Source organism: Varanus komodoensis, unplaced genomic scaffold (assembly GCF_004798865.1).
Source record: "Varanus komodoensis strain SLA01 unplaced genomic scaffold, ASM479886v1 scaffold2, whole genome shotgun sequence".
In the NCBI taxonomy this organism is placed as follows: Eukaryota; Metazoa; Chordata; class Lepidosauria; order Squamata; family Varanidae; genus Varanus; species Varanus komodoensis.
Window position 1 is genome coordinate 32,776,909 of NW_025335568.1, and position 144,179 is coordinate 32,921,087.

Genomic DNA, 144,179 nt, shown 5'->3' on the forward strand with positions numbered 1-144,179 from the left:
ATAGCGTCCAGACTGTCCTGTCCCTCCAACATGTCCCCAAGTCAGCCCTGCAACTTTGCCTGCACTGCAACTGCTGGAGGTAAACCTGCCCCCACCCCCATTTATGTTGTGGGAATAAAGGTAAAGGTTTCCCCTTGAGGTTAAGTCCAGTCATGCCTGACTCTAGGGGGCGGTGCTCATCTCCGTTTCCTAGCCAAGGGAGCCAGTGTTTGTCCGCAGACAGTCTCCGGGGTCATGTGGCCAGCATGACTAAACACCGAGGTGCACAGGACGCTGTTACCTGCCCACCGAAGTGGTACCTTTTTATCTGCTTGCATTTGCGTGCTTTCGAACTGCAAGGCTGGGATGGAGCAGCGGGAACTCACCCCGTTGTGCAGACTCGAACCGGCAACCTTTCGATCAGCCAGCCCAGCAGCACAGCAGTTTAAACCACTGTACCACCTGCATCTATTATGGGAATAGATTCTTTTAAATGTCTAAATCAAGAAGCAATGTCAAAAATCCAAGTTCCCACAACTCCTGCCCTGGTCCCAGCAAGTCGGTGTGACATAGGAAATGGCAGAAGCTCTGCTGTGAATTCTGCCTACCAAAGTCTTTTGTATTCCTGATTTTGTTTAGAATTAAACTGGGTCTGCTTTGAAGAATTCTGAAGTCAAGAAAGATCACAGTGCAAGTTTGTGCTGCTATTCTGTTGCACCTTTTAATAATCAAAAGTAAAACAGAAAGCAGACAATAAGTTTGGCTATCTTGTTCCAAACTGTGTTCAAAATAAGTAGGATTGTTTCCCTTGAGTTCTATTGGCCAATGGATCCAAATTGACTCCACATTTTCAGTAAGAGTGTGGGTTGTTCCCCCTTCTATTAAGTTAGACAGAGTTAGTCATATGTCCTGAAATTCATCTCCACAAAGCCTCAGTGTTAATTGATTGGATACTGTCCACTGTAGGCTTTGATAGGGAAAAGGCAACCCTTATGACAAAAGGAAACCCAAGTGATGCTTGATTAACTCATTTGAACTTTAATTTCCTTTGGTTAAAACATTCATTTCCTCTTGCAAACAAAAGCTAAAACCAAAACATGCATTTTCTCTGCTTGATCTTGGGTTGGTGGAAGATTTGCATAACTCCAAGATACTTTTTTCTGTAGATTCCACATTCTCCTGCTGTTTATTCTCCTCCTGAAATGTTAATAGTTTGGATACTGCATACATTGTTTCTATGAACAACAACTAACCCTACAGGCATGAGCTACACCAGTAAAAGAAGACGGAAGGCACGTTTTGTGTTGGAATTCTTCATGGCATATAAAATGGTTGGGAAAAGAAATGATGATAGTGATAGGGAATATTCTCTATTTTGGGCTTTTGCAAATACAGAAATATGATCAATTATATGGTCTGGTCTTAAAACAGAATAATTTTTGAAGGAACCTACAAAATACTTTCAGACTAAAGAGAAAACAATTGCAACCCATACAAATTCACATGCAATTTGGGATGAATGAGTTTGAAAACCTAAATCATGCATCTAGCATCATGGTGCAGTAGGTCCCCTTGAGGATGTTTCTAAGTCTAGTTAGAAGGTTAATTTCACATTTTGGTAAAATGGAAACCTAAAGTTTGGCTTAAAATGCATTAGGAGTTGGATTTGTTCAGAAAGATATTGAAATAAGATAATTCATGTCTCCAGGATTGAATTGATAAATAGCTTCTGTAGGACCATTAAAACATTAGAAAAAAACAAACTGGACATACAGAAATTCCAAATGTACTTGCTCTATCACATCTTCCATTAAACGTCTTCCATTATCCCTCTATAGGTACCTCAAAGGCTGTCACAAAGAGGAAAGTCAAGATCTCTTCTTGCTGATGCCAGAGTGTAGGACACGGAATAATCAATTCAAGTTGCAACAACCCAAATTTGGGCTGGACATCAGGAAAAGCTTCCTCACTATCAGAGCAATTGTTGTTGTTAGTCGCAAAGTCGTGTCCGACCCATCGCGACCCCATGGACAACCTTCCTCCAGGCCTTCCTGTCTTCCACCATCCCCCAGAGTCTGCTTAAGCTCATACCTGTTCAGTGACTCCATCTAGCCACCTCATCCTCTGCCGTCCCCTTCTTCTTTGCCATCTACTGTTCCCAGCATTAGGCTCTTCTCCAGGGAGTCCTTCCTTCTCATTAGGTGGCCATAGTAATTGAGTTTCAGCCTCAGTATCTGGCCTTCTAAAGAGCAGTCAGGGTTGATCTCCTCTAGAACTGACCAGTTTGATCGCCTTGCAGTCCAAGGGACTTGCAGGAGTCTCCTCCAGCACCACAATTCAAAGGCCTCAATCCTTTGGCGCTCAGCCTTCCTTATGGTCCAGCTTTCACAGCCATACATTGCAACTGGGAAAACCATAGCCTTGACTATACGCACTTTTGTTGGCAGGGTGATGTCTCTGCTTTTTACTATGCTGTCTAGATTTGCCATAGCTTTCTTCCCCAGGAGCAAGTGTCTCTTAATTTCTTGGCTGCAGTCCCCGTCTGCGGTGATCTTGGAGCCCAGGAAAATAAAATCTGTCACTATCTCCATTTCTTCCCCATCTATTTGCCAGGAAGAGAGAGGACCAGATGCCATGATCTTCGTTTTCTTAATGTCGAGTTTCAAGCCAACTTTTGCACTCTCCTCCTTCACCCGCATCAAGAGGCTCTTTAATGGCAGAAAGTGAAGAGGAATTAGAGTGGTATCATCTGCATATCTGAGGTTGTTGATATTTCTCCCGGCAATCTTAATTCCAACTGGTGATTCATCTAGCCCTGCCTTTCTCATGATGTGCTCTGCATATAAGTTAAATAGGCAGGGCAACAGTATACAGCCTTGCCGACCTCCTTCCCCAATTTTGAACCAATCAGTGGTTCCATGTCCAGTTCTCACTGTTGCTTCTTGATCCGCATACAGGTTTCTCAAGAGACAAATAAGATGGTCTGGTACTCCCATCTCTTTAAGAACTTGCCACAATTTGTTGTGATCCACACAATCAAAGGCTTTAGCATAGTCAATGAAGCAGAAGTAGATGTTTTTCTGGAACTCCCTAGCTTTCTCCATGATCCAGCATATGTTGGCAATTTGATCTCTAGTTCCTCTCCCTCTTCGAAATCCTGCCTATACTTCTGGTAGTTCTCGGTCCACATACTGCTGGAGCCTAGCTTGTAGGATTTTAGCATCACTTTGCTAGCATGTGAAATGAGTGCAATGGTACGGTAGTTTGAACATTCTTTGGCATTGCCCTTTTTTGGGATCGGAGTGTAAACTGACCTTTTCCAATCCTGTGGCCACTGCTGAGTCTTCCAAATTTGCTGGCATATTGAGTGTTGCACTTTTACTGCATTGTCTTTAAGATTTTAAATAGCTCAGCTGGAATACGGTCACCTCCACTAGCTTTGTTGTTGCTCAGACTTCCTAATGCCCATTTGACTTCACATTCTCCAGTGGATCATGTTTTGTCAGAGCTGTCTGCTATGACCTGTCCGTCTTGGGTGGCCCTGCACAGAATAGCTCATAGCTTCATTGAGCTACGCAAGCCCCTTCGCCACGACAAGTCAGTGATCCATGAAGGAGATCAGAGCAATACAACTGTGGAACCAGCTGCTTAGAAAGCTGGTGGGCTCTTCCACACTAGAGACATTCACAAAGAAACTGGACAGCCATCTGAGTGGATGGTATCACTTGGCGTTCTGCAATAGCAGGGGGTTGGACTCAATGGCCTTCATGCCTCCTTCCAACTCTACTAGTCTATGATTCTATAAAACACTAAGAAAGTACAAAGTGATTTGTAACTGGGGTTTCTGAAAGCTGTTATGTGACATGCTGGAAGGTTTCATTGTAACTGTTGAGACAGGAGAACAGCAATAATACACACATCTTTCACTGCTGGCACTGCCACCACATTTCTATCCCAGCTTTTTGCCACCATGGCACTCAAGATGGGCAAAAGGGGCAAAATGGCTAAGAGCCTATGTGCGCACATCATTAAAGAGGTCAGGCCCCACTGATCCAGTGCAATTTAACATCTAACCTTGGAAGATACCTTCCCATATTTCATCTTTAAGATTTTCATAGGATGAATGAAGAACCAGTTCAGAAATCCAACTGAAATAAAGTGAAAGGTGAGGCTTTCCATTCCCCATTTTCTCTCTGAGTGTCCAGTTTTAATAGTGAATATTAAAACTAAACTAAAACTGTTAAGAAGGTTTTGGTATCCAAGGTTTAACAAGCAGAAGTAAAAAGCTGCAACCTGTGCCTGAAATAGCATGCTCTCACGGATGGAGAACTGGCAAGATGACATGGCTAACAAATGTTTACAGTGCATGGAAATGGTTGCTGGCAGTGTGACAAGAGCTGTAAAATATGGAACAGATGAAGATAAATGGGAGAGCCAGGCAGTAACACACACTCCAGCAGATGTGTGGAGGAATTAATGATGTGGTGGCAATAACAGATTCAGAAGTGTCACAGTTAATTCATATCCAAACCAGATCACAGTGCAGCAAATGCTTAGGCAGCAAGGAAGGAACGGTAAAAGCCCTCCTGTTCAGCATCATGAGCTACGCTGGGAAACATAGCAACAGAACAAGTCAGAACGGGTTTCCCGGGCCATCTAGTCTGACCCCCGGCTCTAGCCGGCTCCACTCATGACATGCCGAGCCATATCGCCATGAGGGATCTTTGTGAAGCTGCTAGGTTCAATTTATGGTGGCATGAGCTTCCGTGGGAAGACAACATAGATTACCAAACTGTTGCCATTATTTATTTGCAGAAATCTAAGGCTACTGGATGACAGTGTTATAGCCTGCAAGAATCCTGAGAAGCAGTGGAGAGTTGTGGCTCCAGTGTCAGCAGGAGTGGATCCACTCTGAACTTTAGTCTGAACTTTAACCACACAGCTGAACCCTATCAGTACCATGGGTGGCTCTTCAAAAAACCAAATTGCCACCCAGCATGGCTAAGGTGCCTGCTGGCACTGGAGCCATTGGTTCTGCTGCTTTGATCTGCTGATCGAAACACAAAAAAGGGGAAAAGGCTGAATTTGTTGTGATACCCTTATTCATGAGTCTTAACATTCCCTAAAAATATAACCTTATACATGTCCATTCAGAGCTAAGCCTTAAGGCTCCCCATGGAAGTGGTCTGGATACTTCAATTGGTGCAGAACAGATCTTCAAGATTGCTTACTTGGACCACGCAATGCTAGTCCTATTTCATCTTCACTGGTTTCCAATGGAAGCCTGTACCCATTAACATTGACATATAAAGCCCTAAACAGTTTATGGTCTGGATATCTGAAGGGGTGTCTCCGTCCATATACACCTGGCCAAACTTTGAGATCTTCTGTTGAGGTCCTTCTCTGGGAGCCCTCACTGGAAGGAGGCCGCTGCAGAAGGATCTTTCTGTGGCAGAACCCCAGCTATGGAATCTGCTCTTCAGAGGGACAGTCCTGGCCAAAACCTATTTATTTACCCAGTATTTTAATGGTTGATTGATTTCATTATATAATACAGAACTGTTTTGACTGTACATTTTTATATATCAAAATTTTCTCATCTAATGTACTTGGATATACATGGAAGAGAAATGAAGAGAGAGAGAGAGAGAGAGAAAGAGAGACCTGCTTAATTCCCCGGAAAAATGTGTATAGGACTACAGTTATTCATTCTAGGTTTTACAGGTGGATTGGCATCATATTTGTGATCCTCTGTGATTATGAGCTGCAAAGTTTCAACTGCCATAGAAATACGTTCATTCTTATTTAGGCCATCACTACACCTTCTCCTACGCACGTGCACAAACACACTCATACACATAAGCTACAGGGGACTGTTTGTTGCCTATGGCTATTCCAGAGGATTCAAGAGCAAAGCCACATTGTCTCTCCCAGCTGCCATTGGAAACTTTTTTCTACTTTCAACTGCTTTTCCTTTCTTCCAGAGATCACATCTCATGATTGCCAAGATGACAGTCAGTGACAGCTCCTCTAAAGTGCCCAATCAGCACACTGGCCGAGCTGTCACTGGCGCACCATCTTTTAAAAAAGTCTTTTGTGCCCAAAATGTGCACAAATATTTTTCTACATTTTTAATTTTAGTTTTGTTGTCAGACTGCACTGAGTACACTATTACCTGCTTCCGGGAGCCCAAAATGGATCGATTCACCAAGGCAAGTGCTGCCAAGAATCCATTGCAATGTAACAGGCACCATCATGAACACTGACACAGAATAGCTGCAGATAGATTTCTGACTTAACTTTTTTGACAGCTGTCAGAAAGCAAACTGTCAGAGAAAGCAAAGCTGTGAATGATCTTTGTTTATGAAAGGAGGTAGCTAGTAGATTGCATTAAAATCCTCTACATATGTTGGCTGTATCTCACTGTTCCTGCATCTTTTCCACCATCTCCTAAGAATCTAGAATGTAGAAAAGTGTGAGCGACCCCTTTTATGGGCGCACTAATTTTGACTGTTAGCTGTCAAAACTCGGCTTTCTTTTAAAATGGAGTTTTTGACAAGGCTGTCAGGTTATCACTTTTTAACCTGATTCTGAATCTCAACTCAGGATTGCTGGAATTTATTGTCAAAAATATCTGGAGGATACCAGGGATTTCATCATTCCCATTTGTAGAGTGGAACCATTCTTTTCCTTTCCCCACCACGTTCGAGGGCTAAAATTTGATAATGCCTCAGGTTAGGGAAAGTTACCTTAACAGGGTAATGACATTCTGCACAGCATATCATCTTTTCATTTTCTGAAAAACAACAGTCTGATTCCTCTGCGGATGTTTTCTTCACCCACAAACCACACAAAGTGGACATTCATCACTTCAGTCTGCTTGTATAAGCAAGGGAGCAACATGAATATCTACTAGCTTTGGTATAGGAGTTGTGTAGTACTCTTGTATAAGCTGGAACACAGGGAAACAAGGAGAGCAGCCAATGAGGACAGAAAGTCCCAGAAAGCAGGAAAAAGATTCCCTCCCCCCTGAGCTGGATCAGACACTGCAGAGCATAATGAATATAGATTTATATTTGTGAATAATATGAAAGCTTAGATGTAAAAGGGTATTTCAGCATGAAAAATAGAATTTATTTCTGAGGCTGGGTAAAGCTTTGAATAAATAGGTTCCTATAATATCAAACAAAAGAACTTAATGTATGGGATTTGGCAGCTTCTTCGCCATTAGCAGCTGCATTCTGATATTTCCATCTGGTGGCACAATTCTTTCTCTATCTTTAAAGGAAAGGTGTACTTTTAGAAAGCATAACTGAATTGAAAGGAAAGACAAAAGTTATAAATAGGGCATTTCTACCTTGAGGTAATGTCAAAGGAAACATTCTTCTCCCTGCCTCCAAAAGGCCCCATAAAGGGAGGAAGGGAAAAGGCCTTTATCTGGTCCAAATTTAGGTTTAAATGTTTAAACATTTTAAGAGTGGAAAATCTCTCTTTTTCTCCACCAGCCTTGCCTTTTAGATGCATTGCAACAATTCTGATGCATCATCTCCTATAGGCCCACACAGGTCCATATATGCCTACTCAGTGGGTCTTGCTCCAAGAAAATATCTACTGTTTGTTAGATACTAACGAACAGTAGGGGTGTTATGTGCCATCCAGTCATCTCTGACTTATGGTGACCCTTTGAATGAGTGTGCTTGTAATATCCTGTCCTTGACAGCCCTGAATTGTGTGGTCTTAAAGAGACATGGCGCTTTTGAATAGCACCCCATTCCAAATCATTTTTAATACAAATATACCTGTTTATGGGATGCAGGTGGCGCAGTGGTTTAAACCGCTGTGTTGCTGTGCTGGTAGATCGAAAGGTCGCTGGTTCAAATCTGCACAACGGGGTGAGTTCCCGTTGCTCCGTCCCAGCTCCTGCCAACCTTGCAGTTTGAAAGCATGCAAATGCAAGTAGGTAAAAAGGTACCACTTTGGTAGGCAGGTAACAGCGTTCCGTGCACTTCGGTGTTTAGTCATGCCAGCCACATGACCACGGAGACTGTCTGCGGACAAACACTGGCTCCCTCGGCTAGGAAACGGAGATGAGCACCGCCCCCTAGAGTCAGGCATGACTGGACTTGATGTCAAGGGGAAACCTTTACCTTTAAAAAGACATGGTGCTTTCGAATAGCACCCCATTCCAAATCAATTTTAATACAAATATACCTGTTTATGGATGAATGCGTATTATATGGTCTCCATGCAAAAGAGATGGCAGCCCTCTCTCCAGCCCTGCTATGCACAGCTCACCCCAGGACCCCTTCTGATAGACCACCTGTGTCCCCCTTCTATAACAGCACCATCATCCATTTCATTTCTACATGGCCTGACAGCCGAAGCTGTCTGAGAGGTTTACAACAAGATTATTTTCCATATTTTGAACAAAGCTGTAGTGAAGCTGACAGTATTTATGGAGACCTGTGGAGTGAAGCAGGGCGGGCTTGTGAAACTGACGGGTTTTGTTAGTTGCCCTACACTTCTTGGCACCTGTTGGCAGTAGGGGGTAAAGTCCGCTGTGCTTTGATGCTCTTCAAAAGAGTCGCATGCCCCAGTGCTAATGCCTGTGCACTCTCAGGAAATTGTTAAGGTATCCCCAGCTTTGCAGCAAGTCCCGTAAGAAAACTGCCAGGTTGGTGGTAAGCAGAGGATGATGCCGCTTTCTGCACTAACAGAAGCAGCAGTGAGGCATGGTGGACAGGCACGTGCCACTGAGGATTAAGCGGGGCAGTGTGCTATGGCGGTGGAAGTCTCCCCAAAATCATGCTCAGTAACCAGTTGGGCAGTGGGAGCACAAGTGGGAAATAATGAGGGAGCGCAATGCTTTGGACATTCCGTGGGCCGGCAGCATTTCTCCAGAGAGAAACAAGCCAATTGTGACAATGACAGACACAAATTGCTAGTGTGGAAACACTCAACGCTTCAGAGCATCTGGGAGAGATTAAACCACAGTTAATATAAGCCCAATTATATAGACAATTAGAGTGACTCAGGTGATTATTAGACTTGAATTACAGGTAAAATGCTGAGATGAAGATGACTGTTCGAAAATGCTGTTGTGTTTAATTTAAACAATTGGTTAAACTTGCAACATGAACCTGTATTTATGGAGGGAAATTACAATGTATATTTAAAAAATCAGGGCATTTTCTGTGGCAAAGATATGTGTTAACAGTGCTCCTGCCTCCAAGCTGACTTTTGCTACTTCCAGGGAATATTTTTCAGTAGTCTGAGGAAAACAAGTATACAGAAACTTCATTGATTAGAGGACTTGTGAGAAGCAGGTGGGTTTTTTCCTTTGGCCCTTCCCACCACATGTTCCACATCAGAATGCTTTAAATGAGGTTATCATAGGATATTCTTCTTTGTACTGCTTTATACTGAGCCAACTGGCTAATTAATTAATCCAAATCAAGCCCTAAGGGGCTATAGGAGGTTAGCTACCTGTACATTCAAACTGTGCCAGGTAGGAACATGATCCAGACTGAAAAGTGATAAGGGTTAGGGTCAGAGTCATAGCTGTTCTGCTGAAATGGATCCACTCCATGACTTCCCAGTTTCCACACTGCTGTTCTACCACCTGCCAGCAAATGCCAGTAAGGGTTTACTGAAAGGACTATTTTAAAATAATAGTAATGATCAAAAGTTGGCAACTTGATCTGGATGGTGGTACAGGCTTAAAGCTGAACACCTGCTTTCCATGGAAAAGAACCCCGGTTCAATCCCCACCCTCTCTAAAGGCTGGGAAAACGCTCCTATCAGAACTCCGGAAGTTTTGTTGACAGGTCTGATGACTGGATTCCTACAATGAGGGATGTTGAACAATGTTGTCCAACAATGTTATTATTGAAAAGTGGGTTCTTATGAGGTCTGAATCTCACTGTGATAACAAGTTATGGCTTGGTACTCATGAACAACCCATGAAGGTAATCCATGGTTTGCTCTTCAGTTATTCACTATGGTTTGTTATCTTAACTGGGTTCAGATAACACAATAAGCCACATTTCAACAACCTACTTTGCACAAGGCAGCTTCCTGTGTTATATCCCACTTCTCTGGTGCTCTTTATTAACATATGGGAAGAGCAAAGTTCTTCTTTCTAACAAGACCAGACATTCAGACATACAGAAATATAGTCTATATAGTAATACACTTTGGACTGCCAAAACATGCTTGTGCTGATCATCTGCAAAAAATTAAGAAACATTAAAACACATTCTGAAATCTGTTGGTCATCATTTCAGCCTCACACATTCATGCACATGCGTGCATTCGCACACTGAATTCCTTTATGATGAGAGCAGGAATGTACATCTGCTTGCAATCATCTATCTCCCTTTTGAAATACTGTCCGAAAGATTGAGCAGAAATGTGATTCTTCTCAGCGCAGCTGTAAAATGCTTTGCAGAACCATTTTCAGCAAAGGGTTGGATTTCTGCAAAATGGAATAAATGTGTCCTTTATACCTTAGCTCTAGCAGTTTTTTTAAAAAAAATTGCAGTACATTCTTTCTTCTGTTGCCCAGTTACTGCTTGCTTCATTTTCAGAAGTCAAGGTGCACTTAAATAAAGAGCAACTTGTTTCTGTAACAGAAAAGAGAATTTCTTCTGGCCAAGAACAAAGACGATCACTTGAAAGGTAACATTATTAAACAAAGTATGTGCTTGCTATAGAAATAGGAGAATTTTTAACTTTTAAAAATGCATATCGAGTTTGAATTTAGGGGGAGAAGAAAGGAGAAACTCTGAGAGTTCCATACTATTTTACTGAAAAGCTAAATACAGGCTGATCAAAGAGATTGTAGTTCAAACCTCTTGGACTTCTACAAAGGGATAATCATAAGTTTTTATGGGAATATAACTTGTGAGGTGTTTCTTTCAGCTTGGTCTCTGTGTTTGTGTATGCATATGTCTGTGTGTTTGTATGCCCCATTCAGCGCAATTTAAGCTGCAATGGGGTTCATAGTCAACCCCATTGAATCCAGTGGGAATTATCTCTAAGTACACATGCATAAAATCCCTCAGTTAGCTTCCAAACTACTTCAAATATTACATGGATATCAGCCTCTGATTCTTTAGCAGCATATTTCACCATGCTTAATAGATAAAAAGTCGAAAAACTGCAAAGATCTTTCACTACCATGAAACTTAAATCTGAAACATATGGCAGTTTGAAGTAAGGTTGATTATGCTGGTATTCGAAGCTTTTCAATGCTGCTGTTCTCAGACACAATCCATCAGGATGTTCTCCTTCACATACCTAATTAACTCCAATCCTATGCACACTTACCACAGCTTCATAATGCAGCGGTGCATACTTCCAATTATACATGCTTAGTATTGCACTATAAACAGGTGTTCTGCAAGATCACAAATATGCAGCTCTCACTAACTTCAGTGGGGCTTTTGCATATGTTCTGATTATATTGTACTTCATATGTATCATATGAAGGCAGATAGTGCTTTGGTTTGGTTTTTCCCCATCAGTTTCCAAAAAGATAGCCAAATTACTTGGTTTCTTTAGAAGCCCCCAGTAGTTTGTTCATTGTATGCAGGTTTCTGAACCATAAAAGTTTGCTTCCTTTGTGCAGTGGTTGTTTTGATTGTTATGATTAGGTTATTTTGATGGTGGCTTGTATTTTTAACCTCCCTTCTCTGTAGTTTTAGTGTTTCATAGCTGCTTCACTGTATTCCTTACTGTTTCCTCTTTTTGACATGGCCATTGGCTTAACTTGCATTAAAACAAAGAGTAAATGCAAGTTATAAATGTTTTAAATAAAGAAGAGAAATAAATAAATGGTACCTTAAAGATTAATAAATATATTGTGGTACAACAAAAGCTTTCATTTTGCACAAAAGCCAGTTTACATTGAACAACAATGCCTACATGATTAAGCTCTTGAGAAAGGAGTGAAACGATGGATGCACCATATCACAGTAGGTTTTATAAAAGATTGGTATTTTGTTGAATTTGACTGAGTGACAGTGAAGTTTTGGTTTCCATGAAAAAAGCAGTCAATCCTGAGAGCCTGAGACTTGAATATGAAAAACTTTAATGATTTCATTAAAAGGCACATCTGTAGTCAGGTGATGTAACTTTCAAGGCACAAACCTGTGCCTGTTAAAATGTCCTACAACTTTTATTATTCTCTAGCACATATGGATAGCTGGGGAATGCTGGAGTTATAGGAGCGCTAGAGTAAGGCTAGTCTTCATAATGGCATATGTATACTAACTTCTATGTTTTCTATTGTAACAAGCACAGCAAAAGTAACAATAGCAAAGAAACTACTTTTTTATCATTGGCGAAAGGAGGTTAAGAAATGGATGATGATTACATAGTATGGGGGAAATGTAGTGGAAAAGCATATTCTTTGGAAATTTTACAGTGAAAGTATTCACATGTAAATACATCCGAGAATGCAAATTATTCCTTTTTTTATATACAGAAAACAAGTTCATTGATTCACATAAATTCATATGTATTATGCATAGTCTTTCCAACAAAGAGTTGCCCCCAGAATTCTGTTTGAATTTTTAGTTTTTTTCCTTAGAGAAATGGAAAGTCTTTGTACATTCTGTAATTACTAATTAATGAAGAGACATGATTAGCTCATTAAATCTAGTTTTCTAGGTCAATCTGATTTCCACTCATGCTGCACAGCTGGGGAGATTTTGCATGTCATTCAATCATTCTCACTTCTGTTTATTTTTAAGCCAAATGGTCAGCCAACTTTAAGGTTGACACTGCTTCACTATACTCATGGTTGGACTTCTTCACCTGTGTATGTAGAGAGGAGCTGTTTTTTAGGGGGGGAAATGAGCTCATCTCAAAAAGGATATTGTGCCCCATCCTTGAAGAGGGGTGGGGGAAGAGGGGAGGTAAGTGTGAATTAGAGCACAATCCTATTTAGAGAATCATAGAGTAGCACAGTTGGAAGCAGCCTAGAGGGCCACGGGATTCCCAGTTAAATCGTCCCTCTCATATGACTATTCAGCTCCATCTTGAATGCTCCCACTATGGGAATGCCTACAACATCCCTGGCTAATTGGTTCCATTGTCATACTGCTCTGATACCAGGAAGTTCTTCCTCATGTTCAGCTGGAACCTGGCTTCCTGTAACTTCAGCCCCTTATTCCACCTCCTGTGTTCTGGGATGATTGAGATGCGATCCTGGCCTTCCTCTTTGTGACAGCCTCTCAGGTACTCATAGAGTGTGATCATATCTCCCCTCAGTCTTGTCTTCTCAAGGCTAAACATGCCCAGTTCTAGCAATCTGGCCTCACGGGGCTTAGTTTTCATTCCTGGGATCATCCCTGTTGCCTTCCTCTGAACCCTTTCCAGCTTTCTGCATTTTTCTTAAACTGCGGTGCCCAGAGCTGCACACGGTATTCCAGATGAGGGCTAACCAGTGCTGAGTAAAGGCGAACTAGTGCTTCACAAGGCGCAGAAGTGATAATTCTATTAATGCAGCCTAAAAGTGCATTTGCCCTTCCTGCAGCCACATCACATTGTTGACTTAGATTCAGCGAGTGATCTATGACAATTCCTAGAACAATTCCTTTGCAGTATCATCGAGCCAAGTGTTCCCCATCTTGTGATGATGCGGTTGGTTTCTTTTTCTTAGTTGCAGAATTTGGCATTTTCCCCTACTGAATTTCATTCTGTTGTTTTCAGCCCAGTGCTCCAATTTCTCAAGATCACGTTGGATCTTCTTTCTGTCTGCCAGGGCATTAGTCATCCCATTCAGTTTTGTGTCATCTGTAAATTTAATCATCATTCCCTGCAGTTCCTCATCCAGGTCATTAATGGAAATGTTGACGAGCACTGGGCTCAGGACTGAAATCCACAGCACTCCATTTGTCGTCTTTTCTCAGTTTGAGAAGGCACCATTGAGAAGCACATTTTTTAGTCCAATTCTGTAGCCAACTGTGGATTCACTTGATGGTTGTTCCATCTAGCCCACTTCTGGTTCGCTTGCTAATTTGGCAATCATGCGGCCCTTTGTCAAAAGCTTTGCTTAAGTAAAGATATATTATATCCACAGCTTTCCCACAGTCCATCAGGGAAGTCACACATTAAAAAACAACATCCGATTAGTCTGGCAGGATTTGTTCTTGAGAAGTTCATGTTGGCTTCTGGTAATCACTGCATAGCTTTCAAGGTGTTTGTGGACTGACTGTTCCACAATCTGCCCCAGATTTTCCCCAGGGATTGAGGGCAGATGGACTGGTCTGTGGTTCCCAGGTTCTGCTTGTTTTCTTGCAAATAGGAACAGCATTCAGTATCTAGTCATATTTAAACCAGAAAAACTCCCACACCTCTGCAATATTTTTTCCATCTAAACTTGCATGGGATTGCATCCTTGACCCTTAGTAGCCTGAGGTGCTAGAATAAACTTTATTTCTTGAGAAATATTTCTTGCATGGAGTACATTTTAAGCAATGTACATACAATGAAGTACATATTCACCTTAATTTAAATGTGATTCACCACAGGGTGGAAATTGACTGACATACAGGTTAGCAAACACAAGAAAAATAATGACTGTAGAGTGTACTGGTTTAATTTTTGATTGTTTCATCACAGGGTTTTCAAGGTAAGAAGACTTTGAAGTGGTTTACTATGGCCTTCTTCTGTGCAGCACTAACTGGCGTTATCTTGAAAATACTGTTATCTGCAAAAGATCGTTTGTTAGTGTTGCCTTCAATCACCACTGCTGCCCAGTAGCTGCCCTTCGGGAGCTTCCCTGGCCCTGTCACCATATCCATTCTCTTCTGCTGATGTGACCATTTCTCCCAAAGAGAGTAGAGACATCTTGATCTGGTGTCCCTGCTTTGACCATTCCACCGCATGGTCAGTCACCCTGCCAGCAGACCAGTCATGTGGGACAGTGCAGCCTCCTGGCAGCATCACTCTCCGCCTCTTTGACACTCCCAACCCTCCTCAGCATGCTAAGGTGTGCATCAGGGCTGTCATGAGCAGGATACTTTGGAAGGCTTTCATTCATAGGTTGGCATAAGCCAGACATAACCGATGGCTCATAGCAACAGAGTGTACTTACTTTCATGCACTCTTCTCTGACTGCTCCAGGTCCATGCAGGGCTTCCATTACCTGGAAATTTGCGTGACTACATTATATGAGGATAGGTTTCTTTAGGATGCTTTCAGGCTGAAGGCTCGTAGTGTTACCAATCAAAAGACATTGGGTCAGGCTTAAGTCACAGTGAGTTGCAATGCATGCAGGTGGCTCTTTTGACTACTTTAGCCACAGCATGTGGCATCAACTAAGTTAAACAACCCTCATGCTGCCCATGAACAAACCATTGGTTCTGTGAAAGTTCTTTCACCCCCACACAACCCATGGGCTCCATGTTCGACCAGTGACAGCTTCATAGTGAAAGTGGTACCCACTGGCTCCGCAATCTATGATGGCTTAAATAAACCCCTGTGTACTGTAGCGATTGAGTGAACCCAATCATCACGTAGCCATTATGTCCTCTTTCTTAGTGGCATTTTTGCTGAATAAGAAACAGTGTCAGGAATGGTATGTAAGATTATGGAATATGCTCCCTAGTGAGGCTTACCTGGCGCTGAGCCTATACTCTTTTCGGCACCAGGTTAAAACCTTATTTAATTGCTATTTTAAAAAATTAGCATTTTACCATTTTCAGTTGCTTTTATTTATTTATTTGGTAATGAGGTAATGATTGGATTTATTGTTTCGGGTTTGATCATTTTATTGTATTGTTGGATCAATTGTTTTATGATTTTTGCCTTTCATTACGTGAGCTGTTCTGAGACACGATAGTGAAGGATGACATACAAATGCTTTGAATAAATAAGGGACAAGAAGATGACACTGGAATACTCTATACAATCCCACGGATAAGGCAGGTAAGGTTATGGAAATCATCAACACTTGAATTCATTGATTTTCTTCTTTTTCCACCCCAAAGCTCATCTGAATCATGTGCATATCAAATTGTGAGCCTTTTTCTTTCTGTGTAAGCATTTGTAGTATTTTTGTTCATTTTTCCAAATGTGCACAACCAGATGCCAACGGGAAACTCACATGAAGGGTTTGAGCACAACAGTATGATTCTGCTCATTTTCCCTGACAACTAATATTTGGGGCCATACTGCCCCTTTAGTACTGGAAGAAACATTTAGCAATCAAGACCAATAGCCCTTGCCTCTAGGAAACCAAGCTGCTTTTTCATACTTTGGCTTAAGAGTAGTTTCTTGTCCACAGGGTAGTTCTTCCATATTTGTTGACATTAGTGCTTTACTGAAACTGTGCAAATGCTCCCTCAGGCATTCGTGTACTTCATCCGGTGCTCTACCCTGTCTTAAAAAGTAAGCTGAACCTAGATGAAGTCAACAGATGCTCACAGAATAGGGATTGCATAATCAGTGTTCCTTTCCACATCTGTTATAACGCAAAGGTTGCCACATGAGATGTGGATTATGGATGCTGCTTGGACAGCATTCAAGTAGGACTTGATTGCTGATTGTATTTCATAAAAATAAGAACACCTAAAATATATTTTGAAACTGAGGTGTTTGATAAACAGAGCAGCATTCACGATTAAAAGCTTGACTGAACCATCTTGTCTTCACTGGCTATCTAAAACTTATATTTCTTTCTCTCTGAAATCATTGCAGCACAGAACTGCTTAACTTTGGGTAGATAATTTTAATTTTGTATTTGTAAATCAATGTATTTTTTTGTATTTTTATATTTAATGGTAATTTATTATGTACTATTGTATTTCAATGTATTTTATCATGTTGTAAGCCGCCCCGAGGTTTCGGCAAGGGGCGGCATAGAAATGTTATAATAATAATAATAATAATAATAATAATAATAATACCCAAAGAAGGTCAAGTTATTTACTTGCCATACAGTTTTCCTCTCTGTTGGCACTCTGTTGCTTTGCAAATTTCAAAAATATTTGCATAGGTTGAAAATGAACTAAAACCGGGTAAGAGATCAAATTGAGAAGTTCTCCCAATGCCATTTAAAGAGATAATGAATATAGATTTGTATATATGTAAAAGGTTTTAAAAGGATAATATGTCTTCCTACTGAAAAAGGCAGTATCCAATATGTAAAGTCTGCCCAGATTGTTCATATAGTAGCCCCTTGGGAACCGCAGCTTCACTCCACATTAATGTGATGTTCACTGTAGAGAATGAGTGCTTTGTACTTGCCTGATTGTCTCTTTAGTCAAAGAAAGGCTTTTGAGCATTCCATTCTATTGCCCCCAATTTAGAAGCGATTACCCACAGCAAATTACACTGCATGTCACACAGGCTGTCACACACTTGACATGAAAATATGTGCTAATCAGCAGCAGCAGAAACTTCTTCAAAAGCATTCATTTTCAGAAAAAGACCCTGGCCTAATCCAAAAAGAGAAATAAACTTTCCTTGAAGCCTATCTTCACATCCTCCTCCCACAGTTACTGGTGCTGATTCTTTGTATCTTGAAATAAATTATGCTGCTGCCATGCCTGGTGTTCATCTGTGCATCTATATTAGGACAGTAGCCAGGCTAGGAAGGAATTCAAAGAGACTTAGAGTAAGAAAGAGATCCTTATCCAAACAATTACACTGCTCCGGTACTCAATTGCTTTGTGAATGAAACTTAAACAGTTTAATTCAGGTTTAGAGTTGTTACATGCCATTAAAGATATGTAATTCTTCTGTAGCTATGATGTTTGTTTTCTTAATGTTCAGCTGCAGTCCCACTTTCATACTTTCCTTTTTTTCTCTTAATTAGGACAGCCAGAGTGGTGTGGTGGTTGAGTGGTGAAGGTCTGGGTTCTCACTGATTGACTTTGGGTCATGAACTCTCAGGCTAGTTGTTTGGAAGAGAAAATGGAGAGGAAGAGAGCTACCTAAACTGCCTTAGGTTCCTCACAAGAGGAAAAAGTGGGATATAATTGCAATGCAATACTACTACTACTACTACTACTACTACTACTACTACTAATAATAATAATAATAATAGCAGCTGCTTTCTGCCAAAAATATGGTATTATATACATATCTTAAATTAGCTTCCAGAAATTTTCACTGCTTCCTCTGATCCTAATCCAGCTTTCCTAATGATATGTTTTGGATACAGACTGAACAGTTAGGGGGCTAAAATACACCCTTATCTGAGGCTTTGCCTACAGGACACCATTCTGTTTCTCTGTATTCTGTGCTAACCACAGCTTCTCATCCATGGTACAGGTTACACATCAGGACAGTGAAGTGCTGAGCCAGACCCACTTCTTTCAGCCCTCTTTACAGTTTCTCATGATCCATGCCATCCATGGCTTTGCTGCAGTCCACTTACTGGAGTGTGTTAAATGGTGAACTAATTTCTTCTCTGAGTGGTTACAGAGTCTTTGAAAGTCTTGGAACAAATTTTGACAACTGAACTTGCATAATTTTTAAAAGCACATTTTTGCAGGTTACTCCTTGGCATGTCAGGCACAAACATCTCTGAATGAGAAGGATTCATGTTTGTTTTAATTTGGAAGTGAGCCTAAGGTAAATAAAACTTACTAGTGCTTTCTTCTCCTTCATGGATCACTGCCTTGTCATGGCGAAGGGCTTGCGCAGCGCAATGAAGCTATGAGCTATGCCGTGCAGGGCCACCCAAGATGGACAGGTCATAGCAGAGAGCTCTGACAAAACATGATCCACTGGAGAAGGAAATGGCAACCCACTCCAGTATCTTTGCCATGAAAACCCCATGGACAGTATCAAAAGGCAAAAAGATAAGACGCCGGAAGATGAGCCCCTCAGGTCGGAATATGCTACTGGGGAAGAGCAGAGGGCTAGTACTAGTAGCGCCAGAAAGAATGAAGCGACTGCGTCAAAGCCGAAGGACACTCAGTTGCAGATGTATCTGGTGGTGAAAGGAGAGTCCGATGCTGCAAAGATCTATACTCCATAGGAACCTGGAATGTAAGATCCATGAATCAAGGCAAGCTGGATGTGGTCAAACAAGAGATGACAAGACTGAACATCAACATCTTAGGAATCAGTGAACTAAAATGGACAGAAAAGGGTGAATTTAATTCAGATGACCATCAGGTTTTCTACTGCGGGCGAAAATCCCTCAGAAGAAATGGAGTAGCCTTCATAGTCAACAAAAGAGTAGAAAAAGCAGTACTGGGATACAATCTCCAAAATGACAGAATGATCTCAGTTTGAATCCAGGGCAAACCATTCAATATCACAATAGTCCAAGTCTATGCCCCAGCCACTGGTGCTGAAAAGGCTGAAGTTGACCGGTTCTATGAAGGCCTACAACACCTTCTAGAATTAACATCAAAAATGATATCCTTATCATCATGGAGGATTGGAATGCTAAAGTTGGAAGTCAAAAGATAACCGGAATAACAGGCAAGTTTGGCCTTGGAGTACAAAATGAAGCAAAGCACAGGCTGGAAGAATTTTGTCAAGAGAATACAGTGGTCATAGCAAACACTCTTTTCCAACAACCCAAGAGACAACTCTACACATGGACATCACCAGACAGTCAACACAGAAATCAGATTGACTATGTGCTCTGCAGCCAAAGATGGAGAAGCTCTATACAGTCAGTAAAAACTAGAGCAGGAGCTGACTGTGGCTCAGGTCATGAGCTTCTTGCTGCAAAATTTAGGCTTAAAATGAAGAAAATAGGGAAAAGCACTAGGCCACTCAGGTATGACCTAAATCATATCCCTGATGAATATACAGTAGAGGTGACAATAGATTTAAGGAATTAGATCAGATGGACAGAGTGCCTGAAGAACTATGGATGGTGGTTCGCAACATTGTACAAGAGGTAGCAACTAAAACCATCCCAAAGCAAAAGAAATGCAAGAAAGCAAAATGGTTGTCTGAGGAAGCTTTACAAATAGCTGAGGAGAGAAGGGAAGCGAAAGGCAAGGGACAAAGAGAAAGATACACCCAGTTGAATGCAGAATTCCAGAGAATAGCTGGAAGAGATAAGAATGCCTTCTTCAATGAACAATGCAAAGAAATAGAAGAAAACAATAGAATAGGGAGCACCAGAGATCTCTTCAAGAAAATTGGAGATATAAAGGGAATGTTTCATGCAAAGATGGGCATCATAAAGGACCAAAATGGTAGGGACCTAACAGAGGCAGAAGAGATTAAGAAGAGGTGGCAAGATTGCACAGAGGAACTATACAAGAAAGACCTTGATGTCCCTGATCACCATGATGGGGTGGTCACTGACCTTGAGCCAGACATCCTGGAATGTGAAGTCAAATGGGCATTAGGAAGTCTGAGCAACAACAAAGCTAGTGGAGGTGACAGTATTCCAGCTGAGCTATTCAAAATTTTAAAAGATGATGCAGTAAAAGTGCTACACTCAATATGCCAGCAAATTTGGAAGACTCAGCAGTGGCCACAGGATTGGAAAAGGTCAGTTTACATTCCCATCCCAAAGAAGGGCAATGCCAAAGAATGTTCAGACTAGCGCACCATTGCACTCATTTCACATGCTAGCAAAGTTATGCTCAAGCTAGGCTCCAGCAGTATGTGGACCGAGAACTACCAGAAGTACAGGCAGGATTTCAAAGAGGGAGAGGAACTAGAGATCAAATTGCCAACATACGCTGGATCATGGAGAAAGCTAGGGAGTTCCAGAAAAACATCTACTTCTGCTTCATTGACTATGCCAAAGCCTTTGATTGTGTGGATCACAGCAAATTGTGGCAAGTTCTTAAAGAGATGGGAGTACCTGACCATCTTATTTGTCTCTTGAGAAAACTATATGCGGGTCAAGAAGCAACAGTGAGAACTGGACACGGAACCACTGATTGGTTCAACATTGAGAAAGGAGTTCGGCAAGGCTGTATACTGTGTCCCTGCCTATTTAACTTGTATGCAGAGCACGTCATGAGAAAGGCAGTGCTAGATGAATCACCAGCTGGAATTAAGATTGCTGGGAGAAATATCAACAACCTCAGATATGCAGATGATACCACTCTAATGGCAGAAAGTGAAGAGGAATTAAAGAGCCTCTTGATGCGGGTGAAGGAGGAGAGTGCAAAAGTTGGCTTGAAACTCAACATTAAGAAAACTAAGATCATGGCATCCGGTCCTCTCACTTCCTGGCAAATAGATGGGGAAGAAATGGCAGTAGTGACAGATTTTATTTTCCTGGGCTCCAAGATCACTGCAGACGGGGAGTGCAGCCAAGAAATTAAAAGACGCTTGTTCCTGGGGAAGAAAGCTATGGCAAATCTAGACAGCATAGTAAAAAGCAGAGACATCACCCTGCCAACAAAAGTGCGTATAGTCAAGGCTATGGTTTTCCCAGTTGCAATGTATGGCTGTGAAAGTTGGACCATGAGGAAGACTGAGCGCAAAAGGATTGAGGCCTTTGAATTGTGGTGCTGGAGGAGACTCCTGCGAGTTCCTTGGACTGATCAAACCAGTCAGTCCTAGAGGAGATCAACCCTGACTGCTCTTTAGAAGGCCAGATACTGAAGATGAAACTCAAATACATTGGCCACCTAATGAGAAGGAAGGACTCCCTAGAGAAGAGCCTAATGCTGGGAACAATAGATGGCAAAAGAAGAAGGGGACGGCAGAGAATGAGGTGGCTGGATGGAGTCACTGAAGCAGTTGGTGTGAGCTTAAGTGGACTCTGGAGAATGGTGGAGAACAGGAAGGCCTGGAGGAAGGTTGTCCATGGGGTCGCGATGGGTCGGACACGACTTCGCGACTAACAGCAACAACAGTACTTTTTTATACACCTTCAACTTGCATGAGGTGTTGTATAAATGACCCATGTTAACTTTCTAGCCACAAAAGCCTACATCTATTTTGCTGCGTGGATTAAGCATTTGTCATCTTGATGTCAAAGTCTACGGTGTTAGGTTAGATTAGTATATGTTCTGGCAAAGATGTGTTTAGGTCAGAGTTTTAAGAGGATGTGTAAATTATCTAACCAAGTATTAATGAATCTGAGGTTTAAAATTATAAACCTTGATGAATTAATTAACAGGGATTTCCAATTATGCAAAGTTGTTGGTAAATATAGTGTACCCCAGCACCAGACCTGTGTAACCTAAATCCTCTTAAGTTGAATGTGGCTACGGAAAGGGCTTGTTAAGAATCCAGATGCAGACATGTGGCTTTGGGGTAGCAGCTTGGCATTGAGTGAGCCCACAACTGAATGTGATCAGAACAATGCACATTGGGTGAAGCAGCCAATGTTTTATCATGGACAGATTTTTACTGGTGGTCCAGATGATGTTACTGCCTTCAGTTTGTAACTCTCACATTTCCCGTTTGTTATATGCTTTTTCCATCACTTTTCTTTACACACACACACACACCAGTTAAGCAGGATAATGCGAAAGAGCTCCACAAAGCATTTTGACTGGTAGCACCACTATCTGCAAACACACAAAAGCCACCAAACAGGACGCAAAATAACTATTGCAACCCCACTGCAGGCCTGTAGTAGCTAAGCACACCTGCTCAACATTTTGGTGCTTCTTAGTCTAAGGTGAGCAACACTAAGCAAGATATACATGACTGTGGCGGGGGCAGGGGCAGGGAGAAGCTGGGGAATGAAAAGTGTAAACTCCCTGGTGCCTTGCAGCTGTGTCAGACTACACCTCCCATCATCTGCAGACAGCATGGCCACTGCCTGTTGGAAGTGAGACAGATGGCTGCTGTGGATGCTCGTTCTCAAGGACCGTTGGCTGGGCTGCAGAAGGATCAGAATTAGAATGTAAAGCAGAAGTGGGGGAAGCCGGGCCAAACCAAGACAATGAGATGGGAAAAGCAGAGGCACTTATCTCTAGGCCAGGAGGCAGGTAGAAAATAACCCAGATGTACAGCTGACAGGAGGGGACTTGGAGCAGAAGAGCTTCTCGAGGTCATGATGTGTTGCCAACATCGGAGGGTAGCACAATTAGAAGCTTGGTGCATGGAGAGGAAGTGTGCTCACTTTCAGAAGCCCCTCCCAAAGGGTGGGGTCCAGACATGCTCATAAGGAGAGTTCCTGGAGGTGATTACTAGATTGGAGTCAACAGATTGCTCTGTGCCTGCTTAGAGATTCATTTTGGGTGTTTAGTGCTTTTTGGTGCATAAAGGATGCTTTGCAAGGGAAAAGGTCGGTGGCTTTTGAACGCATGAAAGAAGAACCCCGGCATGCAACAACGCCTATGTCAGTCCAAGACATTTGGAGTGAATTAGGTTGGACGATAAAGTAACAAAATGACTGGATTGTGATAAAACAATCGATAACTCACATTCAAGGGCTCAGTATGGATTGCTGAACTGTGGATTGTTGTTGTTGAACTGTGGGTTATGATGTTGTCTGAACCCAGATGCACTAAGAAGCTGTGGGTTTTTGACTGCAAAGAAGAAGATGCTGCTGCGGCTGCTGCTGAGAACCCATGGTTTGTTACTGAGCTGTGCGCTGCGGGTTGTTCTCCACGACTGGTTATCTCAGCTGGGGTCGGACAACACAGTAACCCACGGTTCAACAACAGCGCACCCTCAGCCACACTGAACCCACAGGCAGCTCCCGAGTGCGGGTTATGCAGCGCTGTCTTGGCACCGCTTCTCTTTCCTAGCCATCGCCTCTCCTCCCGCAGGCAGGCCGGCGCCTTCGCCCTCCTCCTGGCGGAACAGCCTCGCGGGGCAGCCGGCCGTGGCACCCCCGGGCAGCCGCCTCGCCTCGGCCGCGGGCTCGCCGTGCGGCGCCCGCTTCCCCGCCCGGCGCCGCCCTCCTTCCCTCTCTCGCCTTCCCTTGCAGGCGCCTCCCGCCTTCCTGCTCGAGCGGGCGAAGGAAGCAGCGCGCCAGTCGCCTCGCTGGAAAGGCTGCCCCCGGTTTCCGCCGCGATGCCGTCGCTCTCCGCGGGCGCCGGCCGCAGCGCGCTCTCCGTGGCCGCGCTGGCGCTGCTCGTGCTCGTGTGCCTGGGTCCCGGTGAGTGATTCGCTTGGCCTTGCATGAAGGGAGAGCGCGCGAGCAGGGCCCGGCCTGGGGGTGCCGCGCCTGTGCCGGGCAGGGTCGCCAGAATTGGCGCGGGTGCACCAGGCGTTTGCCTTGGCAGCTTGGAAGCCCGGGACAGGCAGCGCCAGCTTTCTCCCGCCGAAACTCCGCCGCGTCCAGCCAGCTTTCTCAGAGTGGGGAGGGCTCTGTAGCTGCACGCACACCCCTCTTGCTCGAAAGAAAATTTGCGTGGAGGTCTGCCTGTTTCCAGGAGGGATGCCAATTTCTTCCACCCCGCTCCTCCTCTGCAAGGTCTTTAACAGCTGCACAAGAAGCAGAAATGCTGGGAACAGCATCTGCTCTAAGAGGGGAAGTGCAGTGATGGGAAAGTTTCTCCTGTTGAATTTCCTTCCCTTCCCAAAGCCTTCAAAAGTTATAGGCACGTGCTACAGAGGACCAATTCGATCACCCAGACTTCGAAGATCTCTTATTCAAATACTGCCTTTTGAACAATGGTTTGCAAGGATAGAACCTAAGTAGAAATACTAAAATCCTCAAATATCTTAGGTTTTAGATTGTATTTTGGCCTTTAAGGTTTCAATGGAAGAAGGAAAAGCTGAAGTGAATGAAATTTTAAAGTCCATCTCTACTTTCTCCTATCAGTGCCACTATCAGTTGGTGATGCTTGTTGGTTTTCCTTGGTCTGTCTCAAGCACAAGCACAAAAGGGAGCCAGAGTGGTGTCGTCCTTAGACTGGGACTTGGGAGATCCAAGATCCGGTCCTCACTGGGCCAGGTTGCTCGCTGGGTAACCGAGCAGGTCACTGAGGCTCAGTCTAGCCTGATTTTATAGGGTTGCTGTGCAAGGGCAAAATGCAGAGGAGCACAATGGCTTCGTTCCTTGCAGGAAAATAGCTGAGTTATAAATACAATTAATAACTAAAAATAAATAACAAAATGGGTTTTGACTAGGCACAGATGCTGTGACAAAGAATGCTGCATTTATTCCGTATCTGGCCAACTGAACCTTGCTGGTTTTTGCTCCTTGAGTACTGCTAGCTTTCTGCTTTTTAAAAGTTGTCTAGCCATTTTTGGACACAGTGGTCTGCAGCACCAAGCATCCCATGGTGCGAATCTATATGAGATGTATATATGTGTACTATAGCTTCCAAGCAAGGGTGGTCAACATGTGGCCCTCCATACATTTTTGCTTGCATCTTTCATCATCTCTCATTATTGGCTCAGCTGGATCAGGGCTAAGGAGTGACTTGTAGGCCAAAACTCTGAAAGGGCAGCAGGTTAGCCATCCCCGCTTTAGAAGTGAGTGGGAAGAAGCCAATACCTTTCTATGTTGGAGTGCTGCCCTCCCCATCCCTCACTAAGGGCAGTTCAAGAATGAAGAAATGCAGAAATTCTCCAGCTCAACATTTTTCCTGCACAAAAACGAACAGTTAAGAAAAGCTTAACACATCCTTGGCAATTTAGGTGCCCCCTAACTTTCCTAGGCTGAAACTGCCATCTTTCCTGGTCGTTAGCCATGCTTGCTGGGACTGATGGGAGTTGTCATCCAAACCATGTTGGACAAGCCTGGCTTAACCTGTTGCAAGTTGTGCTTGTGATCCTTAGGCAGCTGTGCAAGACTTAGGAACGCTGTCTGCAACCAAGGCAAATCAAAGCAAACCATCCCTTGCCAATTGTAAAGTATGTCCATTTTCAACAGTGCGGAGAGCTGATAGCGTAGAATCTGCTACAAATAGTGCTTAGTTGATTAATACTGCAGAGATCAAAAGGTAAGATGTGTATTTATTAATTTTGAGATCCTGGCAGTTTCTAGTGTCCTGATTAGTACATAGCCACACTTCTTAAGGTGGCCACATGCTGACTAAGAGTCAGCTTTTAAAAGCTCTCGAGGTAGCAAAGGAATACGCAGCCCTTATGCCTCCAGCCCCCAAGCGCTGCCTGTCCCTTTGCTTGCCATATTTTAGCTTGTAACAAGTGGACCTTTACCTTTGCGCCCCCCCCCGCCATGTGTTCGTGAAGAGAGCCAGCTAAGGGGCTGGTGGAGGTAACCACCCCCAAAGCCAAAGCCAATTCCATTTCTGTTAATAACTTTTTCAAATGACAAAAGTTTGGCATTAATTCACTCAAATAAACTCTGGAAACGTATGTCCTTAAAACAAAAAACTTGCAGCATGAACAGACATTCTGCACGTGTGCCGTGTCATATGGGAACTCCAGCCACAAGTGTGCTTGTGCCAGAACGCCAGCTGTAGAAACAATGATGTGGTTGCTTTCCCACCCTGCCCCACCCCGGAGCGAGTCTCTCTGTCCTCGGGAAGGCACCAGCCTCTTAGCCATGGTGATAGCTTTTTTTCTTTTCTTTGTCTGAGATATGTTGTATAGGAAAGTCTTGGCGATCCTTCCCCTCCTAATTAAGGAACTTAGGTTTGGTTTGCCACTTCTGTTTTAAAAACATAGGCATAATCTCCATGTTGACATACAGCAGAGCTTGGAAAATCGGAAATACCGAGCTTTAAAGATATGCTTATTTAGAATGGCACCTTTAATTCTGAGTGTATTCACAGATACATTGACATGTGGAAATGTCCAGAGGTTGCCATTGTTTCACAGAGCACCAGGGAAAGAGTGGCACCCTTTACTGAGCTAAGCACAAGAAAAAGGACCCCTCTGCTTCCACTGCAGATCCATTTCTTCAAATGGATATAGGCATATTTCCTATTAATAGCATTTGTAGGCAACACTTTAAATTCAGCACACACATATTGACTTGTGTCATTTGATTTTGGATTCATCTAGGTGTCTCAAGGGGAAATAAGCTTAAGCTGATGCTTCAACAAAGAGAAGGTGAGTCTGCCCTGCCTCAGGTGCTATGTTTCCTTGTAGCCATCCCTTGGCACAAAATAAAACAGGTGAGAAAGTTCAGAACTCATATTCTGTGAATCTCTCGTGTCCTGTTACATCATCTGCTGCTTCTCCTCTGCAAAAGGATGTCAAGGACAAATTATATTCAAGAAAGTAAGTGTCTTGTGAAAGATGGGGGCAGTTAATCTTTCTTCCGCCTCCACAGCTCCTTGTGTTAGAGGTCCAGATACACATTTGAAGCATAAGCAACTGCTGTACTCCAGTCAGGGAGTGAAACTGGAATTGTAGGGGAAGAGGAATGTAAAGGGTGTCAGTGAAGCCTTCCTGTCAGAGAAGGGCTAAGCATGCACCGCATTCTGTCTCTCTCTCTCACACACACAAATCATTGCTTCTGTCTTGCAAATCCTGCTCTTCAACTTTTGACAGAAGTAGCTGTGACCACCAGGAACCTGGAATTAGGATGAAGGTATCTATTTCTTAGGAATGCAGGTGGCGCAGTGGTTTAAACTGCTGTGCTGCTGGGCTGGTTGATCGAAAGGTCGCTGGTTCGAATCTGCACAACGGGGTGAGTTCCTGTTGCTCCGTCCCAGCTCCTGCCAACCTTGCAGTTCGAAAGCACGCAAATGCAAGTAGATAAAAAGGTACCCCTTCGGTGGGCAGGTAACAGCGTTCCGTGCACTTTGGTGTTTAGTCATGCCGGCCACATGACCACGGAGACTGTCTGCGGACAAACGCTGGCTCCCTCGGTTAGGAAATGGAGATGAGCACCGCCCCCTAGAGTCAGGCATGACTGGACTTAATGTCAAGGGGAAACCTTTACCTTTATCTATTTCTTGTGTGTTTCACCTTGTATGTGTTTATTCATAGATCGGTTCTGTCTCTGTTTTGTAATAATCTGCAATTTTAAGAACTCCTCAATTGTTTTAATATGCATTCTTGAATGTATTTTCTCACAAACCACACATTTCTAAACTAATTTTATTTTAACATGTACATTTCTTTGCACCTTTTCGTATCTTTGTGAACTGATAACTACACCTGACAATTTGGAGGAATCCAAACTCCAAAGGCATCCGTGCTCTGATCTGTAAAGCAGGCCAAGAAATACAGAAGGGTTACATTGTTCAAAATGTAGACCAAACAAAATCTCCCAGAATTCCTAACTGGAATCTCTTATGCCGCCACAATATTCAAGGATAATTTGTAGTGATGGTGCAAGAGGAGGAATGGCCTGCTATATTCAGTTGTCACATATATTTCTTACCTCTTTTTGACACAAAAGGGGGAGTTAAGAACTACATTTGCATACACCTATGTGCACTCATGGACACTTTCCACTAATTCATGGTGGGATCCTAATCACGTTTAGGCAGAAAAAAGGATGAGAATTTTCCAAGCTGCCATACAGTCTCATGGTGTCAAATTACATAAAAGATCAACATACAAGGAGCCATGTTCAGTGCTGTCATAGTACTAGTATAAACCAGGGTTGGTACTCTGTCATTTGCATCTGCTAGATAAAGGGAAAAGTCCACAATTTTGGTGGCAAACCATTGCGTTTTTCTCTTTCCTAGCATTGTGAGGGCACTGGGTAATAGCCACTGGTGTTACCTTTTGACTTCCACATGTGTTATTTTTGTCAGTACTATTGTTATTATTGATATTTACCATTGCAAAATACTCTAGAGTGTTCAAAGTGCTTTTTACATCATTCCTATCAAGACCGGTCAATATTATTATTCAACAAAAGCGTACTATAGATTGCTTTGCAGAAAAGATTGGCACCTGCTGTGTTATTCAGTAAACCAGAGCACCTCCCTGCACAAGCACCTTAACAGGGCAATTACTGTTACGTAAATTCCTTTATGCAATCTTGCATGTGAGAAACACACGAAATAAGAAAAGATGGGAAATTGCCAGAATTAGGTCCAGGAACTGCTTTCTGTTGTCAGAATGGTTGCACAAAAGGTGCTTCTGCCTGATTTCTGGAGAGCATTCTGCATCACAGCTCAATCTATTCAGCAAAGTCTGTTGTGCAGCTATTTTTTTTGGGGGGGGAGGGGGAGATGACATATCCTGGAGAGTAGCTGGTGAGAAAGTGCTCTTTCATCAGCCCAAATGCACACATCTAAACTGACTTTAACCCCATAATAGGATAGTCAATTTTCCCTTTCACTTCTAATAAGGTGTTGGTAGGGAGCACATAGTCCTACAACGAACTTGGGATAAATCAATGGCCTAGTTAAAACATAATATTAAACCATAGTTAACCATTATATACACAAGTCTCTCCCCCAGCATGGTTGTGCTAAGACTGGAAACAGTGGCTTCTCTTTTGAACTAACCACAGTTTGTCATTATGCTCAACTGGAAACTGAGCTTGATTTAAACTATGATTTATCCAAATAAACCAGGATCATAATCCAGGATTGGAATTCTGCTTATTTGGACACCATATTGAAAACTAACCAGTTTTCCCCAGTTCAGAAATAGCAATCAAGTGTGGATGGTTGAAAAGAGAAGCAATTATTTCTTTTGCCACCTTGTGGCTTTTCCAGAGTAGGGGCAACTCTTGGGCAAGCAAGTCCAAAAATAATCGCATTAAACAGAACTATGGCTGAATACAGTCTGAATAGAGTCAATATGTACTCATTAAAGCAATTACCACCATGCACTCTATCTAGTGCTCCGATTTAATCTATTGTATTAATGCAGATTCTTCTATGAGGTTGCTTACAGTTGCATGATCGACTGGGATCCTTTCCCATATTCTCTGAGCTCTGGGAATATCACCTCATCTTTTATATTTGCACAAACTAGTTAATGCAGACTAAATATATTAGGTAAAGTTACTTTGAGACTTAGAAGTGGCATTAATATGTCCACTCTCAAAATACATTTTCTTAAGGGGGAAGCTCAACAGCACGTAAGAAGTAGCATACTCTTTCCGTATCTGTGCAGACTCTACAAAGAATGTGCTAGGAAACTAGTCCCTCTATATAATGAGTAAACTTGTTGCTTTTTCTTTCACAAAATCTGGAAGTGGAGTAGTAATCAAGCATGAAATAAGGTGTGATTTATGTACAGAATGTGCATTATAATTAGGGACCATGCCAAGCTGGTAGTAACAGTATTACCTTTTAATTGCAGTACTTTGTTCACATCTAACATTGACTCTATACTGTAGATAAGGAACGTCAAAAATTGTTCATTTAAGATTTCCCACCTTAAAATGCATCACTGTGAACTTGTAAAATGAGGCCCTCCGGATGTTGTTGGACTGTAACTCTCATCAGCCCTGGCCAGCCTTGTAAATAGTAACAGATGATGGAAGGTGCAGTTGAGCAACATCTGGAGAGCCACATATGCCCATGCTTGATCCAGAGTGAGCGTCTGGCGTTCACAGATCTTGTTTCCTTTCCTCTCCTTTCAGCCCCTGTTCCAGCTAAACCAGAGGTGTCTGTCAAAGAAGAGCGGGCCAAGCAATTTTTAAATACTCTGAAGCGCCAGAAACGCCAACTTTGGGATCGGAGTCAACCAGATGTACAGCAATGGTATCAACAGTTCCTTTACCTGGGCTTTGATGAAGCTGTGAGTGGCAACGTTTTCTGCTTAAAATTTTAAAGGGAGATTCAGCAATGCACTGGTGTATTCTCTCTAAAATAGTGATGAGACCACGAAGTGGGGTGTGTGTGGCATAGGGCTGGATCCATTCTTACTGTACTCCTGTTTAGGTTCTGTGAAACCAATGGGATTTAAGTTAGTCAATACCAACTAGTCCCTCAGATCACGTCTACTCTAAGCATACTAAGTCTGGATCCAATCTATGCTGGAAGGAAATTCTCTAGTGCTTAATTTAGGTTTAACAATATTGATTTCATTACCACAGGAATGGGGAATATGTACTAGCTATCAGAGGAATTGGTATTGAACGTGAACAACAAGGTGAACCGTGAAGTATTTTTTGAATAGTTGATAGGGCAGACCTATTGTGGTTATAACTAATATAGGAATCTGGTTTCACTCAAAGCTGTTTTGATCTTGGATATGTGATGGCTTCTGTTGAAAGATGGGAGGTCACACGTTACAGAAGGTCATATGGTTGGCAGCCTAACCTAGAAATATATTTCAGCTTTACAATTTTTAGAGGCATAGAGGGATCTGTGCTAACAAAGGTACCTTGCAGCCATGTCATACATGCCATGATATCTTATTGTAAGCAGTTCAATGGCACCATGTTATAGTTATGGCTCCAAAAAGAAACCTTGGATATGATGACAGCTCTGGTCAATTCCTCCTTTAGAATTCGAATTCCAATTGTGGGAGAAGTCATGGCATTAAGCCACTTTCAATCTATTATGTGCAAACCCCTCCTTTTGTTCAGGGTACACATGGTTTCTATGAACATAAGCAGAGTGACAATAGATTTCAGAAGATACTTAGACTCAGCAAAGCATTGCAAGGATAATTGAATGAGAACATAACAAGTGGCATTTAAGGTCAGTTCTATAGAAAGTTCAAGGCTAAACTGGCAGAACATGAAAATTAAAAATGAGTATAATGAGGCATGAAACATTATTATAAATTGGACTCAGTAAACAGAACAAGCCACACTAGCTCAAATGGGTTGAAGACAGATATGAATTGTGTGAGTTTAATATGTACAGGAAGTACATTAAAAGACCAGCAACCTGGAGTTTGAGTTGCCAGGTTCCTACTGACCATGAATTTTAATTATAAAATACCTAGTTTTGAACAAAAGACACTAAATGGCATCTGGTCAAGACATTTCAAAGAGAGAAAGCAACTTTCTTGGAATATATCTAGGGGAGAGAGAGAGATATCCAGATATAAATGAAATCTTAGATTTAGACTAGCCATCTAGTTAGCAATTTTCTTAAGAAAAGCAACAATTTAACTATTTCATGTACAGGCAGTAGGAAGTGAGAGACAACTCCCTTTTTTACCACATGGGCATTTCATCTCTCAGTCTCCCTTTGCAGAAGCAACGTGGCCATTATATAGACATTAGGTGCAATTTCATCTTGGGACCAAACTGAGAAATTACCGCAATGACTTTAAAACAAGCCAGGATTAAGCCATTATAGTTTCCTGCTTTGAATATAACAGGAAGCTGCAGTTAACAGCTGCAACCTGGTTTGGTTTCCCTACTCACACAAAAGGGAGAAATGAAGCAGTTCCATGCAGCTACATGGGGTGTTTGCATATCACTTATCAAGCAGAGATTGGATCATTTAGACATGCCAACTGAGTAACATCCCATGGCTGTTACATGATTTGGTCACAAGGCCAGCTAGATCAGAAATCTCACAAAAATTAAGTGATAATTTACACTTAACTTCAGTCTCACATATAAAACCATACATTAAAAGTATACATAAAATTAGGTAGGTTACAGAAGAAAACCCAAGAAAACCACTGAAGAATATGTCATAAATAATAAAACTTATTAAAATTCTAATCAGTTAAAATTTACAAAAGCACTAAGCAAACTTCAAGGGAATATTGTGCATGCTTTCCTGACAGTAGAATGCAGTGAGATTGAACTTTTGTAAAGTGAAAAAGCCCCATGGAAGAAACGAAGTAGTGCAATCAGATTCCTTTACCTAGAAAGTACATACAAATAAGTATGGAGAAAACACACAGAAGGTTTGTCAGAACTGGAAATGAAGTCTGAATTTTATAAAGCTACAAAGTCCAAGGTATGATATGAAGCAAAGTTCCGCAACTTCTTTTCCTCCATCCTTTTCCTCCAAGTTGAAACGGAGCTGAGTAACTTGTTGAAACAAAGCCTCCTTGCTTTTTATGTATAGGAATGTTCAAATATCCATTCAGCACAAAGTGATGAAAACCAGAAAATTCTTCTTTAACATGAATATTGCACAAGTGCAAAATGTGCATTCCATAGCCATGTGGAATGTCTGTGTGCAGATGTGTCTTCACAGTGGGCACTGCCTGATAGGCCATGGGCTGTATTTTCAAACAAATGGCAATAAGCTATTGTAGGGGCTTTAAAAAATCTTTAAGTTCTAATTGGCTGTCTCCTGTCAAGTAACTAGAAGACCAATATCCTGTGTTATACATAAAAGAGTTGTGTAGATAAGCATGATTTCTCCTCACATTCCTCTTCTACTGGAGGTTGGACCACTGTCATGGCTGGACTAAATTAAGGCGTAGCTCGAGCCACGATGAGTATACTTGGGAAATTTAATGTGGGGGATTTGCATTGTCTTCCATGTTGCAGTGCCAGGGCCAATAATGATAACCACCATCTCACCTGGACTTTCCTGAGTCCCACTGCCATCCCCTGCCTTGGTCTCCTATGGATAATGATACAACTGCTGGCCAGGGTCCGGTGGAAGGTAGAGGCGATTTAGTAGCTTAAGTCTTCACAAGTTTTCTGGTCAGGTTGCTCTACCCGACACCATTGGCTTTCACAGGGATTAGATTATATATCCCCACCTGAACACAGTATAGATGAGATACATGATGCTTACTGTCCATTGAAGTCAGCCCTTTGGCTGAAGAAAAACATGAATTAGTGAACAATATACATGGAAAGGGGGAAAAAAGGCTCCAAGGATAAATGTTATTGTTCTTACAGCTGTTGTCATGGAAAGGATGTCGCTTTCAGCTCATGTCTGCCACTTCTTTTTTTCCCTATATGCAGAAATTTGAAGATGATGTCTCCTATTGGTCAAATCTAGGCCGTAGTGGCCATGAATATTATGGTGGGTATTACCATCACCATTATGATGAAGATGCACCCATTGGGCCAAGGAATCCTCACACCTTCAGGCACGGAGCGAGCGTCAACTATGATGATTATTAAGCTTTTGTCCTGTCTAGTAGCAGCAGGTAGATTGATAACCCCTAATATACCTATATTCTTTTCAGTTTTAACTAGTTTGTTAAAAAAATAAGGAAATGGTTGTTAAAAATGTTTTTATAGCCACTCAGTAGCACACAGTGTATAAGTGTTAGAATTAAAGCTTCTTGATAAACATTTTCATCAAAGTAGTGGAAAAAATAATTCAAAACTATTACCTCATGGAAGACTAACTCGAGCCTTCGTATTGGTTACAGCAGACATTCCTGTATGAAATAAGTTTTCTACTAAAGTCTTCTACATACCAAAAAACCCCAAACTAACAAAACAATCCTAACCCAAACCACAAACAATCTAGAAGGAGAACCTGTGATATGATGTCGGGCTGTAAACTCTGGGTTTTTTTTTAAACCATGGTTTGCTAGACCCCAGAACAATGATCATGCCACCAGGCTATAAAGACAGCAAGAAAGAGCAATGCGTCATTACTATATTACTATTACTATATTACCATTCCTTAAAAAGGTACCTGTTGTCATACAGTATTGCAAAGACATTTCGGATATAGGGAGGGGCTGGGTGAAGGAACAAACAGACATCCTCAGGACTGCAAAAACAAACTAGCTTGTTTGATTGCCTGCTAGACTCTAAACAGGGTAACAAACCATGGGGTTGCATTACGTGCAAGCCAGGTCAGTGGCTCATTAACTGCAGAGACTTTGCGAGCGTATAGCATTAGTCCCCCACTGCATCATTCCCCTTTATCAGGAGAGGGGACAAGGCCACCAGCAAAACATGGTTCCAGTGCAGACGGCCTTCAAGCACAGTCCTTCAACCAGGCAGTTTGTTGTTCCTGAGCATTCCAGTGGCAACTGCCATTCTCCTCCTGTTGCAGAAACAGTGCTGCAAGGACAGGCTCTATAAATCCGTTCTCTCGGCATGGAAAACTACCTCCAGAGATGCCACAGTTTTGCCGTGTTTCATGTTTATGGTAGTTGTGAGCATAAATCCCCTGCTACTTTAGTTCTGCATCAGGACAGGCAAGAAGCCCAAAGCTGGACAAGCAGCTCCGTGACTACAATAATTTCATCTGAGCAAATGTATTTCATATTAAAGGCTAAAAGAGTTCCGGTTGCTTAGTAAGGTCCAAAACCATTTCCATTATTTTATATAGAAGAGTTTTATAGCGGTGTTGCACTTGTGTAATTAAATTAGATCAATCAAGATTGTTATTATTATTATTTATTATTATTATATTTCTATACTGCTCTTAGCCAAAGCTCTCTGGGCGGTTTACAACAATAATCATAGTGCCAAACACTCAGGTCACCCATCCAGATTCTAACCAGGCCTGATCCTACATAGCTTCCAAAATTAAGCAGGATAAAGTACTTCAGGCTATATGGAAACTTAGAGGAGAATTTGCTGGAAAAAAGCAATACAGTTTCATACGTGTTGGTTACAATTAACAACAAGATAAGGGATAGGTCATTGTTTAACAGTTCTATGAGATTTAGGTCCATGGGAATATCTTTTACTCTATTATATTCAGTGAGAAGTACTCTTTTTAAAAATTTACTGTTTGAAAGAATCAGTTGCTCAAAAAGAAAGAATCCCAAGATGAATCAATATGCACGAGAGCACAAACAAATCACTATGGAATTTTTACTTACTGAAAGTTTCAATATTTTATTAAAATAGCATATTCAGCCACTGGTAACCAATAATACATTAACTTCTGCCCCAGAGTATGCACAACACAGTAGTGATTTAAAATAGCATTTATCCATGATAGTCAGTGAAAATAGTTTCAAATTCAAGTGTGCAACTAGAACTAAACTTTTGAAAAAACTGATTAAAAAAGAATACATAAAGCTCTCATACAGAATTTGTATACTCCTATAATACTAAATGCCAGTGTTTGTCACATGACAATACTGCTAACTTTTTTCTTTATGCATAGTATCTCTTATTTAAAGTACCCACTTTATAAATAAATTGGCATTTCCCCATCTTATCTGCAGCTTCACAAAGAAACCAGTAAATAAAACTGTCAAGGACAGTCACAACAAAATGATCTCACAGCAAGATATAAAACTTGAAGATACTAAAAAAAGGATGCTTCTATTTTACATAAAAAGACAGATTTAAAAAGTGCAAGGCAAAGATTGCAGTTTTCTTATTTAGGCACATCCACTTCTTTAAAGCAAGCTTCAGGGTGAAATTCCAGTTTTTTTTCTTCATGATACCTGTTTCTGAAGTCTTTTTCAAAAAGACAAATTAACATCTTCTCAAATGCAATGCAATGAATTTTATTTCCTGTCCAGTAGAGTTTTTAGTTATGTCTGGTTCTTCCTTTTTTTATCCTGGCAGGTTTTGGTTTGGGAATATATTGATTGTTTGCTTGATACTCCAGTTCTTTCCGAAAGTAATGAATTGCTTTATTTAAGCCTTCTTCCAGTGGGACCTGTTTCCAACGAGAAACAATACTGCAAATGAACCTGCTCATTGCTTTCCTGGACCTCTGGTGGTCCAGCTCTTCACCACTGTCATAATCTTTACACAAAAGAAGTTACATCTTGTTCTTCCTCTTCCACATTCGCAGCAAAAGATTTGAACAGGGAGAATCCTGACTCTCCCCTCCTAGTGCAATGTTTCCTTTGCACCATCTAAAACAGCGCTGCAAAGGAAAACTGAACAATATCTCTGTAATCACACGTTTTTCCTCATCCTCTCTTACTGGCCGAAAGGGTGGGGATGGGTGGGGGTTCGTCTTATAAATGCAACACTCTAGTTTGCGGTTTCTAATACATTTTACTGCAGCCCGTTCTGAAGAGGCACCAATCCATGCTAGTGCAGTGAGTGTTGCAGGAGGATGCTGTGAAGTTGTCAGGTTGCAGTCTTCCTTGCATGCTGTTGCCAGAGCCCGGCAGCTGCCTCCAGCAGCTTTACAGGAATTTTTAAAGCTAACCTGTTATCCCAAATTTCTTTCTGAAGGGCCTGGAAAAGATTCAGGTGGCATAACATGCCTAGTGACCTTTGAGAATGCGACTGTCTCCACCTTTCCAGGTCTCTCTATCACTCCCAGCCTGCACTACAACCTTCCTCTTTACTTCTGGTTCATTCCTGTCTCCTATGTCATAAGGCACATGGACCAAGAAGAATGAGCCCCACACCCCACCGAAGGGGCTTCCAAACACACTAATCTACTTAGTGGAACGAGGATGGGGGGAATTGCTTATCCTTTCCAAGTAACTTTCTTCTGTTTGCTCCAGGACCTTCCAACTCTTATATACAAAATTTGGGATCTATACACAAGTCAGTGAAATCAGCTCAATCCCTTACATGAAAATCATATATGCACAAGCGGAGTACAGAACTCAGTGGGAATTACTTCCAAGTGACATGCATAGACATACCATTAATTTCACTGCCACACGCAACTGATAATATCTAAAGTAGAATACAAAATTTCTTGCACATGCACAAGATTATACAAACTCACAGGGAAAAAGAGACACATATTTGTACACACTGCTCACTCCTTTGTGGAAAGAACAGTTGATGTGTGTTTATGCTGGACTTACATCAATGGGTTCCATCTAGGAAGGCCCTTCTGCCAGCAGACCTGGCAGATCAAATTTTCCCTTCTTCAAATCTGCACCTGAGGTTTCTGTGCCTCTCCAAAGTATATCTGGAGGTATTCATGGCCATCAGGGCAATGGAGGGAAAGGAAACTCTGACTGCCTAGGAAAAAGTCTGCATGGAACAATAAATTTAGCCAAATGACAAGTCCTTACACACCTGTGCCTGAGCTCCATTTAATTCAGTGGGACTTAGGACTGCACGGTTAGATTAAAGCCATGAAAGACATTTATGAAAGTAAATATCTGGCCTGAGTATTAGTCGCACACCTCATTCCTATTAAACATTTATGTCCATCCAACCAAAGTGCAGAAGCTACACTCGCTTCTATGGACAGGTGAGACTGACACAGGGATGATTTCAGATCTGCTTGCGGCAACTTGAGGCATTCTTTTTTGTTTTTCAAAGAGTAGTGCTACTGCTTGGAAACAGTCACTAAGGTCTCAAGGCCAGGCCTTTCAATTCCTTCCAAAAGGAAGAAACAACCATTAGTCTGATGTTCTGTGACATACTGATCCATAATAAGCATGTTTTAGTAGGAGTGGAGTTGTTCCTCATGTAAAATAGTTGTGCACGATCCCCTTAAGAGCCTTTGTTAAATGACTTGGCTCTTAGGAAGCTTTGCTGACTTGTATGGCATTTAACTAGTCTTGCTTCTCCTATAAAAGCAAATATAAATATTGTGCTCATTTTCCATTAGCAGCCTTATTGACTTTTTAAAGTAACTTTCCCCAATACCCCAAAAGGAAATAAGTATAACACAGGAGAAACGTCATTAGATTTGCTTGCATAGCAAGTAATACCGAGAAAAAGCTAGTGAACGTTCCAAAGAGAAATGGAGGAAGACCAACTATGAGATGGATTTATTCTAATAAAAGAATCCAAAGCCTCAAGTTTACAAGAACTTGGCAGGGCTGTCAAGGATGGGCCTTTCTGGAGGGGTTTCATTCCTAGCAAATCAGAGATGACTAGATGGAACATAACAATGGTTGCATTTTGCAAATATTCAAATTGCAGAATAGTTATTCTGGGGTACCTACCACAGGTTCCCAACCAAGGAGTAACTTGGCTTTCTTGATGTCTGGCTTCCTTTTCTGAGGGTCATCTTGAGCTTCAGACAGAAACTGGATTTCACTTCCACTGCCTAGAAAATAAAAACAAGCACTACATAGTTATGGGTGTTGTTGGTAACACGTTTGTGCTGGAAGTATTACTTACAAGTGAAAACAGGCAATTTCCCTTCCAGTTTGCACACATTCCAAGACTGGAATATGTCTGGAATATGTTCCAAGATATCAAAGGTTCCACAACAACACTGCTTCCCTAAAATACAATGTACACCATTGACAAACCACCAAAGCCTAGTGGAATTTAATGTGGGCCAAGCTTCTAGCACATTGTTAAACAGAAGTGCTGTTTTGTGGGTGTGTCCACCTTCCTCATCCCTCACAAGTGCTTCCATTTTTAATTTTTTTAAATCAGAGTTAGCGTTACAGCTCTTACCACAGTGCCAAATCAGATTTTGCAAACACGGGATGCATACAATTGCATATATGTGTCATACGTACATTTTGCTAAAAAAGTAATTATGCATCATACTTACCAACAAGCTTTTTAATTAACTGGGCAAATTCTAGAATAGAGTGTTCTTCTGGGTTCCCCTAAAACAAAAGAGGTACTAATAAAATGATAAAGAAAAGCTTATTTTGCAATAAGGTAACTAGAAGGATAATAAAGACTTGGATTCCAACTTCTGGTTCATAAATACACTTCTGCCTTTCCATTCTCTCAGCCTTGAGAAGAGAAGACTGAGCGGGACAAGATATCTCTGTATAAGTACCTCAAAGGCTCTCACAAAGAAGGTCAAGATCTCTTCTTGTTGATGCCAGAATAATCATAGTCAAGGAATAATCAAGTCAAGTTGTGACAACCCAGTTTCAGGCTAGATGTCAGGAAAAGTTTCCTCACTGTCAGAAAATATGACAGTGAAACCAGCTGTCTAGAGGGGTGGTGGGCTCTCCCACACTTGAGACATTAAAAAAGACAGTCATCTGAGTGGGATGATGCAACTTGGTGTCCTGCAACAACAGGGGGTTGGACCTGATGGCCTTCATGGCCCCTTCCAACTGTAGTATTCTGTGATTCTCTCCCAGCAAATATGGACTTCAGAATTAGAAACTCTGAAAAACAATAAGGCTGCAGCAGGAAGGAAGGATTGTCAGAAGAGTGGTGATACTCCTCCCCCCCATGAAGGAAGCACTCACAAGTCACTCCCCTTACAGTCCAACCTAAATCAATAAACATTACATCTTCAAGCTACCTTTCGATACCAACAAGTCATATTTACAAACATAAGAGTCAACACCTTAGGGCAGTGGTGGCAAACCTATGGCTCATGTGCCGCTGTGGGCACTTGGAACCCTCTCTGTTGGCACGCCAGCCAAGTAGCCCCAGCAGCCAAGCATTGGGTAACAGCGTACACAGGGGCCATGCGCATGCTCGGAAAAGAGGAGTGGCACTAGGTGATGACATCACAAGCCGCGACTCATTAGCTGTGACTCGTCCGAGCTTTCACATGGCCGGTCAGTGCGCTGCCAAGGATATACATGTATTTGCTCTGACTGGGTGTGAGTTGTTTTTTCTAAACTAAAATCTCAGTTTTCAGGTTTTATTGCAGTGTTGGACTTTGTGATAAATAAGTGGGTTTTGGGTTGCAGTTTGGGCATTCAGTTTCTATAAGGTTTGCCATCACTGGGTTAGGGTTAGAACAACGAGGTGTCCTGGCATGATTTTGATGGCTGGAATGTGTTCAGAATGGGCAGAAATGATGAGCTGTGCAGGAAAAGCTACTCAAGGAAGGCTTTTTCAAAACTGCCCTCTTTTCAATGGAACTTTACCCCTATATTAGGGTCGGGGGAGTGCGCCAGGAATGGTTAGGCCATTGGTTGCGAACCTTTAGCACATGTGCCACACCAGGCATGCAGAGCCCTCTCTGGCAGCTTGTGAGCCAAACCATCTCAGCATTGCCCCAGCAGCTGAGCTTTGGGTAACAGCATGCATAGGGGCCATGCGCCTGCTCCGAAAGGAGTAGCCGTGCCAGGTGATGATGTCATGAGCTGTGACTCATTAGCTGCCACTCGTCCAAGCTTTTGCAAGGCCAGTCAGTGCGCTGCCAAGGATATATATATATATATATTTGCTTAGACTGCCTGTGAGGTGTTTTTTCTAAACTAAAACCTCTGTTTTTAGGTTTTATTGCAGTGTTGGCACTTTGCGATAAATAAGTGGGTTTTGGGTTGCAGTTTTGGCACTTCGTCTCTAAAAGGTTCGCTATCACTGCCTTAGGGTATTTTCTGTTTTAGTAACACAATCAGGGGAGGTGAACCTTATTTTGGCAAAGAAACCCTAAATAGTTTATTGTAACAATCTACAAAAGCAGACCACTGGAAGGAACTGACGTCATCAGTTTTGGCCTACAAATGCTTTCCACACAAGCAGAAGGCAAGAAGTCATTAGACCTCTCATGCTGGCCATCCTTTGTGTTTCTTTTCCTCCTGTTATGCACATGCCTAGAAGAAAAGTAAAGCAATAGCTTTCACGCCTACATAGTACAAGGAGGTTCTGAATAATATTTTGGCTCCCTATAACTTCATGTACAGATCATACATCAAGAAGATGGCTAGAAGCAAACTGCCTGCTTACCAAGTTAACAGGACTGCTTACGTTGCTGTTCATTAAGGCCACCAATCCATTTACAAGGTCACTAAAAAAAAAAGGAAACGCAGCTTGAATATAATCATTTCTCCATACATTTGCTGCCTGACCCAGAACAGATTGCAATTCCCAGTAGTCTAGTGATATCTATAATTTAAGTGTAATCACTAAAAGCTGGCAAACCACAGCACCTTACAGCAGAATACATAGCTGGATAGAGTATTGTATTACTGCCTTTACTGTCAATGGGTCAAACAGGATATATCCTTCCAGTGCACTGAAAGACGCATGTAATCAGCTGTCAATCTGCCAGAACTGGATGATGGGGAACATGAATCTTTATTGAAAGCTGTTTCACTTAGGACGAGGAGTTGATAGCAGGGACGAACCCAGAAAAACAAAATTAGCATTCACCCCTCTTAAGGAGTTTGCTGTTCAATTAGTCTAGGAGGACAAGTTTTAGTAAAACTGTTCTTAGCACAATGGCATTCCCTCTCTTTCTCACACTAAATTTTGGAGGTGAGCATGGCATGTCGCAGTTGCAGGAGGGTAGATCCCTGGAGCCCAGTACTGTTGCTCTCTCTAAAAGCCTGCTCATCTTCGCCTTCATCTTCCCAGTCAAACTGCTGTTTCTGCCAGGGAACAGCAACTTCATGCAGTCATTAAAGCCTCCAGGAGAGCAAGCTTATTCAGCTGCAGCTGCAAGTATGTCAGCAGCACCACAAAGACTAACCATTTTATTGTGCCTTTTGGTTGGCTAGAGCTTACTTCCATTAGCAATGCAATCAAGCCCTCTTTTCCTTTCCAAATGCAAACTGCACATCCAGACTGTAAACAGAAGGTGGCAGCAATGGATTGAGACAAAAAGAAGTTCTAACTTTACCACGGGTGGCAGCAGTGCCATCCCTTCCAAATCTAGAAACATCATAAATGGCTTTTGAAAACCTGCACCTTGGATTTTAAGATTTCAGATAAGCTAGTTACTACTGAGCCACTTAATGTTCCACTTTGGGAAAACAGAGCAGCAGACACAATGGTTTCACACGGATAATAAAGCATGGTAAGCTGTGTATATCATGATTGCATACCATGGTAAGCAGTGGGCAAGTAGGAAAATACTGAAAGAAGACTTGAAAATAACACTGCATAGGATGTACTTCCAATGGAAGCACCCTGGGCCAGCTTCAATGCAACAAGGCCCATAATGAAGGGCACCTATACGAAGCATTCAGCATTATAGTCACAAAGCTCCTACAATCTGTGCAAGCAAAATAACGTCAAGGATTGCTACCATGACCATTATACAGACATATGATCTAACTTAAGAGGTGTGATGTCCAGAGTAAAGGGAACCTAGATGCATGTACGGCTTTTCAGTGGCAGATGCCATTATATGCCTTAAATTGCTCAGGGAAGTGCAAGAGTAGTGATTCTTGGATAAAAGTTACTCACTCATAGACAGCTTTTAAATACCGTTTTTTGGTTTGTTAATGTAAAACTACCAGTAAGAAACTTCATCTGCACCATGATGCTGCTGTACATACGATTCAAACTTTTCAAAGGTCCATTTACAAGCCTGGATACTTGAGTACCTGTGCCAGCCATATGCATGGCTGTTCCATCCAGGAAGTGGAATGTGTGTCTGTGTCTGGCAGCAGATCATACACTCTGCATGCAGAAGGGGCCTGCCATCTCTTAGCTTAAGCATCTGAGATGCTGAATACCTGCCCAACACTCTGGAGTGCTGTGCCAGTCAGAGCAGACCGAGCAAGATAGAACCGTGGTTTGACGTGCTCCAAGGCAGGCTCCTCAGCTTGACTGGATAAAAAAATAATTCTAAATCAGCAGAAGTTCCTGGCTTCCAAGTGCGGAAGCATTCAGAATGATGGTTTCCTGTGGCCCTCAGCACTCTCTTTTCTGACTTCCGTCTTAGTGGGATACAGCTTGCCATGCTGACAGCAGCCAGAACTAGAAGGAGGAATACTTATGAAGTAATCCCTGTCCACATTTCTCCTAATATATGGTTTCAGATTAACCAATTTTGTTTCTAGAACAAAGCCCATGCATTGGCGAGGCACCACTCCTGTTTCTCATGTCCAGACTTTGCTCACATTGCCATAATTGAGCAATTTTAGGCTATTTCCTGTCATTTCCCTTCTTAAAAACTACTGATGTAAGCAGCAAATGTGCTCACAGATTAAAAATCATAGCACAAGAGTGTGCTGTCTGTTGAGATGTTTGAAAGTACTACCCACATATCAGTAGCTTCTAAAAAGGGAAGGGGAGACACAAAACAAAAAGCCACAAAACTGAATACAAGCAAATGCAGACTAACTTCATGAAAATCTGAAGGCAAAGTGGAAAAGAACAAGAGGTGGTGAACCTGTGAAGCAAGCAGCTCAGTAAAATTGGAATCGGTTAATTCGGATTCAGTAAAATCAGTTAATTCTGACAACGTTTCACATGCACTGAGTTGTCAAGCTTACAGCAAAAGAAGAAATGTCTGTAAGAATGCCTGCTCCCATCTCTGAAACAAACTTTTATTGATCCTAAGTATAAAAAGACACGTTAGAGGAGCAGTGCTTTTGCACCAGCCAGCCCCCAATGTTCAGAGCGACGCCAAGCCCTTTTGCTTTTGTGAGCCACCGTATCTGCTTCAACAGGGACCTCACTCCAGGTCCCACCAAGGGAAATTATTCCTTCTTTGCAAAAATAGTTAAATACAACAAAGAGGCACTAACTTGGAATATGAAAAGTTATTATTATCCAACAAAAACGTACTCTTTTCGTACATGATCCAAAAAAGCTGAGAAATATTATCCTAAGCAAACTGGGTTGCAAATAAAGGACGTCAAATAGCAAATTAATGAAAAGAGGTGAAAAGCTTTCTACCATCACTACTATATGGCCAGTATTAAAATATGCTCTTCCCCCAAACCTCATGCAGCACTTCACGTTTATTTTATCATTTTCTTCTGAAGTACATGAAAAGAATATACCTGACATACTGGAATGCTCTGGTTTGAGTGCCAGGCCCATATACCTAGGTGGGGAAAATATGATCAGCATTATTGATGTACAATAAGCTAAGCAACACATTAATGATGTCTCTCTCATGATTTCAAGTTCATTTGCCAGAATGTGTTCAAAGCAAAATTAGTCCTGGTTTCCTTAATAGGTAATAGGTTTGTAATAGGTTATCTGTGACTAGATGCACATGAAAGTGGGGCCTGTATCCCTCAACATCATATCAGCATTTCTCACCAGGAGCTCAGGGTGACACACGTGGGCTTTGTAGGCAGTCTTGCACCAACTTTTTGCTTATCCATACATTTTTCTTTGCTGCATGAATTTCTTCTGACAAGACGCCCAGGATTTTTAACACACCGCCTTCCAAAGAGGCTTATTTCCTTCTTTCTTTAACGATTCTGTTGTAGTTCATAGCTAATGGAACTACTTGAATTGTTTTGCAAGTGGTGAGAAAGAATCCTCGACAAAGAAAACACTCAGAGTCATCCCTAGTGCCCTTCCTGAAGAATCTGCACACTTTCTTTTCCTGCTGCACAGTGAGAGATCGGGCATAGCATTGTGTACCCTAGCAACAGTCTAGCCAACACACAGGCGACAAGAAGTCTGCTGGCACACAGTCCTTTGCCCAAAATTCTGCAAGATGAATCTCTTGGGATTTTATTGTTCTTCAAAATGAGTGCCATGCATCAAAACACCCTTGTGTGAGTGAGAAGCCTTCCGGAAAGAGGTTTATTATTATCTTACAATATATTGCAGCTCTGCCTAGTTAATATGAATTATTAACAACAAAAAGATGCTATTTTAATCTTTAAAATGCAACAGGTCCTTTTTAAATTTCTTATTTTTATAGCATTTACTAGTGTAAGGATGATAGCTGAAGCTATCAGACTGTCTGGTCCCCCCAGAGGCACCTCAAGACCAGTTCTCACATATACGTTGACTTTGTTCAAGTGATGAATGAATGTGTGAATAGATAAAGCATCACAGATGTGACTGCAATGTTAACCAATGTCAAGCTACCCTTCAGTTGGTTGAGAATATCAGCCGATTGCAAGTGATGCCCATGCAATCTGTCCTCTGCGGAAGACAACTTCCCTTATCTTCAAGGCCTATTTTAATTCCTGCTCCCAGATCAAATACATTATGTGACTCAATGCAAAATGGAATGCTTTGTGCAAATATCAAATTGGCTAGTCATGGAAGACAGATTTTTATTTTATTTCTTCATTTGTGTCTCTGGAAAAAGAAGCCTCAGTAAATTCAGTAAGGCTACAATTTGATCAAGTGGGCCTTCTGAACGCAATGGGACTTATTTCTGAGAAATAAAACACAGGATTGCACTGTCAACATAAGTGAAACCTTGAACTGACCCATTGCCCAATGCATCAGTTTAGCTATAAGTTTCAGCACCGTTTTATCAGAAGGTCTTGAAATTCTCTCTGCACAGCTGTTGAGGCCCCATCGGTGCGGGTGTTCAAAGACAGGCTGGACATGCACATGGTGGGCATGTCATGAGCGGAGCCGGGGGTCAGACTAGATGGCCCGGGAGACCAGTTCTCTTTCTATGTTTCTGAGTTCATGAGTCATGGCCTTCCAACTCCAGAGTTTATACTCATAAACTTAACCGTTCCTACAATGGATGTTTCAGAACAGGCTTCGGTCAAAGCTGTTACTTGTGACTTCTCTGCCTGTTAAATAGTAGTGAAGTGCAGAAAGGTGAATACATACGGTTAAGGGTTCTCCCTGAAGAGCCTGCAGGATAAAGTTACTGACGACTCTGCCATCGTTCATGTGCATTCGCGGGCCAAAAGTATTGAATATTCTTGCAACCCTTACTTCGACACCTTCCTGAAAGCATTAGGAAACACTTTTTAATTTTTTTAAAAAACAGCCTACTCAATAAAATTCTTCCTTCCAGAAAAGTTGTCCCTTTGACGGATGATAATTGATAAGGCAAAGGCTGCTTGCAGGAATGGGCAGAAGAATTTAGTATTCTAATACCGTGTTTGGATCTTTATGGAATTGAGCCACAAAGAGAAACCATTTAATATAACATGGCTGTTTGGGGCTGTGCTGTCCAATGTCAGATCTGCTGCCTAGAGCATTACTGTCCGCAGAATTTTGCCCTCTGAGCTCTTTTGGGTATACAAAATAATAATCAGTTCTGTCCCAGCTTCTCCATACTGAAACTAAGAAGTTTCTGCATATCATAAATCAACTGGGATCTCAACATTGCAAACAAGCAAGCAGAACTGATACTGTGGGGTTTAGCTGCGGATACTCTACATAAGCTCCATAAAGAGCATTCCAACAGCGCTATCTCCTAGGAGGTTTCCATGGAAGAAGCTGTTGCCAAAGTCAATCCCAACAACTCGGATTTTCAGCAGGGTTGAAGGAATGTTTACAAGCAGGTATGCTGCTCTCTTGTAGAGCATTCCAAACAGGCCACAGAAGGATCTGAGGCAACCTGATATGCGGGCAGATTAAAAGGCCAGCTTTTGCTTGGCTCCAGAGGAACTGCTTCATGAAGCCTGTGTGACGTAGCACAGTGTAATACTTGGATTAGGGGTACCCAGGCCCAAACCCCCAGTAAGCCAGGAAACACACTGCATGTCCTAACAGCGTAACAGCTGTGCCTGATTAGGACCGAGTCTGCCATTCTCTTCCCACAGTCATCAAACAGATGAAACACCTATCATTCAATTTATAACCCGCCCTTCTGCTAAATAATATTCATAATCATAGTCTGTAATAAGACTACTGTTGAACCTGTTCCACTTACTTTCGTTGCAATCAAATTTATAATATGCTCCAATCCAGATTTCCCCAACCTGGTCCCTCTGCAGATGTGCCAGACTTCCATCATCCTCAGTCTACGTGGACCATGGTAAGATAAAGTAGGAGTGTGAGCCCAAACATCTGGAGAGCACCAGGTTAGGGAAGGCTCTCACACCTCATCACAAAAGGTGTTGTGTTTGTCTTGAAGCAAGCCTTCAGGGGCACTTCAGACTCCCCACGATAAAGTGTTTGAGCCTAGAAATGTTGGCAAACGTGTCCCCCTCAGATATCCTCTGCAACTAGGTCACTTCTTCCAGCAATATTTAAAAATACAGATTTGACATTATCTTTTTTAAAAATGCACTTCCCTAGCAGCTCACCAAGAAAGTCAAGAGGATGCGAGGGCGGATTCCACATTAACATGCAAATGTGGGCTTAATTAATGTATTCCTGTTCTCACAAGAACATTGCTCCTTCCTAAGCAAAGCGGCTGGTGGGGAAATGCACCAGCTGCTCCAGACCTCAGTGGAAACAAAGGCAGATGCCTCCTTTGCCTCACTGTTCAGCAGTTTGTCCAACTGCAAGCCTTCCCCTTGTTATTTAGGGAACTGAACAGGCCATGCAGGTCTGAAGAAAAGAGATGAAGGGGAAGGGTTCCCTACCACCTCATCATTCTTGCTGATTAAAAATCCCAGGTCTAAGAACTAATACTTGTATGTAGTTAAGTTTTGCACAGAATTCCTCCAGAATTTTCTCACAGAGAAAAGGAAGTCCTGTTGTTGGTGGCATTAACTGTGCTGGACAAACGAGAAAGGAAAAAGAATAAAAGATCCTCCCCTGTTGTGAAATGTCAAGTCCCGCGAGCAAATTTCAGCCTCCTGCAAAATGCACCATTTCAGGTCCCTCTACATTTGACCCCAAAGTTGTCCTGGGAAATTCTCAGCTCAGCCCAGTAGACGTTACCCTGTATGCCCCCAGGGACAGCCCCTAAAGGTCCTGGTATGTTTATATTATGTGTCAAGACCTAGAGCTTTGCAGCATGGGGTCTGCTGACTTAGAAAGGCTACAATTATGCAAGGCAGCTAAGAAATGGCTTAAATGAATGAACGGATAATCACATTCATTCCTCAAGTTCTGGATATTTATCACAGCTAGGAAAATGCACTCCCCCGAAAGGTTTGCCTGGCGCCAAGCCTATGTTCTTTTCGGCGCCAGGTCAAAACCTTTTTATTCAATCGTTATTCTAAAAAATAGTATTATAATGGTTTTAACAGTTGATTTTGATTTAATTTATCTTACTGGTTATATGTTACTACATTGGTATGGATTTTTATTGTATTCTGATTTTAATGAGTGTAAGCCATCCTGAGAGGTCATACATAAAGGATGGCATATAAAACTAAGGAAGGAAGGAAGGAAGGAAGGAAGGAAGGAAGGAAGGAAGGAAGGAAGGAAAAAGGCAAGCAGGCAGGCAGGCAGGCAGGCTGCCATCAATACCTGCTTCATGTAGGCATAGCACATGGTTTCAGCAACTCTCTTCCCTTCATCGTAGCATGCTCTAGGTCCTATGGGGTTTACATGACCCCAGTAATCTTCATTTTGTGGGTGGACTTCAGGATCTTAAGAGAAAGAAAAAAGAAAGCTGTCATGAGTTGTTCACTCTATCCAGTATCAAAGCAAGGATTAATGTTAATTTACTCTCTTTAGAACAGTGGCTAAGCTAAATATGCTCTTAATTTGCTTTTTGCTGCGAAAGCTGCAATTTGAGGGACGCAACCCCTTCTCACCATAAAGCCTTAATCCTGAGTTTGCAGCCACTGTTTTGCCAAGTGTTAAAGCTTCTTTGCAGAAATGCCCGAGTTTTATTTCTCCTTGTGTGATCCCAGTCAATCCAGGACCATATATGTCACGATACGACACTGATGTGAGGCCGCATAGACAAATCTGATTATTCACTGGCAAAAGATGCCCATATAAAGGTCAAAGCTTCGTATACTATTCACGTGGCTCAACTAAAATTAGTTAGGCTCAGTTAAGTGTTCCTTTAAAACACTGAAGAAGAGGCAAAAGGTGAGCCAAGTGGAGGCAATGATACCAGGGCTGGCAAGAACAAGAAGAGAAGGAAATTTCCTGTTACAGGGGATAAAAACAGAGGTATGTCAGGATGACCTGCAGACTCCTCAGGGATGCTCTCTCCCTGGAGGACAGGTCGGTGATATAACTGAAAGATTGCCAAGGCTCATACAGCCCGTGTGAGAACAAACAACACTGCTGAGCAGAGCTTTGAAAAAAATCACATCAGACCTTGAAGCTTTAGGGAGGAAAGTCCCAGGTCACAGTAAGCAAAGCACAATTATATGTTTAAGGGTGATCAAAACATAGTTATTTATGAGTAAAAAGAAAATAGTACTGGAGAAGGGATCAATCCCTTTGTGTTGAGAAGTCACAACATCTATAGCTCTCATTCATGGAAAATGATGGCCCCAGAAATTTAAAAGGAACAGTGCCAGTAAGACACTTGATTGTAAGCATGAGGAAGCAAGGTGGTGTAGTGGTTAGAGTGTTGGACTGGCACTCCCATGATCCAGCTTCTAGTCATGGCCATGAAGCTCACTGGGTCAGGTTTTCAGCCTGACCTAGCTCACGGGGTCGTTGCAGTGAGGATAAAACAGAGAGGAGAACTTTGTAAGCTGCACTGGGTCCTTTCAAGCAGAAGAAGATGGGAGAAAGGCACACAGGATGATGCAACATATACGGAAGAGCTGTGGACACCTGCTTCGCTTGGAAGCATTCTGGCATGCCTACGCCCCGCAGAGCTTCTCAAGCAGCAAAACATGGTTCCCAGATCCGCCGCTGCCAACATAGAAAGCCAAGTTCCTTTCTTACCTCCGTACACTTCTGAGGTCGATGCAAGAAGCAGCCGTGCACCAACGCGTTTTGCTAAGCCTTAAACAAAAGAAAAGCGAAATTCATTGGAAAGGAAATGGCAGGTGCTTATTTTCTTGACTTGATTTGATCAACACTGTAGCTAGAGCTCCACACATTTCCCCCTCTGATCCAGGGGACAAAAGTTATCCTCCTGAGATATATGTGCTTATAAGCAGGGTTTTACTTTCTCCAAAGTGGAAACAAAAAGCATCCTCTTTTTCTTCTGCTACTGAAGCAAATATCCAAAGCATGGATAAGAGAAATTAGATTTTTTTCTAGGATTAAAAAAATCCTGCTACTCTGTTAGGAACTGCAAGTACCCATAATAGTTAACAGTGTGTCCATACATATATATATCAGGTTACTGATTAAATGTTGAAAATCCAAATTACAACAATATGACAGGAATTTAAGGACAGCCTATATGCTTAACTGAGTATCCAGCAACGGACAACAGGCCACCTCTTTACCTGTTCTGTGCAGTTCCATGCTACAGATTTGCATACATACCCAGACATTCTGGACCCGTGGGCACACCTGGGAATTTAGGGGACTGCAGCACATAGCCTCCACTGCTGATGTAACTAGTCGCGGTTAGACCTGATGGCCTTCAGTGGTCCTTCCAGCTCCACTATTCTATGATTCTAGTTCCACAAGGGCTGTTGTGTAGGGTTGGGAGAGGGGTAAAGAAGAACAAGCAAGGACTGGAGGCAGCACGAGAAAGAGGTGAGTGGCAGAGAGAGAGCCAGTCTGGGCGCTAAGAATGCAGAGAAAGAAGAGAGCTGGGGACAGGGATCGGAGAGGAAAGGCAAGTGAAGAAGGTGGGGCTGAAGAGAGAGAGAGAGAGAACACAAGGGGAAAGGTCTGTGGAGACACGGGTCATTGGCTGGGGCCAGGAAGCAACTCTTTCCTTCTTTCCCTGATCACCAAACAGCTGATATGAGGCAGGTTCAGGGACAGGGAGGAGAACTTGGCACCCAAACATTTTCCATCCTTTCTAAAATTGAAAATAACTTTTTCCAAAGGAGTAGGGAGCTTCATGAGCTACAGTTTCCTGAAGGTGCAGGGAAGGCTGATGTGGACAGTCTGCAAATTTAGATTTGTCTGGAATTACTGTCACTTGGTCATTTATTTACTAAACATGGTCACTTATTTTTGATAGAATTTTAACACCCCATTTGTATGCCCTGGAAGCTCTATTGCGCACTTATCCTGAACATCGTGTACTGTTAAATTTCCACTGCTGTCTGTGTCAAGCAACCACAAAGCATGTCTCATCCCAGTATTTCTTCATTCTTTCCCATCATACCGCTCCACAGTCTTAGTCATGGACTGAAGTGGCTTGCAAGAGGTACTTTTGATAACAGCATCAAATTCAGACATTCGAATGGCATGGAAAGGGACCTGGACACACATGAAAACAGCTGCCTGGGGACAGCTGGAAGCACTTGCGGGGACAAATATATACAGCATGACTGTCCCCAGTGCTACTGCATGAACATCAGCCGGAAAGTACCGGGGATGGTTTAAGTTGGAGTCCTGCCCTGAGCAGGGGGTTGGACCCGATGGCCTTCTGGCCCCTTCCAACTCTACTATTCTGTGATTTGATTTCAGAAAAAAATAATCTCTGTACTTCATATCAACCATTGCTTTAGATTTATGCTTACCCAGCATGTTCAGTGTCCCAATTGTATTGGTCTTTAGTGTCTTGATAGGATTATACATGTAATTAGGTGGAGAAGCTGGAGAGGCTAGATGGTAAATCTGGTCCACTGTGAAGCAAAGGAGGGAGAGGGGGAGGGAGGGAGAGAGGACACCACTTATTGTACACCAGATTAGAAAGTTGGGGAAAGTATTTGAAAATCTTTAAAAATAATTGCATGACATTCCCTGAAGGCAAGGATACAAGCCTATTTAAAACACGGCTCACAATACCAACTAGTACGCAAGGTCTCTTGGAAGATGCAGTGGTAGCGGAACATCCTAGAGCAAAGGTGAGCAACATGTGGCCCTGCGGATGTTGGTGGACTCTAACTCCCATCAACCCTAGCTAGCAGAGCTGAGGACTGATGGGAATTGCACATCCTCAAAGGGTAAGATGCGAGAACAGTACCAAGGACGGGGAGTAAGCCATGTTACAAAGCGCAACGTTGAAAGGGAGGTAACGGGTAGCTGGTTCGCCGAGGGCTACAGGCTGCTTTGTGAGCCAAGGCTCTCCTATTGCCTTCCCACAAGCAAGGTAGGAAGCAGGCACGAGCGGAAAACTGCATTCAAGGCGCAAGCCTATGCATGTTTAGACCGGAAAAAGCCCTGCAACACCCAGCACGGCCGGCTGGGGAATGCTGAGGGTTCTAAGGCCTTCTCTCTCAATGTGCATTGAACAAGCACCTTTATATAGCAAAGGGAGAAAGTCGGTGTTCAGTCGGGATGTGTACCAGGAGCTAAAGAGAAGAAGTAAGTTACAGTATGAATATTAATTAATTTCTTTCTTATCATACATTTATAACCTTTATATCTAAGTAGCAGACTCTCTCCCCCCGCAAAGGCCTTTCTTAGTAGTAGTTTAAATCTCAAGTTATTTCAGTAAGAAGATGTAAGACAAATGATCAAATTAGCATGATAGTAGAAGCAGGAGAATGGACAGATATAAAATGCTGGGAATGCAAAGCGATAATAGCACCGAACAAATGCCCAGTGGGTCAGAGATATGAAAAAGCCCCCCTCTCATTTAGGAACAGGTAACCTATACAAAAGAAATAGCACCATGCTTCCAAAACCAATTTAATGTACAAAAGATTTAACCTAGGATTGCCCCACACAGGTCACACTGAAATCAATAATTATTGAAAAGTTCCTAGTATTAATTGCTCCTCACAGGTTTTTTAAGTCCACTGCAGAAACAGTTCTGATGCATAAAACTGACTTCCAAGCCAAAGAAATATCTGGCTGGAGTTTGGTGAGCCAGTTCCAAGGACAGACTTTTACAGGCAAGTGTGGTTTCCGCATTCTGCATTTTCTCCTTGCCGCAGATGCTTTAATACATGAAGTATCTTTTTGTTGAGAGTCACTCTGGAATTGCCTTTCATTCTACTCCACACAAAGGAAACTATACAATTCACACCCAGCCAAGCCTTAAATTGTGCACTAAAAACAGACTGCCAATTTAATAACATCCCACTGGTATTATTTAACGAAAAGCTCCTGACTGTATAAGCGAGGTGCTGAAAGCCATTAACCAGTCCCTGCTGTGCAGCTACAACCCATGCTCCAGAAAGCAAAACTTAGGGGATCCAATTAAGCTGCAGATAGGGTCAGCTGAAGAATCTTACTAATCGCAGCTCGTAACATTTGCAGTGACTTGGCAAATGTTCCCGCGCCATCGGGAAGCGTATGTCCTCCTTTAAATTTAAAAGACTACTGATGATGTTCTGTAGCCTTAGGAACACAGGAGAACAGCAAGTTTTCTGAAACAAGGACTTCAGCTTTCAAAATCCACTTAACACTATTCTCTTTTGCATCAGCCGTGCCAATGACCTATTCATACACTTGACAACACTGGGGCAATGTGAGACAATGAGGACAAAAGAACATGCCCATATACTGTTTAGAGCACTCCTTTTCCAATCTGGTGCACCCAGCTGCTCTGGACTTCTTGTGCCCCTAATTCCACCATCCACCAGACTGTGAATTATGGGAACTGTGGTCCAATGCAGCTGGGGGCACCAGGTTGGAGAAGGACTGCTCTAAAGGTAGTATACGTTCACTCAGTCTGATGCACATGAGCTGGGAACATACGGCCCTTTCTCCATAAAACTGAGGAATACAGTCTGTGTCGACGCAGTGCATGCATACAGAAGAATAAAAACAAGCCTGCAACTTTTTGCAAACAGGAAGATGCCCTTAGAGGCTAGGTTGAGCAAAATCCTACCGCTTTACTACATGTTTATTTGGCCAATACTGACAACTGTGTGAACAGACTCTAGGTGATGGATTAAAGTGATAAAGGAAAGAGAGCATGGGATAAACAGCCTTTTCCCAGTAACACTGGTCTATGTGAGTATCACAGAAGTAAAGGCCATTTACCATAAAAAGAAAAAATATGGGGGGCTGACCCAGTAGGTCTGATGTTTTTGATGACTGACAGTTTTTTTAGGGTTTTTTTTTCCTCTGTTAGGTTTGTTAATTAGTACAAAATAATAATACAACTTATTTTAAAAAAATAATAAAAAAGAAGTAAAGGCCATTTGTGCACCAAGAAAGAACCAAGGACTCTAGAGTAGCCCACATGACGCCACTGAATATCATCACCCCAAGAAGGCACCGTTTTATGCCCCCATTTTCCCCAAGTGCATGCTAACGCATGGGTGGCAATGTGCAAATGGGGGGAAACCTCTGCCACTGTCCCCACCCCATGTTAAATAACTCCCATCGAACTGGACTGAGTTTGACATCAATCCGATTTGAAACCAGAGCCGACATAACTTGGTAAGCTCTCCAGGCCCCCTTGCCAGGCAATGTCACTGAGAGCAATACTGCAGCCCAGAGGCGTGAGTCTACAGCTGCCTCATTCTTAGGATGGGTGGTCGTCACACTGAAGCTCCCAGAGACATCTGCACAGGATGGCCTTCCTCCCCTCATGCTACTTTGGGCCTGAACTTGCAGCTGGCAAAAGGGCTTTAGAAAACAGTGGATTTTGCCAGCTACAGAAGAGCTGCTAAAGAAAGGGAACGCTTTTTGGTACTTGTGCAGGGACCCCCCAGCTGCTTGCTTACCTTCAATGTAGAGGGGCTCTACGACATCATGATTTATCAGTTCAAAGTTCTCATGGCCAATCCAGTGTTCCACATTTCTTTTCCTGCCCGTAAAGAAGTTGTCCACAACTGTAACTTCATGGCCATCCATCATTAGTTTGTCAGTAAGATGAGAACCCACAAACCCAGCTCCTCCAGTTATCTGCATTAGGATAGTTTGTATATAAATTTTTCTTCTCTTTTAAAAGAAAACACCAGACAAAAAGCCCACAAACATGAAATGAATGAACAGCAGCTTTCAGAAACGTTCTTACATTTTTCTTGACAGAGAGAAGGGAAGGGAAAGAAAGGGAAAGAACTCTATTTGCTTTTATTTAAAAACAAAAATGGAAACGTAAAATCTTCAAAGGAGTATTCGATTCATTTCACAATTTGCTTCAGGTAATCACAAGTTCTGTAGATCTTAAAATTCTTAGTGTGAGGTCAAAAAGAAGTAGATTTTTAATATTCTAGAAATGTCTCTTTTGTAAGAAAAAATGTGCCACCCTATTGGAACTCAACACTTCCCCTCAACTCTTTTCATCCACCACAAGAAAAACGAGAAAAGGGAACCACTCAGGATTCCACCAAAAGCAGTCTTGCAGAAGCAGAAATGGTTTTGTTTAATAACCGGATTTTACTTTTTACAAAATACAAGTCAGCTACCATCTACTTTGCTTCCAAGGGGGAGTTCCAAGAGCACCCACCATGTCACATGGTCAAGCCCAACGAGGGCAGCCCCTTTTTCCTCATTTTATCTCAAGGCTCTGGCCACGGTGTAGCCACCAAACCTTCAAGATCAAGACAGCCATTTCTCCTTCCTGTTCTTTGCAACATCTTGCCAAATTTGGAGATCTCAGAAGCTTTTTTAGTTGGCCTACCAACGTTACTGCACTATTATGTATTATCTGTTTCTTACTTTTGCTTATATAGATTTTTGCAACCCCATTCTTCCAAGAGGCGAGCATTTCTAAAATGCCGTGTCTGCTTCGCCTTGAATGAAGCACATCTTGTTTAAAGCAGAGACAAGGGCACAGAGCTATCCATGCATAATGGACTGCAGGTTTGTCTGTTTGATTAACTACCTCATGTCAAAAAGCGCTCTGCATGTGGGAAAATTTAAATGTTAGAGATAAGATTAATTCAACTAGTCACCTTTAAGCTAGCATTCTAGCTTTCCCTGGACAGAGACGCCTGCCATGAAGCAGGGACACACATGCAGTCATGACCTACAGGCTGAAATGGTGCAGTCCTTGAAAGTCTGTGGCATGTGCTATTCTGGCCCATCTGTATGTGCTCCATGGTAAATTTCAGGGGAATGTGGATTAACTTTAACACGGATACAACTGCATTTTCACCAATGTGATTTCTGGCCAATCTGTTTAGCTAAGATAATTACGTATAAAATACATTTTGGGCAAATGCTCAAAGTCTCTCTCATCAACTCTGCACATAGGGAATAAACCAGAAGTGCAGGTTACTCCACTGGTCGTAGGGAGAGACAACAGCAGCTCCTTAATCGCTGCTGTTTAGAAGTTACCATTCAACACAACATTCCAAAGGGTGCATAAAATCTCTGCAGCAGCCTTACTGAACCGCTGCGGAAAACAAATGAGCTTCAGTCTGATGTGGAACTTCCTAAGGGTCAATTATGTAACAGTCAAATTTGGTACTTGACCAAGGCAATCTAAATAGCAGCTGTGAGATTACAAATGATTACTGATCGTTTGAATAATTAACAGTGGATGGCTTTATCGCTACTGAGAAGTGTGAATACAGTTATCCACACAAGGAAGTAGCTTGGCTATTTATCAGTTACTTAGTATGTCACTGAGAACAGGTGGGAAATGACATTTGCTCCTCAGATAGAAAAAAGTAAAAATAAAAGTCCCATGTGGGTTTTTCTATTTGCCTTTGAGAGAGCAGACTATTTAAAATCTAAATTTCTCTTTCTGTTATTTAGCATGACTTAATTCCATGACTCAACAAAGTAATCACCCCAAAAGTTGTGTGCAAAGGATTCTACATTTCCAGCCATCTGGTAAGGGCTGAGAAAGGACTATTTTTGTCCATTTAGGATGCTTTCAAAAATTGGGATTCACAATTCTGACACAATACAAGCATTCTAGGTATAGTTTAATCAATATCCATCTGCTGCAGTGTGGGAGATTCTGCACATTCCACTCTAAAGTAGCCCTGCTAATGTGACTCTTCACAGATTTCCTTCTAAAAAGGAAACCAATCAGGCACAAGTAGATGGGTCCCCAATTTCCATCGGCACCCATCTACCGCAACTTCCTGCATCCCCTGAAAAGCCACCTGTAAGTGGGGGGGGGAGGGGAAGGGGATTCCTCAGGACTGGGGGCTGAGGTACAGCTGGAAGGGGAAAGCCTGCTCTGGAAGTAGATCGCACTCAGCTCTGAGAATCCAAGTCACAGATCTCCAATACAACATGTCAATATGGCGCAGGGAACAGGGAAATAAAGATCTTTCATGGATCAGAGCTGCCCCACTAACCCTGCTGGCTGCTGCAGTGGTTGAGGCACCCAGTGTCCAATTGAAGCTCAACTGCAGTTTTAAAGATATAAGCCACAAAAGGCAGCATATAAATATTTTAAGTAAATAAATCCAAAACACAGGGGGTGGACCGCTAATGCATTTCTAAATATATGCAGAGGCTGGTAAATCAGCTAAATGTAATGAGAACTGAGCAAAATGTATGCTATTTACCAGAGCACTAAAAATATAAAACAACTTTCCCCGAATGCGTACCCTGCAAAAGCACCGGACATTAATACCCAGATGGTATATCCACAATGAATGCTTATTATTTATTTATTTAACACTTTTCTAGCCTTTAATACCCAGATGGTATATCCACAATGAACGCTTATTAATTAATTAATTAATTAATTAATTAATTAAACTCCTTTCTAGCCCATCCACTACAAATGTTTTGGGATGGCATACAAAAAAATGAGTAGCATAAATCAAACACCACAGCATCTGACAATTAACATACTAAAACCCCAGTTAAAAGCAAGTAAACATTAAAACAGCGGGAAAATAAAAAGGGTCTTGCCTTTTTATTGGCACAGATTCATAGCCTTGTCAGATTAGCATGCAAATACACCCAAATTCACTCCCATCTAGTATTCACAGCTTAGGCTCAGGCCCATTTAGCCTTACCATCAAGGTAAGGAACTATTTTAAGGGCAACCTGCCCCCCACTGGACTCTCCGTGGGCTGGACAGTACCCGCTGGAGTCTTTCTGCTCACCTATTCTGCCTTTGTCAGGATCGAGCCAGAAACCTTCTTGGTGTATCTTTCCATACACTGATGAGAGGTATATGAAGGATAACCCCTGGGTGGTATTCTGAGGAGCCATGGCTCAGCACCAGCCGAGTCCTTGAAACCCCACTGCTACCTCTGGTCTGTGATGGGAGCAGGAGCAGCATCCCAGGTTGGAGATAACAGCTGCTTTCCCCCCCACACCCTCCCCCCTCCATGGTCCATCATGTTCTTTACTTATGATGGCATTTGGTTTACTCTTTTTGAGACTTCTACAATCAGCTTTCATGGGATTTCTAGGAGCATCTAATCCAGGTCCCCACTCCAACTTAGCTTCAGCAAGACCATTCAACCCAAACTTTAGTGCTTCTCAATCGTATCACCCGCGCACCAAATTAGCTACAATTGAAACCAAGATTAGGGAAAGAGCAAAAAGCCTAAAACAGAATTTGCCTTTTGAGCAGCACCGTGGCCACACACTGGCGGCCTCGCGTGGTGTCTTCACATTAATCCCATGCAGAGAGTTAGAACACTGGATTGATTTTGAGCAACTTGCTAACTTACCAAAATCCTTTTACGATCCTTTTCAGATAGGAACTTCACAGGTGGATACTTCTGAGTAAAACTATGAAACATTTCAAAATGGAAGCATAAAAATGATGTTAAGCCTTAATGAGTTTAGTACATTACTTCTGTATAAATGTACCATGCGATGCACTGCAAGTTACAATGGAGAAAACCAGACAAGGCTAGGCAGATTCTGGCTTCCTGTGTTCGTGCAGCCTGTTTGTTCCTGCTTTCTCTTCCCACAAGTAGGAAACACTAAATTAATCCAAGTAAACAATCTTGCCTTGTCCTCCAAACAAGGATTATGACTTTGTTGCACCTACTTATGCAAACCAGAACCACAGTCCAGAGTTCGTTCCTGGTTTATGATCCCTGCTTTACTGCAATGATACAGGCTAGGAGTCCTGGTTTGGAAGACATGGTAAGCTTTCCAATTCTGGTTAGTTTAGGTGATTTTGTTGATGAGCCAGGCCAAAAAGTAGCTAACAATAAGCCAGGATTTTCCAAAAATCCTAGCTTACTGCTGAATGCAAGTATGGTGATTTTGTGAACTTCGTTGTTGTATATGGAATTGAAATAGCTGTTCCTGAATGACATTCATCAAAAGAGTTTAAGAAAACTTATGCAAGTCAGAAGAAAATCTGTCAGTTGCTCGTACACCATTTGTGTGCCTTTAAAGCACAAAGTCATAGAAAAGGTACATTAAAACAAAACAAAACAAACCAGATTCTTCTGGTTTCCCTGATTCCTGGCTGAGCAGATCAGGGAAAGCTGGCCTAGGGTCTCTGGGATACAAGTAACCAAGCTCTCAATGAACAAATGATCAGAGCAAGTGATCAGGAAAAGCAAACAGGAATCTAGTGGTGATGGAGCCTGGAAGGGAAGGTCAAGAGGGAGGTCCCTAATGCCTTTTTCTTCTTTGTTTTTCTCCCCTTAGTTTCTCCCCCCCCCCTTTTATTTTCTTCGCTGTAACATTCTCCCATTTACTGGTTGGACTGTGTTAACTTCTAGTGAAGAGAGGAGGTAGCACTGGTTCTTACAACAGGCCCAACAAACTAGAATCAACAAGTTAGCAGGAAGAATGGGCTGAGCAGACTCTCTAGCGGTGGTGACTTGCAACATCTGTACAATGTTTATTTTTCTGCCTGAGGTCAACATGGTCAACAGTTCAAGCATGTAGCCGTATCAGAAGAACAGGTGAGAGCACTAGAGCAGCAAGTGTCCACCTCAAGGTAATAAAGGAAGATGAAGAGTTTTTAGACAGAGAAGTGAAACTGCAATAGCTAAGAGTAGTATAGAAGCTATAAGTGCAACAGCAAGCGGATGCAGAAGACGCGAATCCTGAGGGAAGGGAAAATGAGAAGGAAACTCCGTGGAAAAGGAGGACAGATGCACAAGAACTAGAAGACATTCTGCATCAGTGGAAGCAGTAAAACTTTCAAACCGCTTTCAGTTACTCGAGTATAAGACTGGAGGGCAGCCTGCTGTGGAAGAATTGCAAGTCATCCTTTGCAGCACTGAACAAGAGGCTAAAAATCTAGCAAGTAGTGGCAATGATACCAAGGCTTGCAAGAACAAGAAGAGAAGGGTGTTAGTTGTGGAAGACACCCTGTTGCATGGCATGGAAATGCATGTTTGTCAGGAAGACGCATGGACTCCAGATATGCTGTGTCCCTGGAGGACAGATTCGTGATACAAATGAAGGATTGCCAAGGCTCATACAGCCCACTGACACGTGTCCCTTCCTTCTTATACATGTGGGAACAAATGACACTGCCCAGTGCAGCTTTGAAGAAATCACATAGACTTTGAAACTCTTAAGGAGGAAAGTCAGGAACTTTGGGGCTCACATAGTTTTCTCTTCAATCCTTCCAGTCTTGAAAGAGGAATAAACAGGGAACGTAAAACTCTCTGAATTTCTGGCTATGAAGGTGGTGCTGACATGAGGCATTTAGATTCTGGGACCCCGCGGGGGCTACACTTCCTGGAAGGTGGACTGCTGGCCAGGGATGCACTGCACCTGACAAGGCCTGAAAAGAATGTGCTCGGCCACAGCGTGAAGACGTTTGTCAGGAGGGCTTCAACTGATCCTAAAAGGAAGGGAGAAGTACACCTGGGTATAAGAACAGACAAAGGCTTATGCACTGCAACAGAAAGAGCAGTTCTAACAGTGCCCAATAATAGTCTTCCAAAAAATGTAGGAAGAGAGCTAGAGTATAAAGCAGGTGGTCCATAAACTAACGCCCAGCGAATGGGAACCAAGCAGAATGAACTCAATACAGGAGGATGGACACACCCTGATAGGTGTAACTGAAACTTGGGGGTGGTGGGGATGACTTCCATGACTGGAATTCAACAACTGAAGGACAGAACCTGTTCAAGAACAGATGGAAGAGAAAGGGAGGCAGAGTCACACTGTATGTTAAAGAGAGATATCGCTGCACAGAAATGCTTAGGGATGAACTTAGTATCCCCACCAAGAGCATCTGGATTAATATACATGGAGCAAAGAATAAAAAGAGCACAGTGGTTAGAGTCTATTACCAGCCACATTTAGACAAATCAGACAAGTTTATGATTAAACTTTTGAAAAACAGAGTGCTAGTGTTTCAAGGAGCAATGATGTTACCATCATGGGGGATGTTAATTTCCCCAGTATCTGGATAGGAGACAAAATCTGCCCAACATGGTCCCTCCAAGAGATTCCTAACTGATAACTGCTGATACCTTCCTCCAACAGAAAGTGGAAGACTTCCAGTGAAGGATTCATTCACAATAAATACATCTGGTCTGGATGCACAAATCAATTTTATGTTTGCAGTAGAGAAAGGATGGATTCATAGCTTGCCCACAGAGGTCTAGACATTGCTTTCTCCTGGTCCCACCATTTAGGATGCAGGCAGATAGCCACATGGGGAGGAATCATGTCCCTGGCTCCTCTAATGAGGTTCTTCTATTCAGACACTACTAAGTTACAAAGACCCCTTGGAGACAGAAGAACTTGATCTCAAGGATACATTCAGGCCAACTTCTAACACTTGTTCTCATACACCTTTATCTCAGATTATACCCTTCTACTACACAACTAGTCTCAGGAGACTTACATATATTAGAACATGAGGAGGAATATGGTGCCGTCCAAATGTTTTGGACTTTCTCATGAGGTGCAGCCAGGATGGTCAATGGTCAGGAATGATGGGAGAAGTAGCCCAAACATACAGGGCCACTAGGTAATTTACCTCTGTGCTAAAACAACAAGGGCACCTTCCTCGGACACCTTCCTCAAATTCAACCTGGCCAGAGACCCACAATGAGCCTCAAAAGAGGTTTTCTAAGTGGAAAATTAATAACTACCAGCATACTGGAAGGCACCTTTGGCATTAGCTTTGCAGTCTAATGCTGCATTTCCCACTGCTGACAGTGGGAAAGAATCCGGATAGGCTATTCTGACCAACTATTTCTGACTGACAAGCATCAACTATTTCTGACTGACAAGCCTCCACCAGCAGATCTTTGCTATCCCAGCTTTGATGTGACCCATGGCCTCACATCTGACTCGCTCTAGTCTTTAGCGGTCTCTCTTTACGAGGACCATTGTGTTGACACAGAGTTGTATTTCTTGGGAAGGCATGCCCTTTTAACTCTAGATAATGTTGGACTGGGAAGACATTCAAGTATCCTTCAGGAGTAGATATCACAGCACTACTCAAAACACACTCTCATTGGAGAAAAGATGCAGTTTCTATCTACTTGTGTGAAAGTGGAGGAAGGCTGGGAGAAAGAGGACAGAGAAATACTGGCTCATACTTCACACTCAATGGCTGAAGTGTTCTTTTTGTATCAGATTTTAGCAACAATCTGTGTCAATAATTGGGAAGTCTTGTTTACGAATCCTTTACTGAGATGTCAGTTCAGCTGATTAGGCAGCAGAAATGCTCGAGAAGTCTCTGATGTAGAACAGTGACAGCATAAATCCTTGAATATCTGTCACTTCCAGTCCAAGGCCATTCTTTGTTTATGCTATAAACTGATCTGCAGCTTCCATTACCTTCATCTCATTTTAGTGGATTAAAATAGATGAACAAATGCTGCTTTTGGTGCACAGGGAATAATGTCAGATGTGCCAGCAGCCTGTAATGGTCCGTGCTATTATAGGCCACTAAGAACATAAACATGCGGGGAAAGGAAAACATAAGAAGTAGCAAATGTGTCTAACTAGGTCACAATGACATTTGAAAAAAAATTCAATTCTGTGTTAAAGGAACACTATGATGGACTTATTTCAGTCATAGACCAGTAAAATGCAGCATATAAATAGTAAATTCAGTAAAACAATACATTCAGTAAAAAGATAATGCAAGCAATTAAACTACTTTGGGAATTAAAATGCAGTAAAATCAATAAATGAAATAAAATAATCTAAACATAAAATTAGATTAAATTGTTGCAATTCATTAATAAAGGTATGTTTAGTCATAATGATGCAACCAGTACAATTTTTTTAGATTGTCTGTGAGTTAAAATACAGTTACAAATAATGTAAACCAGTCAATTCTTAAGTCTGGATTTTAATGGCAAGATCTGAACTTGATTTCATTAGTTGATGTTGGAACTCAAAAGTGAGTAATAGCCCAGATTTTAAAAAAATCTGAGATGCAACATGTACTACCTTCATTAATTAAACCAAACCACGTTCGATTTAATTAAATTGCCTTCAAGGTTAAATGAACGGAAGTTTCTGAAAATCTTGCTAAATGCTACAACTTGCTGGATACTGTCCAGTGCTGGCCGTTGCTGAATATCATGGCATGCCAAGTGCTGATACTGAGTCTCGACTCAATCTCTAAATAGCCACACATCTCAAAATATATTTTATACTGAAATTTGCTGAGAAAGAACTGGAATGGTTTCAGTTCTACTGTCTTCCTCTCCACTCTGTCCAGGTTTAAACTCCCATTCGCTGGAGGAAAATTTCTTAAGGCTGAAATGTCCTTGTACACTTAATTAGGAGCAAGTCCCGTCCAACTGTACAAGGCTTCCTTTTGAGCAGACTGCAGGACTATAAAATCTGGTTAGGGAAGATGACCTTTCAATAAAGTATACTGCTACCTCAAAGGCTGTACAAACACTTTTACAGCAATTACCTGAACTTGCCGAAGATATATTCCCAGGACCTCTAGTTTAAGCAACACCCCATGCTTAGTCATAAAGCTAGAAGATTTAAGTGTTCACTGCAATCAAGAACTCCTCCAGTTCTGCAATCTTTCACTCAACTCATACTCTCACCTAGGCTCTTAGGTGAAGTCAGCTCAAGACAAGGAATCATCTTCTGGCTCAATTATTAAAAAAAAAAACAGACATACCTTTTCTCCAGTTCTCGGATCTTCTCCCTTAAAGGAGCAACAGCCTAAAAGAAAAAGGAAATGTAAATACTCCGGGTGTTCCCATGTGTAAATAAAGCATAAAAGGTATCTCCATCTGTGTTAGAGAATAGGACAAGAATTCACCTAATTAAATGACTGTCTTGCACTCTGAATGCACACTTAGTTTCTTACAAGCTTACTGTAACAACAACTACATTCTTAATGAACAAGAGCTTCCCATAATATAGAATACGGATCAGTTTGACACCCAAGGCAACCATACAGGCCCAAAGCACACATTCCTTTAAAGGGAGGACTAGCAGCTATTCTACATAGATGCAGCCATGTGAACTGTGGGTGTTAGAGCTCCAGTCCAGACTGGGATTTCAGCAAAGGTGAAGGGTAAAAGCCCGGCAGTCCCTCAGGCTAAAAGTCCTAACCCATATTGGGACCTCAGTGCACACTCTAGCATAAAACTTGAAGTAGTGTGAGACTGAGTGATCGATACAGAAGAGAGAGCCTTGAAAATATTAGGTTACTTCCAGACTATGTTGTGCTCGGAAAAGACCTACAAAAATCAATCGGATTTAAGTTACAAGAAAGTTAGAGGTCTCATTGATTTCCATGGTTGTAGTTTAGTACAATCAAGTCTATAATATAGATATGAGGACCCAGGGGGAAAAAACAACAAAATGGGGGTGGGGAGAAGAATCCTTCCATTTATTCCCCAAGAATCACTTTTGTTTATTACCCTAAAACTGGAAGAAATGAACAGCTTTTTTAGTGAAACAGTTTGTTTTAGAATTTAAGATGAGGAGTTCATCTATTGTTATCTAGCCTTTATTACCCACAAATGATTTCTAAAAACTATGCAATATGAACACTTTTATAGAAAGAGCAGAGCTGCTGAACTGAGCCACGGGAGGGATGTTTTAAATCCTCTCTGTAAGATTCCCAGGAGAATTCCATCTTCCATTCCTTACTACAGTTATTGATTCCCTGTTATCTTTTCCTGACAAACATTTAGAGATGCTCCCAATCACACTTTGTTTCCCGGTGCAGAGTTATTATCGCACAATATGGGAAAAATGCATTGCTGTTGTATGCAGACTGAATGGTATTCTCATCGAAAACCAAAACATGGGGGCAAAACACTGCCGTCATCCCACCACTGCATATGGAACACAATCTGTGTTATCCCACCTATGTTTCCTTCTTTCTGTAAATTAACTGGGAAGCTTGGGTTTACAGAACTCACTGCTACTGTTTGTTAAAAAGCTCTCAGTTGGACCTCACCATTAGGTAATGCTACCTTGGCTTCTAAACCTTTTAACTGCTGCCATTAGAATCATTCCTTCCTACCAAAAAGAAATTCAGGAGCCTGATGCTGCAGCTTAGGCATGGGACTGACCCTATTGCTACAAACAGACTTCAAATGGAACAAAATTAGTAAGTCCATTAATCATTCGTAAAAGTGAATAAACAGGTAAGGTTGCTTACTATTTCTAAGCTGGGTTTTTCATACACGCACACACACATGTGCACACACACAAATCGCAGCAGCTTTTCCTTCAGTTGCAGCTTCCCTAAGGACCCTGCTACAAACTGGAACAGAGTTAGGAATTCTCTCAAGCTTTCTCACAAAGAGGAACAGATGCTGCATACCAGCCTTTCTGTGCCTCCAGTTCTTCTGCTTGTTCAGGATTCCTGGATGTTTCAGGGACAACTTGCTGAAATGCCTTCTGGTTAGACATAAAATAGGAACGGAAAGTATGTTCTATCTCAGTTTGCTCATAAAATTATCTAGTTTGGTATATTAAATTTAAAAGCATGATTGAAGCAAAAAACCCTCACAAATTTACTGAGTTTACTTTTTAATTTTTAAAATATAATGACAATTTTATGAGCAAACTAAGATGCACATATAGGCGGCTTAATGTTCCTGAAGTAATTTTCCCCAAGCTGAGGCAGAGGCTGAGGCTGAGGCTGATGGGAACTGAAGTCCAAAATATCCAGAGGGTAACAATTGGGAGTGGCCATCTTAAAGCAACAAAATGAGTTCAGATCTGTAAGAACACTAAAAGAATGTTTATTTTTCATTTTTTAATTTTTTTAATCAAAAAGTGGGTTTTCTGAAATCCACAGAAAAAGAGCTTTTAAAAAATATTGCTTCACTGTTTCCAGAAACTTTTCATCTCTTGCCTGGGACCCATTTGCATTTTAGCTCCACTGAAATTAAGATGAAATATGTTATCACAAAACCATCAGTATGAACACACAGCACATTTGTGTCCACCTTATTTGCTGACCTTGCAGAAAGGAGGCAAACAATTGGCAAAGCAATGAAAGTAACATTGAGAGACAGAGGAAAAATAATTAAGAAACAGACAATGGACTAACCTCTTCAATCTTATTTTCTACTTTCTGATCACCATTCTCCTGGATAGACCTGTTGGGTGGGAAAAATGGATTAGAACAGCCAAAGGTCCAACTAGTCAAGCAATAAATGTCAAGCTAGACATGTTACATTCATAATTGCATCTCAGTATCTTTACTAAAACACACACTCTGCATGTTTTCCTCCAACACAGACCTTGGTGCAGACAAAAAAAGTGGGCCAAAGCCACTTTTTGTGCCATTTTCTCAGGAAAGATCACTCCTCAAAGCTATTTACCCCATAAGAAATCTGCTAGAAAAACCTTAGGCATGAAAGGGACCCTACTTCTACAAACAGACTTCAAATGGAACAAAATTAGCAAGTCCACTGCTGTTTTTTGCCAGCACCACCTCATTGGCACTAGTGTTGCAGCAACACTGGATTCAGCACTGGGGGTTTTGTTTGCTTGTTTTGCTTTTTTGGAATGTGCTTTGGTGGACTCATCAAGGAACAAAAGCCTATTTTTTCTCTTAGTGGACAAAGTTGGGGACTGGTGCACACATGTCGCTGGCATGTAGGATCCATATGCCCAGAAAGGCAGGAGAAGCTACACCCACCACCTGTATATACACAGGAAGCTTGGAGCATACATACCTTCACAATGATCTACCATTACATACAAGTGCTATCTGCTCCCTCTCCCATCCCCAAACTCTGTGCCATTCTCTGGGCAGCAGGAGAAGCACCTGCAAGATGCAACTCTGTGCTGTGGTCAGTGCTTCTGCAGCAGGAGAAGCACCTCCAGGCCAGTCCTTGGCTTTCAGTCCTTGGCTAGGATTCAAGAATTCTTGGGTTCCACGAAACACCTGGGAGCAGGTTTCCGCACTCCAACCTTGTCCTTGGCTGAACTCAATTGACCCATGGGTATCATGTTCCATTGAGAGCCTGGGCAACACACAGTTATTGGGCCTTAGGCAGAACACAACGCGGCTCATTTCCGCCACACAGGATTAGCAGCAGTAAACATTTATTTTTATCACCAGAGTAATCCAATCTGACTCTGTACTTGTAACGGGAAGAAGTGGCCCTTTTCATTGAAACAGCAATTTTACATGGTTATTTTCAGAAGCACAGTTCCGCAGGATGCAATTTCATAATACCTGACGTAAGTAATTTAACACTTACTGCAAAACAAGCAGATTGCAGTAACACCTATGATTTTATCACTGGACAAATAATAGTACCAGAATTAGGCTGTGGATCCCTTTTATACAAGATTTTTTTTAGCTGAAGAACTTTTGTGTTCTGTTTGCTTCAATGTATTCTATAGTGAGAACAGTATTTCCTATTGGTGTTCATCTGCATTGAACAGTAGCTGGTAAAAATGGATGAATGAACCCATTTACTCATGCAGGCTATTTTATGGCTTTATACCAGGAATTATATGTGGGTGGAGGGGGCCAGAGTATCCTCACCTGGCCCTCCATAAGTCAGATGACATCAGTGGATGCAGCCACGCTGTGGAACAGTATGGAAGTTCCTCCAAGGAGGACACAATGGGAATTCCTCTAAGGAGCTGGGCATGACCCTTGGATAGAGAAGTCTGGTGGACCACATGAGTTCTGCACCATTAGATCGATCTACCTACTATCTATCTATCTATCTATCTATCTATCTATCTATCCATCCATCCATCCATCCATCCATCCATCTTTTGGATTCTGTGAATAAAATAAAGAGTACAGACCAGCTTTCTGCTCCTAGAGCAGAATTTCTTGTTCTGGAAAGAGGTGAACAATAGCTTGTACCTGGGCAAGTAGTGTGGTGTGGAGGTTAAGATGTCAAAGAGTGGAGACACCCTGGTTTAATTCTCATGGGGCAGAAAAGGGGGCCCAAGATCACTTGTATTCTTCAAGCATAACTTACTTCGTAAGGTTTTTATGAGGCTAAAACAGGGCTGGAGGAACCTATTTTTCTTTTTTCATGCAAATTTTGTTTCAAAAGAGAATTAAAATCAGGCCAAGAAAATGAAGGACATGCATAATAACTCAAGATCACTCAAGATACAAAGGAATTCCTTGGAAGACGATCAGGGTAAAAATACGACTACAGTCAGGCTACCTGCGTAAGAGCCTGCCCACACAGCAGCAAGTTAAAATAACACATGTGCTGATTTGCATTAGCAGTACCAAGGGTGAGGGCTGGCACTGGGAATCAAGGATACAGTTTATATAGGCTACCTGCCACAGTCTCTTCTTCACTTTTCATAAACTGTTGAGGGGGATTTGCATGGGCAAACCAACCAAAGGTACCTTCAAAGAGCTTACAGGTATGCCTTCATCCAAACATCAGTAGTCAACTTCTGTAGTAATTCCAGCATAAAATTCTGTGTAAGAGTTGTAGCATGCTGCAGCATGCTAATATGATCCTTAAGGATTTAAAGTAACTACCATTTCCCCCCATTTGTCTTTCTGCAAAGGGAGCATTAGAGTCTCTGCCATACTGCACTGTGTTAAAGTGTGGAGGAGACAACCTCTGAAATCACATCTTGTCTTTCGGGCTGGAACAGCAGGGATAGTTGCCCTTCTCCAATGCAGTCGATCCTACTGGATTTTAAAGATGCTTTTAAAAACAAGTGCAACAGGCCTAGCTACAAAGATTCCAGTGAAGTTCCTTAGCAAATATTTATTTCAGAGGATTTCCGAACATATAAAATCATGCAATGAAATTATGCATACAGACTTCGCACCAACTCAGCTCATAGCTTTTATCCATCCCCAAGTGACTACACAAGCATCAAACCTGGCTTCAGAATGGCTGAACAGAAAAGAATGGAAGTGTTTAATGAGTTTTGCATCCTGAAGTTTTCAACTGATGCAAAAATGAAACTCTTTCAAGTAGAGAAAGGATGTACAGCTACAAGACATCCAGCAACAGAAGGGTTTTTGTAAATAGCACAGGTATAAACCGCAGTGTTAGAGAGCCGGTAAACAGCTCTCCTGCAAACTGTGTCCACATCATCATGTTTGTGTGCCAGGTTTTTGTAATGGACTGAGGAACTGGTAGCAGGCATGCCAAAGAGGCAACAGAGGTTAATTTAAGCTCCCCAGTCTCATGTTCCTCTGTTACTTTGCTCTCCCTTTGTAATAACCACAAGGCAAGTGCCAACATCTGTTCAGGTTAAGTAGCTGTGAGACAATACAACAGCACTATTTTGGATAGGAATTCTTCCCTGATTTAAATGGAGATCTGTCTTTGGAAGAATCCATCCACCCACAAAAGGAATTCCCAGCACTTGTCTCTTTTTCCATTCTCCAAATCTGTGGCCAAAGAGGGCAGTTTTATTGAAGGAACGGAGAATGCTACCTCTAACTTTTCTCCATAGAATAAGTTGAGAGACACTGGGAAAAGAAATATATATTTTGTTAAACTAAGAGAAAAACTACTTTATATCTTCACAGATGTAGAAAAAAAGCTCAGTATTACCTCATGTTGAGTACATTTCCCCATACAGCTGTGGAAAAGAAGAAATATGCATTAGTATTGTTTGAAACCAATTTGAGTCAATTTAGAATACATCTTTTTCAAATACGAATAATATACATTTGGGGAAAGTGGCTCTATCACAAAACAGTCATGCAGCAGATCTCAAACAATGAATGGACAGTTCAGTCTAAACCTTGTTCTTGCTCCTTGTACATGTTTTCCTAATGAGCTTCATTTTACTGTGCTTCTGCATTAAATGTGGAAGAAAAATTATTATCCAAACATTATTGTGGAAACAGAACTTGAGGTTGTAGGAGAGCTGTCTTTTCATGTTAGCTTCTTCTCTAGAGGTAATAGTCACTAGTAAACAGCTAGTAAACTGGGCTGTACACACTGACAATGTGGCTACAAGCACCACTGGGAGTAGCCATCTTCTTTCCACACAAGATGACATGAATACGGGGGGTTGCCATATGCTGGGGCTGACTGCACATCAAGAGGGGCCACCATGGGTTGCGAGTCCTGGGGGGGCTGCTGCCTCATCCTGGGTACCTGCAGTTGGTGCAACGTGGCTTGTTGCACCAACTTTTGCTTGATACTCTCACCCGACTTTCACACAGAGGTTTTTCCACCTCCTGCTTAAAGAAGCTGGGGATTGAATTTCAGACCTTCTGCATGGAAAGGACCTGAGCACCTGCCCTGGGTGGGGCAACGCATCCCCATGATCCCCAGTAAGGTCCATCTTCAACATGCATGGATGCCCAGAGGTAGCCCGGAGGTACAGATTTGATGGATTTGCTCCAGCATGAAAGAATTCTGCATTCATTCCTAAACTAAATTATTTTTAAAAATGCTGGGAAGTTGAAATTAAATCATTAGACTGTCAACAGAGCTGAAAATAAATTATGTCAATTCATCAGATGACTGCTTAAACTTAAAATTGAGAATCTGGATGCACTTTGACACTTCTTTGTCAAGCTTGTTTGGGCCTCTTGACATGTTACAGTCCTTTGCAGAACGAGCAGTCAAGCAAGAAATAATATGCAACACACGCATCACCACATTTGATGATCATGCCAAAATGGGTATACTTACAACAAAATAAAATCCAATCATAATTATGAACCAATCAATTATGGGAAGATTTTATTCTTTTAAAAATAAACAGCATCATATATAAGATTATAAAATTAAGAAGCCACTGTAATGAGCAAAACAATCTAATCATGTCAGCCACCTCGTTAATATATCCTGAAACCAGACAAAGTAAACACTTAAATCCTTTGGTTCTTGAACAGGCTTGTTTGAACAGCAGCATCATATATACACGGCACAAAGCATTTATGCAATGACCTAAATTTGCCTGTAAGCTGCTTTAGAGCACATCCAGACAAAATGCAGTCTCACTTCCTTGGTCCATTTACCATACAAGTTCAATTTACACAAGGGGCCACCTTAAGGGGCTGGGTGCTGGTCAGTCCAGAGGACAATGATGCCCATAAACAAAGCCAATGTTAAGCATGCTTTCACAGAATGCTTATCATGTATAGAACCTAAACATTCAGAATATTTATATATGGTTCCTTAATACCCAATTTAGTATGATGTAACTAATGAATGGATTATTCCATTTTAATTGTTGTTAAAATGTTTATTTCCCCCCCATGTTGGAGGGAAAAGACAGTAGAATTGGAACACAGTATTTCCCACCTGTGACTTCAAAATTTTCAGAAAGCCTGCCCAGTGTACAAGTTACCAATGAATACTATCTTTCTTGTTTTGTATAAAGCCAAGCCATGCATTCAGTCCAGAGTACTATGACCACTGTATAATTTGAAGCCTCTCTCAATCATGTGTCTGTACAGATTAGACCTAGGAGTCAGTGGCTGAATGAGAAACTGAAGGGAATTTGGTGTATATCTGCTACTGATAAACGTTAGACAAGGTTGGAAAGTCAATGTTATTTAAAGTTATCAATGAACTTGAAAGCAGAAAAAAAGGCCATGGTATACTACAAAAATCTCTGCTTCTCAAGATTCATCTTCATAATTTGATGTTGTAAACTTCTTTCAATAAGGTCACAATTAAGGATGTACGGTCCTTGTAAAATCCTCCCTGTTCACATTCCATGGCCTGTTCCGTCATTTGCTCATTGATGGAGTTGAAGTTTCTGCAAATGCAATTCATTGCAAATTCCCAAAAAACTGCCAATCCCCCAAACCATGTCTTTCATGTGTTAGTCTACCGGGAAAATGTACTTTTTTGGTTAGTGTTTTTAAAAGTTTTTCCTAGTTTTCCGCAACTAAATTGATCTAAAGATACTGAAAGTTTTTTTTAAAAAAAGCAAAAACAAAAACAAAACTAGCTCACAAACCAACTTGGAAAAGTTGTTCTATTGCAGATTATAAGAAAGTTGTTCCAGTCAGATTGTTAGAAATTCAATCTCAGTTGAATCTCTTGTGTATTTATTCAACTTCCCTAGTTGCAATATATGGTAGAATCAAACTGCATCTGATACCAAGTCTTAACAATGCCAATGCCAAGAGGTAGCAAAAAGATAACAATCTGACACCAAGAGGTAACAACAGAGATTCTGGCTTACAATGAATATGTTTCTCCAGCTTCTAAGCATGTTATAGACCAATGCTCACAAACAATAAGGCTCTTGAAGGACCACTGACTCAACCTGTTAAACTTTCAGAATCTATTCTAAAGCCTTACAATTTAGATGACAGATGAGTTAACCCAAAGCCTGGGATAAGGCAGAAAGTGAGGGAGACACAAAAGGGGGTGACACAAAGAGAGAAGGGATTGGCTCCGGCCCAGTCACTAGGGGCATAGTCCTTGCGAAGAATTATCCATGAACCGGGAATGTGGCCTTCAGCAGAAAGAAGGTTGCCCACTCCTGAATAAGAAGTGAATAATTAGCTGGAGGAACAGGCCCGGTGAAAGAGCTCAAACTCCACAACTGTGGCTAGAACATACATGCTTGAACAAAGCAAGCAGAGATATACCTGAAAGTGTTTGACATGTCACATCAACACAGCTAAAATGGCAGGTCCTTACCCTGGGTAGAAATAGTCTAACCACCACCAGAAATAGTCTTGATGTCTATTAGATTAAATTTCATAATTTAATTAGATTAATTAAAAAGAGCAATTCAGTGGTTTGAAAAAAAAGAGATAAGTAAGGAAAAGGGAATAAGAAATAAGCTAGTAATTGGAAAAGCAGGACAGCATGGAAAAAAGGAATATTTGCTACACACACTATAGGGATGGACAGAAGACTGACTGGGATCTACTGGAGATTTGCAGTTCATCAGCAAAGGGGACTCCCAAAGGCTCAATAGCAGATCAGAAGAAGAGGACCAAAAGCAAATCTTGAAGCTTAGAATGCCTTCACAGACACCCCTGTTAATCGATTGTAGGCATGCTCTTTTCATCTGACTCATTTCAAGTCTTGGAGGGCGGCGTATATAACAGAGCCAAGAAGCCAGGAGTCCGTCCACCTCTGGTTCAAGTATGGAGGAGAGGGAGAAAGTAGTATGTGTGCTCTGGTTTTGGAATTGCCTTGTTCTAGTTCCGGCATCTCTGTTCTGGCAAAATGAATGTGCATTGTTTGACTGGACACAAAAGCTCAAATTAATACAGTGGCAGCATTAGTCTGATCAAGCTGATACTTGGTCACCCGGCCCTGTCAGATTCCATAAACAAAAGGCAATTATTTATTAACATCAAGGAACTTCAAAGCCACCCACCCGATTTTAATAAGACATACAAAAGCCTGCCCATGGATCCATTAGCTGTTTTACCATTAACTACAGTGGACAATAAGCCAATTGTTCCTGTTGCAATTGAGTTACAGAATCATGTTAATAAGACATCTTGCCATTTTAAGTGTCTTACCCTGTTGGGCTAAGTCACAGTGCACCTATATTTAGATGAGAGCAGCTGCCAGAAAAATGATATACCTACTGTGAATGTCAAGTTCAAGTTTGTATTCTTGTTCTAAGTCTTCCAATATACAACAAAGCAATCACTAGCTTTACAGCCAATTCCAGTACCTTGTTAGGTATTTTGTAACTGTTGTGGTTAAAAAGTTAGTCCTCACAGTTCTGGTGAATTACTTTTGCTAGGTGCTTGTGGTTGATCCTCCTGGACTTCTCAGAAGTATTCCACTGACCATGGTACCTGTGTAAATTATTGATCTTCAGATGTAGAGGTTGGTGGCTCCTAGTCTGTGAAGCTGGCAGGTTTTAGGAAATGATATGGTACGAGTTCTCAGCTACTCAAAGCATGTGATCAACAGAGTGCCTCTAGGTTCTGTTCTCTCCACCATATTGCTTCTCAGCTACGTGGAACCACTGGAAGACATTATCCAGAGGTCTGTAGTACCATCATTATCAAATTTATACCCTGCCTTTCTTCCTCCTGCAAGGAACTCAAAGTGACTTACAAGGTTCTCCTTTCCATTTTATCCTCATAACAACAACTTTGTGAGGTAGGTTAGGCTGAGAGTACATGACTGGCCCCAAATTACTTAGAGAGCTCAATGGCCAACTGGGGATTAGCACCTGGATCTCCTGAGTCTCAGTCAAACATTCTAACCACTTTGCTACAAAGACCTTCATCAACACATCAGGTTTCATTGGTTTAACACTTACTGACCAGGGTTCCACTTTATGGCAGTCTCATGGTGCCTGCCATTGCTACAAGTAGATATTCTAACATGCAGAGCAGTAGCCCACTAATACTGCATGTAATTCAACAGATCGGAAGTGGAGGACTGTTACAGGAATTCTGGAATAGCCTCTCCCATATTTTCTCCTTATACTCACCATAGTAAGCTATCCAAGAATGGTGAAATAGGAGGTCGCAGAATGAGGGAGGAAAAAAGCATTGGCAAAGAGAGAACAAGACACACACATACAAAGGTTTTTTTGTATCCTGGGTTTCACAAGGTTTTGTAACTTTCATTGCAAGGAGTTGATTTTGCCTTTTCTTAACTCTGTCCTAAATCAGGGGCCATTTCAGCCTGGCTTTCAGCATGCCAAGCTCTGGTACAGAAAATGCTTTGGTAGTATAAATCTCCAGCACTGCTCTCACTAAGCCCTTTAGCACAATCAAATTGAACATTTCTTATGGAAAAAGAAATCTCAATGGCCGATTCCAGAAGGTGGTACCGGGGGACTATGGCTCTGCACCAAGACAGCTATGCCATGGAGTACCGCAGGGATCCCTTTGCTGTTTAACGTCTACATGAAACCGCTGGGAGAGGTCATCAGGAGGTGTGGGCTGCAGAATCATCAGTACACTGATGATACCCAGCTCTACCTCTCGTTCTCCACCAATCCAGGTGAGGCGGTGGCTGTACTGAACCGGTGCCTGACCGAGGTAATGGGCTGGATGAGGGCTAATAAACTGAAGCTCAATCCAGACAAGACGGAGGTCCTGTTGGTTGGCGGATCGGGCTTTGGGGAGGGTGAACTGAACCTAGTCCTGAATGGGGTTGCACTCCCTCTTAGGGACAAGGTCCGCAGCTTGGGAGTGCTCCTCGACCCAGAGCTTTCACTGGAAGCTCAGGTGACAGCGGTGGCGAGGAGCGCTTTCCTTCAGCTTCGGCTGATCCATCAGCTGCACCCTACCTGGAGAACGACTGCCTGGCGACAGTGACACACACGTTGGTGACTTCCCGACTTGACTTCTGTAATGTGCTCTATGTGGAGCTGCCCTTGAAGACGGTCCAGATACTTCAATTGGTTCAAAATAGAGCTGCCAGGCTGCTGACAGGGACTGGGCATTATGTTCACATGACTCCAGTTCTCCGTCAGCTTCACTGGCTTCCCATTGAAGTCCGGGCCCAATTCAAGGTGTTGGTGATGACCTATAAAGCCCTAAACGGCTTGGCTCCTGGTTACCTGAAGGAGCGCTTAAGTCCATATATGCCCACCCGCCCCTTGAGATCAGTGGGAGAGGTCCTTCTCCAGGAACCCTCCGTGAAGGATATTAGGAGGGTAAGTACTTGGAGGAGGGCTTTCTCTGCGGTGGCGCCCAGTCTATGGAATGCGCTCCCCAGAGAGGTCCGCCTGGTGCCGTTGTTATTTGTTTTTCGGTGCCAGGCGAAGACCTTTTTATTCAAATGTTATTTTAATTGTTAATATTATTTATTCATTTTATTCTTTGGCCAGGGTGACTTAATTTATATTGTTAATTTATATTGTTTTATTGAACTCTATTTATTTATGGTTTGTGAGCTGCCCCGAGGCTTCGGCGAATGGGGCGGCATAGAAGTCCCCTAAATAAATAAATAAAAGAAATTGTCCTGCCCACTTAGTCTTGTTTTTTAAAGCAGCTAAATGATAAACCAAGCAGGAACTAACAACCCCAGTACTAGCTACAAATGTCACCAGAAGTAAGAGAAAGGAAGCGTGGCTTCACGAAAACAGAGATAACCTCAGTGCTTTACAGAGTCCACTGAGATCCTCTTCTTGGCAATAGAAGCAGGAAAATAAAACTCAAGATCCTCTAAAACAGCAAATAATTGAAAACGATACACATACATGTCAAGCACCAGTTCTTGAATTCACAGCTTTCCAGAACTTCATGTCTTTCAGATGCTTTGGACTACAACCCCCATCATCCCTAACCAACTGATAGTAATTATACCAGACTTCAGCTTGGAGAAGACTTCTGTCAAGACACAAAGCAGCTTAACTAAGGTATAAGAGAAGGCTCTGAGGGTAGGAACAGACTCAATATTCAAGATTATAGGATAAAGTAAAAAGGCTGAAATCTGACATGAAAACTCCGGAAAGGCTGGTATCACCGGAAGGGCAGGTTTAATCAGGAGGACTGGCATGTCTCCTAGTGCCCGCTTGGGTCCCTGGAAGGATTAACAACAGCCCTCTCCACTCCCTGAGCACCACCAATCCAGACGTGGGGCCAAAGGGACTGATGAGAGTCCACACAAACAAGGAGCAGAATGGGGAGGCTGAACCCCAAGCTTCCCCTCACCTATTTGCTTCACCAGCTAAGACACACGTAGTATGAAAAGGCTACACTAAGCACTGGATCCTGCACAAACTCTGAATTCCTCTCCCAGCAGCTTCAGCAGTGGCAAGATCAAGCAAGGATCCCGTGCCCCTTTCCCAGACTCTGGGTTCAGTTTCATTTCTCACCCGTCCTTTTCTGGACCAACGCAAACCCCATGCAAGGCTTTGGGGTCCATCCCATCTCTTTCCACCAGCCAAATTCCAGGTAGAACGATTATCTTAAGGAGCATCACTCACGTAACATATGATGAGCAAAATGGCCTCCAAGGTTTCCCTTGTTTATAGAGGAAAAAAATCACTTTATTTATTTATTCATGTGATTAATCACATGACCTGCAGACTCCTCTTTGTCATCTTGATTAATAAAAGTAGATTAAGCAAATCTCACTCTTGATTGGAGCCAATTACACATTTCCAGTGCCTGCAAATCTGAGTTTTCAAGGATCTGCAGTTGAAAAAGAGCTTGCCATCATCCGACATATTCCCCTTCAGAAAGTGTTGGATGCAGTGCTTTGCACTGCAGGGCCTCAGCAGAGGCTTTCATCAGAGCTGATTTCTTCCTGCTCCAGTCACATCCCTGTGATTCAAATGATTAATGTAGATTCAAATGATTCCTGGCTTTACAGTGGAAGACTACAAGGCAATATCTCAACCTGCAGTCCTAGCTCACTTTAAGAAAAGAACACAGCTTTTAAAAAAAGATGCAGTTGCTGCGAATTCAAAGATCAAGTCTGCCTCTTTTTCCTTGTATACAACAGGCTCAAAAAGGTTTTGAGATCTAACTCTAAAAACACAAACAACTGCAACATTTTCAAAAACAACTTCCTCTTAGCGCTATATAAAATAGCATTCAAACTAAAGTGTGTGTTCCTTTGCTTTTAATGTTCTTGCTTAATAAGAATTTGAACAAATATACTAAATGTTCATTGTGACAGAGCCAATATTTCACCATATTCCATATAAAAAACATTAGGACTCCTCTGCTAATGGTAATGCTTGAAGGTAAGGGATGGAAGAGAAATTCCAAAGCTGTAGCCACTAAAACACCCAGGGCATATTTGATAAAAAAATAAATCCTACGGCGCCATCGGTCCATCCACTTTCAATTTGTTAATAAGGCTGAGAACTTCATCCTTTGGCAGCACTGTTGCCCTTTTGTTTAGGCAGGACTTTGTTTTCTGAAGGGCTCCCAGCTTGTCATGGGTTGCCCGGCCAAGCCAATCTAGCAGCAGGGTTTCTGTGAGGGTTAAACAACATTCAAGTAACAGCTGCTGCCTGGGTTCGCAGAACACAACCAGCCTCGGCAACGCGAGCAGTCATGGTCATCACGCTCTTGAGGGCACCTGGCCCAACCCAGGAGCCCCCACCGGTAAGGGAACGCACGGTCGAGTCGAATGCATGTGTCCGGCTCAATCCTACCCTGCCTTCCATAGAAAATGAAAGAAAGCTGTGCATTCAGCTTCTGTAATTTTTCCCTCTGTTCAATGCAGGGCAACACAAAGCCTAGTACACACACAGCTGGTCTCTTCCATCCCCTCAGGTTCCTACCCTCAGTTCTTCCTCTAGGAGGGTGTACACAGAGACCCAACAATACTGCTTCTCTCCTTACACCCATGAACCCCTAGGAACAGACACAACCACCAGTAGGAAACCATTTTCTGGCTCCTCTCCCAAAAGCCACCTGGGTCTCAGTGCTTCAAGGCTTAAGTAGAAGCAGAGGCATAGAGAAAACAGATCTCCAGGCATTTGGAACTTCAACTCCCAGCGTTCCTGATTAATGGCCAAGCTTCCTCTAGGAGGGGCTTCTGGGAGCTGAAGTCTCAAACTTCTGCAGAACTTCCACCCACGGCTTGCTTAAATCATGCATGCATAAAGGATTAGGATTTGCAGCAGCACTTAAATGCCAACTGCTCTGAATGGTCACCCTTGAGTTTAATGCAGGAGGAATGTGGCACATGTTTACATCTTCAGGGGACAAACAGAGTTTAAGACACGATGCTCGGTTCTGAATCAGGGAATGCCAGTACATTTCCTTATTTTGCCAAGGACTGTTAGCAAACTGTCCTCTAAGCAGAGCTGGAAGAACAAGGAGAGTAAAGAAGGGACAGCCATTCCCTCAAGCCTTATTTGAATAAATAAATAAATGCCTACATTTATTTCACTCTACCTTTGAACTTAAGTCACAAAGAATTACATCTCCAGTTAACTATAAAGGCAGACATCATTCTAGAGGAACTCAAATATTTACTAGGTTTTATGCCATAAATGCAGATGTACTGCATGACTTTTTTTAAAAAAATAAAACTTCCATTATGGAATAGTATTCAGTACACAAAGATAAAACAGTTTCTATGGTGGCCACGGTTATACTAAGAATATATGAATTATACAAGCCCTATGGAGATTGTAGGGATGGGAAAGACGTGGCCTATTAGATATGGGAATTCCCATGAACCCCGGACAGCCACCAGCCCCACACAAGCCAAATTAAATGCTTTTCCAGTTGATATCTACAAAAATGTGGGGATTGTCCACGTGGGGCTCCAGTGGTAGGCCAAAGCTCTCTATCCTCTGCCTCAAAAAATAAAGCCTTGGAAAATATCAGAACTCTCTTCCATTTCTGCCTTCTAGCCTTGACCTTTATCTTTCCCTTGCCTTGCTATTTGCTCATCAAACCCTGCCTACAGCCTGCTCTTTCTTTCCCCTCCACCTCTAGCTCATTGTTTCTCTCCCACCTCTTTTCCTCACCATTCCTTTCCCTCACTAGCATCCAGCCTTGCTCTTTCTCATCCATCTACTTCTTTGGGCTTTGTCATTTTGGCCCTCCTTCCCAACCTCTAGCCTCACTGCATCTTTCCACTCAGCCTCTTCAGTTCACTGTTGACTGCCATGGCCCATGTCAACCACGAGGTGACTCATTTCATCCTCTTTGGCAGCCATTTTGTGGTGGTGCACACAGCGATTCATCAAATTCACCGATGAGTCCAGTTATCCCAAAGGGTTAGGGACCCCTGATGCATTGCACACCACTAGCTGTGTCACAAACAATAGCCACCAGCTGCCCAAGGCTTCCATTGCTACTATGTTCCTTACAGCAGGAGTGCGCTGAACACAGATCTCCAGATGTTTGGGATTTCAACTCCCAGAAGCCTCCGCCAGCCTGCCCAATGAAGCAGGCAGGATACACCAGCATAAGCACCATAGGCACGTAATGAGTATTTCTGTGACACAGCCAGTGATATCTAATACATGATTATTGTATCTGAGAAGCACTTGATTTCATTTATTAAATTATCTTTTGGAGGTTACACCATTTCTAAAAGTAGTGCAACTGTAACAGAGTGCACATCTCACTGGATTTTAAGAGAGCATGGCGCCCCTCCTAACTGTATGCAGACCTCAGTTAAATTAAAGAAATGGAATGCATTTTCAGCCATCACACTCTCTCATCTTCTATGGCTCTATGGAAAACAGGGTAAAAGTTAACTCTAGGATTTCTTTCCCTCCAAGGCTTCAGCATCTCCAAATTGCAGAACTATGTGTTGAAATCTCTACAGAGTGTTTCAAAACCAACATATTCTGCTGGTTAGGACAATAAATTGAAGCCCCAGGGAATGTCCAGGCATTACTACCTCACAGACTGTAAAAGCCAGAATAAGGAAACCTAGAAGGTACTGTATTGTGCAAGGAGGAATGTGCCCTTAATTATCCCTTAATTCTATTCGGATGGGAGCTCCTCCTTGTCAGCCTTCAAGCTAATGCATGTAAGGGGAGTGGAAAATTCCTGTAAGCTGCCAAGGAACCCCCATGGCAGGTTTCAGCTCATTCTTTATCAATCCAACAAGACACAGTGTGTGGCTGGCTGGAAGACAGAAATACTGCAGAAGTGAGAGACTGATACAATCAGAGCTGACAAGAATGCAGGTACCAGGGTCTCCAAGATCACATCACGCAAACGGTAATGTAAACAGAGCTTCAGCTATGGGGCAGTATAGGAACAGAATAAATAAATAACAGATAATAAAACAGCAGACCCCACAAGTTTGTTAAATAGCAAAAGGCGTTGTGCATGTCCACTAAGTGGTCTTCCAAAAGCTACCAAATGAGATTTTTTGCATTTCTGCTCAGACGTAAGCCCCACTGAACTCAGGTAAGCATTGAATTTCCAGGTAAGGATGCACAGAATTGCAGCTTAAGAACACAAGGTAGCTGATTTTCAATGTGGTGTTAATGATTTTGGAAAATGTACTTATTCCCGACAGAATAACGTTACTTCACAATATAACCTGCATATTGTATAGGCAGGACAAAGCAAAATGGATTAGGATTAAACAACCAACTCGCACATTTGCAACTCTATTTGCTGCAGCCGAACCCCCACGATCACCTACCACAAAGTTGAAGTGCATGGAGCATGAGGGTGCCAAACCCCAAATGCTGTTAAGACATTGCCAAGGCAGGTGCACATTAATCAATCAATCAATTAAAAGTTTTTTTATCCTGTCTTCTCACAGAAGTCTCACCATACACTAAAATTATTATTATTTTTTTATTATTATTATTATTATAACATTTCTATGCCGCCCCTTGCCGAAACCTCGGGGCGGCTTACAACACAATAAAATACATTGAAATACAATAGAACATATTGCTTTGCTATTCTCTAGATAACAGAAGGCAGAAGGTAGATGTTTTCAACTTTAACTCCCAGAAGCCCCAGCCAGCCATGAGCAATGGTCAGGAATACTGGCAGTTACATCTGAGATCTACTTTCTGCCCAGTTCTGGTCTGGAATGTTCCAGCAATGCATCACATCAGAATAAAGCAAGAGTCCTGCACAAATACCAGCCCTTTGGAGCTCTGCTCTGTGCTATGGATAGAACAGGATCTGCAGGGCAAGAAAAAGGGATTCAGGTTGATTGACTGGACAGTGCTTACTCATGTACTCAGTGTGTCACTCAGACTGTAAACAGAGGGTTTCCATAGGGTTTCCTGATCTCGGACTTTCACATGGTTAACACCAGCAATAAGGCAAACTGTCTGTATTGCACTGGTGTGATGAGACGCCTTCCTGCCCAAACAAGACACTTGAGGAGCTTACAGCAGCAACTTGGGGCACTCAGAAGGCTTAACCTACCAATCCCACCAGCTTTGTATAGCAGAGTCAATGGAAAGGGATAATTGGGACTGCAGGCCAAACAACCTGCAGGTCCACAAGGGGCCCATCTGAGCTCCACCCCAACAGAGAACATACTCTACGATGTACGATCCCAACAGCGGATTTGGATAACCTCTTGGCAAACACATCATAGAGTTCACTATTACAGAATCATAAAACAGGAAAGTTGGAAGGGGCCAGAAGGCCATCCCCTGCGCAGTGCAGGACATCAAGTCAAATCATCCCTCCGAGGTGCACTCAGTTGCATCCCAATTGTCGCTAGTGTGGGAGAGTCCACAAACTCCCTAGGAAATGGGTTCCATTGTTGTACTGCTCGAACAGCCAGGAATTTTTTTTCTGATCTCTAGCTGAAATCTGGCTTCTGTAAACTTCAGCCTGTTGTTCTGTGTCCTGCATTCTGGGATGGCTGAGAAGAGATCCTGCCTTCCTGTTTGTGACAGCATTTCAAGTACTTGTAGAGTGCTATCATATCTCCTCTCAGTCTTCTCTTCTCAAAACTGAACTGCCCAGTTCTCTAAATCTCTCCTCACTGGGCTTTGTTTTCAGGCCCAGGATCATCCTTGTTGCCTTCCTCTGAACCCTTTCCAGCTTCTTTGCATCCTTCCTAAACTATGGTAAACTAAACTATCCAGAGAAGTTTGCCTGGTGCTGACGTTATATGCTTTTCGGTGCCAGGTCAAGACCTTTTTATTTACCCAATATTTTAAAGTTTAAATATTTTAATTATGTTTTTATCCTCAGTTGTGTGTCATTGTGATGTATTTATTAGGTGTTTTATATTGTAAGCTGTCCAGAGATGAACCATAATGGATGGGATAGAAATACCCTAATAAATAAAATAAATAACTGGTGCACAGAACTGAATGTAGTACTCCAGATGAGACCTAACCAATGTAATTTTCTTTCTGCCTCCAGGGTATTAGCTCTCCCACCCAGTTTTGTGTCATCTGTAGAGCTGATAAGCATTCCCTGCACTTCCTCATCCGAATCATTAATGAAAATGTAGAACAGCACTGGGCCCTGCAGTACCCCACATGTTAACTCTTCCCAGTATGAGAAGGTGCCATTAATGCCAGACTCCCTGAGTCGGATTCTATAGCCATCTGTGGATCCGAGTGGTAGTTGTTCCATCTAACCCATTTTTCTCTAGTTTCTAATCAGGATATCATGGGGCACTTTGTCAAAAGCTGTGCTAAAGTCAATATAGATTATGTCCACAGCATTCTTACAGTCCATTAGCGAGGTTACCCAATCAAACAATGGAATCAGATTAGTTTGGTAGGATCTGTTCTTGAGAAATCCACACACGCTTCTAACAATCACTCCCAAATGTTTGTAATTATGTAAACCAGCAACAACAACCAGGACCTAATATCAGGATGTGTGTATGCCAGTCATAAAAAAGTTCACAATGAGCCACCTTTGCATGTGATGCTCTTTCCAGTCTGTTTTAAAAATACCATCAGGTGTCAAAAGCCAGGTGTCAAAAGCCAAATCTTGCTTGTGAGGGTGAATGGTCCTTACAAGCTCAGGACAACTCTGCATTACCAGATGACATGGTAGCAAAACTAAACCAGCACTGAAAATGAATCATTAGCACAAAGAGTCCCAATTATACTACATCTTTTAAGGAAAAAAAAGACATCACAGTTATAAACATGTGACACATTTTGCTTGAATCACAGCATGGAAACATTCTCTCCTTCACTCTCAAACACACCTGAAGCAAAACCTGGGCTAATTTCAAAGCATATTAGGATGTTAATGCTCAGATGCTCAGTCAAGGCTTATTCTCCTGGTGCATTTGGAGGGGAATGGGATGTCTAAACAGAAAAAAGTCCCATGCACCTAATCAACATGACTGGCTGGGTATCCTGGGAGTTGTAGGGTCCCCCTACCGAAAACACCTAAAGATTCAGAGCGTCTCTTCCCCCCCACTCCCCGGTAGGGTCTGAGGACTGTCTATTTTGCTTGTAGAGCGTTTTCAAGTCTGAACGAGAAACACGATAGGCAGAAAACATAAAGCGAGCTAGAAAGGGCCCCCTCCCTAGTTGCCCCCCCTTTCGGGTCTCGATTGTGATGGGGTTTGCAAACTTCACGAGAAACTCGGGCCTGTCCTGGCACCCCCGCAACCCTTCCATAAGCTGCCTGCATTTGCTCTAGCACACCTCCGATGAAACCTCCTCCTCCACCCGTTTCCCGGACGTCGTTGTCGCTCTGTCCGTCCTCCCTTCCCGCGTTTGGTGCAACACCTCCGATGCTGCAATTGCAGAACAACAAAACGGAGGAGGACCAGGAGACGAGAGCGGGCATCGCGCCATTCTCTCTCGGCGAGGAAAAGGCGCTCTAATGCTCCAAAGCGCTGGGAGGAAGCGGATGAACGAGCGCCCGCTCTTCCCCGCACACTTACAGGCGACATAAGCGACCAGGGCGAGCCCCATGAGCAGCTTCATCCTCCTCCTCCGGTTGATGGCAGACAGCACGCGCTGCAACGCCCCTTTACTCAGCATCCCCAGCGCGGGGGCGGGAGAGGCAGCCGGGAGGGCGGCAGGGCGCGGAGCATCTGCCGCAGAGCCGGGATCGCAGGAACGCCACCCGCCGCCGCGTCCGCCCGGCGTGCCACCGACGGCAGCAGCAGCAGCGGCAGCAGCAGGAGCCGCGGCCGGGCCAGTTCCTGGCGGCGACACCGCGCAGGCGCGCACGCGACGCCTCCCCCGGGGTCGGCCGGCAACGCGACGCAGGCGGCGGAAGGAGGGAAGCTGACGCGGAGGTGGCGGGGGATGAGGTCACGCTCGTCTCGTGCGCATGCGCGTGCGCGTGCGCCGCGGGGAGGCCCGCTGCCCGCGAGAGCCACCGGCGGCGGGTCGAGAGGAGTGGAGGAGCCGAGCAGGCTTGCAAGCGAGCGGTTCTCGGCAACGCGGGAGCTTGCCCTGTCCCCAGGCGCGGTGCACGCCCGTCCTAGACGGAGGAGGCTCTCTTCTCCTGCCCGCTCGCTCAGCGCTGGGCAGGATATTGCATCACAGGGGTCCGAGGCGAGAGATCCACGTGGGGACACGAGAGGACTTGTTCAAAGCGAAGCAACCGGCTGATTTCGCCGGTTTACAAACGTGGCGCTCAGTCGGAATGGGGACATTGTGTCCTGGTGCAAACGAGAGTTCTGCGGAAGAGAGTACTGACAGTAACAGTAACTTGATTCATGTCACAGCAGAAGCAGAGAGTACCAGCTCAATGCTTTCTGCACACTGCATGTACTGAAATTCCCCTTAATACTGCATTGATGAGGTACGCTAATGTCCAGGAAAGCATATGTCAGAACTATTATTGCATTACATTTATATCTCATCTTAATCCCTTCTGGATAATCCATATCGGATTATACAGTCTTCTTCCTCGCCACTTTATGCTCCCAACAATTTAGTAAGGTAGGTTAGTGCGAGAGTGAGTGAGTGACTCTAAGGCACCCAGAGAGTTCCGTGGCTGAATGGGGACTAGAGCCTAGGTCCGTCCTGCTAACCACTGTGCAGTCCTGGCTTGAGTTAGCTCTTGTCAAAATCCAGAGAAAGCAGGCACAGTGGGGGGCGGGGTGTACACTCAAGAGCAATTACAGTTTATTTGAACAAACAGGATACATGCATGTAGGTAGTCCGCAAGAGACTACTAAGATTTTCACTGAGGAGATGCTTTATAAGCATTAGTTGCATGAATCACATACACTTGAAACTCTTGTAAAAATAGGAAAGCCAAAGAAACAAACAGCAGAGAAAAGGATACACAAAAATCCATGCAAGAAAACTGTATTGACAAAGAGGAAAACAGACGGGTAATACTGTTGCCTTCTTGAACAACCTGTCTGCCAGGGAACTGGTCTGGCTACATTCTTGCCTTTCTTAACAAGGTGTCAGTCAATATTAGCCAAACTGGCAACCCTTTCGCTTCTCTAACAATATTGGAATGTGGATCTTGTCAGAAACAGGCTTCCAGCAGGAATCCTGGCAGCTCTTTTATTCAGTCAGCCCCAACACCCTTAAGGTGCTACAAGAGTAATACTCACCTTTGATGCAATAGTCAAACATGGCGTGTTCTTGAAATCTACATCCTTGCCTTGGAAAGATGAAATTGTTTTGAATAATCCCCTTCCCCATCACTTCCAGCGGTCACTAGCCCACTCGTAGAGGAACAAGGCGATTCTATCTGTTTTTGCTCCAAATATTTGGACAGCAATTCAGAAAGTCAGATTGTGACAGTTATTTCTGCTACTTTCAGGATAAAGGCAGTTAGGGAAGGTCTTTGGTCCAATTCCCTCAACTCACTTTTTAAAAATAAATCTCAATTTTAAATTTAAATTTTACAAAAATTAATTTGTACAAAGGAAATTACAATAGGAAACTTAGAATTAGGATCATATTATAACAAAACAAATCCATGCATCCCACCACTAGCACCACTGGATACATGCTAAATCACTTGCTTTTCCAAGAAGTTCTGTTCCTCTTCCAAAATTGCAATGAATCTTGTAATGGTTCAAATCCTTTCTCTTTTATTAGCACATACTCAATAAATGGTCTCCAAATATCTTCAAAATTATTCTTATGTGTATAGAGACGTTTTCATTTTGGTATTGCAAGTTAATTTAGCATTAATAGTTATTCCAAACATTTCTATACCAATCAATCAACTAATAATCATATTTTACTTCCCAGTTCTTTGCTATATTTAAGCCTTGACTCTTTCGTTGAACCTCCTGGGGGACCAAACAACTCTGTTGAAGAAGAAATGATGGAATATCAGCTCAATGCCTTAGGATTGTTCAATGCCATTGGAACAATGGATCTGCTCAATGCTGCTGGAAACTCTCCATTTAGAATAGGGATCAGCCACACGGTTCTGCACCTACCAGATTCCACTGGACCTCAGCTCCTTCTTGCCCCAGCAGCCCTTCCTTTCCCCCACCCCCCACCCCGCCTTTGGCCCCAGTGGCTTTTCCTGGCTCCAATAACAATAACTTTAAGGTACAGGCTAGGGTAGTAGCTAGGTCAAGGAATCTTGTAAAACAGTGGGTTTCAACCTTTTTACAGCTGGGGACTGGCAGAAATGGGAATTCTTTTTTGGGGACTGCTGAGGCAGAAATAAAAAGCATTATATACATAATATAGTAATTTGTGTACTGGTTTTTAAATATAATACCAAAAACAGTTGTCTAAAATAACCTAAACCTAGCAGTAAAAATGCTAATAAAAGAATAAAATATTGAAATTAAATATAATCAATGCAACTGAAATTTTGCTGCACCACCTTTTTTGCTCCACCAGTCCCTCCTCATCAGGGCTTTTACATGGACTGGTGGGAAGTCTCTTGTGGACCAGCACCGGTCCATGGAGAAAAAGGCCTTCCTGTGGCAATCGCCTGTACTGACCAGAACAGTACACAGTGTTCCAAGTTTGGTTACACCATCAATTTGTCTAATGGCATTGTGCATTTAGCAGTTTTATATAAATGGTAGCTTTATATTTTATGATCTAAGCCACCTCAACTTCTTTTGATGAAGCAGAGTAAAGCTATATTAAAAAGCTACTTAAATGTAGGTGAGGATATTACTTTTGTGCTTCTGCTTTGCTCTGTTTCTCCTTTAAGACCAAAACTGCAGCAAGAAAACTGAAGATCCTCAGAGAATGATTTTAGGGCCCATAGACGGGGTCTGTAGATTCCTATGAATTGCAGCAGATCTCTCCTTCTGAAGCTGGAGACAGGGATGTAACCTTGGAGAAGCTCTTACTGTGGACTTAGAAACAGAGAAACAGAGCGAGTCAGAAGGGGTCTCCTGGGCCATCTAGTCTGACCCCTGGCTCCAGTCAGCTCCGCTAATGACATGCCCACCATGTGCATGTCCAGCCTACCCTCACCAATGGGGCCTCAACGACCTCTCGTGGAAGCCCATTCCACACCCTCGGGGTCCTAACTGTCAGGAAGTGCTTCCTGGCATCCAAATGGAACCTTGGCTCCCTGAGCTTTGCTCCATTGGAGCGCGTCCTGCCTTCCTCTGCAGGGGAGAACAGGTCTCTACCCATCTCCATGTGACATCCCCTTACATACCTGTATGTCGCCAACATATCCCCTCTGAGTCTCCTCTTCTCCAGGCTGAAGAGACCCAGTTCCCTCAGTCTCGCCTCATATGGCATCCCCTGCAAACCGGCCACCAACCTTGTGGCCTTACGCTGCACTGACTCTAACCTGGCTATATCCTTTCTGTAATGAGGGGCCCAAAACTGAACACAATACTCCAGTTGCGGGCGCACCAGAGTCGTATAGAGTGGTGGTAATACCTCTCTCGATCTAGAAGCCACACTTCTGGCCATGCAACCAAGGGTGGCGTTCGCCCTCTTGACCACCGCATCACACTGCTGACTCATGTTTAGCCTGCAGTCAACCAGCACCCTGAGGTCCCTTTCACAAGTGCTGCTCTCCAGACACTTGTCCCCTAACCTATACTTATGACACCTATTCCTATGCCCCAAGTGCAAGACCTTGCACTTATCCACATTGAACACCATCCTGTTGTCTCCTGCCCACTTCCATAGTCTGTTCAGATCCTTTTGGATCTGGAGTACCTGCTCCTCAGTTGTGGCCGCTGCTCCAGTTTTAGTGTTGTCTGTGAATTTGATCAGCAGACTGTTCACCCCTTCTTCTATGTCATTTATGAAAAGATTAAACAGGATTGGCACCAGGACAGAGCCCTAGGAGACCCTGCTTGTCACTGGCCACCATCCCGATGATTCCCCACTAATGGTTACCCTCTGCTTTCGGTCAGTCAACCATGCCCTAATCCACCGGACAGTGCTTTGGTGTATCCCCAAACTCCTCAGTTTCTCCACCAGGATATCATGGGGCACTTTGTCAAAGGCCTTGCTGAAATCCAGGTATACCACATCCACTGCATCCCCTCCATCTAGCCATCTCAAAACCTTGTCATAGAATTCCAGAAGGTTTGTCTGGCAGGACCTGTTTTTGCGGAAGCCGTGTTGCGTGGCTGCCAGCCTCCCTTCCCTATCTAGCATCACTAGATCTCTCTCTATTATGAGCCTTTCCATTTTTTTTTCTACAATGGACGCAAGTCTAACTGGTCTGTAATTCCCCATGTCCCTTTTATTACCCTTTTTGAAAATTGGGTCCTCTGATGTCACCCTCCAGTCCTCTGGAACTTCACCCATTCTCCAAGAGGCCTAAAAAACGGAGGCCAGCAGGCATGAGAGAACCCCTGCCAACTCTCTAAGTATTCTCGGGTGTAACCCATCAGGGCCTGGCACCTTTTTAATCTCCAATGCCATGAGGAGCCCCTCGACTTCAAGGGGGGTGACTCTAATCTGTGCCCCTAAGTCCCTGGCCTCATCTAATCTCCTATGCGGATCTCCCTTGTCCTGCTTTGGGGAGAACACAGAGGCAAAATAGTCATTTAGCATCTGTGCTTGCTTCATGCAGACAGAAGTTAGTGCTTGCTTTTACATATTTTATTGATCCATTTGCTGGCCAGATGAGAATACAGAGTTGTTGAACTGTGTGTAATCTGTATGTACAAAAATGAAAACAGAGCATGTGAGATGAACAAGAGAACTGGCTAAAATTATATTTTTAAACATTGCCATTACCACAGAGACTTCCTGTTCTCAAAACTGGAAGTTTTGTGGAAATTGCAACACAGGGCTGGATTTGTGCTTCAGCGGCAAGGGAGACAATGTCTTACATTTAACTGAAGAGGCTATGCTTGCTGTAACAGTGTACAGTTTCTCAAGTGTATGTTCAGCACTTATATTTATAATGAAGGCAAACATAATATATAGTAAATGACATAGATGAAAGGTCAGCCAACGTGTGGTGATGCACTAGCGCAGGTGGACTGAGCCTCTTTCAACCTAGGGACCAAAGTCCCCGTAAAAAGAATTATTTTTAAAGAGCATTCGCAAGTGAGGCTACACCAGGCAGATTTCAGTCTAGGCTCTGAGGCAGCTGTTGGCTCATTTTCTCCAGCTGAAGGGCTGTCAGAGGACTGCCCACTGTTCTGAAGGCATTCCCTCCCTGACATCCTGCCTGGTCCAACACCAGTTCAGAGATCAGGTCTCCTCAGGGAGAAAAACTGAGCCTTTCAGTTTCCCATCTGAACAGCATACTGCCTAGGCTCACAGGCCAGTCTTCCACATTGTAGTGAGACATACTATATTTCTATTTAAATGTTAACAGAACTTTCTGAACTTGCATTGAGTCAGATAAATTCCATAGGAACATTTTTTTAGAAATGAGTGCCTTCTGTTCTGGTGATGCAGCTGCACCTTTAAGTGACTCATCAGAGGCCATCCCAGTTCCAAACCAGTGTCTGCTGCCACCCCTCCAGACTCAATACATGAGTGAGCAAGCTGGAAGCTGAGCTGAACTCAAAGGGACTTGCTCCTAAGTAAACATGTTTAGAATTAAGCTGTAAGTCATGCCTTCCAACCAAGGCATAGCAAAACCCTTCTGTAATAGGTTTGGGGTTTCTTTGCACTGAAAGGGTATCATGTCAGGAACACTACGCACAGTGTTCACTGTGGGTGAGACTATGGAATTTCTTCCTTGTGGAAACTTCACAAATTCCAGGGATGAGCAACTGCCAGCAGAACTATAAGACCTCCTTTGTGGGCTTTCAGTGATGTGCTTGTTATGAGCATGGTAGGCAACTGGATATCTATAGGCCAGAACAGCCCATTCGTGACCTCCAGCTGGAGTTTGTCATTTGCGCAAGAACTAAACGCATTCATGTCCCTTCTCAGTATAAACTTTAAAAGGATAGGATGGGTTTCTCAGGAAAAGCAAGTCAATTGTGAAGAATCGTGGTTCTAAAATAGACAAGCACTGCTGTTTCTGGTAGGCTTATGGAAAATGACATCTTATTCCTGTTGCTTCTTCCCCATCCAATCCCACCCATCCCTGTTTAGTACTGCTGCTGTTTCTTTACATCCTCTCTTCAGGCAATGGCTGAGGTTCACCTCTTTGCCCCTAGCGCTTCATTTGGCTGAAATTAGGTGTTGTGTTGCCCCTAGGGCATATGTGAGCGGTCTCAGACCATGGGCTGCACACCTCCTTCAGTGGCCACCAATGTAGCCCATAATAGCTTTTCAAGCCATGATCCACGACATTGCCAATTTCCACTCTGGCTAAGTTCCCGCTGCTTTCTGGATTTTGGCACACTGTTCCTGTTGGGTCGGCTTGCTGTGTTGGCCACTGGGCTAAGAGAAAGAGAATGCGTGCTGCCCCAGGCAGCATGAAGAGAAGCTGCGTGGGAAGCAGGCGCGAGTAAGCAGTGTGGTGAGCTGTCACTCTCCAGTTTCCAGGGCAGCCCCCCTTCCCTACCTGTAATGCTACAAAAGGGCCTCTGGTGTGAAGAAGCATTTCGCCTGGAGAGGATGGGAAATGAAACGGGTTTGACATGAAAGCAGAACAAGAGGAACTGCAGGACAAAAGAAATGAAAGAGGGACAGGACAGCCTGGGAGGTTAAGAGAGTTCAGAGTATACATTGCCTAAGGTATACTCAGTATGCATTCCTGTCCATATGTCTGGCTGAACTAAGCATCACCAGCACGCAAAAGACTTAGTCTTTTGTTCTTACAAGCTGCTCTGGAATCTTTTAATGGATTGGCCAGGTTCACACGATCACAAGGAAAAACAGCCAGGTGCCCTCAGGCCAATCTCTCGCCATGCGATGTGCTTGATTACCGTTTGCCCATGTGCTTGATTACCGTTTGCCGTAGTGGCTTCCTGCGTCTTCCAAACCTGGTGGGTGTGCAGTGGAAGGAGAGGCGGGTTCAGAACCACCCGTTACCACAAGCCATGGGTCCTGGAGGAGGGGTGCCTCAGAGCCGCCCGTGCTGTGGGCCCTCTGGGCTGCGATGCTGCAGGGTAGGAGGGCGATTAGGCAAACCACACAGGGTTCAACCAGCACACAGGAGCAGGGAGGAGGTGCTAGTGTGGCGTCTTTGGCTTCAGTCCAGCCCAGCCATAGACTTGCTCTGAATCAAGCGCCTGTGCGGAGTCAGCAGAGGGAAGCCTAGGAAAAGGCTGAACATGTGAATGGGGATATGGGTGGAAGAAGAGCGAGAGAATGGAGAGGGCATGGATGTGTGTGGGCGGAGGGGGATAAGTGTGATCTCTATACATACCTGCCCAGACCCTAAAATCATCCTCAAAGTGTGTCCTTCAGGTGACCCAACCCAGACAGTTCAGGCGTGTGTCTGCTCAGGTCAGCCATTTCAGGTTCCAGTCAGGACATCTCGCCTGGGGATGCACTTCCCAGAGAGGCTTGCTTGGTACTTCTGCTGGGGCCATTGTGGTGCTAGGCAAAGAGCTTCTCCCTGGGTCTCTTAGTTCTTCAGTGTCCCTTTCTAATTGACTCTGTTTGTGTTTAGATCTTAACACTTCTGCTCGCTTTTGCATTGCTGGCATTTTGTTTTAAATTTTAAAAGGTTCATATTGTTTTCCTGTGCTGTATTTTTAGGTTTCAAGGTTAGTGTATTGCCCAGAGAGCACTGGCTATTGTACAGTATAGGGATGTAGTAAACAAGTGGAGGAAAGGCGAGACGAGGCAAGGCAAAAATGGGAAGAGAAGAGGATATTTCGTTTCTCTCTCTTTTAATGATGGGTAACTGGGCTGCTGATGAACAGATGCATCTTTGGAAGAGGGACTAACAGGATGGATAGATGAATGAAGGAGAAATAAAAGAGTCTTTCCACCTGTTTTTTACTTTAGTACCACCCACCCCAGCATAGAACCCCTGACCACTTTTTCCCTGTGTGACTTCACCTCCTTCATCTCCAAAGGGTTGTCTACTCCTTCACTACAGTGTTGAAACCGAGATGGTGGTGGGAGCAGGAGATATTGAGAGGGTCCCCTTCCTCCTCTTTGCCTTCATCTTCATTTTTGTCTTAACCACAGAAATGCTTAAATTTTGTTCATTTTTCTTCTTGCATCTGCTACAATGGCTAGTGCTATGAGAAATGGAGAGCAGAGAGGAACCATTTTGGTCTGGGTGAGACTGGGGTATGAGATTTCCAGTCTTGGAGAATTATTTGATTGGCAACTAAATAAGCTCTTACAATCCATTCCCTTCATCCATTCTTCAATTTCCATTGCTTGGGTATGTGTCCAATCACAGAGTACATATCTTCCATTTCCAGTGCTGTACTGGGTTGCATTTTGACCTTTTTCCAAAGCTGAGTTATTACTAACCACCAACTGTTTAATAATGGAAGTTCAAACATTGCTGCAACTGGGCACTGTTTACATTTGAAATGAATTTGCCCACATTCTCATCAAGCACTCAGTTCTGTTTGTGTATTTCCTGTTACTTGGTCAAATATATTTCATCATGATTTTGAAGAGCAAGCATAAAAATGATTGTGGTTATTCTCATCTGATTGCCCATTTAAGTAATCCCAAGTTCTTTGGACAGCAAAGCTGGGTTTACAATTTATAATTTTATAACTTTTTAATTTTCACCCAGTTTCAATCTCTTTCCCAAAACCTTCCCAGAATCAGGAATTGGCTCAAAGTGTGCATGAATGATTGTGTGCCATAAAGTCATAAAGCGAGTGTCAGAGAGTGTAAATATGTTCTGTACTAGTCATAAACCATGCATTTACTGGCAGAATGATGTTGATGGTGAAATCTAAATTTACTTACTCAGCATATCAACATTCCTTGTTGTTTCTTAAAGAACAAGACTGTTGTGGATTCAGGTGCAGAGTATCTTTTTGTTTTCCCCTTATTTTGACCAGTAGGAAATTTGAGACAGTCTATACACACTGATTTTCCTTTGAAAGACATAAGAAGTATCACATCTTGTAAGAAACTGTTTATGTCAGGTATACAGGCCATGCTAGCTTTGGAGAAGAAGAGTAGGTAAGCAATACGCTACGTATTTGCCAAGCATCTTCAGTATTTGCCCTTCCAAACACCAACAAACCCTTCACAAAGAGGTGGTCTTCTGGTCACTGCTGAAGTGGCTTTGTGTTCTCCAAGCCAGAGTACTGAAAGGCAGCCTTTGCATCTGTTCCTCCACCCCCGTGTGCTTTGCTCTGAAGCTTTGGTCCAAGTGGTCCTACAAATTGGATCTACAGGTTTGGGGGCTGATAGGAGCTGAAGTCCAAAGTGTCAAGACAGTACCATGTTGAGGGAGCTGAAATATGGGAGTATGAAGTGTTTATCTGAAATGGATTTGTTCCAATTTACAGGTCGCCTCCTACTGGCAGTTGTGACTGATTGGAGTTGGTGTCCAAGGTTGGGTAAGCCTTGATTAAAGTTGGTGGGAGAACCTGAAATGATGGCTTAGCATCACTGTGTGTAGTTCCCTATGGTCATATTAATTTGTATACTCTGTTTGGGCCATGTGGCACCTGTTTGCTGTTACTGGACTCAATCACTGAATACTTAAAAATGAGTATGGATAAAATCCAAGCAAGCCTTTTAGACTAAACAGGAAACATGCATGATTTCTAGTACTATACTGAAACATGAAGCAACAACTGGTCCTTGGGATGGCTGTGGTTTCTAGAAAGCAGGTCCAGAAAGAAATGAATCCCAGCACAATTCAGATCTGATTCACAGAAAAAGGAACAATATCCACATCTGCTCAGCTGATGGTTCTATCATACTTGTTCAAGCTCTTTAGACATAAAAGGATGGCCACCGTGCCCCTTCTTTAAGTAATGCGGCCTCCTAGGTCCTGATCCATAGAACAGCCTTATTGCCAGAAGTCAATTGCACTAGGATTGCACTAAAGACATGGACTGAAATGGAACTGCCAGGCATAATACATGGTAATCAATAAGCAAGTTTCCAATGACATTAGATGAACTGGCTTCTAGGACTCTTGGATTAAAAAATGAAAACAGGCAAGTTTACTTGTGTCTCCTATGCTGGATCCATGTCAGAATGCGAAAGGCACAATATCATGCCTTCTGTTTCAACAAAACTGTGTATAATGTGCCATAATGTACCATTATTCTCAAGTGTAGAAAAACAGCAACAGTGCTGTTCAAACAACTGAACAAATCCAAATCATAAGCTTAAGAATGAAAGCCAGTTGGACTTCCAGAAAAAATAATCTCAGAATGAGCATGCTTTCCTATAGCCACTGCAACACTGGTTTAAAAAGAAATAGCAATTCAGGAAGTGGTTGCTTAAATGTGAACCCCATCCAATATTTATCTGGATGCAAATTATTCTATGAAAATGCTATTTCTGTCCTGTTTGGAGAATGTTCGGCTTGCTATTTCCCTTCATAGATGGAGTTGTCATCACCATGCCAACCTGTTGCATATCGGGTGTGCCCTATTTGCAATATGCATGGCTGGGGTGCTTCTCCTTTGCTGGAATCATAGTAGAAGGTATGTACTGTTAGAAAGAAAGTATGCCTAGCTCGGTTAGCCAGGTACTCTACCTTCCAGAGGCTAGCCATCTACTTGAAGAACTGAAAGAGGGGAGTCCTCTGTTTCAAGTGTTGCCCAGTTCCACTCTGGAGGTCTTCACACACCTGATAACTAAGGAGGTAATAGCATGACATTTACAATATATGGAATCACAAATTAGCACTCTTTGTTTTGTTCTACATTGTAGCAGTAGTAGCAGAAAGTGTTTGGACAAGGATAGGTTTTATTGCTGTGAATATCCTTTTTTAATTCGCCCTGGAATGTTTAGATGTCTTTATACATCTAAAAAATAAAGTTACCATATTTCTGGAGCACACTCAATTTATTCCAGGGCAGTAGCTGAGGCTACAAAACTATGTCCACTTACCTGAGAGTAAGCCCTACTGAATTCAGTGGGACTTATTTCTGAGTTATCATGTATAGGACTGTGCTGTGATGATTGCATAGGAGAACTTCCTTACTGAGTGAATCCTGAATCATCCTGATATCAATTGTCTAATTCAGGTCCTGATCTATGAAAACGATCATGGATTGTAATCTATGGATGATGCCGATCTATCACTGGGTCGCCAGGTGTCCCTAGAATCATAGAACCATAGAACAGTACAGCTGGAAGGGGCCATGAAGGCCATTGGGTCCCACCCGCTGCTGTTGCAGGACTCCATGTTACACCATCCCACTCAGATGGCTGCCCAGTATCTTTCTGAATGTCTCTGCTGTGGCAGAACCCACCACCTCTCTAGGCAGCTAGGATCAAACAGAATCCCTTTGAGCAACAAACACCCTAGATTGTGAAGGCTTCATTAAGCCATCTGATGAAAGGGCTGGACCTACTATTTGCCTAGGTGAGGTGGTCACCTCAAGGAGCAGAGGTGGAGGGACAGTGTGAGTAATGGCAAGCTGTTGGAGGGACTGACCAGTATGCCTGCCTCACTTTGTCACCAGGCCAGCTTGCTCTCAGGCACAGAGGAGGCAGCTTTTGCCCAGGTGCAAGCCAACCAATTTGGTCAGTTTCTATGCTCAGAGTGGGGCAGAGGGAACCATCTTTCCCTTTGTCTCAGGCAGTCTTAGGTTGGTCCTGAAGATGCACCATTTTGTCTCCAAACAGGTATGCTGATGTTTGTGTAACGCTGCTTTTCCCTAGTATAGAAATTTCCTATGAGTGCTGAAGTAATTGAAGAAGTAATTTTCTTCTTCCTATGCCTTAAATAGTACAAGTTACTTCTACATCTAACCAGCAGGGGTCAAGCTATGACCAAGGTTTTCTCTACCTAAACCTCTGGAAGTTTAAAAGTCAACATTCATGGGCACAATGGATGTCTAGCAGTGGCAGAAGACTGGGGTGGGGCCCGTGTGTGTGTGTGTGTGTGTGTGTGTGTGTTGGAAGGATGGGGGGAGAATGCTGCTTCTCTGTATGAGGCCAGCTTAATCTTCTGTCTGTATGGCTGAACTGCTTGCTTCTCAAAATTTCCAATAATAAAATGGAATGGGCTGCACAGTTAAGAAAATACTACAGTCAAAAATAAATTAAAAAGTGGGACTTCATTAAGACTGAATAAATGAACCATTATTTTAATGGTTTTAATAATTGCTTTTGATTTGATTTATTTTATTGGTTATATATTGTGTTATTATATTATATTATATTATTATACCAATTGTTTTATTGGACTTTGATTCTAATTGCTGTAAGCTGTTCTGAGATGATATACATAAAGGACAGCATATACAAGTTTTAAATAAATAAATTAGCTTGCAGGTGTCCAAGCTTTTGGCTCAACCTGCATTTGAAATTAGACTAAGATTTTAATCATAGCACAGAGCAGTAGTGGAAGTGTTTAGTCACTGGATGTATTCAGACACGACAAGCAATCCTGTGCAGTAACCATGGTTTAAGGGTTTTTACTACGATCTGCCTGACAGATGATTGCGTCGTATCTACTTTATTGTGGTTTCCATCTTCCCTGCTCAGTCCTTCCACTGTTGGTACATACCCCGTTGTACCTGAAATTCAGTCTCAAAGTGCATTGCTCCCTGCCTGTGTTGCCTGACACTTCCACAAAGAGGCTGGATGGTTGGACCAGAGAAACCACGGAAGCACAACAAACCATGGTAGTCCAGAGAAACTGTAGAGCAAACCATTGTTTCTTATCGTGGCTTTGAGAGGCCAAACTTACTGGGGTAAAATTCCAGGACAACACAACAAACCTACAATTGTAAAAAACTGTCTTTGGCTTGTTGTGTTCCCTGAACCTTGCCATTGTGATTAAAGTCTTGTTGGAAAGTCAGTTGTTCTGTCCTAAAAAAATGGGACTCACTTCTAGAGATCAATTTGAACCTGGTTCGCCCACATGCAACCCTAGTACATAGTCTATTGAACTATGCAATACATTTTCAGAAACAGTTAGCAAAATGGTTAAAATTACCATGACAGAATATAAGAACTATGATGAGTCAGATGAAAGGCCTATCTAATGCAGCATGTTATTTTCCCCAGTGGCTATTCAGATGCTCGGCAGAAACCCACAATACAGTACGCAGGCAGTGGCACCCTTCTGTTCATGTTCCCCAGCAACTAGCATTCAGAGGCATACTGCTTCCAGTACATGAAATGATATTTTACCATCATGGCCACTGATAGTTTCCACCCCACCAAATTTGTATAATCACCCATTTTATTCTAATGTATATATTTTGTTATTGTCTTAATTTATTGTTGTGAGCCACCCCGAGGCTTCGGCGAATGGGGCAGCATAAAAATGTTTTAATAAATAAATAAAAATAAATAAATTAAAATCTTTCCAGTTGGTGGCCACCAGTACATCCGGTAGTGAACTGCACAGTTCAGCCTTCTCCACTGAACTTGCTGTCCTTGAGGTGTTTTGAACTACAATTTCCATTAGTCCTAATTAGCCTGGCCAGTAGTTAGAGAGGATGGGAACTGTGGACCAAAATGACAGTTAGGATACTACAATTTAAACAAAGCCAGGATCACCATGGGCTATGTCAGCTAGAGCCAATGGGGCTTGTCACCCAAGAAGCTCTGGAAGGCCACCAGTTGCCTATCCCTGTCCTGGGCTAACTCTCAGTGAGTAGATAAGCATGAGGTCCTTCAACGTCAGGTGCCAACCCTGGACAACGCCCATCGTGGGACCAGTCCGGTCCAGCCCTGTACTGTTTCCATGTCTATTAACATCTGTCTCTTCAGTCCACAGAACGCCTGCTTTACTTGGAAAACATACAACAGCTTCAGCTTTATGCGAACGTGTAGCAACTAAGCACACGAAGCCAAAAAAGGCGCCCACCCACTGAACTACACTTTTGCAAGGAGAATCCAAATGTGACAAAATATAAACATTCTAAGCCTTATCATTGAGAGTCACTTCATTGAGTTTGCCAGGATTTTCAGAGCAAGTCAAGAGGCCGTTTCAAATCTATTCTTTTCAACCTAGGTGAGATTTATGTTCCTGGAAGGTCCTTTCCAGTGTTTGTCTTGCTCAGAAAGCTGCTCTCGGATTGTCTACCCAGGGTCCTCTCATCCAGCAAAAAGGGAAAATGCATTTTCCTTCAATGCGCTTAACAGCGTTAATATGAGAATATGAATGGGATTGATTCTGCGTATGTTGCTTCTGAACTTGTCATGGTTTTAGAGCTGGGTGATTGAAAGTAGATGAACAAGGGTTTCTGACCGCAAGATATCTCACAGTAGCAATGGCAAACTGATTTTCCCCATTCAGTTGCTGAAATGAAGACAGTTATGGGTCACCAGGACTGGACTTTTGTATGAAAAGATTAAGTTCTGCTCAGTTCAGTTCTGGTGCTGAAATCAATGTTCCTGGGCTCAGAAGCATCCCATTCCTAAATTCCAGCAAAACCACCCTACTAAACCTGCAACTCTGCTAACTATTTACCTGAAAGTAAGCCCCACTGGACTCAGTGGGGTTTGCTTCTAAGTAGAGACTTGCAGGATTCCCTCGATTGTCTTGTATCAAATCTTTCTTTTTCTTGAAAACAAAACAAAACAAAACAAAACAAAACAAAACAAAGAAGGAACCCAAACAATCTTGAATTCCAGGAATATTTCTATGCCTTTTAGGCCATAATAGTCCTTGGGTTATAATGACCTCCAAAAGCTTGTCAGTATCTCTTTGATTTTAACAGATTGTCAATGTTTACCATGGCTGAGGGAATTTGTTACGTGTCTGTAAACATTGCTTGCTCCCTAAAGGGATTCCAGCTGTTTAGTTTGCTTACAATTGGAGGCAAGCCTGGAGTGTCAGGTATAGCTGTGATGGCATTATGATTTTAAAGTACACAACTTTTACCGAACCTTGTGATTTTGTATTACTTCAGGCAGTACCACCGGAGTATTTGATCTTCACAGCATGATTGATTGAAGCTCAGACACACAGCTCTCGTGGATTTAACTTCAGAAGAATTTCCCGGGTAACAGGTGTAGGTATGTTGCCTACATGATTTGCACATTCTCACACCACACTAAGCCACTCAGAGGATGTGTCCCCGTGGGTTACTTCTTTGCTGCAAAACCCGTGCTGCTCCCAACAGACCATCTGGAACATGATGGCTTGGCATGGCTCCTTTGCTTCTCATTCTCCCACTCCATGGCCTTTGGGGCACAACCCCTTCTCCTGAAGGTTACATAGTTGTACAAGGTACAAATAGCAAAGAACAAAATTCCAGAACCTCCTGTCCCCATGGAAGAAAACTTGGCCATCCACTTCCATTTGTTGCCTATTTTCTGAGCAATTTTTCATGTTGGCAGCCCTTTTCCTTCTGACCGTTTTCTTCCACTTTGTGCAAATTAAGTTTTTTAAATTTTATTTTTCAGCTCTTCAAATGTGTGCAAATGGGAATAGTATTATTTTTACAGTTGCAATGTGGTAGGATCTCTAAGACATGTGAAGCTGCCTCCTGTCCATGTACCTTAGCTCATCTGAAGAGAAGCAAAAGTCGGTGTACTGGAGATCAGGTGGACAAATTGGAGTGCCCCGAGTCTGCCACTATAGTAGGAAAATCATGAAAAAAAATGGTCAGGAATGCACATTGTGATTCCAAGGCTAGAAAAAGCTGGTGCAGACTGATCCTCCATGAGAATATCTAATCCCCCTTTACAGCCATCCATGCTATGGCTATCACCACATCTTATGATGGCAAATGATTCTTGATATTCTTGTTTTTCTGCTCCTGATGGGGCCGTTTTCTGGGGCTTTAATGTCTGGTTTGGTGACAGTTAAATCACGGGGTTATGTAAAGCCACCAATGCAGAGCTCTGCAATTGCATACCCCAGTCTTTCTTGCTGAGGGTTAGTCCTTTGGAGTAAAAAGTCACATTTCAATTTGATTTACTGATTATTTTGAAGGAAATCATTTTGCCCCATGCTGCTAGCACTACATTTGGTACCTCTGCCCTCTTATATAAGCCTATACTTATTGTAAAAAGAAATACAGCAATTCCGTTATCAGCCTTTTTTAATACCCAGCAGAGCATGAATCCCCATGGAGAAGGAGAGTTCAGAACTACAGCCAAGTCTGATTATCTGGAACTGCAGAACATGGGCTAGAATTACTTTAGATCCTGCAGGCTTTCAGATTTTTTCCTTTTTGAATCATATTTTCAGATTTTTTTTCTTTTTAACCCTTTCTAGGAGAATAAAAGTTTGTGACTAATTAAAGAGTTTCTTACAAGCCCTTAGCAAGTGCACCATCTGTCATTCTGCTTATTGATGTTGTTGTTTTATAGCAATTAAGATTCTCATTGGATTTCAAGAGCCGAAGGTTTTCTGTTTTGTTCTTTTCTTTCTGTAGTCATACCAAAGCCAACCAACTCCAAATATCCTAACATCTGTTATAAGCATGTCAGTGGCATTAAGAGAGATCCAAAAGCATCATGCTGGCCTGGTTTAATGCAAAGCACTTTCTCCTTACAGCTCAGGCACAAATGAAAGATTAAAGGACTTTTTGTTCTTGTTTACTTAAGCGAAGCAAAAATCACATGGCAGTTATCAGACACAGTTAAGTAATTTCTTTTCCTATTTTTGCCAGAGGATGAGCAAAAGCCTATTGCTTTTCTTATGCAATGTAAAGATTTGTAACCCTTTATATACATGCGTGCGCACACACGTACACACACCTTTTACTGATGATATGAAATTGCTTTTTCCCAAATATTTAACATATAGGTAATTTATATAAAGCATGTCAGTAAGTCTTCTTGTCTGTCAGTAGTATAATTTAGTAGCAATTTGATATATGTGAGATAAGATAATAATATTTTATTTTCTGGAAAGTCTTCATCTCATCATTTTTAAGAATAATTTGGCAACATTCCTAAATTAGTGAATCATATAAAGAAACTATGAAGCAAATGTATTGGATATGAATGTTTGAAAGAAAGTAATGCATGCAGTGTGTGCGTGTGTGTGTGTGTGTGTGTGTGTGTGGAGGGGCGTTATTTAGAAATAAAGGACAACCTGAGAACATTATTTAAGTTTATAAAATTTATACGTGATGAAGAGCAGGGCTTGATGAACTGTGTTCAGGTCTAAAGGCTGAACTCCATCTCAGAGAAGTTTTGGGGGCTGAATCCAGTGGGAGACAGAGATGAAGGCAAAAGTGCAGAGCCAACATATAAAAATAGCAGTATTTCAGCTTAAAGCCTTTAGTGCCAGCAATTAAACTGCAGGAGATATATTTCGACCTTTTAGAATGGTGGTGGGAACAGGGGAACTGAACAAACCCCTGGAAACAACCAAGGGAGGAGAAAGAGAAAGGGAGTTTCAGTGGGGGAACCCAGGTGGCTGGACTGCGGCCCCAGATGGGGCAAATATGGCCCCCAGGCCAGAGGTTCCACATGTATAATTTCTGGCATTCTCAGCTGCAAGAGGTGCTGATGGCCACCAGATGAGATGGTGTCTTGCCAGGAGGCAAGTGCTTCTTTCATTTGGAGCCTGAAGCAGCAAGCATGCCAGTGGATAAAGATGAAACAAAGCTTTGTGAACCAAAATTCACACAGCTGAGTCGCACAGTAACTTAAACTATTAACTGTAAGGAAGCAAAAAGAAAAAAGAAAGAAAGAAAAAAGGTCTTAACCTTTTAAATAAAAAGGTCTTAACCTGGCACCAAAAAACATATAATGACGGCGCCAGGAGGACCTCTCTGGGGAGCGCATTCCATAGACGGGGCACCACCACAGAGAAGGCCCTCCCCCGGGTACTCTGTCTCCTAATATCTTTCCCGGAGGTTTCCCGGAGGAGGGCCTCTGCTGCCGATCTCAGGGGGCGGGAGGGCAAATACGGAAGAAGGCCTTTGTTCCTTTAGGTATCCTGGTCCCAAGCTATTTAGGGCTTTAAAGGTAATAACCAGCACCTTGAATTGAGCCCGGACTTCAATGGGAAGTCAGTGGAGTTGATAGAGGACTGGGGTTATATGAGAATAATGCCCAGTCCCCGACAGCATCCTGGCAGCTCTGTTTTGCACCATCTGAAGTATCCAGACTGTCTTCAAGGGCAGCCCCACGTAAAGTGCGTTACAGAAATCCAACTGGGAAGTAACCAATGCGTGTGTTACTGTTACTAGGCAATCTTCCTCCAGGTAGGGATGCAGCTGATGGATTAGCTGAAGCTGAAGGAAAGCGCTCCTCACCACCGCTGTCACTTGAGCTTCCAAGGACAGCTCCAGGTTGAGGAGCACTCCCAAGCTGTGGACCCTGTCCTTTAGAGGGAGTGCAACCCCATCCAGGGCAAGGCCCAAGTCACCTACCCAGGAGCTCGAATCACCCACCAACAGAACCTCCGTCTTATCTGGATTGAGTTTCAGTTTATTGGCCCTCATCCAGCCCATTACCTCGGCCAGGCACCGGTTCAGTACAGCCACTGCTTCACCTGGATTGGTTGAAAATGAGAGGTAGAGCTGGGTATCATCAGCGTACTGATGATTCCGCAGCCCACATCTCCGGATGACCTCTCCCAGAGGTTTCTTGTAGATGTTGAATAGCAAGGGGGACAGAATGGAACTCCTGCGGAACTCCATGGCATAGTTGCCATGGTGCAGAGCCATAGTCCCCCAGCACCACCTTCTGGAATCAGCCATTGAGATAGGAGCGGAACCAATGCAAAGCAGTGCCTCCAACCCCCAGTCCCGCTAACCTATCCAGAAGGATACCATGGTCGATGGTATCAAAAGCCACTGAGAGGTCCAGGAGAACCAACAGGGATGCACTCCCCATCTTTCTCCCTGCACAGGTCATCATACAGGGCGACCAAGGCTAATTCAGCAGCGTACCCGGGTCTGAAGCCAGACTGAAATGGTTCCAGATAATCAGTTTCATCCAAGAGAGCTTGGAGTTGTCCCGCCACCACCCGTTCCAACACCTTGCCCAAAAACAGGATGTTGGCCACCGGTCTATAATTGGTGGCCATCTCTGGATCCAGAGACGCCTTCTTTAGGACCGGCCTGACTACCGCCTCCTTTAAAGGAGCAGGCACCTAGCTGTCCCTCAGAGAGGCGTTAATAACCTCCAGGATCCAGGCACCAATCCCATGTTTGGCTTTGTTCAGCAGCCACGAAGGGCAGGGGTCGAGTAAGCAGGTGTAGGACGTACTTGTCCAAGCACCTTGTCCACATCATCGGGCCGCAGTAACTGAAATTCATGCATTAATATCTGACCAGACGGAGTCATTGGCATCTCCCCTAAAGGATCTGAATCACTTGTGGAGTCCAGCTCATGACGAATCTGAGCGATTTTCTCCTTGAAGTGCTGGACAAAGTCATCACAGTGGGCCATCGAGGGTGGTACAGGATTTTTCTTAGGGCCGGGGTATATCAGCCCATGTACCACTTGAAAAAGCTCCGCTGGACGGCACTGTGAGGAGGCAATGGAAGTGGGGAAGAATTTCTTCTTTGTCACCCTCACCGCCACAGCATAGGCTCGATAGTGAGCTCATAGGTGTGTTCGGTCAGATTCATCCCATGATTTCCTCCACCTGCACTCTAGACGTCTCCCAACCCACTTCATCGCCTGTAAATCAGATGTGTACCATGGGGATGGACGGGCTCTGCTTGGCAGGAGAGGACGCTTAGGGGCGATCGTGTCAATTGCTCTGGCCAAAGATGATCTCATAATTAAACACATCCCTTTTCAAAGGTCAGTTTATCCACCTGATTGCCAGTACGCTGCCTTTTGCTTCTTTTAAGATAAGATGCGCTTCATGGATTGTAGGCAGCTCCACATGTCCTAGGGATCCTCCCACATTTCAAAATAACAGATCCTCATGTACTCCAAAATAGCACATTATTTTGGCCAGCACCTAAGCTTGTTCCTAAGATACAACTTCTGCAGATTGCTGAGACTTTAAGCCATGGAATCACTACCAAAAGATGCAGGAATGAGCATTTGGGTGACATCAACTGTCTCTTTGAAATGCAATCACCTTCTGATGCCATTTCTTATAGAGATGACTTCCAGGCAGGGTGTAGACATATTAATGCAAAATGTGGTGATCCATCATCACTGAGCATCAGCTACTGGATGGTGGCAACAGAGAGAGATTGTTGCCCTCAAGCCTTGCATTTTGCTTTCCCACCATTGGAAATAGGCTGCTGAACAAGATGCCCCTTAAATCTGACCCAGTGGACTCTTCTTATGTCTTAATCATAAGGAGGTAGGTTGGGACCTACTCGTGGATATTCAGGTAATGTGTCGTAGATTGGCAATGCTATCTTACTTCTGACTGTTAAAAGTAAAATGATGGATTAAAAGCAATCCCCTCATCACCGCGTCCATTGCATTCCAAATGTGGGCAGGGCTAAAGGGATCATTCACTATTTCACACAAAAAGGAAATAGAGTTGTTGGAAAATGTTGTGCGGTGATGTGAGAAATTCCACGTATTTCTATTGGAGATCATGTAATTGGAGATGGATAATGTTTTTTCTTTCTTTTTCCTTGATGAGTAACATAAGACTATGTGACAATATGGGCTAGCAATTGCTTTGCTGAGGAAGCAGTTCTTGCAGCTTGATCTGCAAAGCTGGATTAAACTTCACTAGGTTGCTTCAGCACTGCAGCCATTAAGCTCAGCTGAGCCATTGGTTTTTCACAATTAGCTGAAGTAGACTCAAACTGGAGGTCCTGTGCGGTCCTTAATATAGTGCTTTATTATCCAGAAATGTCCTTTCCATGGCTAATATCCTTCTATAATATTTACTTACACATTCTGATTTAGTGCTTCCTGATCAGCAAACCTGGGGATTAATTATTTTCTGTTCCACATGCATACACAGTTATGCATGTGTTAAATTATTTCCTTTCGTTTTTCTTTTCTTTTACAGTGAAACAGTGTTATTTTTCCACAAGAGGAAGAAATGGGGAAAATTAATGGAAGGAAACTACTGATTTATTCTTTCCTCAACAGGGGAAAGAAGTTGACTAAAGGACAATTAATAGCTTAGACCTATCAAAAGAGTACAGAGTGGAAGACCAAAATAGCTTTCTTTGTAGTTATGTGATTAAAGTGAAACAAAATAACGAATGATTCATAAATTTGTCATACAGAATAAGTATTGAATAATATTTCACTAACACTAACAAACTAACTAACTAACTAATATGGGAACCCTTAAGATTAATTTGACAGTTTAATCTGGAGAGTGAATAACTTCTAGCAGAGACCTATCTTTTTGCTTATGTAACCCTAGGAAATGTCAATATTGCTGTATAAATCAATATTCCTTCTTAATTCCAGGAGTGTTGGAGAATATTAATGATTGAGATCCACTTCGAAACAGCTTCAGGTCTGGTCCACCTCTTGGTATAGCAAGGGGAACAGACTTTCTGTCCAGATGCAGGGTTCCACACGTGTGGAAAATGGGAGCCATGGGTCCCAATGGGAGGTACCTGCGGTCAAAGCGTAGTGGGTCCCAATCCTATATATCATCCCAAAGAGGCTCTAAACAGGAGGGCTTTTCCCCTTCACTTCCCCGTGACAAATGTCAAGCGGTCAGCTGTCAAGGGAAAACGATGACACAATGGATCATTGTTCACAAAAGGGAGGTAGTAATGCATGGGAGAAATATAACTCTTTTGCTGTATAAATCAATATTTCTTCTTAATTCCAGGAGTGTTGGAGAATATTAATTACTTAGATCCATTTCAGACCAGTTCCAGGCCTCTGAACAATATTTTGTATTGGCTTGCCTATCTAGGTTTGGCTTAGGAGGTGTTGTGTAGCAGTGGTTCCAGTACTTTGGGGCAAACTAAATGTTCCTTTAATCATGCACAGCTCATCTCTGTATTATTGTTTCCATTTGTCTCCTGCATGTGTGACCCATCCAAATTGGACTGGGGCTATGACACTTCAGCTTTAAGCTTTCTCCCATTATTTGTCCCAAATTTCTATCTCCTGGACTTTGTTTGAACAATGGCACAATAGATGGACAGTATAAGGCAGTTTCCTACATTCAGTACCACAAGTCATTTGTTGGTTTCTGTTCTTTTTGAGAGCATATTCCAGGGTACAATGTAACATGCACTGGAATTATAAAAAGGATGGGGGACCATCTGACCTGTTTACTAATACAAAAGGATGAGCTGAGAGATACATGTGGATACTTTTGTCTGGTCTAACAGTTTGTTGCAAAAGATAACTGTGCTAAAAAGATTTTAATATCTGAACCATCAATTCACATTTGACTACATCATGTTAACAGAGTCTTTCATTAGACAGTAACTTGACATAATGTGAGAGAGGATGATAAGCCCCACAGTGAATGAAAAAGCACCATGTGTCTAAAGCAAAACTTCCAGGTTGAACTAATTATCTGTTGGGGACTATTTTCTGGTTTCATGTTTCCTTGATTATTCATCTGTTATAGAGGAGAATAGCTTTAATATTGTTTCCAAAACACCCAGGATACTTATAAGTTGAACATCCTCAACACTACCGGCCAGGTAAACATAGTGATACGTGCTGCAAGCAACGTTTCTACGGACAAGGAATGTACATGTGTGTGGAGTGAAAAGAGTGTCCATTGTAACCTCAGTGGATTCACTGACTGGGGCTACATGGCATGACCACTCATGGGCAATAAGTCATGGTGGGATCTTGCATCATGCAAAGCCAGACCGCTTCCCACAGATTGGCTTGTCCAAGGGTAGTGAGCTGCCCTGACGAGCCGTGATCTGCAGAAGTTGCTCTGCCCACAATGGGTCTCTGAACTGGGTGACTGACCTCATTATCACTAACAGAAACCAACCAGTAAGAGACCTAGGAAAAAGCCTTGCTGCTCTTGCCAGCACAAATGCCCAAGAGCATGTGGGGGCGAATGGCACTGGGGCCAATGTCCAGGGCTGGTTCCACTGCACTTTGACATCATCCAAGGCAGTACTGTTGGGAGGTCCAGATCTGCTTGTCTTCATAACGGCTCAGAAGGCTTTCTTTGTTCTGTTGAGAAAACAATTCTTCCTGAAAGAGTTTCAGCTGGCAAAGAATTGTCCAGGGGCCTGGCCAGGCTTGACTCTGCTTCATCACCTTAATTCTTCCTTGCTCTTTTACTGTTTTAGCTTGACTCTCTTGCACATTTGAGCTCAGGTAGTCTGGATATTATGGGGATGCTCTGGACCTGACTCCTATTTCCAATGTACCTATTGGTTTTAAAACCTTACAGATCACTTGATTCAAAAAAGAATTTAAAGTAGGAATAAAATATTTGATAAGAAAAATAGTTCTGCATCATATCACCTTTCTCTCCAGTTGTTCTGTGTGAGGAGAAACCACCTCCCATGAATCATCATTGTTTCTTCTTACTCTGTAGTTTCCACGGGATGGATAACATTCTTTATCTGTCAGGTCCACACTGGATCAAGTGACTTTTCTCTGGGTATTAGTCAAGTGTAGTGCTGCTATAGCAGAAAGTGCTCAGTGGAAGTGTCAGGACATTTCGTTCTTGTTTAAAGATGACGATGCTTTCCGTTGCGCCCAGAAGAAGTTCTTCTGTCCCAGGAAAGCTTGGCCATCATTCTACCAAACTGTAAGGAAGATTTTTTGAAGAATGCAGCTAAGATATGCAGTATATGTAGCTTCTGTTATTCTCCTGAAAGTAAAATCAGGAGAACAACAGACTGATCCATCAGCCATGCACCCCTTCTGCTTTCAAGATTTAGACTTTAAAAAAAAAGATTCCCAGAGATGATTAATTAGGGATAAAGAAAATGGTAATAAGTATATAAAGGATTTTTTCAGTGTGTACCTTCCACAGATATGTTCCGGCTAGCATGAGGACTAGAAGCTTGCTTTTAAAATAAGGAGAGCTTCCACATGGAAGGCTCTTAATGTTAGCAATTAAAGGGAACTTTATAGCTCCATGATGGAAAAACATGGGTGGGTTATAAACAGAAGACAACATCATATGGAACCCTCAAAAAATTCTGGAATGGCATAATAAAGCCTTATCTAGAAACACACTGATGTGTGACATATCCTGTACAAATTTATTTTGGGTGGGTGTGTTCAATAAAAATGTGCGCACAGCCCTTACTAGGCTACTGATATATTGTGCCATTCCAAAGTACTTTTCCCCCAAAGAATATTACCTTTTTAAAGCTATTTTTAAAGGTTGCTTTTTATAGAATAAAAAAGTGGTAGATGAGAACTTGGACTTAGACTTTAAGACACGCAAACATGTTTAAGATGGAAGGTTACAGCCAAAGGTGACGGAAAGTACTACTTATGCTGAAGGACAAATTAAATGTCGAAAGCACTGGAGGCTGCCCTTGAAAACACAAGCCTTCCTGGATAGTTCTAACACATCTCCTCTGGTGGTTGGGTGTCTTGCTCTCTATCTGGATGAAATAAATATGTCTTTAGAAGAACATCAAAGATTGATTTCCCTGGAAGGGGTTTTAAGAGGATCCAGTTTATCTCTTCAGGAGCTTCAAGTCCCTGTAGGCAATGGGTCCAGCAAGCCCTGAAGAAAATCTCTGCTTTCCACAGTTGTATCACCTGTGTCAGCAGAGTTTATATTGTTGCTTTGTTTTATTATGGACAGTGTACAAAGAGAGCCAGATCAAGACTTGTCTTTATGGAAGAATTCACAAAGGGTTCCTGAAACCTTCTGACTGGAATTCTTTACACACCGAGAGCTAAAAGAATTCGATACCTATTGATTTATTTGCTTGTTTAGTCTGATCTATACAGGTCATGGTTATTATCATATTATTATAAAATATTTTTAATTTTTATTAAATATCTGGACAATTGATTTAACCCATTTATTTATTTAATGACTGAAATGACTAGCATAGCAGGTTACGGTTCATGAACATTTATGCTGGAATAAGTTTGCTATTTAAGGTGCAACATGTTTTCAAGGTGCCACAAGACTGTTGTTTTTTCACAAGGTTACATCCTAGTCAATCCTGTTGTCTGAAAAAATAAATGTCAATACACATTTTGAAATATATTTAGATTCACAACAAAACAAGTAGTTGCCTTCGTCAGCGGGTGTCCTTTGTATAGTACTAACTTAAAATCCTATCCAGCAAGGCCAATGGTCAGGAACGCTGGGAGGTATAAGTAAAAAAAAGTTTGGGACACCAACCTGTCAATACATTGGTATTAATAAACATGTTGCTAAGAAATTGATAAATACTTATTTATATGGGAAATTATAGCAGGGAGATGCCTGAAGATGTTTGAGAAGTTGTTGAAGTAATATCCCTTGATGATGTTCAACTATTTCAAGACTGTAGTGCTATTAATTGTTTTTCCTCTACATTTGGGGATAAAGCTTCTACTCTCAAAAGGAACTGGCTTTGAAGTTTGGATTTGATCAGGACTAGCCCACCCGTTGATGTTAGGAGGTATCCCACTAGAGCTGAAATCCCAAGTGCTTCATTTGGGGCCCTGAATCTCTGGGAGGCCCTCTGCCCCACTGCCCTGCTCTCCAGGGCTCTTGCGGAAATAAAAGCTCAGGGGCACTGTTTTTGAATCTGCTGTATTTTTAATACCTGCTGTCTTAGCTGTCTTAGCTGGATTTTTGACCACATGTGCATCACTGCTCCAAATCTTTTTGCCACAAGATATTTCTGAAGTCAGATACCTCCTCTCCCATGTCCAAAAATAAACCCTCTTTCATTTTCAACAAATAGGAGACAAGGTCCTTTACAGACCCAAACACTCACAGATCAAAAGCTTGTACTATGTGTATGGAAATCTGAGCTAAGTGGGATGTCAGATCGGATTTGCCAGTCTTTATACCGGCAGCCTCCAACCTAGTACACTTCAAACACTTTGGCCTTCAGCTCCCATTAACTCCAGCCAGTGGTAAGGAATCCTATATAGTCCAAAACATCTGGAGAGGAGATTGAGAAGATTGCTTTATACTACGATATGGAAAGTGACATTGCACGTCTGATCATACTATAATTATCAACAATTGTACACCTGAACACTTCAGTCAAACCACAGGGGAATGGAATTCCCTTTCCAGAAGGGGGCCACATTCCAATGATAGGCCAAAGGGGCAGGGTCAAAAATACTAGCCTAAAGCTAATACTGTTCAGCTTAAAGCTCTTTCTGCGAATAACTAAGCCTCAGGAGAAGCTCTTTGACTTTTTTAAGTAAAAATGCTCCAACCACTGGGAAAGCACCAAACAAATTGGTAGTTGATGAAGGGAAAGGGGGCATGGCCACTGCGGAAGAATGGAGGGCCAGCTCGCTCCATGCAGCTGGCAATCATGTGAGGAAGGCATGAGACTTCCCTCTGGCCCGGCCATCACTGCATATGGGTCGGCTCCTCCCCATGGCTCTGAGCACCACAGTGCAGTGCACGGGCAGCGGAGGTGACCCCTTGCATGGGACGGGCCCCATGCTGTCCCTTTGCAGAGTTGCGAACCACGGACAGCAAGAGCCTAGAAAGAGCTGCTCTGTCCTATACGTTCATATCCATGTCAGCCTCCTTGCAACGCGAGGAGACAGTGGAAAACCAACGATGCTATAAAAATGAGATAACGGATAAAGGATGCCATCTTAAATATGTGCACTGGAAACTCAGTGGGATTTGCTTCCAAGGGTATGTGTTCATGCGTGAGCAGTAAGTCTTCTAAGATCTTCTAAGATGCTCCAAATGTGTCCCATGAGCAAGGTTAAAAGTAAGTTGGAGATGGGTGCTGTCTGTGCACGGACTTATCTTTTTGAGGCAAACACTGAAAATGAATTGAGTTGATGTTTGGTCAGTGACCTTATCTCCCATTGTGAAAAATAAGTCCAGACAGTTTTGTTTATCTGAATGCATGCCCCAGGGTCTGTCTTTCTAAAACAGTTCAAGCAGGGCAAACTGCTTCGAAGCCAGACTTCAGGATGAAATTCTTCTCTCACTGCTCTTTCCACTCCTCTCAAGCAAAAAAACCAGAAAGAAAATGAACTGCAATTAAAACAGGGGAGGAGAAACTGTGGCTCTCCAGATGTTGCTAAACTACAACTCCCAGCATTCCAGGATCATTGGTTATGCTGGCCGGGGCTTCTGGGAGTTGGAGTCCCAAACATCTGGAGATCCAGTGCAGATCTAAGCAATAGAACATACTGCCTGTGTATCTATGCCATCCTGCCAAGGATCATAGGCAGCATACATTATCTGATTATATCTTCAGATCACTTGTTGAGGTAAGTAGGTCTGTGAACCAGTTCAGGAGTGCCCAGGGAGCTTTTGGAGTGAGCAGGCTATTTTTTAACCTCAGTCTCTGTAGGTGACCAAGTGACTTTTGTGTCTGTCCAGACTTCCACTGAGGATCTACCTGCTGATACCTGAGGTATACAGAATTATGCATGGTGTGGAGAAAGTGGATAGGGAGACATTTTTTCTTCTTTCTTAGTATCAGAACTTGGAATCATCCTGTGAAGATGATCGGTTGGAGATTCGGGACAGATAAAAGGAAGTACTGTACTTTCTTGCACTATATATAGTTAAACTATGTCATTCATTTCCATAAGATGTAATGATGGCCATCTATTTGGATGGCTTTAACAGGAGGCTGGACAAGACCCGTCAGTGGTTAATAGTCCTGATGGCCCTGTGCTCCCTTCAGTATCAGAGGCACTTGTACCTGTGTGCAACCAGGTGTCCTGGGAGGTGCCATTGCCCTGATGTCCTACTTGGAGTCTCCTGTGGGTAGCTGACCAGCCCCTGTGTGAACTGAATTCTGGACTCAATGAACCCAACATGGCTCTTCTGGTGTAAATTTCAGCATCCTCCTATGTACATCCTTCTTAGGGTGCTTCATCCTTGAACGACAGGAGCAGGGCAAGACCTGTGGGCCCCCTGCCATCTGCCAAGTGGTTTATGATGGCCCTCCAGATGCCCCCTCCATTTTCTGCTGGGAGTTCTATCCTTATCTCTGTCTCTTATGAGATTGGTGCTAGGAGGGGAATCCCTTATCTCTGATTTCTGATGAAAGATCAAAGATAAACAAGTATCACAAAGAAAGAGGGCAAAAATAGCACTGACCTGCATAAAGTTTGTCAATGCTGATGCATACGTATACGTGCAAATTAATAAATGATGAGTTAAATAGAAATTTGATTCCTCTCACTACAGTGAGGAAGACTGTGGTCACTAGGAAATCTGCATTAAGCATTTTTAGCAGCACCGTATTTTCTGACTCTGGTGTGACACATGACACTCATCCCAACCCTTCCTTCTCAGGCTGTTTCTGTGAGTACTTCCCACTTTTCTTCAAACCGGTTTTTATATAATGGTATGATTATGTTACAATTTTCTTCTGGTGCCTGCACCGTGTGTGCTAAAATTCTGATGTTTGGAGGCCAGGAGGAGGACAGTGGGCCGGGCACTATGGGTAGAGGGAGGAGCTCTTTGGGGCTTTGCTGAAGCAGCAGCAACGCATGAGAATGTAAGAATGTAGAAACACAGAAACAGAGTGAGTTGGTTTGGGCCATCTAGTCTGACCCCTGCCTCCAGCCAGCTCTGCTCAGGAGATGCCTACCCTGTGCAACATAAGAAAAGCAAGGCTGGATCAGGCCAATGGTCCATCCAATCCAGCACTCTGTCCGCACGGTGCCAAACCATCTATCCACAGGATCCCTAAAGCAGGATGGATGCCCTTCTCCTCCATGAATTTGTCTAAACCCCCTTTAAAGCAATCCAGATTGGTGGCCATCAGTACCAGCTCCAAGATCCTTGAGTTGCTTTTCTACCTTCCTACCATCACCACCCCTCCCTCTCTCCCTCCCTGACTAGCAGCTGCCCTTTCCCTTCATTCCTCCATTGAAAAATCTGTAGTATCCAGTCCTATATTGCCTCTTCTTGCTCAAGAAACAGCTAGCAGAAAGATGTACCTACTCAGAACTAAATCAGCTTATCTTCAGTGACCTTACTATTAAATCAGGTTGACTTTATGGGCATTAACTTGGGGGAAAATCAACATGGGAAGGGGGTGGAAATGCTTGCTTTTGGGTGGAGAGGAATAGGAGTGATGTTGGTTGCCCGGAATTCACCCTGGGGAAGTTGGCAGGAGAGAAGCAAACAGCAGCACCCTTTCTCATTCCCTGGCATGTGTGCGAAAATATTTTTTCTTTAAAATATCTGCACTCATTGCTTCCTTCCCAGGTCTAATTGAGCTAAAAATAAAGCCAAAACCAAAGGACGCTTTTCCTGCACATCCCCTAACCCTAACTCTGCAACTGCACTTGTGTGAGAGAGAAGGTCACATTTTCCAGTAAACTGTATTCATTTCATCCCCTTCGACTGTGCTAAGTGTGTTTTGCATAAATACTGCCAATGGAAGGGGCGGCAGTGTTGATTCCCCACCCCAGGTGACTTATCTCTCTACACAGCCTTCTCTCCAGGTCCTTCAGGTGGAATGCGGTCCCTTCGCATTTGTTATGCACTTATTGATGTTCTGGTTTATAATGTGCACAGAGAACTATCTGCCACCAGGATTGTGAAAACTCAGGTCAGACTGGACAATGAATGGAGAGTAACGGCACAATCCTACCCTTCCCTGCTCAGAAGTAACTTCCATTCAATTCAATGGAATTTATTCCAGGTAAGTGGGTATAGAATTGCAGCCTAAACATGTCTAATTCTCAGTCTCCAGAAAGAAAATAGACACTGGAAATATTTAGAGAAGTAAGTTTTGTCCAAAATATTTAGAAAGCACCATACTTGATAAAATCTGTTGTGATGTGGTGATACACAGATTCAGAGGAGTTGCAATATACAGCTTTTAATTGTGGATCACTTTGCCCTTTTCATTTGTGTCCCAGGAACAGTAATGAGTGGACAAGTTGTCTGAACCATGCCAGGTGCTTCAGCTGCAGCCACTTCAGTTCTGTTGTTGGTAACAGAGGCAGAATGGCTTGACAGATTGGAAACCCTGAAATCTGCTCATAGTAGGATTTAGTCCCTTAGTAGGATTACATGTAATTATATTAATGCCACTCTCTTAACTAAAAGCTGCCGTGATTTGATTAGCAATGCAGCCCCATGTAAGCAGTGACTCCAGTCAGCATAAGTGTTCACCACAGTTATATACAATGTACACTCAAGACCAGAAATCTAGGCCACAAAAGGGAAAAGCTACAGCTCAGTTATATTGTTTAAACAGTAGAATGCATCCGTGCACAAAGTTATACAAAGCTGGCTTTTTAAAATCCTAAATTCATATTAGTGCAATGCCATTATTAAGCCAGGCTAAAATCATAATCATCACCACCATTATCATCATTAATATTATTAGTAGTAGTAATAGTGAGGTCTCTCCAGGTCTCTTCATTGGGAAGGATGTTAAAACTAACGAGCTAGAAGGGAAGGTGAAAGAATGAGGAGGAAAAAACCCACAATATTTCTAGACTGCCTTCAAGCACGGAACCCTCTTGAGATGGTGGGGAACCTCTCATGGGCTAGAAAGCTGGCCTGATGGTGAAGTCATAGTTCAGAGTCCTTAAATGAGGTGGGGGAGGAGGGCAAGTGACGGCCGCAAGTTTGAACCTGGAACTGGGCCACTGGGAGCAACAAGGGAAAATGTTAGCTCTGTCCATTTTTAGAATGTTATTCAGCCATATTTCTGCACTGCAATACTTTGGCCCACAAGTTGTTATACAATGAAATTCAGTCCATTGCCCCGCAAGGCCCTAGCAAAATGGGGAGAGTTTCTCAATGATGATGCAGCCTAACACGGCAGCTGCAGTACCGGGGGACAGATGGTCCTCCGGTCTTCAGGTGGAACCTTTTCCAATCAGTGGATGACAAGTCTTCCCTGGTGGATCAGACAGGTATTCTGGAGTCAGTCACCCAAGCAGCCCCTTTTCCAGGAGTGATCACCTTGCCTTAAGTCAACACATCTGGAGCTAAGAGTGTTAGGCAGTTTTTGCTTAGAGACAGGTTAGCCGCTCTTTTTATGCTATTTTCACTAAAGGCTGAATAGAGAAATCAGCAGGTATGCAGAAAAAGTAGCCAGACTCTGAGATATGCTTTGACATTAAAGTCATCTGAATAATGTAGAACACATCCATTTCAGCAAATCGGTATAGTGAGCGCTGAACAACAATATATCAGCCTTAATCAATGAGCTCAGCAAAGTTCAAAAACACACCTTGTGACTACGATGATGCTTAGCAAAATCAAGCAGCATCTTAACCCACTTCTTGGGGTTACCTGCATCTTCCTTTCCTGTGTGTATGGGTGCACCATTCTTAGAAAAGGTGCATTCTAACTAGCTCATGCTCTGAATGCCAAAACATGAGCTAGTTAAAAGGAATTGAAAAGAAAACAAGTTGTAGAAAATATATTTCACAGAACTTAATAAGAAAAGTAGAGGTGGGATTTCTTTTTTAATTCGTTTTCATTTTTTTAGGGAAGCGTTCTGCTTGAAATGTCAGGTCGTAGAAAGCAGATACAACATGCTTTCTTGCCATAATGTGTGAGTTCATGCAGAGGACTGTCTTCTGTGAACAAGACAAAGCTAACGTAACATTGTGCTTGGAAGCAAAGACTACAGTAAAAAAAAAAATATAGCACTAATAAACCCAAATTAGAATCATTAGCATCCTGCTTTAAAAAAAATGCTTTTGGAACCAGTATACCTATGACACACACATTTCAGTAACCTACATGTTTACAGCTTTATCCTATATAAAGTGGATTGCCCACTGATTTTGACCAGCTTGGAGTTACCTGATTTTACAAAGGCTTGGGCTGCTGATGAGCTTATAGCTCTTGTAAATCTGAAAAAGAAAGATGATTATTTTCTCACTGTCCTTGCCTGTTCTGTGGACAAGGATGTTTGGAGCTTTTTAATACAATTTTGTCAACTCCCATTTTCTTTTTTTAACAGTTTGAAAGAGTACAGTTTTCTCTACTGCTTCCTCTAGTCATTCCCCTCTGAGTTAAGAGAATATAGCTGAACATTGCATCTAGCAAGAAATGTGTTAGAGAAAGAGAAACAGTGGCTACTACTGAGAGTGGTATTGGACTTAATAGGGTTCCAGTGTAGCTTTTCACTCTAATGCATAACTGCAGTTTGTGTTTTGCTTGGTACTCTACAGTGATCTACCCATGAAGCCAAGAGCCCGGCATTGAATAATGATCTATTGTGAACAACTGCAGCTTATTTACTGTAATGTTCAGGATTAATCTGCTGAGTGCAAGCCATCATCATCATCATCACTGCGTGCCCCTGGAGAATCAACATAGAGATTGGCACTCATTTGTCTTGAGATGTGTTCAAAATTATGAGAATCATTTTCCAGGACTCTCTTATGGAAGACCAACACCACTTCACCTGATAGTCAACATGGTTCCTTTCCCTGAGCAGCTTAATGAGTGGACTGTACTGGTGGATATGACAGATATTGCCTGCCTGTCACTCAGCTAGGACTGTAGCAACTACCGCCCTCCCCCAGCAATGCTAACCAGCTGCTGCAGTGAGATGCTTTTGATCCCATCCGAGTAGACCAAGTACTTGACTTGGAGGGCTGAGCCTGGCCTGCAAATGCTCACCTATGAAGCTTGGTGAGTAACCTTGGAACAGGACTATCTCTGCATGTTACTGTTGTTATGGAAATAAAATTGTATAATCCTTGGGAAAGTGCATGCCTTTTGATTATCTTATGTTAAACAAAAGTTTCAGAAATCCTACTTTCTCAAGGAACTAAGTCCCATTGGAGTTGGCAAGGTGTATGTCTGAGCAGACATTCATAGGATCATGCTTTTTGCCATCTCTCAACAACCCTAAAACTTTGGTAATTCCCAGAGTTAAGACAATAATAAAATCCTCAGTCACTACAGCAAGATAACTCTATGCCCAAGGTTTTCCCATTGATTCTAAAAAGAAGTTCCACATAATACAAAGGCTTACACTCCACATTGATTGGCCTAATACAGTGGTATTTTACTGTCTCATGGAAATACGTTTTTATGGGCCAACAAAATTACCAGATATTTTTAAAAACAAAAACATTTGATGGCATAAACTTGTGAAGAGCTGGTCTTGAAGCTTTCAATTGAAAGATAACATAAAGATAGCATGAAGATAACAACTGAAAGATAACATGTATACTTAACATCTGAGCTTCTATTTAAGTTCCACTGTTTTTCAGCTTTGCTAATAATTGTTTACAAAATACACGTAATTGCTGTCTAAGCCTGCAGACATGCAGAAACAAGGAAAATTTACTTCCAGGTCAATGGATTCCAGTATCAGCCCAGCGGAGGTGCAGAGAAGTGATATTTTAATACTGCTAATAGCGTCATGTTGATTGCTGTGCCAGAGGCACAAGGCAGATGTGGTTGCTTGCCTCACTCCAGCTTTCATGTCGGGGAATTCCAGGATCCAATATCCATCCCAGAGAACTAACATACCTTAACTTGGTAGGGATATTCACCAGCATTTAATTTTCAAGCCTTTAAATGAATCTTTCAGCAAGCCAAAAGAGCGAAAAGACAAATGGATTGGGGAAGACATATAGACTGAGTTCATGCTTTTTTTTTCAATCAGGAAATCAAAGTCTAATTTAAAAGGGAGGATATTTTATCCTTGCTTTTATCACTGCACTGTGTTTGGACCCACCTATGTGTATTTCTTGGGGAAAAAGAGGGACTGTGGGGTGGGTGGAGGGGGGAGAAAATTATCCCCACCCAGTTCAGCAGAGAAATCAGATCTGTGCCCATATTCCATTGCTTGCAGACATCCTGCTTCCTTTAGTGGAAGAGGCACAAATGGCATGAATGGGAGCAAAGGAGAAAAGCTGCAGGCATGGGCTGGGGAGAGAGTAAAACGGGGACTGCAGGTAAGGAGCCAACGATGCCCCATCTGTCCTGCCAGGGGCCTGATCCTGAAGCAGGTCCTTGTGTTGTCTAGTATGGAGTCAGTATTGTGCACTCACGGGTAAATCAGCCTTTTTGAAGTGCACGCAGGTTGCATGAATTGGGATCCTATAGCCTAGACGTACCTACCTGACAGTAAGTGCCATTGAACTCAGTGAGTCTTACTTCCTCATAGACCTGTACAGAATGGCACTTTTCAATGCTAAGCTGTGAGAGTAATGCTGCTAGTGACTCAGGTTCTTAAATATATGTGCTTTATTATCTAAATGCCTCTCAAAATGAGATTGAATCGCTTTACCCTTCTGCCGGATGCAGACATGTACTGAAAATGTGGCCAATAAAATACATTTTTATGTCTTATTTCTGTGGCAAATCCAAGCATAAGCATCCAGGGCACTCAAGTGGTTATTGATCAATCATGGACAGCTGAATGGATGCACACGTGTCCTTCCTTTGGCTCAGTGTATAGCTGAATACACTTTTGTAACTCTGACCTGAGATGCAGCACCTTGGATTAAAAGCTAAGATCCAGCAGTGAATGCAACTGTCAGACTAATGACCTGGGCAAGACCATCTGAACATAAAACACCAGTTCAGGTTTGCTTGGACCAGCGACTTGTATGCTTCAGGTCCTTTCTGGGCAGTCCACAGGTATGGACTGCTTTTAGCCCACAAAGCTGTATATGGCTTGGAGAGTCAGAGTGGCATGATGGATGTGGGACTTGTGATGTCTGGGTTCTAGTTCCTTCTACCACTTGTTAACATTTTACAGTGACAGCCAGTAACTCAGCATGCCTACAGAAAGGTACTTGTGCGCTTCTAAATCATGTTAAGTTCAGTGTCGCACAGGGACAACAAACAGTGTAACTCTGTCATCCGAAGCATCCACTGAGGCTGAAAATCAGGGGTGCGATGCTGCTATTACCAAAAGGAGGTTTAACACCCTGAAGTCGCAACATCGGTTAAATTCAGCCAAATATCAACTGTGAAAAAACAAAAATGAAAAACAATCAAAAAACAAAACAAAAAAAAAACCCCAAAACCCAACAAGTACATAAAGAATGTTGCTACATAAAGTTCAAAAGGCTTGATAGAAAAAAAATATGGGGATTTAGTTACATTATATAGACATTCTCACTTTTAATAAAACAAACTAGGACACTGGGTTTTCTTAAGGATTAACCACACCTCTAATTTAATTTGTCCATTGTATTTATTATTGTGTGTATGTATGTAAATTCTCTCTATATGATCTCTGTATAAGTTATATATCACTGTAGAAATATGTGGATCTCTGTATGAGATTCTATAGCTATATCCATCCAAAAAGAAGAATTTTTATCCCTATGAAAACTAGAATTTTCATACCGTGTAAAAGTATACTTCCTCAAATGATGGATATCATGGTACAGAACAGGACATCAGATCTACAGCAGGTTTGCTGCAGATCAACAAGGCTTTCTCATGCTGGGCTGGTTTGCATGAGTTAATTAAGCCACAGTTAGCTGTGAGGCATGTGCAGCTACCATTTTGCCTACGCATCCTCTGCTCAGGCAACTGGGGGTTGCATCATGTTTGCATGCTGGTTTGGCAAGGGTTAATTGAGGGTTAAACAAATCATGCTTAACCCAAGTGTGCATTGTTAACCATTAATTAACTCACAATGGTGGGTTTGTATGGCACACTGCAAAAGCTTCAGTCAGAGGTTGTATAGTCAAGATGGTGGCCACAGGGATCCTACATGCACTGGGGCTAATTGGGGGTTAATTAACCCATGATAGCCTGCCTAGCGTAAACTGGATCTCCGAATTGTTTGATAGTAGCAACAAAAGGCTCCTGTCTTCTAAACCAGGCCACTGACATCTCTGTAGTAAATGAGATGTAGATTTGTACAGTCAACCCAGTTGATCGCCCATCAGGTGCAAGAGGTGATCAACGCCTCCCTCAAAGCCTTCACTTTGGATCTGACTCCATTCTTCTCCCCCACCGCTATTTTGTGCCTGACTCCAAATGGTGATCTCAAGCTGCTTGTAGCCCTCACCAAAGTCTTGTCCACACATGTTCAAGGGAACGGGTGGATACTCATGGCCCTCTGGATGGCCACAGGGTCTTGGACGGGGTTAAAATATTTTATTTATTTATTTAAAACATGTATATGCCATCCATCATGTATAACATCTCAGGACAGCTTACAACATTAAAATCAAAATCCAATAAAAACAATCAGTACCACAATACAATACCATAACATATAACCAATAAAGACAAATCAAATCAAAAGTGACTGTTCAACCATTAAAATGCTAATTTTTATAATAACGCTTAAATGGAAAGGTTTTGACCTGACACCAAAAAGAATATAGGCTCGGTGCCAGGCAAACCTTTCTGGGGAGCGCATTCCACAATCTGGGTGCCACTGCAGAGAAGGCCCTACCTAAATAAATAAATAAACAAACAAATAAATGTTCTGGCCTGCAAGTCATCTTAAGTGAGCATAGAAAATAGTAAAGGAAGATTGTTGTAAGCTGCCCCGAGGCTTCGGCAAATGGGGCGGCATAAAAATGTTTTAATAAATAATAAATAAAATAAAATAAAGATAGGAGTTGTAGGCCAAACATCTGGAGGATGGCAGGTTGCCAGGCCATGGTCTAGATCTCCAGGTGTGAAAGAGAGTGGCAGTGTAGTTACACTTTTGGAACAGCAATTCCATGGTTTTCCTGAACATGGGGGCAAGCAGATAAAAGCAAGTACATACATGAAGACATACATTAAAAATTTTTAAGGGATTTTAAATCTATTAAAAACTCGGGATGATCCACTGATTCTCAGAACTGGTGCCAAACTTCGTTAAAGTGTACAAGAAGAAAAAAAAACTGCATTAAAAAAAAAAACCCCTGTAAGGATAGCCTTGCTGGGGCTTGGCATTTCTTTGTCTTCTTAGCTATTTATTTCATTCATACCCCTTTTCTATTTCAGGTTACCGAAGACCACGTAGGGCATTGAAATTGAAATCTAATTCACAGCAAACCATACAAAGACTCGTCTTTTAGGCAGTTCAGTGTGTGTTCTGCTGTGGACTGTGGCATTTATTTAAATAAATACCATCAAAATTATGCTGAAAGTTCATGGAAAAGAATCTAGTGCAGTTGTGGTGAGATTGGATTTCCCTTTAGCAATGCCATTGTAGGCAGTAGCAATTAATGCCCAGTTTCCATCAGCAGTTACTTTCTGGACTATACACATAATTGTAAGCTGTCCTGGGATGCCATGCATAAGGGATGGCATATTTTATTTATTTATTTTCCGATTTATATCCTGCCCTTTTCCTACAAAGGGCTCAAGGCAGCTTACATCATTCTCCTCCATCTTATCCCCACAACAACAACCCTGTGAGGTAGGTTGGGCTGAGAGTCTGTGACAGGCCCAAAGTCACCCAGTTGGCTCCACGGCTGAGCAGGGAGTAGAACCCAGATCGTCTGAGTTCCAGTCCCAGGCTCTTAACCACTACACCACACTGGCTATATATTTAAAACATATAAAAGTTTTAAATAAATAAATAAATAAAATAATCCCAGGAGATGGGAACTTGAACAGGAGCCAAATCTTTCCCTTTGGAGGAACAAACTAGCCCCCTTCTCTAGTTCAACAGATGGCTGCAGTCCCTTCTCCTGGGCCAACCACCTAATAACTTGACCATCCTTTTTTTTCTTGACTTGAAATCCCTTTCCCTACGCTTGGGGAATTGTAAATTACAATATGCTAGGACTGGAACACTATTAAGTCCCACCCCTTTTGCCTTTGGCTCCACCCACTTTGCCTTCAGCCCTTATCTATCACTGGAATTGCTCCCCACAGTTTCTCCAAAGTTGAATCCAGCCCTCAGGTTGAAAGAGGTTACCTACTTCTGCTCCATAAAATCAAATGTGTCAGTGGAGAGGAAATTTAATTTGTCCAGCAGCAAAATATTGCAGCTGGGATTCTTAGGAAATGGGATTTCCTTGCAACAGATGTGGTGGTTGAGGAAAGGACATTTGGAACTGCAGTACCACTCAGCAAACATCTATTTCTCCTACAATAAAACTGCATAAAAAGGCAGTCCTTGGAGTACTGTATAAGCTAACAGATACATTTGTCAGGCAGCTAAATTAATCACCAAAGCTCAGTCTAAAACTACCCAACTGCTGTGCTAATCTTGACTCATAAAATATGAATCCTGAAATCAAATGCAATTAAACTTTTCAGCTCAGTTTTAAAATTGAACGCTTTCCTGTGGGGCTTGTAAAGTAACATCGCTGAAGGAAAAAGCAGCTGCTATTTTTGCAAAGGAAATGTTGTGTATTTCAGTAAACATGCCCGGGTCCTTTAATTATATACATTCTATCTTAAATTGATAAGATATATTGTATCAGTCATATAATAATATGTTGTACACAGTGAAAATTGAAACTTGGACCACTATGAAAATGAATGTATATGAGATGAACATGGAATGCTTAGGTAGAGATTGAATGGGTGTATGGGGTGATCAGGGAGGGGTAGCACCTCTGGTCTAGGGGCATGTCGTGTCCTCTTAGGGCAGTTCGCCCACCTTTGGTCCCCACTTGTCACCCAGCTCTCACCTGTGGCTCCCAGAAGCTGTAGCATGCGCAGCGGCCACACCCCGGGCAACAGCTTCGACAGGCTGGCCAAACCAGGCAGAGGGTAGCCGTTGGGTCAAGACCTTCGGTGAGATAGGGATTTGTCTGTCCCGAGCATGTGAAGACAGACTCCGGCGGATTGAGCGGATGAGACCTACCAGAATAGGACCAACGGTCATGAAGGCGGTTTCTGCAAGCACTGTGGTACGCTAGGAGCACGGCAAGACACAAAGACGCCCTGGTCAACCACTGTGCCCAGCCCATCTCCAACCATCTCGACTCTTGTCCTGCCACTGGAGCAAGATGGAATCTGGGAAGAGAGAGTGAGGCTGACTATGCGCACCTCTCCCTCACTTCAATCCATGCGCAAGTCTTGACATCCCCAGCTCTAGTAAAACTCAAAGTCCTGTGGCGAAGGGCGAGCGACGAAGCAGCAGGTGTGGATACACCGGGAGCTGTAGCCGCAGACCTGCACACAGGCGGCTCAGGTCTAAAGGTCATTTTCCTGCTGACCGAAGCAACAGCTGGATTCGGCATCTACCTGAGTGATGGAGCAGCCCTTTTTAGGACCACACTGCTCACCTCCGTAGCAAGAGGAAGGGGCTAGAAAAGGTGCCCTAAACATTGTTTGCTTCACAGAACCCTGGCCAGCTTACCGCGGCTGGAGGGGATCCCATCTCATGTGGTCGAACAACAAAACTGCAAACAAAACACAAGGTAACACCACTGACTATTGGCACATGGAATGTACTCACGCTTCAAGACAACCCCTCAGCAGATCGACCAGAAGAACAGCCCTGGTCGCCAGAATGCTCATAAGATTTAACATTGATATTGAGCCCCTGTGTGAAACTCGCCTAGCCAATGAAGGTCAGCTCACAGAAACAGGAGGCAGTAACACATTATTCTGGTGTGGACGTAGCCGTGACGAATGTCGTGAATCTGGAGTTGGCTTTGCGATTAAGAATCATCTTGTCCCCATACTTGCCAGTCTTCCCAAGGATGTGAACGACCGACCCATGACTGCATCTCCCACTACCAAGAGGAAAGCAAGCCACACTGATCAGCACCTACACACCCACAATGACGCATCCGAATGAAGTAAAGGACAAGTTTTATGAAGATCTTGATGCCCTACTCTCATCTGTGAAGCACGCCGACAGGCTGATTCTACTTGGCAATTTCAACGCGAGAGTAGGATCCGATCACTCTGCCTGGGATGGCATCATTGGAAAAAATGGAATCGGCAAATGTAACAGCAATGGCCTACTACTAGGGAAGACATGTGCAGCCCATGATCTGATCATCACTAATACCATCTTCCGCCTGCCCACTTGCAAAAAGACGTCCTGGATGCACCCACACTCCAAGCACTGGCATCTCATTGATTATGTCATTGTGCAGAGGAAAGACAGACAGGACAGACGTGGCTTCCGCAAAAAGAGGTCCTGCCAGACAAACCTTCTGGAATTCTATGACAAGGTTTCGAGATGGCTAGATGGAGGGGATGCAGTGGATGTGGTTTACCTGGATTTCAGCAAGGCCTTTGACAAAATGCCCCATGATATCCTGGTGGAGAAACTGAGGAGTTCTGGGATACACCAAAGCACTGTCGGGTGGATTAGGGCATAGTTGACTGACCAAAAGCAGAAGGTAACCATTAGCGAGGAATCATCAGGATGGCGGCCAGTGACAAGCGGGGTCCCCTAGGGCTCTGTCCTGGGGCCAATCCTGCTTAATCTTTTCATAAATGACATGGAAGAAGGGGTGAACAGTCTGCTGATCAAATTCGCAGATGATACTAAAATTGGAGCAGTGGCCACAACTGAGGAGCAGGTACTCCAGATCCAAAAGGATCTGGACAGACTATGGAAGTGGGCAGGAGACAACAGGATGGCGTCAATGTGGGTAAGTGCAAGGTCTTGCACTTGGGGCATAGGAATAGGAGTCATAAGTACAGGTTAGGGGACAAGTGGCTGGAGAGCAGCACTTGTGAAAGGGACCTTGGGGTACTGGTTGATTGCAGTCTAAACATGAGTCAGCAGTGAGATGCGGTGGTCAAGAGGGCGAACGCCACCCTTGGTTGCATAGCCAGAAGTGTGGCTTCTAGATCGAGAGAGGTATTACTAGCACTCTATACGACTCTGGTGCGCCCGCAACTGGAGTATTGTGCTCAGTTTTGGGCCCCTCATTACAGAAAGGATATAGCCATGTTAGAGTCAGTGCAGCGTAGGGCCACAAGGTTAGTGGCCGGTTTGCAGGGGATGCAATTTGTTTCAAATATTGTACCTGTCATTTAATTATTTAGAACCACCTTTTCTTTTAGACACTGCTGCTTTGCTTTTGAAAAATGTGGGCTTTAAACCATTTTGCTGGTTGTTATTCTGCTATGGTATGTGTTAGTAATACTGTTAATTTTATTGTTAATTATGTCATTTTATGGTATGTTTATGTTCAGTTAAATTTGAGTGTTGACTGTATTTTGATATTTTGACCCCAATCATAGTCTGAATGTACCTTCAATAAATTAAATATAAATGTATTATTACTTCACTGTTGAGTCTCGTATGAAGTCTCGTATGAGGCGAGACTGGGGGAACTGGGTCTCTTCCGCCTGGAGAAGAGGAGACTCAGAGGGGATATGTTGGTGACATACAGGTATGTGAGGGGATGTCACACGGAGATGGGTAGAGACCTGTTCTCCCCTGCAGAGGCAGGCAGGACGCGCTCCAATGGAGCAAAGCTCAGGGAACCAAGGTTCCATTTAGATGTCAGGAAGCACTTCCTGACAGTCAGGACCCTGAGGGTGTGGAATGGGCTTCCACGAGAGGTCGTTGAGGCCCCATTGGTGAGGGTGTTCAAAGACAGGCTGGACATGCCCATGGTGGGCATGTCTTGAGCAGAGCCAGGTGGATCTAGGGGTCAGACTAGATGGCCCAAGAGGCCCCTTCTGACTCACTCTGTTTCTGTTTCTATGTGAGGGTGACAAAGGCCATGCCGAGTGCTGACTGTTGGACTGACCACAGACTCATCATCTCCAAATTAAGCCTTCACATCAAGCCTAAGAGACATCCGCAGGGAAACAAAGGTGTGATGAAAAAGATTAAAGTCAGTAAACTGAGGAACCCCAACACAGCAGCTTCACTAGCAGAAGATCTTGACAACGAACTCTCAGAGTTGCAATTAGAGGAAAATGCTGAGAAGGACTGGGAATGCTGCCGGGATATTGTGCACTTTTCTGCACTAAAGGTTCTTGGACCCTCACACAGGAAACAGCAGGACTGGTCTGATGAAAACGATGAAGAGATCAAGGCCTTACTTGCTGAAAAGCACCGCCTTCACCATGCTCATAAGAAAAACCTGCTGTCAGCAGCTAAGAAAAATGCCTTCAACAACGCTCGCAGGACTGTACAGAGCAAGCTTCGCAAGATGCAGGACTCCTGGTTGAGTGCCAAAGCAGATGAAATCCAGAAGTTTGCTGATAGAAACGATGCCAAATGGTTCTACGAAGCCCTCAGCTCCTTGTATGGACCTCAGCCCTCAGGGTGCTCCCCTCTACTGGACTCAGATGGTGCAACTCTCATTACTGAAAAGACTCTGATTCTACAGCGTTGGGCTGAGCACTTCCAATCCGTACTGAACCGCCCATCCTCCATCAATAATGAGGCGATTGACAGAATGCCCTAGGTGGATATCAACCACGGCCTGGACGCCCCACCATCGAAGACTGAAACCCTACAGGCCATCAGCCAGCTGTCCAGTGGTGGCAAGGCCCCAGGATCTGATGCGATCCCAGTGGAAGTCTATAAGGAAGGTGGTGCAGTGCTTGTCGACAAACTCACTCAGCTGTTCCAGTCCTTCTGGAATCAAGGATCCATTCCTCAGGAACTGAAAGACGCATCCATCGTACACCTCTGCAAGAGGAAAGGAAATCAACAAGTCTGTGATAATCATAGAGGAATATCACTGCTCTCCATCGCAGGCAAGATCCTTGCATGTGTGTTGCTGAATCGCCTGACTGACCACCTGGAACAGGGTCTACTACCTGAGACACAGTGCAGCTTCCGCAAAGAGCGTGGCACCATGGGCATGATCTTCGCAGCCCGACAGCTCCAAGAGAAGTCAAGAGCAGAATCGTGAACAGTACACCATCTTTGTGGACCTCACCAAGGCTTTTGACACTGTGAGTTGCGAAGGTCTGTGGCACATCATGTCGAACTTTGGGTGTCCTGACAGATTCATCCTGATGGTACGTCAGTTCCACGATGGCATACCAACTCATGTTTTGGACAATGGAGAAGCTTCAGAGGCCTTTCCTGTCACAAATGGTGTCAAGCATTATGCTGACCCTGTTCAGCATAATGTTTTCAGCCATGCTGACAGATGCCTTTCAGAACAACTCCTTGGGAGCCAGCCTGAAATACAGGACCGATGGGAAACTGTTCAACCTGCGACGACTCCAGGCTGTCACCAAGATAAAGAAGACTGTGTTACGAGACCCCCTTTTTGCTGACGACTGTGAATGCTGGATCAGAGCAGGAAATGCAAGCCAACATGGACAAATTTGCAGTAGCATGCGACAGTTTCGGCCTCCTCATCAACACAGAGAAAACCAAAGTGATGCATCAGCCACCTCCAAAAGCCCAACACCAAGAGCCCACCACCACAGTGAAGGGGCAAAAGCTGCAAGCAGTGGACCAGTTTACATACCTTGGCAGCACCCTTTCCCGCGCAGTGACAATTGACATCGAGGTCAACTACAGAATTGCCAAGGCAAGCTCTGCATTCGGCAGACTGCTGACCAAAGTATGCGACCGCCATGGAATAAGCCTTGCTACAAAGCTTAAAGTCTACCGAGCAGTAGTGCTAACTACCCTGATGTATGCCAGTGAGACTTGGACAGTATACAGGAGGCACGCTAGGCAACTGAACCACTTCCACACGACTTGCCTCCGCAGACTTTTGAGGAGCCAGTGGCAGGACAAGGTGCCAGACATAGAGGTCCTCTCCAGAGCAGGCCTGCCATCAGTTCACACCCTGCTGATGAAAGCCCAGACACGCTGGGCAGGCCATGTTGCAAGGATGCCAGACCACCGCATCCCCAAACAGCTCTTCTATGGTGAGCTGTCTCGAGGAAAGCGATTGCATGGGGGACAAAAGAAGCGATACAAAGACTTGTTGAAAGCCTCTCTCAGGTCCCTGATTATCGACACCACCTCCTGGGAGACCCTGGCACAAGACCGATCGACATGGCGCACGCTGATCCACCAAGGCTGCCAAACTTCTGAAGCCAGAAGGACAACCACAGCACAAGAGAAGCGAGCACTCCGTAAAGCCAGAGTTGCAAATTTTGCAGCAGTGGTGCCCACACATGTCTGCCCGACATGTGGCAGAACACTCCATGCCCGTATCAGCCTTATCAGCCACCTGCGGACACACCGAGGACAACTCACAACCCGTTAGATGTCAAGGTCCTCATCGAAAACGATGGACGCACATCATCATACAATTGCACTGCTACTTGGGAATAAGCCCCATTCAGTTCTATGGGCCTTACTTCAAACAAGCAAGCAGAGGATTTGGTTGCGCATCTGCTTATCGATGTGTGCCTGCGGGGTCTAACTTGGCCTGGGCGCCCCGTCTTCCGCGTTCCCGCGGGACTTCCCTGCACGGGTCGCGGCCATCTGCCCGCCCGCGCGCCCCGCTGAGGCGGCTCGGTCCGCCTCGGGTCACAGAGCCTCCAGATGCCCCGCCCCCTTTTGGCCTCCCCCAATCCGAGGGGAAGACGGAGGCGGGGCGAGGCGCGCGGTCCTGGCCCGGGGAGCGGCGGGCAGGCGCGGCTGCCCAGCCAAGGCGGCAGCGGCGCGCGCCAGGGCTTCTTCGCCTCCGGAGGGGCCACCTCGTGGGGAGCACGCGCCGCCCGGCGAGAAGGCGGCCAGGGAAGCGGGTAAGAAGGGGACCCCTCCTCAAGTTTGGCTTAGGGTGGCAAAGTCTCCTGGACGCTCTTCCCCCGCCTGCTCCGGGACCAGCACACGGGAAGCAGAACACTCTCTCGACGGCTTTCCTGCAGCCCACCGGCTGCCTTCTGGATCTTTTGGACTCCAGCTCCCATCAGCTCCAGCTCGCAGGGCCAGCGATCAGATCTGCTGGGAGGTGTAGTCCGGCGATCCTGGCGAGCGCCTGGTTGGGGATGGCTACTTCTACCCAAGTGGCTGGCCTTTAGGTGCCGGGCGGGAGGGACCTCGTGCGCCAAGTGTGTGCCGGTCAGTTGTCTGTCTGTCCGTCCGTCCGTCCGTTTGTGATCTCTAATTTTTAAGAGAGAGGGAGTGAAAAAGAGTTGCGGAGCGCACAGGCGGGCAGTTCTTAGATAGGGCCCGAGCGCCGAATGACGAGAGGGGGCAAGGCAGGTCCTTCCAGGCGGCGCGGGACCGATTCCCGAAGCTGCGCGCTCCGCTTGGCCGATGCGTCGGGCGCGGTGCAGCCGCGGCTCTGGCGGTCCAGGGTGCGCGCCCGGACGGAGGGCTCTGACGACGGAGGGCGCCCGGACGGAGGGCTCTGGCGGTCCAGGGTGCGCGCCCGGACGGAGGGCTCTGCAGTTCCCTTCCGCCGCTCTGAAGTGCCAGCCGGGTTTTGGCCAGAGGACAAGGTCCGGCTTCTCCATTCTTGGATCTCGCGGCTTGCCCAGCTCGGCATGAGAAGTGCGCAAGACGTTCTGTTTGGATGCAGAGCAAAGCGCAGTGAATCTTTCCCTCGTTCCTTGGGCTGCGCTAGTAGAGTTTGGAGAATGCTTGAGGCAGCTTGTCTTAACCAGACGCAGTAGAAAATGCTTAGTTTTCCAGACGGAAATAATCCAAGTGTGAAGAGGCAGATCCGAGTGAAGAGGGAAGGCAATAAAGGGTCTGAAGGAATAATGCTGTCTCCCCCCCCACCCCTTGTATAAGCTTTTGTAGATAGCAATTACAGAAACTTTTGCCAAAAAATGTAGGGTTTTTAAAAAGATGTCACATGTCTCTCTTGGTTTTGCTGCAATGGACAAATTCAATTACCTCTCTAGAATGGATGAAGATGTATGAAGAGAATGGATGGGACCTTGGACAGCATGTTTGATATTGATGGCAGTGTCAGTTTGACATCTAGAACCTCTATTCCAGTTCACAAGAGTATTGGTAGCAAATGGAATGCAGAAATCACTTTAGAATTTGCAAGTGTGTTGCCCATTCCAGACTTGAAACCAGAACAGGTGAATGAGCTCTGAGAGGTGTAAAGGATTGATTTAACACAGCACACATTTCCCCAGCTAGCTGGATTGGAATGGCAAGAGGGCTGGGAAATGCCTGCTGTTTTGCATGATTGTAATTAAATTATAAATATGCATGTACATACAGCTATTTTTAAGCACAAACAGCTTTTGGAGAGGCATCTGCTCCCTTCCCTAGGCTGCCTTCCTGTAGACATAGTGACTTTCTGAAAAATTGTATATGCACATAAAAATAGGGCCTTGGGATTTCTCCCCAGGTTAGTGGGACTGGGGAGAGCAAGAAAGTCATGGTGGCTTCCCATGGCTAGTTCTAGGATTCTGGGTGGTTTGGAAGCCAGCCCTGCTGCCCACCCATGGTAGGTTTGCATGACTTGGTAATGCTCGTTAAGCTGTAAATTGGGATGTAATGTACATTGGGAAAGACATTACTTCTTTTCCTTTCTGGTCCTGTGAATGCAGTCACATAGTGGATTTGGTATTTATTTATTTTTCGATTTATATCCTGCCTTTTTCCTACAAAGGGCTCAAGGCAGCTTGCATCATTCTCCTCCTCCATCTTATCCCCATAACAACAACCCTGTGAGGTAGGTTGGGCTGAGAGTCTGTGACTGGCCCAAAGTCACCTAGTTGGCTCCATGGCTGAGCGGGGACTAGAACCCAGATCCTCTGAGTCCCAGTCCCATGCTCTTAACCACTATACCACACTGGTATGCATTCAGACATGTCTTATTTATATGTATATGCATTTTTAAGGAGCTTAATGTATAAGATTTCTATAAAGCTGAAGAACAGTTAACTTGTAGAAAAGTTCCTGAGAATGCAAGTGTTATATCAGGACCCTTGTCAAATAATAAATATGTGGGTTTTTTTCATTTTTGCTCATTGTTGCAGAGGGTCTAAACTGGAATCATTTTATGATTTGTATTCCAAGCTGTGCGCAAGATTCACTTAGCTTTGACTTGGAAATGTCATTTGTTCAGCTGTTTTTTCCACAGTTTCCAAGTTTGCAAAATGGAACACCGCCAAAGTTTGGGTTTCATGGCATCTGGAAATTCAGTTCTGGTTTTGATAGTTATTTCTCTTTCCTTTAAAATCATACAAAACTAGAACAACCCTTTTAAGACCCATCTTAGTACTGAGTTTAATTTTTGAGATAGCTACTGCAGGAACCATTTCAAAAGTTTGACGAATTCCATCTTATTGTATGTATGAAAATCTCTAAAGATCCATGTTAAAATCTAAATACTTAAAATCAAAGTTTAGAAAGATAGTTGCTGCTGGACAATTCAATATAATTTTTTACTTAAACTGGATAAGTATATACAGAAAAGGTTTAACAGTGAAATCTTCTAAATTGGCGCCTAGAGTATGCTCATTATGTAGGTGTTATAGGTTCTCTAGACCTTGGCTAATTTGTTCCAGGAATGTTCTAAATCCAGAAACAACTCATTATCTATTGTTTCTGCAAATTTTGTTGATAACTCCAAATTTAACTTTAGTGGTATGAAAAGTATTCGTTATATGGAAGGAATTTTAAGAAGTTAATGAACAAAATTTAATTTTTAAAAGTTAATGAACAGAACATATATTTATTAAAGGCAATGTCCAGAAAGAATGTTTTACGTGATTCTATCTCCATTTGAAGTTGTGGAAGTCCTGTTTGTAATTCACTAGGTTAGAGAAGGTGAACTGAAGACCATATGGTATCAGTCTGCAAAGAGCAGAATCTCATGTTATGCATTCAACATGGTAAATGGGTGCAAATTTCTATTCTGTGTATGTTTACTGTAGCTGTACAGCTCCAGGTATGCATCACTTGGGCAAACTGTCAAATTGTGCATGTTGATGTGACATTCATAGCTGCCCTTTGGAAGTCTCATTCCCTGGACAGTTATTGGAAGGTGAAACAGAAATGCTGATGATGGATGTGAGCATTCCATTGATGTGCCCTTTAGTAAAATGTCTGGGAACATTTGCAATAAATAGACTCTCAGGTTAGAAAGCTGTTCTCCCCCTCTCCCAAAAAGTCTTGGTGACTGAGTTCAAGAAGAGAATTACATGTTCCTTTTCCCATCATGTGTCTGGAGTTGACACTCCAGTGTTGGCTGGATCAAAGCATAAATGATTTCAAATGCTTCTGTACATTTGCTTCTGTACACTTTGGCTTGTCTTATACCACTGAGCTGCCTCATTTATGGGGTTTTTTTATGGCAGGGGTGCTGGTGGAGCCCTTATGTGTGTTCTGCTACTTCTCCCGTCTTTTTTTCTTCCTAGGAAAAATAACAAAACTCAAAACAAAGCTGTTGAAAAGAAAAGATGGAATGCCATCATGATGCCTTTTGATTGCTACTGCCCGGAACCCTCTTTCTAAAAGCACCGTTCAGAAATGTCAGTTGTGAGAGAATATTGATTAATACCTAGTTGAGATGGGCTCTCATAAAACCTGCAAATTGGCTAGTGTTCACATTTTCATTTAATTGACCTGAATTTGACATGTTAATTGCATAATTTCTTCATTACTGGATTCTGTCTTCAAACAAATACATTCAGTCTTGCAATTAGTATTGCAAAAGGAAGAAAGTCAGCAAAGCCATTATGACAGCTAACTGAGCAATGCTCAATCGCATGGTGTGGAGAAACTGGAAAGGGAGACATTTTCCTTTCTCTTCCACATCACAGTGTGATGGGAACTGCAAAAGTTAGGCAGCTATTTGTCTGAGATCCATCACAGAAGTGCCTTGCATAGAACGTATGCACCTCATTGCATTCCTTCTAAAGGTGGTCGGTCCATGCCATCCACCTGGATGTTCTGAATTATAGTCTACGTGTGCCCAGTTCAGAATCCCCACCAATCGTGGTATTGTTGTATTGTGTACGATTCAACCATGGAAGGTCATGCATTGAACTATGTGATGGAATGAAAAGAACCTGATGAGAATAACTTAAATAAATATAAGAGGCATCTTCCATGAAACTGTACACACCATGGAGTTGTAAAGGGATAGATAGAATCCTGCAAAGACTGGTACAAAATAATGTAATATCTTCAGATAAAGCTATAACTGTAATATTTATGTTTTCCTTTCCCTTACATGCAGGATGCAAGAACAAGCATGAGAAAGAAGCTTCACAGCAGAACATTTGCAGACGGGAGCAAAAAAAGTAGCAAGTTCTGCTCTTCAGTACTGGGGAAAAAATGCTTTTTGTCTGTCCAGAACCTGGCAAAATGATTCGTGTTTTAATTAAGTTGGTCTTCAGATTACTAGGATTCAGTACAGATTCTAGGTTGCAGGGACAGGAAACGCAATGCAGCATGCTTTTGCCACACACAGCACAAACTGGTATTAATCGCTCAGTAATGCCATGATTGGCTTACTAACCCTCCAACCCCCAGATCTGGTGATGGGAAGATAGTGATCTTCAGAAGAGGGTATATCTGGAAATACGTTTAAAAAAAAATCTTGCTTGCTATGATGTCTGGAATGAATGCAAACTCAACATTCAACCTGAGCACATCTACAGATGAGCCAAGAATGGGGCTTTCTAGAACAGGACACACTGTTGTGGCCGTTTTTCTTGGACTCATATTAGTCTTTGGGTTCCTGAATAACCTGATAGTCCTCATTCTCTTTTGCAAGTTCAAAACTCTGCGCAACCCTGTGAACATGCTGCTGCTGAACATCAGCGCTAGTGACATGCTGGTTTGCATCTCTGGTACCACATTCAGCTTCATATCCAACATCTACGGCAGATGGATTGGAGGGGAGCACGGCTGCAGGTGGTATGGCTTTGTCAATTCTTGTTTTGGTAAGAATCCAAACATTCAAATTGGATTTGTTTTTGGCAGTACTTATCTGAGAAGACGCGTTATAGAGTATTATTCATTACAATATTCTCCCAGGTAGTTAGGTATTTATAGTTTGATTTGCTCTCCTCCCTCGCATATGCTCTGAACACATATCTTTATTAGGAATAATTGTCCTGAGCATCACTGTGGGGATGAACTATGTATTCCACAGAAGGCTGGGGTCTGGAAAATTCTGTTTCCCCTCCTGGAGTGCCCTGTTTTTCTGCAAAAGGGAAAGCACCTGAGGTGGTGGGTTGTAGGAGAGAAGCTGTGGGTAAATAAAGGATTAAGGATTTGCCTTCAACCTGCCCAGCTCTATTTCTGTCACAATCTTACACAGTCACAATCTAGTGGCACAAATCAACCTAAGTTAGCTAAGTTACTTCCAAACATTAAGTTGGTTTTAGGGACTGTAACACAGCAAAACAGGCTCTGGATTGGCTTATTGAGATGCAAAGTGCAAAGACGTACCGTTTCATATCCAGCATGATGTATCAAATGGCAGTGGAAGTCATAGGCATCTGCAAAACTGTATTCAGTCATATTCCTTTGCTGTCAGATCAATATGTTGATCCTCTCCTGATCATGAATAGCACCCCGAATCAATCCTGTTACAACCCTCCAGGGCTTCATAATAGGCTTGATTGAGCCTAATTAAGTGCTGTGAATATTCAAAGAATTAATCAAAATATTTTGGGGTTTGCTCATGGATAAATACAAGCAAAGTCTATGTTGATGATTTTGATTTGTGATGACTTCTAATGAAATTCATGTAGAATTTAATTCAGTTCAGAAGACATTATCTTGTTGAGAAACATGGAACAGTTATTTCACCAATTCTGGTGTGTTACACACTGAAGTAAATAGCTGATACCATTTGCAGCCATTTCATATATAACATGGAACATGTGATCATTAGAAAGCTGGTTAAGGCTTCGCAGAGAGTTGGCAGATTTAAAGCAGAATCCTGTGTATCTTTACTTGGAAGTCAAGATTTCAATGGGGCTTCCTTAATCCAGGCTGCTGAACCTGGCATATAGAAACAGAGTCAGTCAGAAGGGGTCTCCTGGGCCATCTAATCTGACCCCCGGCTCCAGCCGGCTCCCCTCACGACATGCCCACCATGGGCATGTCCAGCCTATGTTTGAACACCCTCACCGATGGGGCCTCAACGACCTCTTGTGGAAGCCCATTCCACACCCTCGGGGTCCTGACTGTCAGGAAGTGCTTCCTGGCATCCAAATGGAACCTTGGCTCCCTGAGCTTTGCTCCGTTGGAGCGCATCCTGCCTTCCTCTGCAGGGGAGAACAGGTCTCTACCCATCTCCGTGTGACATCCCCTCACATACCTGTCTGTCGCCAACAGATCCCCTCTGAGTCTCCTCTTCTCCAGGCTGAAGAGACCCAGTTCCCTCAGTCTCGCCTCATACGAGACTTCATACGAGACTCAACAGTGAAGTAATAATACATTTATATTTAATTTATTGAAGGTACATTCAGACTATGATTGGGGTCAAAATATCAAAACACAGTCAACACTCAAATTTAACTGAACATAAACATACCATAAAATGGCAGAATTAACAATAAAATTAACAGTATTACTAACACATACCATAGCAGAATAACAACCAGCAAAATGGTTTAAAGTCCACATTTTTCAAAAGCAAAGCAGCAGTGTCTAAAAGAAAAGGTGGTTCTAAGTAATTAAATGACAGGTACAATATTTGAAACATAGTTGTGATGATAGATTTTGCAATCAACAACAGCCAGTATGTCAAAAATACTGAATTTTTGAAAAGGCCTTTTGTAATACTGTTTCTACTGAGGCATCCCTCATATTGCACATTACATTCTCAGAAGCACACCAGCACTCAAGGGTCTGGGTAAGTCCCAGTCCAAAACTGAATTTGCCACTCTAACCCACTTTTCAAAGAACCCAGAATTTTGCCACCTACCTGGCAAAGTTGTGAAAACTCCTTTTTCCTTGGAAAAAGTGTGTGGGGTACATTTTTGTACTTTCCTGAAATTAAGAGAACGTGTAAATTGTGTACTATAGTGGGCATTAAAAAGGCAAGGAACAAACTTTTATCCCTCAACTAGATTAGATTTTCAGACTTGCAAAGTGACTGCCTTTGGCATTCTTCCTTACCTATGTGCTTCCAGTCATTCTAATCTAAATGGCAGTTTATGGTTGGGACTTTTTCTTATTGACAAGAAAAGGATACCATTATTTAAGACAGATGAAGACAGTAACTGGTGGAGTTTGCTCAAAGATTTTTACACTGCCACTTTGAAAATGTAGCATAGCATTATCACTGACCCAACATGCCTGGCTCCTGTTACAGCCCCATGTGGTTACCAGTGTAACACCAGGATAAATGCCCCCATGCAACACAAGGCAAAATGCAAGCGCACATCATTACACCATGGTCCCAAGAAAACTTTCGGTGGGTCTGAAGTTATGATGAGTTATTTTGCTGAGGTATTTCCTGCAAACATCTCCCTGCTCTGTGATGGATCCCTCATGTTATAAGGAACAGTAGCACAGTGCAGCCCAAGTTATCTGCTGGACCAGGCTAGGACCTAAAGTGATGGAGCTGCCCATTGTTTTCTTCCCTTCAGCCAGAGACCTGAGTGCAAGGAAGGACCTGAATGCAGTAGCAGGCATCTTCCAATTCTTATCCCATGAAGGACCCCCGCCCCCCGCCCCACCACCAGAAAAAAAAGGAAGGGCCATTGTTCAGGACTGGGCAGGTGGTCCCTTTTCTGGCGTCTCCAGGTAGTGCTAGGGGAGATGTTGCCGGTTGGTATGAGCAATACTGAACTAGATGGACCTCTGGGTTCCAGTCTTTGCTTTGTCTCCAAAGTAAAGGATCGTGATGCAAGGAAGTCAGCCCTGATGCTCTGGGCTGCTTCCAGCCCTGTATCCTTGAGCTGTAAGGATGTCTTTCAGAGTTTAAAGGATGACATTGAAGGCGGAGGAGAATTGGCCTCAGAGGAAATGTTGCCTCTGAAGCTAATTCCCCCATTTTTCTCTCGATTTTTATTTTTTGAGAACTCTGGCTGCTGGGAGGAAAGGAACCAGAATCATCCTCGAATAAGGGTGCTGGTTTTTAATGACTTTTGTCAATATTGATTTGTTTTGTCATTATGAGATGCCTTGAGCAAATCTTGGAAAAGCTGGGTACCAAATGCTTTTCTTTGTTTTTAAATCATGCATATAAATAAATCACATCCATAAAATGAGTCAATTATTGCCGAAACAGTGGTGTTAAAAAGACTAAACTAAAGTCCCTGGTTTGACTCTACCATGATCTCACTAGGTAGCCTTAGGCAGGCTAGGGAAAGATGCCTTGGATGCTTAGTAGACCCATACTTTCATACAGAATGTTCCAGGATCAACACCATCTGAACTGGCGAGTGGCATACAAATTCATCCATCCATCCATCCATTCATGAGTATTTCAAGGCATTTTGCCAACATAGCACAGTATTGCTACTTTTCAAGAAAGAATCCATAAATTAACTGACCTTTGAAGCACTACCATAATTTTTATTCTTTAAAAGGACTGGGCTCTTAATCCATCACGACCTGTTTAGAAAAATTGATTCCTTTGATTTTCTTTTCTTTTAACACAGAAGACTGGGCCTTTTTTGTTTACAGTTGTATGTTCTTAAATATCAGATGGAACAACTGGAGGTAAGTTGGAAATATCTTTGAAACTGGAGCACCATTAAATGATTTGTGAGTCAATCAATGAGCATTTATTGATTCACGGGCACCACAATTACACAATAATCCATAGCAAATGCCGCTCACTGTCAGTTGCATCTTGCATGTCTGCCATTAAAAGACATCTTTCCCCTATAATCTACCACGGGCTTTGCTTTATTTTTTTACTTATTGGGGTAGAAATGCTAATGTTAGTTTTTAGTACCTATTCAAATTTAGTGTATTCATAACTGGATTCCTAGTATACTATAACCCTCTTCTACTATTTAGCCCCCACCCCCACCCCCAACACACACACACATACACAATCTGAAACGCAGATTTATTTGTCCTTGGGGAAGCGACCCCATGCATTGTGCCAGGGTCATGCATTACTGGCAAGTGTGTCTGTGTCAAAGCGATGGAGCTGGCTGGCTCATTCTCAGATGACCCTCCATGGGCTCATTATCCAATGCCTGCAGAGGGCTTTAACTTCAGCTTCTTGTTACTACATGCAAATTCAGTCAGCATTCTCTGCTTGGAGGTTGTTTTCCACCTTGGCATCACTCAGCTCTCAGGGAAGGAGATGCAGGCCTATGAAGGATGCGGAGCTATGGTGCTATTTTTCCAAAAACTCAGGGCACACTAGGGCTGGCATGCTCAGACACCTGCCAGAATCACTCTTGCCACCAAGAGCTCCCTGGCATCACCTTCCAGCTTTCACCTGCTCAGCACCCGTCCTTTCTCTTGTGCCTAGAGGAGGCAGGCAGACCAGAAATGGCGATGAGAAGGAAGTGGAGCAGCAGGAAGTGCCTGCTAGGTTGCTTGTGCACCTTACAGCTTTTTCACTGGCAAGCTACTAGGCAATGGAGCTGCAGATACCTTGATACGTAAGGGCAAGGCTAAGCATCAAGAGAAGATGGAGCCAAAGCTCACGGGGACACCAGTCATTTGCCACTCTTCCCTGTAGAATTCCCTGTTTCCTCTGACCGTACCTGGGAGGAAATGAATTTTCCTGACAATAATACATTGGTCCCTGCTATAAGGAAACCTTCTGGGGTGGCTTGTACTTAAGCGGGAAAGTGCAACCTCTTTGCTTGACAAAAGACCTGCTCCTGCTGCAGATTAAAACTGGTTTGCTGAAATGGATCAATAAGCTGCTCAGATCCTGGGGCATTCTTTGGGGTGTAGCCATGGAGAAGTGTCAAGAGGAATATCTGTGCTTCAGCATTTATCCCTGCATCATTACCAAACATTGGTATGACAGTGGAGTACAATCTTTTCCTTCTTTTACTTATTTATAAGGGATTTTGCCTTTGGTCATAATGAAAGACTAGATGATTGTTTTCAAGTAGTCATGAATTAATAAAAGTGCAACTCTCTTTACTCATCCCAAAGAGAATGCATTTCCATTCAGATGCATCCTGTGTGTTTCTAGGATCGGCTTCGTATACTTCTCAGATGGCTAAACACTTTAAAGCTCATCACTCAAAAGAAGAACTGAATACCACCCAACTTGACTCCTGCAAAGATTGACAAAGAGCACCTTCTCTGACATTCTAATTATGCAGAAAATGGTATTTTGCTTTTGTCCCTTTTGCTATGTGAAATAGATTGATTCCCAGTGTGATTGCTTTTTTGCAGGAATTGTGTCTCTGATCTCACTGGCCATCCTGTCTTATGAGCGCTACAGCACCCTGACCCTTGCAAAAAAGCATGGCTCTGACTACCAGAAGGCTCTGCTAGGGGTTGGTGGATCCTGGCTCTACTCTCTGATTTGGACAGTACCACCTCTCATTGGCTGGAGCGGCTATGGGCTTGAGGGCTCAGGCACCAGCTGCTCTGTCCAGTGGACCTCCGAATCACCCAAGTCGGTTTCCTACATCATCTGCCTCTTCATATTCTGCTTAGCCATTCCAGTGACGGTCATGACCTACTGCTATGCACGCCTTTTTTATGCTGTCAAGCAGGTAAGCACATGGCAAGCTGATCAGCTATCTATGCAATCAGCAGGAAGGGCTGCATTTCGGATCCCGCCCCCTGTTAATGCATGCATTAAAGTGAACCATGGCAGCCCTTTAAAGAGGTCAGCATTCCTCACGTCCATCCTAAGGCAACCTTTCCTAATTGGTACCTTCTAGTTGCTTTGCAATTCCATGCCCATTTGGCATAGCCAGTGGCCAGGAATTCTGGGTGGTTTAGTCTAAAACACCTGCAGGAATTAGACTAGGGAAGCTTATTCTAATGCGTCGATCCTGTATACATCGTGGTGCAAACGCTGTCCCACACAGTGACCTCTGCTTTTATTTCGGAGGTGGAGAACCAGTGGTCTTTCCACCATTTTAATGATTTCTGACTCTTTGCCATGCTGGTTGGGGCTGATGGAAGTTGGAGTGCAACAGGTTCCCTACCCCTACATTATTTGTTTATTGTATTTGTATCCTGTTGTCCTCCAGATACCAGAATTGTTTTCAAATTGTTTCCTGGGAGTTTCTGATCCTGGAAGACCATTCCCTGGGTTTACGTCTTCTGAGTAAACTGCAGGAAATCGAGCTGTATATTTAATACTCCTAACTTCTGTAAGAAATAGCACTGTATGATAGGATGTATGGATACAATCCACAAAGAGAAATGGTCCTTTTTGCACCTTAATAAGTTTTCAGAATTGGTATCTTTTAAAGCAGTGAGTGACCCACCAAGTACCTACTTTTTGAAAATGCTGGGTGTGAACATTCTGGGTGTTGATGTTTTTCCATACTGATATCAGCCAACTTTGAATGCATCAAGTCATGCGGTACTTACAGTTTCCTCATACTATTACACTTAAAAGTATAGTAGGAGTTTCTACTGTACTGTGCAGAAAGATTTACATTGCACTGGATGAGTGATGTCACTATAATTATATATTAATTGTCATATAAATTAACTGAAATAGAAGGTATGCTTTCACAGAAGAAGGATATGTAAATCTGAAACCAGCATGGCTGTTTCTTTTAGCTGCTGTCACGAACAGAGCATCAGTGTTCTCAGTTTCAGTTTTAGCAGGCTTTTAATGACTATTTAGTACCTTGCATTTTTGGCTGGTCATTGGAGGATTGATTGATTGAGTACCTTACATTTAGTAGATTACGAGGAATGGTTTGTCTTCTGAATACTGGTAAAAGGCATGTGCAATATAGGTTTCAGATACTGCAGACGACTGTCCCACTTCTAGCCTATCTGCTGATATGGGATAACTGGTCCATTGCTGGACATACCCTGTCTCTTGGAGCTCTGCCCATCAAAGTGAGCATAATGCCTGCTGCGGCTTGGATTGGTGCTCGCCTCTTCAAGCCACGTGTCTTCCTTATCCTTGGGACAGGTGTGCTGGCTGTCCCCAGCCTGGATTGGCCTTCAGTGCCTCCATTCCTGTTGCCCCATCATTATTACCCTGACGGTATCATGCACATTCTTTAAGGCAGTGGGGTCCTTGAGGAGCACAGGAAAGGGCTTCTCCTCTGACACAGGCCGCAGATCATTTGGCTTGGGTCCAAAGCTCCCTTACAGGGGGAACAGCATCTCCCCTTTGCCTTTTCTAGTCAGTCTCTCCAAGGAGCAGCCAGAGCTGATCTTGGGCAAGGGATGAAAGGCTGTGGGGCCCTGCCTAGTACTGGGATGTTTGGAAGAGGGAACTCTGAGTAGCTACTGCTTAGGTGCCTATAGTTGCACAGTAACAGCTCTCCTGGGATATCCCTCCATCTCTATATTCATCTTTCTCCTCCACTTGCAAATGGATGCTCACTTTGTGCACCGCCTGCTGGTCCCTCTGCTGGGGAGGCTACCACTTAGCTCTATAGAACCTCTCCCTGCTCTTTCTTCCCAAGACTCAAGATCAAGTTCAGGGTACCACCTGGACTGCTTGGGCCTGGCTGTGGCACCAACAGCACTGGAGTCTCTGAGGGTTCTAGGACTAGAGTCTTCTTGGGGATGCCCATCTCAAAGGCCATGTGGTTTTCCAATTCTTCCAAGTCCTATTTCTGCTTTCAAACAACATCTAGGGTAGACTGGATTGCAGTGGAGACCAAACCACTCTCTTGCTTTGTGGCTGGATCATTCTGGAAGGAGACTAGAGTGATGGGACACCTTTCAGACAAATTGAAGCTCAGGATACCATCTTTCTTGGGTATGCCAGTTTCAGGAGTTACTTTTGTATGGCAGTTCTTGAGCATGTTTGTGATGCTGTTATGGAACTCGCTGCCATTTTTCTCATGGCCAGTATCCTTCTAGGAACTCTGCACTCACCGTAATGCCCTTATCCATGCCAGCATGCTCTGTAGCTCCTCGATTCGTTACTTTACCGACTCACTCAATTAGTGCCCTTCAGCCACCAGCTCCCATCCTGCTGCTGCCAGGTCCACAGACTCCTTAGATGTAGTCTTTATATTATTTTCCAACTCTTCCAACTCATGAGTCTGGCAGATCATGGGAACTGAAACTCTCTGAGAACATCTGTGCCCAGGTATGCTCTGGCCAAATAATCTCAAAAAATTGCTTCAAACGAATGTCCTGCTGCCAGTGGACTTCATTTTCCAACACCAGCCTTTCCAGATCCTTCCAAGCCTCGAGTCTTTCAAGAATCCCCCTGGGTACATCAGATATTTGAACCAGATAGTATTTCTTCAGCCAAGTAGCTACTCTCTCCAGCTCTTCCATATCCCCTTCCAGCACAGACATATAGCTCTCCACCTTCTTCATCCACACCACCAGGCCCTGCACTTCCAGCAGATCACGCTTACTCTTCACCATGGCAAAGCTTCTTTCTGCCTGGAAGATGTTTCCGCCCTGTCCTGCAGAGTTTGCATCTGGGAGATAACCTAGGCCAGATTATGTTTCTCCCAAGGCTTGAACAAAACCCTCCCAGGCCTCTGACTTAGTCTCTGCATTCATGCCCTGCTCATGTTTCTTCACCACATCATTCAGCACCTGCACTGCTTCTTGCAGTTCCTTCAGTGTTTCGCTCCTGCCCTCACGGCTCAGCGGTTGAACACTTGATGCAAGGAAGAGATGCAAAGGCTCTTCAGAAACAGGCTGGTTAGATGCTGCCTGCTTCAGGTTCCCCTGACTAAGCATCTCTTCCAGCTTCACATTCTGTAAGAACTCTGTTAAAATTAGGGAATTGCACATGTCTGATGCTGGCACTGGAGGGCCTCTTGCATACTCACCAGCTTTTCCTTCACTCGTTCCATCTTTCTCTGAATGGTTGCGCCAGTGGTGTGTTCGCTAGAGGCACCACCTGCATTTCTTCCTGCAGTGCTCACAGCTCAGTCAGGTTCTCCAGGGTGTGGATCTGCAGGTCCCCACAGAAATGATCAAGGCTCTTTGTTGCTCTTGGCTCAGAAAGCAACCCTGTTCGAGCTGGAGTCTGAGATGGGAAGATTATGGACTTGAACGCGTCACTCAAGAACAACAGCTAGGGAAAATTGCCCCATCCTTCATTTCTCATCTATTTTACAGTGATCCCCCTTTTATTCCTCTGTCTTTCTGGATCTTACCAATGTAAAGCTAAGCTTCAATCAAAAGTAGGGAAAGCCTGCTGAACATTTCAGAGAAACAGCTTACCAAAGTTTGTAGTAGAAATTGTATTTAGTATTGATTTTCTCCATAGGTACTTTTGCTTTTCTGTGATTAGTCAAAGCAGAACCATTTTCTAAGTTTTATAAGACAAAGAATTCAGCTTTTCTTGCACATAATGATGGCTCTTTAAAAAAAGTTTGGAGTACATACAATGGCCCTCCTTATATGACCATATAGGAGCAATTTGGGTTATTTATACACCATCTGTTCATCACTGATACATAGTTGGTAGCAGAAGTCTCTAAGGAGTTGTGTGTGTGTGTTCAGATGTATTTAGCAGGTTGAATACCCTCCACAAGTTAAAACATTAAAAAAGTAGACTTCCAGATGGGAAGCTATAGTGATCCATCGCAGCACAAAACGACTTGAAAGAA

The 144,179-nt window shown here is 43.1% G+C and overlaps 3 protein-coding genes across 3 annotated transcripts in view; 2 read left to right on the forward strand and 1 right to left on the reverse strand.

Moving 5' to 3' along the window:
- The first annotated feature begins 23,863 nt into the window (after nucleotides 1-23,863).
- ECRG4 (ECRG4 augurin precursor) lies at nucleotides 23,864-33,907 on the forward strand. Its single transcript, XM_044429188.1, has 4 exons — nucleotides 23,864-23,992; nucleotides 26,815-26,862; nucleotides 30,314-30,471; nucleotides 33,572-33,907. Exons 1-4 carry the CDS (start codon nucleotides 23,908-23,910, stop codon nucleotides 33,731-33,733), a joined length of 453 nt encoding a protein of 150 aa, XP_044285123.1. The 5' UTR covers nucleotides 23,864-23,907; the 3' UTR covers nucleotides 33,734-33,907.
- Nucleotides 33,908-35,403: 1,496 nt separating this feature from the next.
- UXS1 (UDP-glucuronate decarboxylase 1) lies at nucleotides 35,404-84,602 on the reverse strand. The gene is made up of 15 exons (XM_044428780.1): nucleotides 84,340-84,602; nucleotides 69,700-69,727; nucleotides 66,237-66,285; nucleotides 63,837-63,880; nucleotides 58,471-58,531; nucleotides 54,598-54,778; nucleotides 51,493-51,597; nucleotides 49,784-49,843; nucleotides 48,395-48,516; nucleotides 45,848-45,967; nucleotides 44,089-44,132; nucleotides 41,078-41,138; nucleotides 38,979-39,036; nucleotides 38,416-38,519; nucleotides 35,404-36,197 (listed from the first exon to the last, which is right to left on the reverse strand). Exons 1-15 carry the CDS (start codon nucleotides 84,437-84,439, stop codon nucleotides 36,066-36,068), a joined length of 1,269 nt encoding a protein of 422 aa, XP_044284715.1. The 5' UTR covers nucleotides 84,440-84,602; the 3' UTR covers nucleotides 35,404-36,065.
- Nucleotides 84,603-134,101: 49,499 nt separating this feature from the next.
- The window catches only part of LOC123022794 (parapinopsin-like), a 44,249-nt gene continuing 34,171 nt past the window's right edge, over nucleotides 134,102-144,179 (forward strand). The window contains exons 1-2 of the mRNA XM_044428807.1: nucleotides 134,102-134,438; nucleotides 139,837-140,162. Of these exons, the coding sequence (XP_044284742.1) occupies nucleotides 134,102-134,438; nucleotides 139,837-140,162 (663 nt within the window). The remainder of the gene's footprint in view (nucleotides 134,439-139,836; nucleotides 140,163-144,179) is intronic.

Excerpts from the sequence above, each read along its gene's own strand:
- UXS1 (XM_044428780.1), bottom strand. The coding sequence starts at position 84,439 with ATGCTGAGTAAAGGGGCGTTGCAGCGCGTGCTGTCTGCCATCAACCGG. Across the intron at positions 51,598-54,597 it reads AGAGCCCCTCTACATTGAAG|TGGACCAGATTTACCATCTA; the intron begins GTAAGCAAGCAG and ends TTTGCTTCACAG. Across the intron at positions 48,517-49,783 it reads GACCTCAGAAGTGTACGGAG|ATCCTGAAGTCCACCCACAA; the intron begins GTAAGAAAGGAA and ends CTTTCTCTTAAG.
- ECRG4 (XM_044429188.1), top strand. The coding sequence starts at position 23,908 with ATGCCGTCGCTCTCCGCGGGCGCCGGCCGCAGCGCGCTCTCCGTGGCC. Across the intron at positions 23,993-26,814 it reads GCTCGTGTGCCTGGGTCCCG|GTGTCTCAAGGGGAAATAAG; the intron begins GTGAGTGATTCG and ends GGATTCATCTAG. Across the intron at positions 30,472-33,571 it reads ACCTGGGCTTTGATGAAGCT|AAATTTGAAGATGATGTCTC; the intron begins GTGAGTGGCAAC and ends CCCTATATGCAG.